The sequence below is a fragment of the Gymnodraco acuticeps genome, unplaced genomic scaffold (genome assembly GCF_902827175.1).
Source record: "Gymnodraco acuticeps unplaced genomic scaffold, fGymAcu1.1, whole genome shotgun sequence".
Lineage (NCBI taxonomy): Eukaryota > Metazoa > Chordata > Actinopteri > Perciformes > Bathydraconidae > Gymnodraco > Gymnodraco acuticeps.
Window position 1 is genome coordinate 5,253,789 of NW_022990701.1, and position 144,179 is coordinate 5,397,967.

General features: G+C 40.0%; 4 protein-coding genes across 5 annotated transcripts; 3 read left to right on the forward strand and 1 right to left on the reverse strand.

The window, feature by feature from the left end:
• Window positions 1-12,398: 12,398 nt before the first annotated feature.
• On the forward strand, window positions 12,399-15,734 carry LOC117556100 (early growth response protein 1-B). The gene is made up of 2 exons (XM_034231258.1): window positions 12,399-12,788; window positions 13,052-15,734. The coding sequence occupies exons 1-2, from the start codon at window positions 12,632-12,634 to the stop codon at window positions 14,317-14,319; spliced, it is 1,425 nt and encodes a 474-aa protein (XP_034087149.1). The 5' UTR covers window positions 12,399-12,631; the 3' UTR covers window positions 14,320-15,734.
• A 16,313-nt stretch (window positions 15,735-32,047) lies between these two features.
• Window positions 32,048-90,243, forward strand: fbxo41 (F-box protein 41). Its single transcript, XM_034231397.1, is given in 15 exon segments — window positions 32,048-32,175; window positions 48,054-48,868; window positions 49,223-49,452; window positions 67,398-67,605; window positions 71,967-72,040; window positions 77,938-78,277; window positions 78,279-78,324; window positions 81,866-82,104; window positions 82,238-82,353; window positions 82,872-83,024; window positions 83,182-83,277; window positions 83,398-83,516; window positions 84,077-84,235; window positions 84,362-84,477; window positions 85,984-90,243. Coding segments are annotated over 14 exon segments (2,508 nt in total). The 5' UTR covers window positions 32,048-32,175; window positions 48,054-48,319; the 3' UTR covers window positions 86,047-90,243.
• A 1,468-nt stretch (window positions 90,244-91,711) lies between these two features.
• On the forward strand, window positions 91,712-94,359 carry LOC117556098. Its single transcript, XM_034231254.1, has 4 exons — window positions 91,712-91,906; window positions 92,747-92,941; window positions 93,032-93,108; window positions 93,226-94,359. The coding sequence occupies exons 1-4, from the start codon at window positions 91,811-91,813 to the stop codon at window positions 93,980-93,982; spliced, it is 1,125 nt and encodes a 374-aa protein (XP_034087145.1). The 5' UTR covers window positions 91,712-91,810; the 3' UTR covers window positions 93,983-94,359.
• Window positions 94,360-109,107: 14,748 nt separating this feature from the next.
• smox (spermine oxidase) lies at window positions 109,108-125,714 on the reverse strand. 2 transcript variants are annotated; one of them, XM_034231559.1, is made up of 8 exons: window positions 125,574-125,655; window positions 118,832-118,938; window positions 118,427-118,661; window positions 117,453-117,679; window positions 115,510-115,683; window positions 112,553-113,297; window positions 111,084-111,244; window positions 109,108-109,618 (listed from the first exon to the last, which is right to left on the reverse strand). In XM_034231559.1, exons 3-8 carry the CDS (start codon window positions 118,632-118,634, stop codon window positions 109,460-109,462), a joined length of 1,674 nt encoding a protein of 557 aa, XP_034087450.1. In that variant the 5' UTR covers window positions 118,635-118,661; window positions 118,832-118,938; window positions 125,574-125,655; the 3' UTR covers window positions 109,108-109,459. The 2 variants fall into 2 exon arrangements, with proteins under 2 accessions (XP_034087450.1, XP_034087451.1); XM_034231560.1 differs by lacking the exon at window positions 118,832-118,938 and having other exon boundaries at window positions 125,574-125,714.
• Between the last annotated feature and the right edge of the window lie 18,465 nt (window positions 125,715-144,179).

Here is a 144,179-nt window from a genome sequence, read left to right on the forward strand (position 1 = left end):
TATTCTGTTTACAGTTCTGTCATCACATTATTTAATAAGATTTGTTAAAACACTGTTGTGAAATATTATGTAGCCTATTTAATTTGAATAAAAAGCAATGTTAATTTTGTTCAAAGTGTGTTTAGTTAATTTAATAATATATGTATTATTGAATCAAGTATTCATCTTTATTGTCTTCATTGTTAGTTTCCACATGCCTAAAACAACCTCAAGCTAAATCTAAAAGTTGATGGCTAAATAAGAACGTTTGAGAAATTGTGCAAGGTATAATAGTCCGAATAGTCGATTAATCGTTTCATTAATCGATAGATTAATCGATTCTCAAATTAGTCGTTTGTTGCAGCCCTACTGCACGGGGCGATGCATTTCTTCGCCATTGTCCCGAAACGTGCGTGGTAAAAGCACTCTCCGGTGTCTCCACGCCGGCTCGATACAGCCGTGTCCGGCCTCCGCCACGCTTTCTTGACTGCAGATGGGCCGCTGAGCGTCGCGGCTAACGTCTCTGCACCGGCTGTTGTGTAGCCAGGAAAAAACGATCTGCTTCCTCAGCCAAGGCACGGGGCTCCGTGACAGGCAAGCGCCGTCTGGACCCGGGGAGGCAAGTGACGCAGGAAAATCTCCGTGAATAATATCCGGGGATCTTCCCCCCCTAGCAGATTTAGCATTTTCTCCATTAGCTGGGAAGGCTTGCTGTCTCCTAGGCCTTGAATGTCAAGTATCTAGCGGGCCCTCTCCTTAGCAGATAAGCTAAATTTCTTAAGGAGAAGGGCCTTAATCGCCTCATATTTGCCATGGTGTGGGGGGTCTGTGATAAATCCCACCAACCTGGACGACGTGGAGCTCCCCAGCGCTGCTACCACATGGTAGTATTTCAGGTCCCCGTCACGGACCTGTCGGCAGGCGAAATGTGCCTCCACATGTGCGAACCATGCCTCCGCGGCGTGCTCCCAGAATTCCGGCAGCTTTATGAAAACATCGCGCTCAGCCATGTTCGTTAATTTTCCGGAAACTTTCTCGGAAAAGTCAGGGTCACCAGTGTAGTGCCGTGAAAAGAGAGTCGGAGGCGGTGTATTAAGAATGGAGTTCCAATCTTTATTATCCATTAATATTAGAGAGGTGCACACATGCACTGCTCTGCCTGATGAGCTAGCAGGAATGGCAGCTAAAGCTACAGGTGTTCCCCACTAAAGGGTCCGTGTGGCAACCATAGACTGTAAATGGACGTAGTGTCCGTGACGTCACCCATAGGATTCTGCAGAGTTGCCGTGAAGCCCTTAGTAGGCGGAGTCGGCCACTAACGGCTCGACTGTGACGTCAGAGTCTAATCCCGCCTGCTCCAAATAAGGGCAAATAGGCGGAGCCGAGGCGGGACCTGCTGCCTCCGAACTGGAAGTAAACAGAGCTAGCTCAGGCTAAGAAGCTAAGCTAACATGAAATACATGCATACCAAGTTACTGCTAACAGTGTCGTTCCCCTATATAAACGTTACGTTCATAATCAAATGAGACAATCTGCAAGAGAATTAGCTATATTTTGTTATTCTTAATGCTTGTCATTCACACGTTGAGAAAAGACGGACTTCACCGCCCGGACCTAACGGAGCCGCAGTGTGCTAGCTCCGGGACGCCGGCTGGAGCTAGCCCCCTGCGGCTCCGTTAGCTCCGGCGGCCACCACTGGGATAATTGGGTCCCCTATTAACATTTGCTCCCGTTTAGCATTATGGGCGTCATAGCCATAGACTATAAAAGTCTTACCCAAGGCTGAATCATAAACTAAAATGTATATGTATGCATAAAGGGTTACGTCCTTAGCTGGCTAATAAGTAACAAGCTAAGCTACTAAGCACACAAACACCTGCTAACGGGGTTAACATGTATAATATTATCATTTTAGACTTCTTGGAAGTTCTGTTAGTACATTCAAGCGCACAGCACGACATTTTAATTGTCTGGTATTTGTAACAATATTCCCTAAAAGGCACAATCACCACGAACACGGCTAAAGCTAAAGGGTCAAGTACAGTACTATGACTAACTAACGTTGTAGCCTCTATGGTTGTAGCCTAGCAGAGTGGACAAGTTGCTGTTAGCTGACAGTGAGGCAGGTACGTGTCCATCAAAGTGACCACGCCCTAATTATGCAACAACGTTAAGACCTAATATAAATAAAAGGGTCGTGTTAGAAAACAATTCACTCACAGATTCATAATCATGAAGGTGGAATCTAACTATATCGATAATAATATTTATTGCATCCATGGGTAGAAACATGTTTTTTTCTGCTGTAAAGTTGGGCATTTTAACATGGGGTCTATGGAAATTGCTCCTTTCTGCAGCCAGTCCCTAGCGGCCCATGTATGAACTGCAGTGTGTGGCACTTCCGTATTGGCGTCCCGGCTGTTCCCCAGAGTTTGCCGCTTGGTGGCAACACAATAAGCAAGGTGAATTATGTCCAATAACGTGTCACCACACTATATAAATAAACATTGATTGCTTGATTGATTGATTGTTTGAGCTTTGTTACGGATCAGCTCTGACACGGCTTCACAGGTTTGTGATCATTCTGTCACTGCTCTTTAGTTCCTGTGTATGAAACGATCAGCTGACTCTGCAAACTGTCTTAGCAAACATAATTGATAAATCCTTACCCGTAATTAACTTAATGTCTGTACCAGCTGTGACTGGAACTGCATTTAATTTCTTCTTAAATTCAATATTAAAAATGACTCGTCAAGATAACAGTCTGTGAACAGTATGCATAAATGCAATTTAATACAGCTGGTTACTCCATTTTACAGAACATACATGTGGTAATTATAGAATAGCACCATGGGTAGGTTTATGTCTGTGCATATTTTATATTTTAGTAAGTATAATCTTGGATCAGTAAATTAGTCTTGTTGCCGATCGATGAAATCCCACCACGACTCCTTTTTCTAATATTTCCCAAATCTTTTTAATGCTTCTAAAAAATGCCTAGGGGTGCAATATTATCCCAAAAATATGAATAAGCTTAAGATCTATGAGTCGTAAGAGCCAGGGTATTTAATTCTACAGCAACACTTGTAGAAAACGGATTATTGCACCATTACTAAGTAGCGAACATTTTGTATTGCCCATAGTTTCAGACATTGCCATGTACTCTCTGTTTTGAATCTAAAGTATTATATCAGATTTGTTTCCCCGCAGCTTGCAGTGACTCGCTGTGACCTTAAGCATAGCAGCCCTGTCCTTTCTTTTGTCAGATGTCACATTCGAAGGCCTCCAGCTGACGTCAATGTGCTTTTTCATGGTTTCCATGGAGCGCTGTTGCTGAGAAGGCCTGGTGCTTAATTAGCTAAAATCAAAAGGCATGGATAGCACATGGATGGTAAATTCGTTTTACTCCTTGACATGAGCTGCCATACATTTACTCACCGGAGCTTGCAGTTGCGATGTTCCTATTAATACTTTGACACCAAATATCAAACAGCGCTGCTGGAAAAACTAATATGGGCCCTCATTCTGTGTGCATGACCACTGGGTTCCAACCTCTGGACTGTTATGAATCCTTTGAATGGGCTAGATGTGTAGTTGTATAGTTGGAGGCTTACAGTGGTGCATTAAGGTTGCATGACTAAAAATAGTGCCTCTATCAGTTAGAGGAACAGCAGATACTGTAGGAAGCCACAGATTGGTAGCTTCAACACATTTATTAGAGGCTACAGTATGTCTCTCAGTTTTTTAATGCATGACTCATTTATTCATGTAGATTTACAGCGACATGAATACATACAGTACCTCAATTCAGCATATTTTTGGTAAAAATTGTGAACCTTCTTTCGTCTTAATCGTTTGAGATTAGATTTTAAGAACTACAATGATGTATCGATGTGCAGTGATTGCTTTCGGGCACAGTCTTGGGTAACACAGGCTCATTATTTGACCCTTTGACCTGTAAACGCAAAGCATGGTATCCAGGGATTTGGACACAGATGAGTCATTTCCTTTGACTTTCGCTGTTTCTCTCAGAGGAAATGGATTCCACATCCCCTCAATGCGACTACAGTCGAAAATGCATTTATATCTTTGAAGAGTGCGGACAATCTGTGTGACTAAAGCACTCACTGCACAATCCATCCCCCTCACCCAAGACCCTTTTTCACAGTTAGATGGGATAATAGCCAAACAGCATCAGAGCTAACTAATGACTGCATAATAAACAGATGAGTCAGGGAGTATTCATTTGCATATCACCCAACCTTATCAGAGCTCCTATAGTGAATATCTTGTGATTGACTAATATCAATGAATCGGCCTGCGAGTGCTCGGAGAGAATTTAGTGTTCAAATGGACGCTGCTCGGTGTTGAAATAGAATATTTTTATGATGGAAATCATTATACATTTGCAGAGCAATTATAAAGTTGTCTAATAGTTGCTGGAAATACCCCCCTTGTAGCACTGACTGCTGTATTGAATGTAATTACTGGGAACTTATGCTAGAGGGAGCTAATTAATAAGGCATTTGTGAGTGGAAAAGAGGCTTTTTGAATATAGCTTAGCTATCATTTTACTTACAATGGAGAGCTACTTAGAATTAAAGCAGTATAAGTGGATAATTATGCTAATGGCTCAATTTGGATTTAAGATATAGTGGCAGGCTGTACTTCTCGATGATCACTGCTCCTGCATTACAGTGCTCTCACACAGGTTTTATGTGCGTATGTGGGCTTATGCTCATATCATCTCACTGGAGATGTCAGATGTTTTGTCCTGAGGCCACAGCATAATGTGTGTGTGTGTGTGTGAACTCCTCTGACACAACTTTTCTGCCTCCCATACAAATAAACAAAGCCTTTGGGAGAACTGGCTATGAACTTCTGCTCCCTGTGACGTATGAGTTTCTCCATTCTCTGTCTTTGTGCATCCCTCAAGCCTCATGGCTATAAACCTTTTAATGTGTCAATTTCCATTACCTTATTGCATGTTCATTTTGTACGTGGAACTCCGGCATTGCCCTCCCAGGACAGAGTAACCGTTGTTGTTCTCCTCAACTTCAAAACAGCAAGCTTTCCCTCCTCTATTGAATTCAGCATCATCATCCAAACGGGGCTAATTGCTGTTTATTCTGCATGTCTTTCTGTAAAACACCCTGCAGGATGCAGCATCTCCAGCTCTCTGCACCCTGCCTTTGCCCCCCAGAAGCTTGCTGTTGAACACCAACCTGCCTCAGCCAACATAGGTCTATGTATGTTATGTAAGGCCCACTATAAATAGGTTCACCCGGGATCTTTTGTCTTTACCTGATTCGCTCTTAGCCCAACAGTTTTTATTTCTGGAGAGAGCTGTGGAAGCTAGTGCAATATAGAGCTGGCCGTTTCCATAGTTACTTTTGTTAGCTGCAAGCTCTTAACATTCTTCATCTGTTTCCTCACATGTCTGCTGTTAGCTATTTGTTTGAATCTGTTTGCATTGCTTGTCCCCTTAATAACTGTATGTGCATCGATTAAGCAGCGATGGAAACATTGTTTTTTAAATATTATCATTCATATTCAAATATACACGTTGTGGAGTCAATTGATTGAACGAGCAACGGATAGAAAACAGTGTGGGAGCAGATGAGTCAGAGACTACAATATGTAGATGTTAACTTCTGTTGGTCAAAAGGACATAATAATAGTCCCATGTTGCATGATAATGATTTTGTGTATTGATATTATTGACTTTCAGTTTAAGGGGGGTTGTTGTTGCATCTGGTGAAGCACTAAACGAGAGATATTTGCATTTTAATCGACTGTTAACGATACCTTAAACTCTAATATATTTGGGATTATTTAGTTTATATAAAATCTTTGAAATTATGAAAATCCACAGTCGTTTATCACAGATTTCTCTTAAACATGTCCGAGCAGTTAGGTAACCGCAGGTACAGTAGCTGGATCCGGGCCAAGAATTTGACAGAGCGCTGCCAGCATGGATCCAGCAGAGAAGAGGGCAAGGTGGGTACCATGCGAGTGAAATGTGTGTGGAGGAGTCTGGGGGCATGGTTAAAGAAACACTGGGGCATTCTGCAATCATGAGAACTGAATATGATTCTCACCCATCCCTGCTGTCGAACCAAAGAGTACAGGCGGCTGGGGACCAAAGTGGGCGAGTGCGAAAGTATTTTTGGATAGCACGGGAAACCTGCCACACCAACAGCAGCAGCAGCAGCAGCACCGGGGCCTGGTACCGGGCTTCCCTAACCCACTCCCACTCTCAGAGGAAGAGCAGGAGAGAGATGCTCCTTCAAAAGAAGAACCACGCTTCCGCTGCTTTTATTTTTCTTATTTGTAATATCTTTCAATTGTCCAGTGTTTGCATGATGATGCAGTATATATAACTATCCAGAGCCCAACATGACAGAAAGAGAGAGAGAGAGCAAAATAGAGAGAGAGAGAATAACGAACTTGGCAGCTGAGGCGAGTATCTTGTATTTATAGAAAGTCGTGTTTCCGGCAGAGGTTTCTGTGGTTTTAGCACTCCCAATCCATTTTGCGGTGTCTTATAGGCCCCTTTTGTATCCAGGTTTAGATTGGAGATGTTCCCTCATCCAGCGCCTTGGGGGGAGATTTGACTATGAGACATGTCAGGATGAGATTTGGGGGAGGCAGATGGATTTCTCCAGCTCTTGTGCAACCCTTGCTTTCTAAGGAATGCTCCAAAGAAATCTGCTTTGCATCCACTAACTTAAAGAGGCATTAGTCAAAAGTACAACACAGCACTTGGGGCTGAATGTAAATGCATGTTTTATGATCCATATGTGTTTCATCATGGCATGGATGCAGGCAAAGCATCAGCCTACGTTTTTAATCTCAGGCTTCTTGAATGTGTCATGTAGATCCAGTATGTTCTGTATAACCTCTCCAGATCATGGTAGCTTTAACGTGCTTTTTTAAATTTCAAACATTAAATGGCAGCCTCTGCATCTCAGTGGATTTCCTGGTATGGATAAGGTTCTTCTATTATTTACTCGCAAACAGTGTGGGTTGCATTGAGACTTAGATGAGCTACTGTACATCTAGTGGAATACAATATATTTGATTTTAAAGTGAGTATAAATGATTGCTTGTTTATGCTCTCGAGTAGGAATGTGGATGTGCTGCAGAATCAGCAAACTCTTCAGGTTCTTATAGTCTTGAGACAAGAGCCAGTCTGGGTTTAAAAGGTCTATTGTACACTAGATCAAGAATTCACATTGCAACAAAAAAATGGCTACTGATTTTCATTTTTAAAAAGTCCTTAACTTCCCTGATTCAGCTTACACCACATTACAATGTGCTTTTCCGAACAATAACAATAATGATAACTAAGTACATCACTGATAACAGTAATTTTGCCGATACTGCGGATTGGCCTCTGATAACCTCTGGCCTCTGGCTGAGTTCTGAGGTCATCAGCTTATGCTCATAAGGGAGATGAAGGTTTCAATTCTAAGATGGTTTCTTAGAACCAAAATAAGATGTAATGTGAGCCATCGATGTGCCTCTAGCTTGTATCAATAGCTTGACTGCTGCACAGTTTTGCAAAATCAACAAAATGCCATTGCTCGTAGAATAAATCCCTGGATCAGTTATTTGTCTGGACCAGAATGTAGAAGTATCTTGTGAAATAAATGCTTTTTTGTAGTTTTGTTTCCGGAAAGCTTAATACAGCGAGAAACAGGGGTATCCGTATTGGTTAGATCAGTTAAGTTTTTATCAACATAGCAGCTGTTTCTCCTAAAAACACTAAAGAAAAGTAATATTAGTCAAAATATAGAACAGACATTGAAGCACTGCAGTGATCTCAGAGGGCAGTCACTCCTCACTGCCTCTTCAACTCTATCAGGCACCCACCTGCAAGCAAAACTCCCACTCACTGTCCAGGAGTGAACCTGAAAATAACACGGCCAGGGGGTTACACATTACATGTTACTTGTTAGACGCTTTTATCCAAAGCGACTAACATACTCAATACTGTGGGCAATCCCCACAGGAGCAATTTGGGGTGAAGTGTCTTGCCCAGGGACACGACGACATGCTGACTGCAGTGGGGTTTGAACCTGTGCTCCCTTGATCCGAACACCAACCCACTAGTCCACTGCGCCACACACCGCCATATGCAGCATAAAGAAAAGTATTTACCTTTTTACGGGCCACAAATAATTCACTTCAGTTATGAAAGTAATATAAAGCATCTCCGACACAATTTATCAAGCTGGAGTAAAGTAATCAACAGTTTGAATGGATCACAGTAGATCTGTAATTGTCAGGTTGATGGTATTTTAGGCATCTAGGGACTTACTTACTGTACATGTGCTGTACAGCAGCATTTAAGCATTGCTACTGGAATGGCCCTCCTATGGATCTAGACCAGGGGTGTCAAACTCAAGGCCCGGGGGCCACATTCGGCCCGCAACTTCATTTTATGTGGCCCCACAAGAGCTTGCAAAGAATATAATATGTTTATTATACGGTTACATGCTACAGAAGCACGTTGCCCATAAACTACATGTCCCACAATGCATCTCAAATATGACTTTTTTCTCAGAATTTGCCTTTTTTTCTTCAAAATATGCATTTTTTCATAGAATTCCTTTTTCTCAGAATTAGATTTTTATTTCAAAATGTCACTTCTATTTCTTTTTTCTCCAGAATTTGGCTTTTCTTTTTAAATCATTTTGGGACATACGCACTGAAGAGACTTGCCCTAGACTTCTGCTTTCAGACGTATTTATAGTTATTACCCTATCCGATGATAATCCAATGCAGAGGCAATGATGTAATATAATACATTATTTTATATATATGATATATTTATATATGTATTTTTATATAGTCTTAAAGTTATATTTAATTTGTTAACCATATGAAGACAGACAAATTGATATAAGGGCTAATTTATAAAGTCATACTACAAGTTGAGCCTATTTCAGCTCGGGACTATATTAAAGCATTCCACTTGTGCCTTGCTGAAATGATCCTTTCATTAAAGCCATGTTTCATCTTCTGTCCTCAGCCAGTACTTTGAACCCCTTTTGAAGTCAATATCCTTGTTAAAACATGGAAGCAACTTTGTATTGCTCTACATTATTTCTAAACCTACCACACCATTCAGAAATAGATTTGTCTCACAGTGCTCAGATGCAGAGGAATAAAACAAAGGCTTTCATTTATCTTTCACAGGTATGGCGCTACCCCTGCGCTATAATGTCAGTAAGTGCTTACATTACATAAATCCATTACTTAGTGCCTGTGCTCTGGCATTTTATGGAGGAGAGAAGCTAGCCACACTGCAGTTATCATAACAGCATCTCGTGATCTGAACTCTGTGTGATCAGATTGGTTTTAATAGACTCTGGATTACTTGGAGGCAGTCCCTCAAAACTAAACATCTCTGGGCCTAGAATTAGAGTGCACATCTGAGGTGAAAACGATTTGTTCAGGAGAATGTCACTGCTGCAATGAAAGAGCTTATATGCTATTATCATACACTACCTTAAAGAGATGACAGGGCAGCGAGATCCTTTGACACATTTTCCACTTCTCCTTCAGTATTGAAGGAGATGACATTAAATCTGAGTCGTCTAAGCAGGCTGTGTATTATGTCTAATAGTCTTTTTGCGTTTGTGCCGCAGTAATCATATTTTATTCACTATAGCCACAAGCTTTTTTATCTTCAGTTAAACTAGTCCCTAACAAATCTCTCTCGGATGCTTTTCAATTGGCTCACTCCTGTGCCTTTCCGTACAGTTCAAAAAGAATGATGTGGTTATTGGGAAAATGCTGTCTGTAGTGGTGTGAAGGTAGCGATTTTCTATGGCTTTGGTCTATTGATCAATACACTCTTTCTTGTGTACAGAAATGTGCACTCCCGTGACCCCTTATCAAAGGTTGCTCCCTCACGAGTCCTGCATTCAAAATGTTACACAAGAAAAAAAGTGTACTACATGTACTCCTTAAACTACTATTAAGCTAAATGGATCCTGTTAGTGTTATATTAATGGAGCACTTTTATTTCTCACAAATGAACATCTACATAGTGCTTTGATTGTGAAGTTGATCAATGTGGAGCTAATTTGAACTTCCTTATGTAGATTCCTGGGTTTTAAAATCTATACAGGCTGAACATGTTTGCATAATAAAAACATTTCCCAAAGCTGTCCAACATGTAGTGAAGAAAATATTACAATATTTCACTCAGATATTTACTGGTCTTTAAGTATAACATACTCAAAGAAAATATTACATTTTTGGATCTGTTTGCGGCTCACATGGTAGAACAATGAAAAGAAAATCTGCTGAGACCAAAATCATCCTTTAAATGTGATGATTGTGTAGTGAATTAGCATTTGCTTCATATAATTATTGCATTAAATTGTGCCAGCAGTAAATCCGAATTTCCCCTAGTCTAATAAGGTTGATTTAATGCACAGATAAGACTGCAGAGCCACAGGAAACATTAGGCTACAGGGTGTGTGGCTACAGGCTGAATGCGGCTGCAGCGTCGCTGTCCACGGTCCTGACCCTCCAGCCGGAGCCAGAGGTCTGTTGCAGACTGCAGCTTCCTCTGAAAGAGTATTGACTTTTTGTAATAGGAAGTGTGACCACGGAGGGCACCCAGCAACAGATGCGAAACAGAAAAAAATGCTTTGGGGGTTGAAATGTCATGTGAACAGTTGGGTTCAACCACTGAACACCTCAGGGGTGTTATTGACTCCCTTCAATGCTTTTAAAGGCCAAGGGTTCGTTTAGATGGGCTTTGCGGTTATTCGCCCTCATAGAGTTAGCGACCACAATTTACAGCGACCACAAGACAGGGAGTACATTTGTGGAAGTAAATGAAAGAGGTGGACTGCTATGAGTTGTTCAATTTAACTGCTAACATGTAGGCCATGTAGTCTGGCCCAGATCTGATGCGGACACAGAGGCAAGTCTCAGAGGGAAATACGTTTACCAGACTAGGTTGTTCTAGTATTTATCTTTAAAACGAAGTACGCCTAATTAATTCACTAGTGCTTACTTCAAAGAGAATCTGGCACACTCAAGAGAATACCTTATTATCTGCTCAGGTGCACGTCCTTTTGCGTTGAATCGTTGAATCATTAGAGGGTTGCTTTTGTCCTTTCCTTTTGTCTCACTTTGTTACATTTGGTACATTTACATTAGCTACTCTTAGCTATTACATGTCATTGAATCGCACGGATTAACATGTCAAGTCTAAGAGCAAGTAGTTCTGTAAAGCATTACCATATTGTTGTGCTGCTTTTGCTGCGGTTTTTTTATAAAGCCCCTAAGTTTCTTTAATGTTGATCTTGAACTAGTTGATTAATTAATACTTAAATTGCATATATATTTATATTTATAGCACTTTGCGATTCCTGCATGTCCATCTCTGTAATTACCCTTTATATCAATATTTCATCTGTTCATTTTTCTGCCACAACTATAGGCCTCAATATCTCTCAAAAAACACAATGCTTATTTTTCATATCTTCTAATGAATTATATTAGGCTTTTATTACCTTTTCGAAGTTTCAGCATGTTTAAACCTTTTGTAGGACAAATGTGTTGCAAATATGGTGTTGTTTTCCAAACTGGTATCCAAAACAAAAATATATGTGACCTGTATTATTAAGCTCTTTGAGCACCAGGAAAAGCGCTTTATAAATGTAATGTATTATTATTATTATTATTATTATTATTATAATATATATAATATCCTTCAAATGTATCCTGGTACATTATAATAAAATGATACAATTGTCTTTTAATTTCCCTCCTTGAACCTTAAACATATTTATTTCAGAAATACCCTTTCTTCTTCTATAACTTTAATAATTTAGAGTGCCTATGATTACGGTACATATTTCACCTTTCTCCTTACATTACCTTCATGTTAAACCCCCTAAACCGGTGTTTGAATGCCTTCTTACCTCCAAAATCTTCAATTGCCCAGCTTCGGAGATCAAGTCCGTTAACTGTTCACTTTTCTACCGTGTATTACCTCTCTTTGCATGAGAGCGAACTAAATTGGCGAATCATAGAGTTAGGCTATCTCGAATGCGTGATACCGCGTGAGGTAAAGGGTGATGCCAAGAGAAACAACACTGTCGCTAGCTTAATGTTTGTTTCATTTAACTGATGCATCGTTTCTGGGCACAGAGATGCCATCAGTACACCGTTTTACCACCGAAACACTGGTCGCCACTTGTTGCAACGTCAGATTCCTTCTCTCCGGTCTGGGAGGAGGGAGGATTAGAGGAGGGGGGACTCCGTCACATCCTCGGTCCAAGTATGGGCATGAAGTTTACACGCAGCGGGGAATCCTCTCACTGGAGCTGATGAATGGGGAGGAGGGCCGAGGGAGCTGCCAAAGTGTATATAAGGAGAGAGAGGGGAAGTCGCTGATGTGAAATCCACAGCAAGCAAATACCAAGCGAGGAGCAGAGACGAAAAGGAATACCTTTTAATTGCTTTTTACACCTTTTGACACAGACCACTTTGGATCATTTGTTAAAAAACATCAAAAGGGGAGTTGAAAGAAAACAGTCATCTGCATAATTTATTTTGCATTTTCTCCTTTTACCTTTTTCCCTGGGAGAGACGGACTTCTAAGAGCAGCATCAGTATGTTGAACAATATGGATTTGAATGCGAAAGACTCTTTTTACCCTCAGTTTGACAATTGCAACAGTTCTTCCATGGGAATGGACAACAGCGTGCGGAAAGATAACCAGGAGGTTTATGTCGATGCAGAGCGGGGGGTACCTGCCCAGTTTGGCCACGGTGAGTCCGCATCTTTGCACAGTCGATTAACATTTGCATGCAAGATCATTTAAATGTGTTGAATATATGAGAACCAGAGGAGATAGAGAACTCTTCCCGTACAGTCGTGTAGGCTATATTAAGGCATCTTATCAAAGCATTCCTGTGCCAAAACAGCATGAATGTTTATGTAACGCTGATTTTTCATCCTCGTTTAATATGCACTGATTCTCAATTATAAATCACTCGCGATGACAAAGTTTTCTCTCTTGTTAATTCAACAGAAGGAACCCCAGCTACCCTCAAAACCGAAGCCTCCAACTCGGAATTTGCTTTTAACCCTTGCGAGTGCCCAAAAGACTCCTACACCCCCTCTTCGCTCGCCTACTCCGGCAGTTTCTATGTTGAGGCATCTCAGGGAGCGCCGTGCAGCACCGAAACACTTCTCAATATGATCACTGAGATCGTGGGTATATCCACACTGCCACTTTTAGACGTGCAACAGAGCATCAACAGTCGGGGAACTTATCCATCGCCTGCGCCGATGGACAGCAGCAATGGGCATTTTGGAGACCCCGGCGTCAAGAGGCAATCTTACACCTGCTCCGGACCTTCTCCTCCCGTTTACTCTCCTGACCAGACGTGCCCGAGTTACGCTGATGATCAGAACCAGAAGAAAGACGAACCCAAGTCAGAGGCCGCTTCCTTCCCTGTCGTGGTTAAGAATGAATTTGAAAGCAGCTGCTACGAGTGGGGGACATTCACCAAAGCTGGCTGTTTGGAGACGAGTTTCCAAACAGAAACCTTCCCAATGTCAAGCGATTTCCCCCCTGAGCAGCAAATGGATGTCAAGGAACTTTTAGACACATTTCCCCCAATATGTCCCAACCCAGAGATGGAGTTTAAAGTGGAGGGAGGTATCAAACAGGAGCCGTGTTTCTCTGACACCTGTTCTCAGAGCTACTCCAGCCCCATGTACAATAATTACCTCCCTCCCCCTCCGATGGGCCTCTCCTCTAACCTCAAACCCTTCCCCGAACCCCCACAGCCATCTAACCAGTGTGATTCCTTATACACATCTCCAGCTTTACCAAGCACCATAGACTCCATCCTTTACTCTTCCTTGTTGCCAGATTCATTCACCCAAAGTTACACCACCCGTCCTACAAAGCCCACCCGGGCCCGGAAGAGCCCCGCCGCCGCTCACGGCCCCGCCAAAGAGAAACCCTTCACCTGCCCCATGGAGAGCTGCGACCGGCGCTTCTCTCGCTCCGACGAGCTCAACCGGCACATCCGCATCCACACGGGCCACAAACCCTTCCAGTGCCGCATCTGTTTGCGCAGTTTCAGCCGTAGCGACCACCTCACCACCCACACCAGGACTCACACCGGGGAGAAGCCGTTTTCCTGCGACACGTGCGGGAAACGGTTCGCCCGGAGCGACGAGAGGAAACGGCACGGACGCGTACACCTGAAACAGAAGGAGAAAATGGAAATAAAGCCACAGGTGACCACCAGCGCGTGGACTTTCACTCTTCCAGAGGGTATTTGAAGACAAAGCTGTGTGTCCAAACATAGCCTACACGACATTAGGATCTTTCCGTCTTGGAAGATAAAGCCAGCTGACTACAAGTTAACGTCCAAGTTGGTTTGACTGGCAATGCCTGGTGAGAGGTTTCGCAAATATTGCAATTTTTTTGAGGAGCAGAAAGGAAAGGAGAGGTCTGCTTCGGCCTTAGTGCCTGCTGCTGATGCTGCTGACTTGAGATGCACAAGTTGAAAAAGTCGATAAACAGATCATAATTGACTTGTTGCTGTTACTGTCAGTAGAGCCAAACCTCTCTACTGCGGCATTGCATGACTGCTGCTCAGCACCTCTTCTCCTGGACAGCTCCGACCTCCATCTCCTCTGAGCCTGTATGGATTGCACTTACAGATTATTAATATCTCCATTTAAGATTCTTATTTTTTGCTTTTAGCATTCTTAGAGCAATGGTTTGGACTATGTTTCTTGAAATGCATGTTTATGTCAGTGTTTCTTTTCCTTTAAGCGGAATATCAACCACTGTCAAGGTACTCCTTCACTCCACAGTGAAGGTTATTGACATGAATGTAGGCTAACATATTTATGGCTTTGACCATAAAGCTGTCCATCTTTGATCAAATGTAGTGTTTGTTTGAATTCTTATCATTTGGCTGTCAGTGTTTTTTGTCATTGGTCTTTGTGTAGTGTTACAATTAATTGGATTATTACAATTGTGAAAGATATATCATAAATGGGAAATAAATATATTTGTATAACTGTACTTCTTTGTATTTTTATAGCTAATTGTATATTTTACATTTATCACATTTGAGTGTCATTTATCAAGGTGAAATGTATTATAATCATTAATAATGTCTTGGTTTTTGAGGGCTATTGTTTAGTAACACAATATTTTAAATGTTACAATTTGATATCACAAACATTTTCGCACTTCATCCCATTGTTGGTATGATAAAAGTTATTTAATTAAACTGCTGGTTTAGTTTTAAAAAGGACCAGTATGTACACTAGTTGTGGTACAGCTTTTCAACAAAAAGGATTTTACAGTATGTACAGAAGTATGTTTAATCAAGCTAGAAATGACTAGCAACATATAAAATACTGCTTTTGAGTAATCAGGTAGCACACATTGCTGCGAGTTTCTGTGGATTTTACCTTGGACTTTACCATGAAAGGGATTTGACTCCTGGTATCTTTTGCTGGAGATACTGTATGCTGAAATGTACACTTTAGCAACAAAAAAAATTAAATTGAAATGATCACCAACAGGGTACGGTACTGCAAAAAAGTAATTTAACTTGCCTTAAGTTATATTAACTGTTCAAGTAAAGATTTTGTACATAGACAGTTTCTACAATACTTTAAATGAATATTGATGTTGTTATTTTTATGAAAAGTTTATGAACAAAATAAACAATTTCTGGAAGCATCACGTTTCTTGTGTGTGGTTTAAAATGATCCAAATGATATCTGTTGCTCACCTTGCCCACTCTGTGTCAGACCCCTGTTGGAGCATTCAGATGAGTGTATCTTTTCCCAAAATATAAATGATAACAGTCCACGTGTGGCACCAGGCTGTAGCCCTTCCATGAGACGTCACGGTTCTAGCCTGTGACTCAAAAGGCTTTTGACTAAAACACATTAAAGCAAAAAACCCTATTACTCAGTGCTGGGATTCTGAATCCCCTCGACTTCAAAGATCACTTTCCTCATGTTCTAAATGTGGAGATGAACACCATGTGTGGTAATCTCAACAGGAAAAGTCTCAAGTTAAACAGGACATTTTCTTCCCATGTCAATGAGACGATCTGATGCTCTCCGTTCATTAATTCCTTTGTTCATTCACTCACCATTTCTGCAATAAAAGGATATTAATTTCCACTCGATTGCTGAATGCGATTACGGTCTATTATCATGTAATTTATTTCTCTCAAAGAATGGCGGTACTAAAGTATGCTCTTGCCAAAGCTGTGCATTCTTGTAAATGCTGTTAACAGTCTTCTTGAAAACCTCTCTGCTATAATAAAAAGTGGCGCAAGCCATTGTTTCTTTTTATGAAAATGGATATGATCCTATAATGAACATATCTAAATTGCGCTGAATTTTCAAGTCAAGTGGTACAATTCCCAACACTTTGAGCATAGCACTAGTAATGTCTAAGATAAGCATATGTGTCTTTTAGAGTTTGGGGAGAAGACGGTTGTGCTGATTCTTTAAATATGATTCAAAGATTCTTTGTGCTCTGTGCTTCTCTATAGGAGGCCAAGATCTTACATCTGTCGTTGCAAGCCTTGCAGTCATGTCTTAGCAGGGACTCCGTGGTGTACGTATGACATGCATGTGCCCGTGACGCGGACGGCTTTCCGGACACTACGGTGCTTGCCCACGGCGGTGCATAAGTGTCTGCGTTGTCTGAAGCTGACAAACATACTGTACCAGTGTGAAAATGCAAGCTGCCACATAGAGCCCTGTGAATAGTATGTACCCATCCTCTGCTGTCCATCACTCCTCATCACTTACAATAGCACAGGGCCTATCTAGCATCAACGCACACTCCTTTAACTGTGTTGTTTTAGTGGCAAACACTGTCCAGTGATGGACTGTTGAGGTTTTGAATTGCATTGATGTACAGTCACAGTGACCATTATCCAGACACTTGAAGACTGAAGAGTTATTGAACTCTGGCCAGTGATGGAATTTCTGCATTTGTGCATTTGGAAGCTCAAATTCACATTTGCATACTGTAAATGGTCCTTGAATTATCTACAGCATGTGCGTACGCTTTCGGCTGCGTTGTCTTTATCGAATACGTTTAGCATGTCATAAACCTTCCTAACTCCCTCTCTGATAGAGACTAAAGACATAAATCAGTTATTTTCCACTGACTGACATTTATGTCTTTTTACTCCTGTAGATAAGTGTAATTACTGAAGGCATTAAGTGATTGTGCTGGGAGGGCACATGACCGCCACTGAGAACCATGATTTCTCAGAACGCGGACCTCTGCTGTGAATAGTGTCACATCAAGTCCATTAAATCCCGCCAGGATGTTACTAATGCAAACATGTTAACATTAGGACTGTTGCACTGGGGGAGGTTTATCCAAGGCTAGTGTCTGCTTGTGACTAATATATTCCATATGTAAGCAGGGAGAAAACCATAAACAGATGTGATTTCACTTCTTCATTGTCTCATCCAATTAATCGCTTAATGCAGGATTGCTTTTGGATAAGTCTATGGGACTATTTATCTGCTGTACCAAATGAGTACTTTGGCTCAGGATGAAATAAAAAAAAATCCCTAAAAATGACAGTGAAGGATTAGATGGTCCCGAATTCTGAGGATAAGTGTCATTGCAGAATTATACATACTTACATGTTCAATACTTGTAAGCTTTCTATTTTTTAAAATCTTTTTTCTGCTTAATCTATTATTTTTTATTTCATAATACACAAATACTGATCTATGTTCTATTGGCTGATAACTGAAGCGCACCCTCAACAGTCTCAAGGCAATCCACATCTATGCTGCCATTAAATATCTGAAGTCTGCCTTCTTAAGAGGGACAAGTGCGGCCCCAGTCGTCGTGAAGAGCCCAACATCCCTTTTATCCATGCTTGAACTCCAAACAATTCTCGCTCTACAACAATAATCCAATAATGAATTTCAGAATGTATGAAAAAGGGTTTATTTGCTTGTATGAAGGATCGGAGGCAGTTTCAGTGGTTCAAGCTTCAGGTATCAGGTCACCTCAAGTACCTATTAATAATCACAGTCCTACTTGAGACGGTCCATATGGCCCCACAGTCTCATTCACTCGTGGATTGATCTATTGTGGGATAATCACCACATAATTTTATGCGCACCTTTAAAATGTGGACCAGGGCACGTCATGGTCCTTGGGGTGGGCTCAGTAATCAAGGTGCATAATCGCATGGCGGTAATGGCAATCAGGTTTAGCAGATTAATTCCTCGGATCATACATCAGGCCGTCGGTCCTGTATCTGATCATGAAGAAGGGTGTAGGTGGTCTGGAGAGTGCGGGTGATTAAAAAGAAGAGAACCATTGCAGCGACAAGGAGCTCGTTATGCAAACATTTTAAAGTGCCTAATTTCTTCCATTGTACTGGCTCCAAAATTCTTCATTTGTTTAACTGATCAGGCAAAGCACAAAACTGAGGAAATAACTTTTCTTGCTCCTTGAACTTCATGTCAACCCAAGTGTCAAGGAGTTCAGTCTACCACGTTTGTCCTGGTTATGGTATCTCTATGGTTACTAACACTTGCAGTATATGCTGTATCTTAAGTGAATGGGAAGCAGTCAGCATACCCCTGAAAGCTGAATGTCTTCACAGAAAATGCCCTTGGAAAATTCCAGGTTTGAGCTCACACAATAATGCAGCAGTGTACCTTATGTATACCGTGGAAGCTTCCAGTAATTGGGACAGTCAATATAAATCATTATGTCAGTCCATACAATCCATTTATTTTTAACCTGTTGTCTGACAGCCTTCTGGGTTGGATGCTTGTTGCTTCAAGTTAGTATAGCAACAGTGCACTCTGGTAGCTTATCATAATAGTATTTTTAACTAAAATCACTGCTTCTAGTGACAAACCTGCAGAGAATCATTCCCTGATACTGTAGCATTTGAGCATCTTTCAGATCATTGTTTTGGTTTTACAACTGCAACTTGTTGCTTCACTCTTAAAGCTCTCACTGCGTAGTCTTTGGGCGCACCAGGAAGCTGTTTAGGCAAAACAAGCTCTAATAGCTGAATGTAGTCTGCTCAGCAACAAACAGCAGGTCGACAAAGCTGGCAACTAGCTGGAGAACCTCTCAAAGCATTTAGCAGATAATAAGTTAGATATTCCCCTAAAGAGCTGGTCGAGACCAAAACCAGAGTTTAAAGAAATTATTGGAATACTTATAATTATAAGGTTACCAGAAAGGCAACTCAAAATGTATCTGAATGTTGCTTTTTTTATTTTCTGGATGTGTAAATAACCAACAATATAATGAGTTTACCATATCAACTTTATATGGTGATATGTGTTCACGTTTGTTTCCGGCATCCCCAAAAATACAGCTCTTGAGAGAAATGATTATTATTTATTTAGGTTTAAACGAAAAATGCAATTACATGTTTACCATCCAGACAACCTGCCCCTGTTCGTACTAAAACACGGACCTGATTAGCTTTTCTCCATTTCCTTCCATAATGATTTCTTTTTTATTCAAGGCTCATACACCAGAAGGTGCCCAGCACACATGTGCTTGTAAAACCTTCGGAGGCAAGAGAAATCAAAGAGAAATCAAGCGAATACAGACACATTAGTTCAGAAATAAACGTAACAAATTAAATATACAATGCTGAGTGTGTGGTATACTTCATTTATCTGGTACATAAAACAGATAGAAGTGAATGTCTGGAAGACATTTCATTAACAGCTTAGCTCACAGATCATGAAAAAAACAGTAGAAAAATGCATTTCACTCTTAACCTCAGCCAAATAACACTGGTGACACTTTCGGTCCTCCTCTGGGTTTGGGAGCATCCAGTTTTCACAGCCGGAGGCGGAATGCCAGATCTTAGCTGAGCACAAATAGACCTCTGAGCTCTGACATATTGCTTTCGATGGAAAGTGTCCTTGATAACACAATGACTTCTCAGTCTTTGCTTGCTTAGTAGTTCTTTTGACCAATTTCCTTCATCATTTCCAGATAGTAGAGACTTCAAATAACTAGAAGGCAACTTTTATGCTGCTCAGGATAGTTTGGATGGCTGCGACAGCGGCTCGCAGTGACAATAGGAGGAAATGTTAACCATTAACCTGATCAGCTGGCGGAAAAGCACTACAGCTTCCTCTAACACTGAATGATCAGTCACATCAGTCATGATATACATCAGAGGGGATGTGCAGGAAAAAATCTATGCTGTCAACACTTTGCTAGAACAGTTAACAATGAAATAGTACAATGATGTTTGTGGAGGGAAATTAGCTTAGCGTGCACATATATCATCAGCTTCCACGGGAGAAACGTAGCTGGAAGCATCCTGGAGTGACAGTTATGCTTCTGAGGGAAGTTTGTGCTTGTGGATAAAAAAGGTATTACTTATCTGGAAACCTGCCGCCGCATTAGCATGCAACCGTCAATCTGAAATAAAAGTGTAAAATCCACTCATCTATACAACATCAGCATACACACACAACTGTTGACCCCTCTTCCCATAAAATAAATTACCGTCTGACCATGTGTCCGGTAGAGCTGTGAGTGATTACTTTAGTGCTTTGACATTTGCAACAGCAGTAATGAGGCATGTCTGTGACAGCTGTGTCACTACCAGCAGCCTATGTCTCTGCTGTTCAGTTCAGCGCTGGGAAGGAGGCATACTGTGGCCAAACACTGGCACTCTCTCTAGATAATGATGGCTCACCGATGGAGAAGCAGAGAGAAGGTGTCGAAGTCGAAGGAAACCGTGAGCACATGTGTGTTTCCACCTAGAGAAAGAAGTGAGGCCGATTGAGAGTGCATGTGAAGTGTATTAGTATATGTGTGTGTGTGTGTGTGTGTGTGTATGCATGTCTGTCATTGCCAAGATGGAATCAGAGACTGGGAGAGGAGGCTGGGACATAAAGACTAGTAGTGTAAAAATGAGTGGGCTGAACATACAGTGCACACTCCCGTCAAGCATGGTGACGATTTGCATGTGCACACCAGCTTCCAACGCCAACCACAGTATGTATTCTGCATCTAAATGAACCATACAAATCAAACGTCGCTCTTTGGAGCTCCATGAAATGTATGCAAAATGTAGCTACTTCAACGTTAGCGACTGGCTCTCTCTGCCGCAACAGTTGTGTTAATGCCCGCTGAATTCTGGTAGTTTGAGGATTGGAGCCATTAGTAAAGAATAACAGAGAGACAGCAGAGAGGCTCATTATCTTCTACTCAGGTTCTCGGGGGACCTGAATCTTACAGATGGATTCAGACATTTTGTAAAGGTTTAAAATCATTTGGGCTTTTCAATTCTGTGTAACCTTTATTCTATTTTACTGTTGATATTTTTTCTCTTTTCTTTTGCCGTCTGTTCATTTCTGTTCTACAATCAGTTATATTTAATCGACTAGATTTTGATGTAGATGTAGGTGTTAGTGCTCGCCAACGTGTGAGGAACAACTTGAGATAGGAAAGAAGTTCTCCTTCTGCCTTAGAAATTAAAAGTAGCATTACTAAAAAGAAATGAAACACTATTACAAGTTAAAGTGTTTAACATTTTTACTGAATTAGTCTAATGTAGGCTGTTACAGACTACGACATGTTTGGGACAGTTTTGCACAAAACAAGGGCCGACCCCCATCACTTACATCATAGACACATTATGAAGAAATCTCTTTATGGTGAGTTTGAACAACATGAATGATTAAGGCAAGCAAAACCTGTTCCAATGTTCATAAAGCCACTTGACTTATTATTGAAGATTGATTTAAAAAATGTTCAACCTAAACCTTTAATGTATTAATCGTGAAAGTACACATGCACTCTTTCTGCCATTGGATTAGAATTGAGGATTCATAAGGAAAATGAAGAAAATGGAATATGTTATAACTTTAGGGTTTTTATTTGTACCATGTATACTAAATCTTTTAATCTGTATTATTGCATCAGATTATAAATGTTAAATCTGCAGAATGACTGTTAACTGCTGCTACAATATTTCCCTCTGGAATGTTTTCTGCTACTTCATACTTAGAGATACCTTTCATAAGAAGACACTGACACTTTTCTCTGATATGTTTATTCGACTGACACATTAACTTTTAATATATTATCACATTTATGGCATTGTTACATATTAAACTGTTCAGTAGTTCATACAATAATTTAGATTTCCTTCATTATTTCTATCTAGATGTGCGTGCTTAAGATTGAAAGCAACTCTACCTCTGATAGAGTATTATTCTTATGTTAAAAGCACATTTTGAGCATTTCTCCTTCGCTTAACGGTTGAAAGATGAGAGGTAGACTGGAAACAGAGGTCTAGAGAGGTTTGAGAAGCAACAGATGTCCGCAGGCTCTTATCAAACCACGGACATTGCATTGAAGCGGCCTTCACTGTAACCACTTGGCTAGGAAGGTGCTTAAAACTGGAATATTTCTACATTGTTGTATGACTACTTTTACTTAAGTGTATGTTCTGAATACTTCCATCAGTGTGAGCTTGTACCTGCTGATTCACCCCCCTCTGGTTAGCAACAAAGCAGGCTATGACACAGTCCCCTCCCCTGCTTATCCCTTACTGTTGCCCCTTAGTAGTGCATAATGACCGGCTGTGCCCCCCCCAGTGGCTTTTAGCTGGTGATGGACTGTCACTTTCACAGGGTGGGGGAGTGCACAAAGAGTGACGTCCCTCCCTCCCTGTCTGTGTGTATAGGATCCATGCTGGGGTCACACTGGGGTGCATACGGTACAGTATGTTTCCAAAGCCTAAAAGCCTGGGCCATTTATCAAGCAGGCTGTCTCTGATCTCAAACCTGTAGAGTGTTGAAATCCTAAAGAGACGCGTTTTGTCCCCCTCCTGGATTCTTGGTGCTTTAAATGGTTTCTTTGACATGCATGAGTCAGAGCAGCGGTATACATTTAAAAATCAAAACATTCTGCTCACTGCAGGTCCCAAAGTCCCCTGCCTTGTGTTGTAAGTAATCACCATGTGAATTAACAATGTGATTTAGGTTGTAGTTTTTTAATTGCTTTTGTAGCTTTTGAATGTATATTATGGCCAGTGATAGCTGAAATGGAGACTGAGAGACTTACAATTGTGATGTATACAGTAGCATACAAGGTTAGAATATACAATACTACAAATTATAAAATGTAAAATACATGTATTTCTCAAGGGGCATGATCTCAAAATCCTCCAATTCAGACATTGAATGCATTCTTCGTCAAAGGTGCAAATAATTTCATTTGGAAAATAATAATCCTACTACAAGTTTCCTACAAAACTAAATTAAATACAGGAATCCATTCTTCATTCAGCTTAAAAAAATTAGCAGAGCGAATGCTGAGCATGGCAACAGAAGAGGGAGAAAGAGCCTGCTCTGTTGTTGTTAGTCATCAGTGATCCTGTCACTCAATGCTGTGGCGGCATAGGGTCTGCTTCCTGTTAACAAGATATGTTTACAGCATCAGCATTGGGCTCCCACCGTCTGTGTATTTGTGCATTTATACTCCTTGTCACTCCTCTGGATTGATGCATCCACGTGTCTGTTAACTAGTAACTGATCAGGAACTGCCATCTTTGGGGAGACGGATAGTGACAGGGTCCCGGTCCTCCTCAGTGCTCAGTGCTCAGTGGCTGAGGCAGGCCTTCTTTTGTTATGGAGCCAAAATGGTCGCTGGTGGCAGGATGCTGTGTCTAACCATTAACTAGAGTCTTGGCACTCCTGCTACAACCTGAGGTGACAAATGTCCCCCAGAACCTAGGCTGGAGAAACATTAACCTCATCTCAGCTGGGGCTCTTCCTCTATCGTCCTGCAGATAAATAAAGAGCTGCCGATCCTTCCATCACCATCAGCCTCTTCCTCCTCCCACTCATCCACTCTCTGTGTTTGTGTCTCTTTTGGCACCACTGACAGTGGCGTCTTGTGAAGGAGGAAAAGATTGATATGATTATAGGTAGATGTGCTGCTTCCTGCCTCTGGACGAGAGAAAAGATAATTTATGGACTCATCACTTTGCCAGTCGTGAAAACAGTATTTTTTCTAACAAAGAATAACCCTCAAATAAATTATCATTATGAACGAATACAGAAGTATGATTGAAGTTGAACAATCACTTAAACAGTCGCAGAGCTGGTACAATCAAGGACTTTAATTTATGTAGCAGATTCTCTTCATTTGAGATCTTCTAGAGCACCTGTGTGGTGCACAGTCATTTTTGATGTGACCGTGCTTCTGTGCATACGGCCCATTAACTCTGCCCTTGGATGTTGTAGGTCTCCCCGTGTTTAACACCGCAGAAATATTGCCTCCCTCCTTCCACAAGAAGTTAAAAGGGTGACAGATTTAGCTGTTGCTTCCATCATTAAATCCTGTACCCCTTCATAAAGTCAGCAGACCTCCATGGTGTCTCGGCCCCGCGCCGTAATGGCCGCTCATGGTCCAAATGGACTGAAGAGCTTTCATGTGTCCTGAACAGTCTACTCCACTCATTACGGTCCATAGTGGTCTCACATCAAACAGCCTCATTATTTTCATCGAGGGAGCAAGCGCACATGTGTGACAAGCTGGAGCTACAAAGTATCTACCAAGTTCAAATACATTTGCACTTTGTGGATATGTAAGCAAGCTAAAAGCATGATTCCCCAGACTGGTGACTTGCAGCTTTAAGGCTTTAAAGATGGTTTCACTCATATTGATATAGACTTTAGCAGTATCTATGTGAAACTACAAAGTCTAAATAGCTTTTTCAGCAGGAAAACTGCAGAAATATATTTGTATTCATGCTGAGCCACCGTAGCATTAAATCCAAAATACTATAATGATGAACAAGATTTACATTTAACATCTATCATAAATGGCTTTCCCCGATCATTAGAGCGCAGCAGAAATGTTTTGATATCAGAGACCATCGTATCAACTCTCTGCTGAATTATGACTATTTATAGATTGAAAGCGTTTTACATCATTTACATAAAAAGCCTCTTTTACTGGACTAATTTAATATTAGCTGACAACAGTTTGACAAGGCGAGATCAAAGGGTAAACTACCACACAATGGCAGGTAACTCTATTAACATGGAAATGAATGCAACAACTCAATAGCCTGTTGTCATACCTACAGTGAACAGCCTAAATAAGTTGCAGTGAAAAATCACAAGGGCTGTACTTGATAAGACATACTCGTGTTACTATGGCAACATCCATGGCTCAAGCAAAGAATGCAGAGATCTGGATAATCGTTGTCATTGTGATACATGGGGCTCTGCCATAAGGCCTGTGTATCACTATATCTGGACATTAATGCATTTGCAGTCAGCAAGATCAGTTTCCATTCACAAATCATTTCAACAAAGGCTATGCATTCACTGAGCTGCCAGCCACACAAAGGCTTATGTCCATCATTACATCTCTAGGTTCACGATAAATATGCTTCATAGTGCTGTTCGGATAGGAGCTGGAAATAACACTAATTACAATGACATGATATGGTAGTTTGCACATATTAACACTAATCTGTATTATATTCTGTAACACATGTTAGATTAGTTGGACATCCTGCAGAAATGACATGAGGCATTTGACTGCAAGACATAAACTGAAAAAAAACCTCCATGCATGCATATATGTATATTTATCCGTATGCATTTTCTACACTGTGCAAACAAGTAGCAGAACACATTTTACACTCTTTATTTGCATGTTTGGTTGTCTATTTTATTTTTAGCCAATAAAACATGTCTATATCTAGTTTTGATATTTAAGGGAAGATAAAGGTTGCACTGCTTGCAACACTTAGAGATACTTTAATGGCTGTTGGACAAAACCACAGCACTCAATTATTTAAAAAATATCATCCGATAAAAGAGATGTTAGTTCCTCATTAGCTGGCATTGTAGTTACATTTCTGCAGACTACTGGTAACATTGGTATTTAGAACCAACTGTGAGTAATGGCAGAGACTTTTTCTTTAAGTGATTTACAAATGTTTTTTATTTATTGATTTGGCTTCTCACACCAGTGTCTGCACACACTCATTTTCTTAGCTGGACTGCTTGATGATAAACTGGACACTTACAGCTGAGTTGCATTGTTGTGCAGTGAACGTGATAATGATTTCCAAGCTGTTAGCCTGCAATTTCATCACATTTTAGACCTTCAATGAGTATAATTGCCACTTGAGGTGACATATTGATATTGGCTAAGCTCCCACATGGTTGTATGTTGTTCTATTGTGTTACTGAGTGTTAACAGTAGCCCATTTGACTTAGTGATGTAGCAAAAAAAGGCCTCGTCCTTTGAGGACGCCAGGCTGTCATTTTGCATCGTGTGAGTGTATGGATTTTGCATATTCTCCTATGGTTAAACTATTTATTTTACAGCAGTATGATCAGATAACCATATTAAACTCTGCAGCTAATCCTTATGGAGCTTTATAAATGTCAGGCTTATAGGCTTATAAAAAGGTATCAATCGCATAGACTGTTTAAACCTTTTGACATTTCGAATGTTTTATTACATAGTACGAGTTATATTTGTTTTAATAACTGTTATAATGTTCATCGGTTAATCCCTGCACATTACTGGTGCCCCCTGCTGTTCAAAGCTTTAACTGCTATCTCTCTTTTTTTGGTTAACATATTTGCTGTTGCTACATCATACAGCTTCTGCCTATTGATGTGTATAGGGGTTGGTTGTTAAGTCTAACATGACCTATTGAATTACATTGATCTTAAGGTCAGATGCACAGGCTCATCTTATTGAAAATATAAAAATAACTACCATAGGGACGGGGTAAGTATCGTCCCAAATGTTTAAATGTAAAGTCTTTCAAGGTTAATTCAACACGTGATCACCAGAGTTTGTCCCCTCAATGTATCTCACATTTGACATCTCTTAAAAACAGAATTGTTAAATAACTTTAGCTGTAATGCTGAGCATCATGCACATTGATGCTAATAATAGACTTTTATTGTGTCCTTACATTCTTGTTCTCTTTTTCACCCTTAGAAAAAAACTCATGCAGCCAAAATAAAATTCAATCTGGGCAAAAAACCTTTTCGTTGTACACAAATGTCAGACATGTGTTGTGGTTGCTAAGCAAACAGTGACTAATAATATCTACATGGAAGAGGTTTGCATTAGTGCAGCAAGCCAAAGCACAGCATGTCTCAGTCTCTACCAATGTAAAAACAATGAAGGTTCACCACACTGTAATTACCACACAATGAGTTTGTCAGTCACTTCTCATAAATATGAATAAGGAGGGATGGATAAAGGTGTTCGGTCTAAATTTGCCACGGTTTTTGACGTGAGAACGGGAAAACGGCCTAGCAGCACATTCATCCTATCAAAATCTCCAGAGGGAGAGAGTTTTTAAGCTTTTGTGTGTCAGTCTTTCCCTGTCATGACTGGATGAGAGCGGCATGTAGAGGGCGGAGAGGGCTACAGATTGATGTAACAGGTTTTGGTTTTTACTCTTTTTTTTTTATGAAAAGGGTTTAATTTTTTCAGAAACAGCCTGAAGGTGTCAGCTGTTAATTTAGCAGGAATATGTCAAGGATAAAGCAGACCGTATATAAAATAGAAAGAAATGCTTGTGATTGTTTTATCGTCTGGTTGATTTAAATATTAATGGCCTATATGAAAAGCACCACTTATACTGCGTCACTAGCATCTATGGAGAGTCCTCTTCATGCCCCCAAAGTGGGCTTGATCATAACCAGCGTTATACATTTACATTTCAAATTAACAATATAAAAGGTAATTTTGTCGTCAGTAACCATAATCATCAGCTAATCTTTATTTAGTCATGGAATCACTCCACATCTCTTTAGATTGCGTGGGTCTGACTCTGTGTTGTTTAACGGACCCGTTGCTATACAGTGATTGAGTTAAGCCAGACATAAAGAAGAATAAATCCTCCCTGGCGTCTCAGAAATGATTAAAAAGCACATCTGATTGCTGTAATCGGAAATTGTTTTAATAACAGCAGGTGTGGTAAAAAACAAACACTGTTTAACACACCTTGCATGCCAAATCATTCTTGATGAAATTATGTTACAATTATTATTATGTGCAGTAATGAGCTTGCATGAAAATAAGGGTTAATAAGGTATTAACAACTACTCCCCTTATAACCTGACATAAGTTCAGAAGAAATATGTCAATGCGTTGCACAGAAATACATATATTTAGCTTTTAATATTTATTTGTGTCAAATGCTACTAAGGATTTTTTTAAATGCCAGGTTTTAATTGTGCAGCAACCACAAAATAACATCAGGTCCGTGTATGTGTGTGTTTTCTGTGCATACATTGACATTTAAAAAGCATAATTTTAGAGCAGAAACCTCTTTATAACATCAGCGTGCTGCCAACGTCATGACAATAATACCATTTACCATATTTAGAAAAGCTTTAAAGCCAATACTCACTGGCCGTAAAGAACACTCTGCATCTTTGATCTCCTGCAAGTTTTACTTCAGAGAATTAGAGAGGAAAATGTTCACATTTGGCATGAATCATTTGTCAGGTGAGTGTGATGAATTATGGGCCTTTTGACACCTTAATGTTCTGTGAACTGAAGACAAAAGCGTTTAGACTTTTTAAATTGCAATTACAAAATTAAGACAGGGTTCATACATTTTAGACATTGTGGAATAAGAAGAAAGAGTTATTGAACACATTCAGCTAATTTCACATCCTAATGAAGAACATCACAATGTAACAGGTTGTTCTGTTCATTTTTACAGATGACAACCTTTACTTCATTGTTATTGTGTCACTTAATGTTGAAAACCCGGATTCTGTGATGTGTTATTGAGGTAATGATGCAAATAGTTTCTTTACTGGTTCTAATTTCTGACATGACTGATGATAGCTTTGAATGTGTTCCACATTATGATTTGTGTGCCTCTTAAAGCAAAATGTATGTCAGTTTGCATAGGGAATCTATACATAAAGTGTTTCCTAACTAAGATTGTTTGAAGCCAGCACTGACACCATAACAAATCTGATGTATCTAATTAAAGGGAAATGTGTGTTGCACAGTAAAATGTACGACATGTACTCCACCGCATACAATTTCAATTAGTCACATGCTGTATACAAAGAACATTATGGAGACAATGTGGGAAGTGTTAACTCATATATTTCATTTGACACATCATGATAAGTACAATGACATTGTGTTCAATCTGTCCAGTCTGTACATGGTGTACTTCTCTCCTTTGACCAGTAAGTGGTGCTTGAGCTCCTAAATGGGATCCTGCTCGCTCTCTCTCTCTCTCTCTCTCTCTCTCTCTCTCTCTCTCTCTCTCTCTCTCTCTCTCTCTCTCTCTCTCTCTCTCTCTCTCTCTCTCTCTCTCTCTCTCTCTCTACCACACACACACACACACACACACACACACACACCACACACACACACACACACACACACCACACACACACACACACACACACGCACACACACACACACACACACACACACACACACACACACACACACACACACACACACACACACACGCTGTTCATGCACTCTGCAGCTTCATCTTGTTAAAGCTGTAAACATTACTGATAATAAATACGTTTTACTGTCTTTCACCTTGTTATAAAGCCATTTAGAAATGAATGCATCCTTAAAAACTTGAAGTTAAGGCCAAACTCCATAAGATATGTTCTTCCACATATTGTATGAAGTCACCAGAGTGGACAAATGAACATCTCATGTGAGCTGAAATGATTAAATAACAGGACCAATCATACCAAAGAGACATGCTGAGCCTGTTACATCATATAAATGCATTATTGGTTGGTTCACACCTATTGAAATCATTGAAATGGTTTTCATACGGGCACACAACAGACCATATATTAGGTTTTGATCGGTATAAGGTTGGTTGCTTTACAAGCTTAATCCTAAATAGCATTAATTAATTGACACCTGGGTCATCATACAGTAGTAGCAGCAGCAATGATTTAGATTCAAAGTGAAATCCTTTAGAGTGGATGACACAAAGCAAATAAAAGCTGCTGGGAAAAAAGAAAGCATTTAAAATGAACCAGAAACTATTTTAATTACAGAAAACATCCCTCGGGCTGTGGCGCATGAGGCCAAAGCAAAATGAAGCAGTGGGAGCAGATTTGTTGTTTCTATTGATTTCTCTTTTCTGTCACCACATAACAACTTAATATATGATTAGGAAGAGTTATGACCCTGACACGAACACCATGGTTACACATTGTGTGCAGCGTGTTCGCATGTCAAGGACTAACAAAGAAATAAACGGCATGCAGCTGATACCATATCAGAGGGGGGCTTTGAGGTTTCTCTGACTACAACACGTGTATAGTTGAAGAGTGACTGTATTGATTGATCATTTCCAGCCCATTTTAGGCACATCAATTCATCCAATTTAACACCAGGGCCATGACCAGGATTTTAGAAATACTAAAGTCAAGTGTCCAAAGTCTCCAATGCTAACCATTATATCCTGTTAATATTAGACGGACGACACAACATTTTATTTTCCATATTTGTTTTACATAATTAAACTGTTTAGAATCATATCACCTCATTGTATCTCAATTAATGATGATCTAGTTAAGCTTTTCCATCTAAGTGTTTACACTTTATTTACAAAGAAAGAAAACAACCTGATTCAGATTTGTAAACCTTGTTGTGTTTAATTGATTGAATCCAGGATGCAAATACTTCTTCAGATCTTTAAAATCACCAGATTTCATTACACAATACTGAGGGCATGACCTCTGTGACAATAACATGTAGCTAATGATTATTCTCATTGTCGACTCACCTGATCATTAGTCTAATAAATGGTATTTTCCTGTAGCCTAGCAACCAACACACCAACACCCAAAGATATTCACTTAAGAATAATATAAAACATGTCTGCATTTCACTGTTTAGGGGGTCGAGGTTAAAAGTGTACTCCTGTTGTCGACCCACAAATCAAGCCAAAAAGTGTAATACTGCCCAACCCCAGTTCATTTGTGTTTATTTAATGAAACATAATTTTATTTCACTTAGGATTAATATAACATGGGATTTAAACTAAATACACTGTAAAGCATTGCTGGTCACATTACTATAACCCTTTAAGGGAACGCCAATTAGATTTAGTTTTTTAGAGTTGCTGAGTCCCAAAGAAATCTGTTGCAGATTAAAAACCGCTGAGCACGCAATAATGTACTATTTATCACGAGACTGTTCAATCAAAATACCTTGTATTTATACAGGGGCTCATGTTAAAGCAAGACCTTGTAACTTTTGAAAAACAATATGACCAAATGAATCTTCCCACAAATTAAAAGTTATTTCATCAGCCATAAAACATCAAGCATACCCATGATCACTTCACTACACTGGGGTTTTGGTGTTTCATCCTTACTATACTTTGTCTGATATGAACAGAAGCCTATGGCTAATGTCTAGTAATTGATCAATTAGTCAATACATGTCTGTTTCATTTTGCAAAATACAAGACTGACATTTTACCACCTTTCATTTTGTCGCGGACCACCATGACCCACTGTGGGGGTCCATGGATTGCATACCTTCTCTCGCTGAGAAACACATATTGTTTAGATGATTGACAGGATGCTAAACAGGAAAGGCTATGACACGTGAAGGAGGTTTCACAACCGAACCTTACTGATTGAACCACAAAGCAGCAGCTGGCAGAAGCAAATTGTTTTAACAGCATGCATGGATGCACTGATGCAATACATATACTGTCTGTCTGTCTGTCTGTCTGTCTGTCTGTCTGTCTGTCTGTCTGTCTGTCTGTCTGTCTGTCTGTCTGTCTGTCTGTCTGTCTGTCTGTCTGTCTGTCTGTCTGTCTGTCTGTCATCCATCTCTCACACCCTTACAGGTACAGTATCCTCCTTCAACAGTGAATGGGAGGGATGCATGTTTTATGATTCATGTTAATGCATCTGTTTAAGCAGCTCTCTCTCTTTCTCCTCCATCCTCTCTCCTCCCTCCCTCTCCTCCCTGCTCGTCCTCTGCAGGCCTGCTGCTCTCTGCTGCAGAGAGAGGAGCTGCGTGACGTCAGTGAAGGCTGGAGCGGTTCCTTGGTTGAAGCGGAAAAAAAATGGGGAGAAGATTGCGAGGTGAGTGAGACGCACATTTCTTGGCTTTCTTAAAAACCTCCTCTTCCCATCGCAATTGTTTCGGTGCGCGCGTGTCTTTGTGTGTGTATGTTTTCAATTATCGCTTCATTGATGACGCTGCTCCTGTGCAACACATTTATGCAGCGAGTCCAGCGACGAGCCAGTGCTGCTGTGAAAACAGGAGGAAACCGGGTACATGCCAGCCTGTCGCCCTTTGGCACAGCTGCTGCCATCAGCTTCGGTGTGCGTTAACCTAACTCAAGGCCTGTGAGTGCATTTAAGTCATTACGGTGGAGCTCATTGCTACATTATGACATTTTGTGATGCCGCGCGTCCACACCCACTTCCACATGATGTGCTGCTCGGGATTGATACATGTGCAGTGCAGATATGAGGATCAGTGTGTTTTAGCGCTAAATGTGTCAATGTTTACTGTCACGGTCGATAGACAGGCTGAACAGACAGGTGACTTTGACCGGCCTGCATGGCCTGCATGTGTGGGGATTGTACCTGCAATGGCTGTATGTAGACATTCAAATTAGCTCTACTACAAGTTATATATGCTGCAAACAAAGCTGTTACCTGTTTGTTATAGTGTAGTCCATGAATGCACCATTATTCCCATTAATTTAGCATACTACATGTGAGGCTATCTTCCTGCAGTCCTATTAGTATACTGTAGTGATAATGTTAGGTTTCTAAGATTCCTCTGGGCACCCTTTAAGAGGAAGGAGTCTAATAAAGTCATGACTTTAATATTCACACTCCAATAATAATATTCCCATGGGAGCCTTAAACTCTCCTGAGCAGAACTCTGCTGAGGTGACAAACATTCAGGGCTGCTGGAGTTTTGGGAAACTGTCATGTGACTACAGTGCATGAGAAATCTGACTCGGAGTCAGTGGGCCGTGGCCTATACGCTGCTCTGTTTGCAGAAATCCAATGTGACCAAAGTTGGAGCAGTCATGCTGAAAAGAGGAGGAACACCTATTAGAAGGAGAAAATAAATATGTGTTGGTGGGATTTTGTTTGCTCAGTGGGATTAGATTTCACTACCATAAATTAAACTGTTCTGTACTGCAGTGTACAACTACAGTATGTGCAGTCACACTGATTTATGAAAGCAAACCTGCAGTTTTCAGCCTTCATGTAACTGTCACTGCAGACAGATGGTTTCCCAGTGATCACATGTGAGGCAGGTTGCAGAATATTTTACTGTATATTGTGTAGTCAAATATGTGTTTTTATCCAGTATGTATGAGTGTGTAGCTCTTAGATCTGTGACAGTGAATCCTGTATTCATTACCCATGATCCCACAGCAGGTAGAAATCCTCTGTTGTTAGAAAACTTATGAATGTCTCTGTGCCTTTCTGGGACAGTGAGGAACGTTTTGTTTACTGATTCACAGCATATATATTTCTGCCTCATTTTTGATAATGATCTTTTTATCTATCTATCCATCTATCTATGACTGATGTTAGAAAGTTACCACACATTTAAAGAATAGTTGTATACAAATTCCATTAAAATTCCAAAATGCACAATTTGCAATTTCCTAACTCTTTCCACGCCTATTTGCATCTGCTGAAAACGTAATGTAATGTAAATGTCTCAAATTGTCCCAAATGTTTATTTTCATTTAATAAAAGGCTCAGTTATTTCTTAAAATAGCTGGCCTGTGTCACAGAGGAATCAACTAAATCATACTTTGGCTACACAGTCAATACTTTTCACTGGTGTCATGGGCAAATCAAATAATCTTCCACTGTTACAGAGGGCACAAAGTGATCTCTCTTGTCTTGTTTTGTCTGACCAACAGTCCAACAACCAAAGATGTTGATACTTAACAGCACAAAATCATCAAACCTCACATTACACAACTAGAGACTGTTTGTCTTTCTGTTGATGGAGTTATCCTTACAGCTTCAAAGAAGAATATCACATGCTTCATCTTTGAAAACAATATCACTCCGTTCTAGACAAATCATGACTTGTTTTCAGATGGGTGCCTTATTTTATACTTGTTATTTCATTTGTATCTGATGTCATGCCACAAGTGTCCATTCTCTTGTGATCAGACAGTTTTTCCCTTTAGCTAATCATTAATTTACGAGTCACTACGTCTCTTCTAGTATAACAAGACAGTGTTTGTGCCCATGCACAGCTGGCTCAGGCACCTCTAAGCCGCTCTGTTATTGTTGCAGCTGCCTGTAAAATGGTGCTCGTCCAACCATTAAACTTTTCTTACACCTTGTTACGGTCAAGAATAAATATGGAAAAATACTGACACTGATATGTTCATTGCACTCATCCACTATTTACTAACTCTTATTGTTTGAAAGGTTTTTAAAAACCAAAACTACTGTTCATATCATATCTTCATATGACTGACATGATATTTCATTCTATTAAAAAGCTATCTTATTTGAAGTTTCCCATCCTTATCATACGGGGTGCCATATGTCCAGTTAAAATAAAACATAATCAATCTGCTATGATTCTCTTACTCCTCGACAAGCAACTTGAATATCATGCCGACCCAGGCTTGGGATTAATGAGTATAAGAGGACCTACGAGACAGTTGAAATGCAGCCACAAATCACAGAGGCCATTTTCTGCATCATTTCCCACACACGTCCTCAACAGAGGCAGCGTCCCCAGTCTTGTTTAGGCTAGCACAGGGGGCTTAGCGTACCCTCTGCGTACATAAGAGGCTTGTTTCTGTTTTTTAAGAGGATATGAGATACTCAGAATCTTCTCTAGCTCTGACACAATGAGATATTCTAACACTTCTTGCTGGTGGTGACAAATGTGGTATGATGATATACTATCATATATGAGAGGGGTACCTGCAATAGCCAGGTGTGGCTTAAATAAATGTTATGTTAACACTAGATATGCTTTTTTAATTGCTCTAATTACCTGTTGCTCCATTTTTTAAATCAATTTCTTCATTAACAAGTCAGTGTTTGTCTAATCTCCCTTCCTTGTCTGTGGAAATGATCAAGCTGAATATAAACAGAGCTATATGCATGCATGGACCCATAGTGTCTGTGTTACATACAGGGATCACAGAAGGAACCAGTGCTGTCAGTGTGTTCAAAGACACCCTACTGGCATGCATGTGTGAAGTATGTTTACTGGAGGATAATTCTTCCTGTGAACAGCCGTGTGGATCAATAGTAGACAGCGGTGATCCGGGTCGTGATCCTGTCCATCATCAGCTCATATTTGTGAAAGTCAATCCATCTCACTCTCTATCGCACCCCCGTCCTGACCTGAGATCCAATCACGTCGCTCACTGGGTGTCACTGCAGTGAGAGATCTGCTGCTTTAGCTTTGTTTTGTGTTGAGTCTCACGGGTGGCAACTGAATGTCAATGCTGCTTCAATGTTACTTTATGTCTTGCGTATTAATGAAGTAATGATTAAATGACAGAGAGCTGCTTTATATTAATTGTTTCTGGAGACCACATTGGAAAAGGTGTGGGGCGTATTATACTTTAGGATTACACTTTGTAACCACAGGATCCGTTACGTTGTTACTTTAAACTCCTAATAACTGATTATATTTGGCAGCTTTGACTTGACATATCAGTACACTTTCAGTTGATTTGGTGAACTTCTTATAAAGATACATTTCTGGATGCTTTGTTAGAACTTTTTTTTAAAGATTAGATGGTATTATTACAGTTGCGATACATTGCGATAAACAGATGACATTGCTTCCCCTCCAACTAGAAGCAGGATAACGTTTTTGAACTGCTATAAGGCAGCTTGTCAATTCTGAACAAGGTTCTAGTTCAAAGCTTTGTAAATGATCCCAAAGCCTAATTTGATTATTTGATGGTTAAATTGTAGATAGTTGGTCATTTTAATTGGTTATTTTATGAACATTTACTTTGATTCTATAAAGATGTTAAAACAAATTGTTAATTAGTCTTTCTTCAATGTTTTGTTTTCTTAAATATCAAAAAGCAGATGTTAATATATGGAGAGTGTCATGGTAACAGTCACATCAGATTACGTGTTTTTGTCCGGTCTTCTTCAAACGGGTGGCTCTCTGTATAAATCTAACGTGATGCTGAGTCCTTTTCAACATGCGTGGTTAGGTTTGCCCTCTGCTGTCAGGTGAGGAGCCCCTGGTTGGGATTGTCCTGTCATGGGAGTCCCTTTGCTTTCCTCAGGGCTAACACTCTTTGACATGCTCATGGAGGAGCCTGGAAGGTATTGGGAGCCTTACTAAACCTTTTACTCAGCGCCTAAATTACTCCACACATTGTAATGTAGCCTCTCTTGGGAACATGTCTAAGCTTTGAAGGATTTTGTTAGTGCTTGCCCTCAAACTTGATCCTATTTGACTAAGATTTTGTTAGTCGATTCGTAGTTTTTTTATGCCTTTTTTTCATTCAAATTGACTTATTTTCTTATTGTAATTTAGTACACATTGTAGAATTAAAGCTATCATTCTGTTCGCTTGGCAGAGGGCTTGGAATAATTTCTTTTTTATTTACTTGGATATTGAGAACCACAACCAAAAAGTTGGATTGGGAGGAGCACATCGTAAACATGACGGATACCAGCAGTGAAAACAGCTCCATTGTTGAGGCGTAGGCTGACGCTCGTGTCACACCTCTCATACAGTCTTTGCACCTCCAGAGTTATATACAGTAGCTAGCTGCCAACTGCTACTTCCAGCTCAGCACTGCAGCAGAGAAGTGGCATGACTGCTATGATACACCTTTAGTTACTCAGCCCCTGGCACCCCCATCAAAACAAATCTGTATCAGAGAGCACATGCATGCAGGAATAAATCCCACCTGACTGTGAGCTCCAGAGCCTCCTTGCCTCCGAAGCTGAGTGACATTTGATTTGACCTGGCCTCTTTAATATTTATAAATGAATGTAAACAACATTGATCAGTTGGTGTTCATCCTCCTGAGGTGAACCTTCCACAGTCACGTCATTAGTGCATTAGTGCATTAGTGCAGCCAGCTGATGTTTTATGCACACGGTGCAGAGTGTAGGAATTCAGTTGCAGTAGGCTTGTTTGAGACGCGTTGCGGCTCGCCTCGAAAGTAGACGAGAATAGCCGATCGCAGCCGGGGGAGGTCTCAAAAAGCTCGCCTGAAGTCGGACAGCTCGGAGTCGGCTTCGTCCTCTTCTTCTTCTTCTCTCGGTTTTTTGGCGGATTGCAAACAACTTTAAGGTGCATACCGCCACCTCCGGAGTCGGCTTGACTCGGTTTGCATTTATAAAGAATGCACACATGTGTTTAATCGTTAATGTCAGATATGTACTAAGTATATACATTTGTTCCTGCTCAAGATTAGATTCAACTTTATTGTTATTGCACATATTACAGGTACTGAGACAACGAAATGCAGTTTAGCTTCTAACCAGGTGCAACAAGCAGTAAAGTGAAAAGTAATATACACAATAGACAGAATAAAATATAGAATGAATTGAATGATGAATAAACAGTGAGGGGTATGAATACACTCAAAGATCAGTGTTTCTCAAACTTTTTCATACCAAGGACCACTTAACCAATAAAAAAACACTCGCGGACCACCTAACTCCACAAATATCCAAAAACACATCGTTTTTTACAAATCGCCTGAAAATGGTACAAACAAGTGGCCACATCTGTGATGAAGGTGTTTATCTGGGCTATATCATGCAATCAAAAGTGAAACTTAAGCTCGCTCCATTGCGGAGATATTCCCACGAGAGTGCGGAAAACTTAAATTTATTTATTTATTTCAAATGTGAAATTTTACCAATATACTCACGGACCACTAGGGGGCGCTCACGGACCACCAGTGGTCAATTGGAGAGTTTCATCACCAGCACGTGGAAAAAACCACCAATGAGCGCTCAGCTCGAGATATCAGCGAGACGTTTCCCATCAAGCATTTCGCTTCCGCAGCCCGTGGAGAAGAACTGCGCCGCCTCGCCGCGCCTCACTCTCAAGGTTGCGGGCGTCTTTGTCCCGCGAGATTTCAACGTCTCATGTAGGCGAGCCTCCAGAGCAAGTCGGACAAAATGACTAACCATCATGCAACGCACTAGCAAGACGTTGATCGAAATTGCGCAGGTCTCGCTTGTCTCAAACAAGCCTAATGACTGCAGAACAGGCTGCAGTATCTTCACACACATTATGTAAGAAGTTGGAATTCAATCATGTATTTTTGTATCAAGAGGTGCGTTCACACCAAGTACTTTTCCCACAAAGGTTTCTGAGAACTCTTTAGTTCTCATTAACTAAGTACAGATCGCGTTCACACCGGAAATTAGTCCCTGGGGGAGGATTAGGCAAATTAAGCCGCTGACGTCACTTCTTCTTCTTCTGCTTTGGGTTTACTGGCAGGCCGCAAACAACTTCACGGCGTATGCTGCCGCCCAAAATCCCCGGCCGGAAGTCCCCGGAGTTAAGGACTGGCTTCAGTAGAAGCTGCTGGGACTCCCAGCAGCTTCTACTGAAGCCTTCCGAGTAAACGGCCAGAACGCCAACACCTCCTCATCTCCACCGCTCCAATGTTTTATTTTGTGTTGTCATAAGTTAGTCTCTCTGCGTTTCTGCGCTGGGCTAATGATAATAATGCAATGCGAGGATAATAAAATGGCGGCTTCACAAAACTTTTTGGGAGTTTGACGGGGCGTGGTTTGCATTCCGCCCAGCCAATCAGACACAGGAACCTTTTTCTCCCACGAAAGTCCCTGCTCTCTAGCAGGGACTGAAAAAGGGGTACAAAAGGTTCTCAAAAACTAATTTAGTTCCTGGGACTTTTTCGTGTGAACGCAACTAAATCGTAGTTCTCAGGAACCTTTGTGGGAAAAGTACTTGGTGTGAACGCTCCTCAGCTTATTTAGCATCTATGCCTCTGGTAATGTCAGCTATTGTGGCGTTGTTTGGTTTTTAGATCGATCTATTAGCAATAATTGAATATACTATTTAAGACTGTTTTCATCAATAACCTTAAACTTAAAATCATTGGGGTTTTTTTAACCATAAAATGAGCCCTTCATATCTACTTAGGGAGTGGTCCTCTTCCACAGAGTACACCATGTTGCACCGCCATGTTTCTACAGTAGCCCAGAACAGACAAACTAAACACTGGCATGAGAGGTACTTTTGTATTTCACGTTAGCTGAAGGCAACTGTACTTTTCAAACACGCATAAAAAAGCTGTGGCCTGAATTTCAAACATCACGTTCAGGGAATTGACCATTTATAGAAAATGTTTTTGTTTAGATTTGGCGGGAAAGGATGAGCTCGCAAAGAATCAGAGCAGCTGCAAGTATTCTGCTGGGAGAACTAATTCCTCCTTAATAAACACATAAACGGACCTTCAATCATAACTAAGTAAACTTTACAAAATATAACACTTTAAAGAGGAATTTTGAACAGCCAATTCAAGGGGGACGTCAGTGCTGTGCTTGAACTAACAGGCTTATCCTTTTAAGTAAGAGTCATGTCTTTAGTTCTCCTACATATTACAACATAAGTGGCATTGCTGGGTTGGTTGATGTTATGCTTAAATAATCTGGAATATACCTCACATCTCTTGTTTTGTATTACCTTTGGTCTGTGAGCTAGGAAATATCTTCTTTAATAACAATGATTTTAAAAACAATACCACACAACCAAAAGAAAAAACAGTTAAATAAAATCTCTAGGTTATTTGACCTACATATTTATATTCTCTGTTGTTTGTAGTGCTGACAGCTGTGCATATTTTACATCCAAGTATTTTTGCTTACAATAAAAGACAACCATTCCTAGATCTTAACAATCAAGAATGCATCACAAAATGCAACATTACAAATATTAATATTAAATACAGTGTTCAAAAACATAAAGCACAAGGGCATGGTCTGCCTGAAGATAACCTACTTTTAACTTTTGGACCACGGGTGTTTGCAGAAGAAATGCTTTGTTCTACTCGTGCAGTATGAGCAAAGCATTTCTTCTGCGAAACTTAAAAAGCGAGTGACCTTGGGAAGTTTCAGTCAGACAGCGATGTCCCGCTGCGATGGATTGAGCTTGCAGTGATTGTTGGGGTAAAATATTAAAATATCTATAAGCATGGATCTGCAAAGCTTGAGTGTTGAAACTTGTGTTAGCACCGCATTCATTTAAATGATAACATCTTAAAAACAGCAGTGTACACAAACGTTTAGCTAAAGACAACATAGGCTACATAGTGGGTACAGTTTTTAAATGCTTTATTTGTAGTGAGATTTTAAATTGTGTAGAAGTAAGATTTGCTAAATCCGCTCGAGATTTAATACCTGCTCCAACGTTAATGTTTCCAGCTGTGTCACAACAATCTCACTCTGAAGGCTGATGCAAGACCTAAACAAAAAAATCATATGAAGTACTTTTGTATCTCAAGTATATGGAGGCCATATATACATATTTATGTCTCAAAACTATGATTGAGTGCTTATTTGTTTTTGATTAGGGCTGAACGATGGATGTAATCAAATGGTTTATGGACTGCATTTATAAAGAGATTTTTATAATACAGCGCTTTACAATGTGTCACCCACCCACACATTGTTGGCATTAGAAATCCCCTTCAGGCTGCTATCCATCAGCAGCAATCAGTGACCAGTGTCTTTCTCATCTCCAGTTAAAATATATACATCAAAATATGGAAAACAGAATGAAATATCGCATATACGAAATACAAAATGATAAAAATGTCATGTTAAATACATTTTCATTCTCATAAAACATTTGGAGAGATGATATTTGGAAGAGTTTTAAACTAATATACGTTTGTAGAGGACATGTTATGCTCATTTTCAGGTTCATAGTTCTATTTTTTGCCTCTACTGTGACATGTTTACATGCTTTAATGTTTAATCCTTTTTTCCCCTTTCTTTCCTAAACTTCTGTTCACCCTCTGTCTGAAACCAGAGCCCAGTCTGCTCTGATTGGTTAGCTGGCCGGCTCTGTTGTGATTCGTCAACCACTTAGAGATGTCCCGCCCCTTAGACCATCACCTACAATTTGTTGGATCGCTAGCCAATAGGAGCGTGCGTGTTACACAGGGATATCATTATGTGTCTGAAGTAAACAAAGGAGACCAATTGAGGCGTAATGATTGAGAAATTCCCTCTGGAGGGAACACAGGGATTTTAGTCTTTGCAGACCATTTACACAAACAATTATAACACTACAGGAAAAGCAAAAGCACAAAAGGGGCTCTTTAAAACAAAAAATCTTAAAGTGGCTATGTGCTCTTAACAATGGATGAATTCATTACACGTTTTAAATATTGCAGAATCTACAGTAGAAAACCTTCCCTATCACCGTGACACACCTTTGCTCCTCTCTTAGTCTTCGTCATCATATCTCTCAGTCTGTTTTAGAATATCCATCTGTGACTCCCTCTGTACCTCACGTTTAGAAACCTTTATCTGTGCAGTAGGAAAGGATTGTGGGAGTAACCCACTGTAGTGTAGCACAGCTTAACAGTTATTGCCTTGATGCAAACAGTAAAATATAAAAATAAATTAGCCTTTAAAGTCATGAGTATGTTGTAATGAATCATTGCCAATTGAAACCCATGTTATGTTTTATTTAGGTCTGTATATGCATTGACCCTAATGGCTTGTTTGACCATCTCAAAGCTTTCATGGGATTGACAGATGATGAAAATGAGATTGTTACTGTTTCCCAACAAATAGTCTTTAACAAGTAGCTCAGTTAAAGAATGGACATAAGGAGATAGTCTGCTCAAGATTCAAACAGCAAAAAAACAAGCAACTATAGGGATGAATTTACTGGCCTGTCATGTCAGTCAAGAATGTAGCAGTAACAGTATCTGGATCCTTACTAATGACTGTGTATGCCCATCAGACCGGGACATACAGTACATAAATCAGAGACAACTAAAAACAGTAAGAAGAAGTACCTATACGCATATGTGTTGAGAAGAAAGATACACATACAGTTTTGTTCATAATAAGCATCTCTTTTAACCCTTAGATGCATAAGTGGGTCTTTTTTGACCCGGTGAGGTGGTTTTCTTGAAGTATCTTTGTACAGTAATTACATTTTTTTTATCATTTCATATTCCAGCTATTCCTCAAAAAACATGTTTTGGATATCATGCCATTCAAATTTTTAATTTACATTTTAAGAAATTGTAGTTTTTGTATTACTACCCCAAGCTTCCATAAGAGGGTAAACAATTACCCGCATGCATTTTCTATGAGAAAACGTTTTGTTTTTTTTAAATGTAAAAAAAATGTCTAAAATTATAAATAGTGAAAAATTAAATATAAAATATTTCTAGTTTGAACCAAAATATAATACTAAATATTATACAAGTGTTAACCAAAATGACAAAAATGGCATAAAAACATATTTTATTTTAATACGGGTCCTTTTTGACCCACTTACAGTATGGAAGAGTATAGGGTCCAGTCACTCGTGCATCTAAGGGTTAAAATAAATCAGTTATAATACTGTGCCTCTTTCTGATAATTACTATGCAACTCTCTGTGATATTTTGCCATAGCACCAGGTGTCAGCTCTCACCATTACAGAGCTGTGTTGTGCATGTTTGTACCCAAAATAGTGCCAAGACACAGAACGTGGCCCTGGGATGGTGGCAGATGTGCTTCTGATCAGTGCATGGATGACAAAGAAGCACTGAGAGTTTCCTGTAACCCTATATATTTCCTTAAAGGACCTCTTGTATCTGGTCGCACAGCTAGTCACTCTGCAGTTTGAAGTTTTCAAATATGTATCTGTTTTTTGGTCCCAGCTTATCAAACCAGGTGTCTAATGTTTGTATTTAATCATTTATAAAATGGCTTTTTATAGAAAATCCCATAACTAAATAATATATATACTTATCATGACTTCCACACAAATTTAAAATAGGATATAATTATGAAGTGATGGTATTTTTTTACAGATGTGAATGTAAGTTGCATCATGACGGGTTGGTTTAGGCCTGAATCTGCAAGCGTAATTCTAGTGTTATTATTGTTGATTCTGTGATTGTCTCGTATGTTCACGAATTTCCCAACACTTTTCATTGTTTTTTTTAAGCTTTTAAATTATTTACAACAATGTTGATCAACAAATTCATTCTTTGATTCATTTTTCAAGCACAAATTAAATGAAATCAGTGCTACATGTTCTCTAAGTCCAGCTTCTCGTAAGGCACAATTCGCTGCTTCTCTTTGTCATATTTAAATACAGTACAAGTTTGTATTCCTTTGGGGTTTCGATTTCTGATCAGACAAAACAATACATTTGATGACGTCACTTTGGACTAAACCCAGTTTATCTCCCCGTGTTCTGCTCATACATCAAATAATTGTTTTTTCTTGCAACAGGAGAGCATGCAGTTTAGGGAAGATACTTTACTTTCAAGTCACACACACACTTCCACTATGCGTTTTCCCAATACAACATTAAAGCCAGTGCTCTGGGATGTCTCAGCTGAGACCATTGGCAGGATGTGACATGTGGCTACCAAACAGCCTCACTTCCTTCCATTTCCTGCCCGGTTAAATACCTCTCCTCGTAATTTTAAACAGATGGGAATGCCTGCTGTCTGCAGTGTAGTGACTGGGCCTGTGAAATCCTCCTTTAATAAGTGGGCACAGTATGCCAGTACACTCCCTTTCCCAGCCTTACCAGACTTCTAATAACAGTCTCAGTGGCTTTTTGGGATTTCCAGCGTATAAGCCCTCTGTGAAGAACGGTCTACGCATCTGTGATTTGTGATAACATCGCCAATGTCTCTGCCTATTGCTTCTCTCATTATGAGCCACTGTAGAAAGTTGTGAGAGAGAGTCTGTTCTGGTTCAAGTGTCAGTCTTGGATTGGTGTACAACATCTGAGCTGTAAGAGTCCAAATGTTTAGAGACAGACTGCACACACTGTGACATTGGATTCACTTAATATGCAGATCATGTGGGAGGAAACAGCATCGGACACCAATTCAATGCTTTCATATTCTTATTTTGTTTTTTTTACAGACAAAAAAGGCAAATTACAGTAATATTGTATTTTGTTATAATTAGGAAAACGTTATGGTCCGGTCCTTTGATTCATGAGCAACACTAAACCTGGTAGGATTAGTGGGATTATTTCAGCAAAGTAGTGTTTTAAAGAGGTTAATAAAATGGTCAATGCAACATGGCATGATATGGCTATTTTACATTTAAACATATGTTTAAGCATCCATTTTAAGATGGGGATTTTCCAAATAGTAAAAAGAAACATGTATGTTTCAAGCACATTTGAATAAAAAGCTGCTGTCTAATATCACATTTACAGTAAATCAAGTTGTTTTGGCATTAAGTCTGTTATATTTCCTTTATATTTAAGATAAGGCTTTGCTGGTATACTACAGTATGATGTAATCTTGTCACTGTTTTAAGTAATGCAACTTACTCCGAAATACTGAACTGAATTTATATCCTGTTAGTTACATAGATGATCCAATGTGATGACGGCATTTTTGTGTGTCATTTTCATAGTGAAGAGCGCATCAGCCTCTTACCAGTTTCCAGTAAAGATAAGATATTGCAAATATAATTTAGCTTGAACAGAGAATTGCAGTTTGATTCGATGACCTAATGCAAGGGAACTACTGGAGGCTGGCATGCTGACTCTTTCTTTCACCAGGGGCCTGGTAATTAGATAAAGAGTGATGCAATGCTTTTGCAGCAGCGTGACTCTGCTCAGCATCTACGTAGGAAATGATAAATGAAAATGATTGAAAATATGTCTTCAGCCATACTCTGGTCATAAATGCAAGATGTTGTTGTTCAGATATGAGGTAAAGGAACAGCAATTAATATCATGATTTTATTGTAGGCCACTTATTGACTCATCTTTTCTTCACTTTCTACTGGGGTTTTATTATAAAAAAAAGTAAGGTGCTTTTTAAGGCTGACAAGAAACCGCAGATGCAAAAGTTGAAGAGGACACACCTCAGGAAACATATAGTGTAGTTTTTCTCTATTATGAGTAACCAGACCCGCTGGTAAAGAACTTAGTGGATTGTGAGCTGACCTGAGATTTCAGACTAGAAGATGCTATTGGCGCTAACAAGCACTCTCACTAATGGAGCCATTTCCTTTACCCTACTCTCCCCCCCTAGTCTTCCTCTGAGTCTTTCAGGGTACAAGTGCATGAGTTTGCTTCGCAAGCCATGGTAAAAAAAAAACAGGTTTCATGTTCCTCGACCACTAAACTTAAAAATATTCCTACTTAGAGTTCAGACACAGTAGGACACTGGAGTGATACAAATGGAGACATGGACTGGCACAGTTAAGAGCTCTTTATTCATTTGAAAGCAATCAATCAAATATTCCTTTAACAATATATATACACTTAAATATACGTGAAATCTGACTTTATCCTTCATAGGACATTGTTGGCCGATCTTTGCCCCCTTGATTGTGTGTGTGATTGAGAAATTACCTGAATTTTGGAGCAGTTTTTTCCATTGCTCACGATTATTTCTGATGCAGAGTATAATCTGACTTGTATTCACATTTTAAAAAGAAGCATCAGAATACTGATTTCATGCTATCAACTTCATGAACAAATTGTTCTCTTTTATTGGCAGATGGCAGTTGCAATAAAATGTGTTAATTTGTGATATTTCTTTCCTCGTTTGAAACTGACAAATGGTTTATTAAATGTCTGCATAGTTGTTGGAATCCGTAAAAGTTAAAGTAGCAGGATTAAGTTGGCCTTGTTGCAACATAATCCTTGATATAATTGTTTAAAAAAAGCTCTTCAGTATTTTGTTTTGCAGTTGCACTTAGATAAGATAAAATGATGGGATGAGGTAATTTGTTGGGTAGGATTATTCTTTGTCATCAAGAGTCTGTTATTTATTTAACTAGATTTCGTCCAAACCACAGCACTGAGAGTGCTCTTGTAAAGGTCTTTAATGACATCCACTTGAACACAGACAGTGGCAGAACTTCAGTGTTAGTATTATTAGATCTCAGTGCTGCGTTTGACACTGTTGACCACAACATATTACTAGACCGACTGGAAAACCGGGTGGGACTTTCATCAACAGTTCTACATTGGTTTGAATCCTACTTAAAGGACAGAAACAACTTTGTTTCTATAGGTAAATACACATCTGAGTTGACAAAAATGACATGAGTCTGTTCTGGTTCAAGCGTCAGTCTTGGATTGGTGTACAACAGGGGTGCCCACACTTTTTCAGCTTGGGAGCTACTTTTAAAATGACCACGCCCAAATGATCTACTTACAGGGCCAAACCACAGTACTGAGACTGCTCACAACATATTACTAGACCGACTGGAAAACCGGGTGGGACTTTCATCAACAGTTCTAAATTGGTTTGAATCCTACTTAAAGGACAGAAACAACTTTGTTTCTATAGGTAAATAAATACACATCTGAGTTGACAAATATGACATGTGGGGTACCTCAAGGCTCCATCTTGGGGCCACTTCTCTTTAATGTCTACATGCTACCACTGGCTCAGATAATGAAAAACAACAAAATAAGTTACCATAGTTATGCGGATGACACACAAATGTACATAACCATTTCACCAGGAGACTATTCTCCAGTTAAAACACTGAGTAAGTGTCAGAACTTTCTCCAATTAAACAAAGACAAAACTGAGGTAATGGTTTTTGGAGCCAAGGCAGAACGTATAAAAGTTTGCGCTGAGCTTCAGTCTGCAATGTTCAAAACAACAGATAAAGCCAGAAATCTAGGTGTAGTAATGGACTCTGACCTGAGTTTCAACAGTCACATTAAAACAGTTACTAAATCAGCCTACTATCACCTAAAGAATATATCTAGGATTAAAAGACTAATGTCACAGCAGGATTTGGAAAAACTTGTCCATGCTTTTATCTTCAGTTGACTCGACTACTGTAATGGTGTCTTTACAGGTCTCACTAAAAAATCTATTAGAAAGCTGTAGCTAATTCAGAACGCCGCTGCTCGAGTCCTCACTAACACTAAGAAAGTGGATCACATCACTCCTGTTCTGAAGTCTCTACACTGGCTTCCTGTGTGTCAAAGAATATATTTCAAAATACTGCTGCTGGTTTATAAAGCACTGAATGGTTTAGGCCCAAAATACATTTCTGATCTTCTGCTAAATTATGAAATATCCAGATCTCTCAGGTCTTCTGGGACTGGTCAGCTTTCTGTCCCCAGAGTCAGAACTAAACATGGTAAAGCAGCGTTCAGTTATTATGCTCCAAATATCTGGAACAAACTCCCAGAAACCTGCAGGTCTGCTGCAACTCTGACTACTTTTAAATCCAGGCTGAAGACTTTTCTTTTTGTCGCTGCTTTTAATTGAAACTGAGCGGTTGTGTTTCGTTTTTGGTTAATGCACATTTGGGGCTAGTAACCCAAGGGAATCAGTGTCTGGGGACTCTGTCCTGGCTGGTTTTCTCTGTGTATGCTGCTCGGGACGTATGTGCCATACAAGCGTACACAGCTCATGTTCGGAGAAACCTTAAAGAAAGGCATCAGTAAAATGGAACTTCTGTGTGAACTGTGTGAACTGCACTGTATCTTTGTATTCATGTACTTTTTATTCATGTACTTTTTATTAATGTATTTTTTCTTTTAATGTTTCTTTTATTATCTTTTCTTTTTAATGACTGTTTTTAAATGCCTTTGTCTGAATGTCTTTCATTTTTGTAAAGCACCTTGAATTGCCTTGTGTTGAAAGGTGCTATATAAATTGCCTTGCCTTGCCTTGCCTAGATTAAGTCCTATGTGTCAATGTGACCCTTAATCTAATTTGATGTTTGACCAAGATGTACAGCATACATTTGTTAAACTCACCTTTACTCTCTTGCTCTGAGTCTAGGACCTCCGGCAGGCGGACCCTGACGGATGAATTGAGGACACCAGTTGAATGTTGCCACTATGTGTGGTCATGTGACTGAGCCACGCTCCTTCATAGCACATGGGATCTCTCTTCCTGCTACCCACTTGCCATTGTCCCCCTGTTGCCCTGTTTTCAGCATGAGAGGATCTGTCAAACGCTTGACCTCTGTGCCCTCATACTGGCGCAGCGGCTGTGCGGTGTGAGCCCCCCCCCCCCCCCCCCCCCTCCGGCAGTATCTGCACGGCATGGCCTCTCTGGACCTGCCATACCGCTGTCCTCGCTGCGGGGAGCACAAGCGCTTCCGAAGCCTATCGTCCTTACGTGCCCACCTGGAATACAACCACACATACGAGACCCTCTACGTCCTCTCCAAGTCCAACAGTGTTTGTGACGCTGCTGCTCTGCTGCCTCTAGTGGCCCAGGGAGCTCTCCTCGCTCCTGTGAACAGCAACGACCCCTTTGAGCCGCTGCGGCCCTCAGCTCTAAAGGAGCGCCGCTTCCCTTGTCGGGAGCTTCCTTGTGCGGACGACTTGAGTTTGACCCCAGCTAACTCCAACACTGCAGCCCGGTATATACCCAATGTGGAGTTTCCCCATGGGGAGATTTTTATGAAGAAAGCCATGACATCTGCAGACCCTGGTCCCCATGGAAACCACAACACAGCTGTAGCGGTGGCAGCTAACGTAGCAGCTAGTGCGGTGGAGGCAGCGTATGAGGAGGGCTTAGCCAGGCTAAAAGCCCGGGCGTTTGAGCGGCTGGAGCTGGATGAAAGGCTGGAGAAGCTTTCTGAAGAGGTCAGTATGATCATCAAGGTTTTTAGAATGAACTTGGTTAGCCAAGTGTGGCTGATATAGTTACAGACAATCTGTGAACTAGAGATTACAATCTAAACAGACAAAGAAAACTTAAAATAAAAGTATAAGTTTATACCACCCCGTGTTGTGTTGAATTACAACATTTCTGACTTTAGCACCCCCTAGTGGTTCTACCAAACAAAATGACGTGAAGATGTTCTCTGACAAAAATGTTTTTAAAAGAATGTGGTAACTACTTAGCTATTGATCTAATTTGTATAACTAGTTATGCTTCATACAATGTTGGTACTTTAACGGGACAATCGGCTGCTCAAGTTCCTCTTTCTGATGCAGGTGGAGCAGAAAATAGCGGTCCGCGTTGGTCGTCTTCAGTCAGAGCTGGAGAGGAAAAGCTCTGAGCTGGAGCGGGCCAAACTGGAGAGCGACCATCTGAGCCAGGAGAAGCAGGACCTGGAGGACAAGGCCTCCGAACTCTCCCGGCAGGTGGACGTCTCTGTGGAAATGCTGGCTAACCTCAAACAGGACCTGGTGAACAAGGAGCAGGAACTCAATCACAAACAGCAGTAAGTGATTTTTCTGTTCTTCAGACTCAGTTTAGTCTTACAGCTGTAGCTGGCTTGTTGGTGGTTTTCTTAAAACGGCTAATATTTGTTCATGAATTCACATTTTAAAGAATTAGTCCACTGCTTGGAATGAGTGAAATGTGAACATTTGCTGGTTTTCATTACCTGTGATGCAACAACTTTGTTTTTTCGCTGTTGGTTAGGAGGTAAAGATGTCACCTAAATTGTCGATTGGAATATCAATCCCTATTTCAGCCCTAATTTTCATTGTGATTTCAGTTTGTTGGTGGATCAATCTCTCTTGCTTTTACAAAGGTTATAGTTTACATGGCTTATGGTGGGGTCATTATCATTAACTATCATTATCATTAACATTTATTCAAGGGGCATCCCTTTCACAACAATGTTCTAAATTCAGATTTACAATGTTCTAAATTAACACACAGAGCATCAGTGTACACCACAAATGATAACAACAACAGTGAGGAAAAAGTATAATAAAACAAATAACTAGCATACATGTCGGTTAAGGAATGATATACAACAGTACGATTATGAAAAAAGTAACAAAACCATATAATAACTGCTCTGCGAAGAAGAAAATATCAACAGCAATCAAAAATAACATGTAGAAATAGATCGATAGATCGAAGAACATTTAAAAATATGTTGTTCCAGCAGCAGTGTCAAGCATTACAAAAGTTACAAATTATTAAAAGATATATTATACAAATTTAAATCAACATTAGCGAAAAGTATATATAGTAAACAATTAAAACTAGCAGCAAGTATTTACAAATTCAGTCTAGGCTACAGGAATATATAGAACTATACTATAGGCACATATAATGGTATTGGATTGAATATACATTATAAATGTGCAAAACAGCTGTTCTGGGTGATGGAAGAGGAGACACAATATCAAATACAACAAAAAAATACAACAAACATTTTTTCTAGCATATTATTAAATATATGTACCGACACATTCTCATCTAATTCAAACACCTTCTGTAATCTGTTCCATTTATGTGGTGTGAAAAACAAATAGCCAAGTTACCGAGCTCAGTGTTATATTGAAGAGTTTAAGGAGTATAAATTGTAGCAGCAGAAATAAACCAACATGAAAAAACTTGAATACCAACTTCCCCACCCTTGACCTCATTACAGATGGCTCCTAACTATTCCTCGCTCTTCTTTTTATAAAACATATTGTCATGCATACAAACCCTCGCTCACATTCCCCTCCTCTCCTTCACCTCTTCCTATCTGTTGATGGTGTAATGCTCAGTAGCATCCACCCACCAGATGTGGTCAGCATCTGTCCCGCTGCTGTCTCCGTGCACCAGTGCCCCGCAGAGCTGGTTATCTGCTCATGCTGAATGCCCCCCCCCCCCCCCCCCCTCCTCAATAAAGCTGCCATGCTGCTTCATGAACTAGTTAAAAGTATGGCTGCTTTAAATAGAAGGAGCTCTTGGATATAAATCACAGTGTGGTGATGCGAGTTATCGCTGGCTCTGAATCTGATGAATATTTGGAGCTCTCCAGCAGAATGCCACTTGAAGCGAGTGAGACCGGAGTTTCAGAGCTTTTATTGAAATGAATACTGGAGTAATTTACTGTGTGGTCCCAACATTGGTGCTGTATTCAGTTTGACAGGCTAGAAGCAAACATTCATTATGTTTATGTTGAAATGAAAGGCAATACATTAAAATATTGCATCCTATTATATTTTACAAATTGGTTTGCCTTCTTCCTCTCTCACTAATGAGGTTTTTATAGATGCTTTGAATTCCCATTAAAATATTCTACCAATTTCAAAAGTCAAACAGTTTCTTATTCATTATTAATGATAATGTTTACAAAAGGGAATTTCGAGGCACAATAACAATGTAATGGGAAAAGAAGGCTTTAAATCATGTCGTTTTTGACTACTTGTGTAGATTGAGGTGTAGTACTTAAATATCCTCAAACACAATAGCTTTGCTTGTTCGCGTCTATTTCCTTTGTTAAAGTGATCAACAAGTGTCATCCAAGGCTCATATGAGAGTCATCTGGTATCTGTGCTGTGTCTTTATCTGAAAGGACAGCCAGCCTCGTCTTTCTATCTTCCTCTGGGGTTTTATCTCTTCTACACGCTTTCTTTATCAGGCCTGAATGTCAACAGTAGGTGTGGGACAGAAAAGCGTCTAATCTCATCAAAAACACACAACTGCACATGGCACTGCAGCGTATGTATGTGTGTGATTCTTTAAGGCATCAAAGGTAATGTACAAAGGTCTTTGATATGTACATTACCTTTGGATATTAATAGTGAGGCATTATAATATGTGTCATGTATGGCTGTAATTACCAATCATTTTCATCATCCGTTAATCTATTGATTCATTTCAATTACAAGTTCATCTTTAAAATATCAGAGGATATAAAGTCAATCATTTTCCAGTTCCCAAATTAAAATGTTAATTTATTTGTCACAAGTCCACTGATTTGGCTTTCCTGGAAGTTGTAGCCACATATTGATAAAACTGTTGTCATGCATGACTTGATTGTTAGCATGTGACCTTAGCATGGAGCTTCAGCCATGTGAAAAATGCTGGTACAGTATACAGAGGAAGATGTATCCCATGTCTCTGTTCAAAAATGTCTTGGCGGTCGATGTGATGGGTTCATAGAAAGTTGAAGCTGTCAGTTTCCAGTGTTCATTCGATCTGTCTTCCAGAATCTTTGCGGCTTTACCGTTGTAGTGATTCTCACGTTAAAGGCCGTCCAGCGGCTCTAAAGCATCCACATTTTATTTCCCAGTCGCAAAAATCTTTTATCAGGAAATAATGTGTTGTTTGTTGATAAGCTTATAGGTTAATCAACTAATTGTTTTAGCACGAGCGTCGTCCATTAAGTTTCACTGCTCTTGAGATAGCGTGCGTTTAGTGATGCTGCAGTAGTTGACAATAAATATGAACACATGTAGTCGTTCCTCTTGGATCCTGCAGGTTAGAGCTAACTCAAAGTGTCTCTTTGTTGTCTGTCAATGTTACAAAATCCTTCTATTTTTCCCATCCCTGCAGAGACAGCTGAACTTGTAACAGAAGTTGCACTGGCTGATCTTGTGATGGTAAGATACAAAACAGTGTTTCATCCGGTCAAAAGAGCAGAAGACAAGTGTGCTTTTCTTTAATTAAGTCCCGCCCCTCGGTTGTAAAGGGTAGCTATGGTCGTGCATCCCAAACGTGGCACCGTCAGACTGGGAAGGGCATACCCTGCCCCGGCTCAGTGACTGCCTCCTAGTCATGCCTGCAGCCCAGTCTCTCTCTCACACACACACACACACACACACACACACACACACACACACACACACACACACACACACACACACACACACCACACACACACACACACACACACACACACACACACACACACACACACACACACACACACACACACACACACAACACACACACACACACACACAGTACACACACACATTACAAACTCAGAGGAGAGGCTGGCAGTCAAACAGTAAGCTCTTTCAGACTCTTAAACACAGAGTAGGTCTGAGATGGAAAAAGAGCATCAGAGCCGGTGAATGTTCAGCAGGGTTGATGACTGAGCAGAAGTTAACAGACACAGAGCAGCTGATTGGATAAACATGGTTGCCTAACAACATACATACACTCAGCTGATTCTTTGAACAACCTTTGATAATGTCGAGTGACTTCGCACAAAGTCGCAGAAACTTCTTCAAGGAGAAATGTACGCCTCATGTTGCACATCAGTGTTGTCAAATGCTAAACATGCCAGTCACCTCTCTATGTGTTGCTATGCAACCAGAGAAAGCTCCCACAAGCTGAACATACAACACAACCCTGATAATTTATTCTGCACTTGCTGTAAATAAGTATGAAGAGCATACAAGACGCCTCAGATGCCGATTTTCTTCATTATAATGTCAGGCTGCAGTTTAGTTTGAACACAACACAAACAACAACACACAAAAACGCACACCATGCTCGCTCTGTAACAGTCACTGGAAACACTTAATGAGCACGCTGAATGACGGTTATCTCCATCATTCAGCGTGCTGCACACTCACAAAGTATGAAAACAGCCTCATATTGTGTCTGTCTCAGAAACATGTCGAATACTGTCTTAATCTTTCCAGCAATTTACATTTGCTTGATGACACAGCAGGGTTTGTTGTTGACTTTCAATGAAAGTATTTTAATCTCTAGCATGCCTATTGTGTGGTATCATTGTTCCAGTATCATTTTAAAGAATATCTCTGATTAACTTTGGTCTTTATCTTCAGTTTGTGATCTGTTTCATACATGGAAGTGATGGCGGGTTCCCGCTGAAAAACAAATAATAATACTGTTTGCTCCAGTAGCAGTCAGATAATCACTACTTCAGGGTTCCTACGGTCATTAAAAACCTGGAAAAGTCATGGAAATTCAAAATGCTAATTCTAGGCCCTGGAAAACAATATTTTTCCCTAAGTTTTGGAAAAGTCATGGAAATGTAACCAAAGTTGCATCAAATATAATTTATATTTTATCTAATTGCCGAAATAGTAATACTATAATGATAATAAATACTGTATCGTATAGTAATTAAACGTAAAATGGCATTTAACTGACGAGGTATTTCGCTGGTGAGAGAGTTTTACAATCACGCCCTCTAGTCTACAGTGGCTAGTCTGTAGGAGCTAGTTAGCCTACTATTTGATTTGTTTTAGATAGGCACAACATGTTTTATATGCAGACCTTATTTTCCAGCTTACCATGTTAAAATAAAAATGTTTCATTGGTACCGCTGAGAAAGAGTAATTTTTTTGGTCATGGAAAATGAGGTAAAGGTCATGGAGAAGTCATTGAAAATCATTGGTGAAAAAAGTGTATGAACCCTGCTACTTTTATTTTAATACCTAATTGTTTGTCTTCTTGTGGGAAAAGCTTGTATGAGTTGTCCATGGATTTTATAGTCATATTAAGACCGGTGCAATCTGAGAAGACCAATACTCCAGCCCTAAAACCAGTTAGACTTCAAACAATTAGGTTATTAGTCAATTGACTAATTGAAATGTTCTGCATCAATTTGAGTTATTGATTTATCATTTGAGAATTGTCATTAATGCATATATAACAAACATGATTTGCTGCTGTTCTTTTTCTTATTCATTAGTTTTGGTCTGTCAATCAGACAAGAATAGCTATTTGAAGACAGCATTAAGTGCACAAAACAGCAATAATGTTGTGTGTTAGTGTTTCATTTGATTTAAAAGGTATTTAACATAGGCAGGGCACATTAATTAGCATTGCTGTAAATGTGCCACAGTTTGACAAGAAGCTGTTTTTCAGAGTCCCTTCACAGATGTTACAAAGTCACCCTGAAAAGAATAGAAAGAGGATTAAAATTACAAAGTCATTGAGATCATTTAAAAGCGTGCAGAGCAATAATAGAAAGCAAAGAGGCTGGAACACACGGAACCAATTAAGTGAGAAAATAATTGGAAAAGTAAAGACAATATAAATAATTGTTGGATGCAGCACTACAACAAATACTTCCTTTGTGAAGCTTAACATGGCCCTTTGTGTGTGGAAGGTGATAATTAGGCTGTATGTTTTACCATTGTTGCTTCAGATTGGGTTTTATTGTACTCTCCTCATGTGCTGTACACACAGAGCAGGGACTAAGTGATGCAGCATTGCAGATGTTTGAATTAAATTGTGCAGCTGTTCATCGGCTTTGTATTGAGGAAGAGGAAGAGAGCAGTACAATTGCTGCCAGGTTTTCATATTTAATACACACACACACACACACACACACATACACACACGCACACACACACACACACACACACACACACACACACACACACACACACACACACACACACACACACACACACACACACACACACACACACACACACACACACACACACACCACACACACACACACACACACACACACACACACACACACAGTTGCTGCAGTAGACCACAACTCTAAGGCTTGATTTATTCCTACAACCAGCTATGATGGAGTAAGAGTGCCCTGTGCAGCATATAAAAGCCGGGGGCTATACAGGCTCCTCCACAGAGCATGCAGGAGTCTGGCTATTTGCTGTCGCTGTGCCTCCTTTGGATAAGTAAGCTCGGGCAGCAATCTCGAATGCAAAGCGAAGCTGTCAGGGTGGAGAGAGAGTGAACTCGCCTCATTAACGGCAGTTTCTAAAAGAGAGGGGAGTGTGCAGTATTAGCGTGGCGGGACTTCCAAGACCCTCTAATGAATAGAAATCAGGGTAAGAATGTGATCTGCAATACATCTCAGAATGTAATTAGTTTGAATACTCCTGTGAAGATGGACGTTCTCAAGGTCCTGGGTTTTAATCAAATGTTAAAGCACAGTGAATATTTATAATATTCCTAAACATTGGTGATCCAATGTCATAAAAAAGCATCGACACCAAACACTTCCACGCTATTTCTTGATGTGTAATATGTTGAAATGTCAAAATATTCTTTGACACACTGCATTCTGACGTACTTACAGAGCTCATTTGCTTGGACTGGATATCCTCAGTTAGCTATTCAGCTATAATGTGTAATATAAAGCAGCTTATAGAGGATGATACTCTGAGTACGGACTGCATCCAGATTTCCAGCAGCGATATGAAGTGTCGTATAATAAGAAAGGGTTCTGCATGATATTAGATAGCCCCGAATGTAGCGCATGCATGTTAGCCCTCAGATAGAGCAGGATTTATGAGCGAGGACTGTTTATTTCTAACATAAGATGGAAGAAACTGACGTGCGTGTCCTTGAGGCTGGATGAATAGCTTTGAGCACGAAGGAAAAGAGGAACAGGAAGGATAGTTTAACCAGTCCTTCAGTGGACTCGTCTGTCTTCTTTCCCATTGTGTTAAGACTGTCAGTGCATGTTACACTGTTAGCTGATGACTATAGGAGTGTGATGAACTGGGGTTCAGTATATGTGTGGTTCTGTAGACAGCTGATATTGAGACAGTGCTGTCATGATTTACTTTTCTCTTTTTTCAAACTGTTGAGCTGTCAGAGAGCTGAATAAGTGATGCTGGTGTCTATTCACAAGGGCCGACACATTTAGCCACATCTACAAGTCAATATGCAACTGACTGATTTGTTTGGTAATAAAAACAATTATCAGAAATGTTTTTTTATAATCAATTCAAAGTATTGCTTGCAAAAAGGGCAGACAATTACATTTCTCAATTATGTAAAACAGTATATTTCATTTTGGACTGAAAAAGTGGTCATTAAAAAATAACCGTAGTAATTTTAAAACTGGGATGGACATTGTATAGCAATAACTGACATTTTCTGAAAGAAATTATCAAACTATTATTAGGAAATAATTGACAGATTAATCTAAAATGAAATAATTGTTAGTTAAACTTGAGGCTCCATTAGAAGATAAATCTGATTATTGACATTCCAAAAACGTTCTGGTTTTAGCCAGTTTTTTGTGAAGATTATATCTCAGAGTTTGGGCAAAAAAGAAATATGAAAACATCACATTGGGCTCTTTGACATTTTCACGACTGACATCCCTAAACTGTAGCCCTACTTGTTTCCATATTTATTCTTCCCTATTTTGTTCCAGCTGCACCGTCATCATTTGCAAACAAGAGTTAGAGGAAAGAATTATTCTCAATTTTTTTTGACAGCTGTATTTCAAGTTGCCTTTTCCTGCCATTTCTGTCAATGCTCCACACCATCACCTCGCCGTTGTATCTCTGGGTGATTCGGCCATCTTTGACTTGTAAGGGGTTTACATTTTGATAGGACTGGTTGGAGCCACGTTTAAATATTTACTCTCCCATGATTGATCAGAGCCAAGATGTGGATAAGTGCTTTCTTGGGAAACCAGTCAGGCTTCTTTTTGTCTCTGAGAGGCTTTGAATGCATTTCAGCCTCTCTTTCTCTTTCATCATCCCTTTTCTCTCACCCTTTCATCCTTGTCTCCTTCACATCTCCGTCTCATGTAGCCAACTCTGCACACATCTCCTCATGCGGCCTTTATCTTTTGTTTGCGTGCAATGCATACAAAATGTGTGACATTATGACATGATGACACAATGTATGATGTAGCCCCCTGAATCTGTCTCACCAAAAGGTGTCAAAACACGAGCAGCTGTCCTTTGTTGGAACTGAGAAAAGCTCTTGTCATGCAACAGCCTCCTCTTCCTCACGCAGGCCTTTCAGTCAATCATCTCTGCGTTTAAATATTAATGAGGAATAATATTTGAATTAGTGGCTGGAGATGATGACAACTGTGAAAGGCTGCTGACCAGTGATTGTAATTAACATTTAAAGGGAATCCTTACTTTATTAATCACGCCTGTTATAGCTGGATGTATTTGCTATACTAGACTATTTGTAATGGCTGTTAAGTGTAAGGCAAATGAAACATGGTCAGTTAAGGATTCATTATTTCTCTCTGCATATGCAGTAGCATGGGACATATATTGAGGTCTACAAAGCCCATTTTCATTTGTTTGATAAAGAACTGTTGCCTACATTTCTGTAAGCAACGTCTAAATGATTGGACCTTTTTCTATTTCGAAGAACTTAAAGCAGCACTAAGGCATCAGATTTTAAATGGCTTTCATGCAAGCAAGCCCTTTATTCTAGTATCATGGGGAGAAACAGCAGGGAACAGGACCAGTGTTTGTTGTTTTGGCTTTCAAATCAAATCAAGTTTTATTTATATAGCACATTTATAACGATTTTTGGTCGAGCCAAAGTGCTGTACATATAATAAAATTAGCCTACAGTAGAGGTACTTTACAGCAAATACAACAGCACAGATTGTTCAGAATATCAGTATGAGAAAAACGACACCCTCTATCCTTAGACCAGGGTGCCCAACCTTTTTTGAACGGAGAGCTACTTTTAAAGTTGCCAGTCTGCCGAGATCTACCAGTCCAAATGGAGAGGCGTAGCCATTACTGACAGCCTACTGCCAGGTAAATACACACTTCTACTTGTATAAAACTGAACTTTGTACGGTTAATACTTCATAAAATACTGCAGATCCTTTATCTTACCTCTTTCTAATCTACACACATACAAGTATTTAACTGAAGTTACACAACAGTGCTGTTGATACAGAGTTGGAGTTTATTCACGCGTCATATACTACAGTGGGTAATGTTTTCAAGAAACATTGAACAGTGCTGCCACATATAACACAGGGAAAAATAAAATACTCTGAACCCTTTCTTTGCCATTATATAACAATAGTTTTGCTACAAAAGTATAAATTAGGCATACTAATAAGACAACTCAGATCTGAAGCTACACAGGAATCTGCTGCCAAAGTGCAATAAAAAATACAAAATTAATAGAATCAAACCCTTTTGTTGTTGCATTTTAGTAGATTATAAAAAGAAATGCCTTTAAAATAGGATGCAAGTAACACTAGTTTCTTAACCTGAATTGATGATAGACTATAATCAATTTAAGTTTGCATTCTTATACCATTTTGTACAATAATTATAATGAATAAGTTCAAACAAACTAAAACTTACAGCTGATTATTAACGGTATCCAACTTTTTTTGTACTGTCCCCAAAAAGTGCGTTAGCAGCCTCCAGGAATGCTTCTTTCACAACTTCGCCATCTTTGAAAGACTTCATGTATTTCGCAAGAACGTGACTGACAAGATGATAAGATGCTCTGGTAGCAGCCTTGCTCTTGTTGTTGGGCCTGGTGAAAATGGACTGCTGTGCATTTAGCTGTCCTTTCAGGCCCCTCCCCTTTTGGAAGGGAATTCCGTCTCGCAGCGTTTGTGCACTGTTTTGAAATGCCGCTCCTAAATTACCCTTTTTCGATAAAGCCTCGCATTGCAGATGAGACAGATGGACTTTGAATTGGAATAGATACAAAAGTAATCATCCTCACACTCGAAGTGAAAATTATATATTTTGGACTTTTTTGCTTCTGCCATAATTGCGGTCTTGTGTGTGTGAGGACTGTCACTCCTGTTGACACGGACAACGTCAGCGAAATAGTGCCCACTGCTCACCAGCCACGCCCCCACACATGGGGTCACGCCGGCCAATCACAAAGCTTTGGTGCGTTCAAGTGCATTATTCTGGCACGGGAAGATTATGTTATAGGACATTAACGATAAAACAGAATATTGTTTGTTCTATTTTTAGACACATCTCGCGATCGACTGGGAATCTCCCCGCGATCGACCGGTCGATCGCGATCGACTGGTTGGGCACCCCTGCCTTAGATTTAAATTGTAAATAAGCAATCTGTATGTAAAAAACCACCTGTATGTAAATTGTAAATAAGCCATCTGTATGTCAAATATGTCTTAAATGACATGATGAATTGGAAATGGGGGACCCTGATGTAAACAAGACGAAAGTCTTTCTCTGGTCTGCATCCCCTTAACAATTGTATGTTTTGAGCTGTACTGTACCCAATATACAAGCTGTTAATAAACTTTTCAATCAATCAATCAATCAATCAGACCCTCACATCGTACAAGGAAAAACTTCCAGAGATAACCCACAGTTTAAGGGGAACATGGGAGAAACCTCAGGGAGAGCAACAGAGGAGGGATCCCTCTCCCAGGACGGACAGACGTGCAATAGATGCCGTGTGTAAATCGAAGAGATAATACATTTTACAGCATATAGACCGAATGTTAGGAAATGCATGTGTCTGTAATAAGAAGATGAATCCACGAGGATGTCAGCTACAATCCTGCGGAAGCCATCAGGGAAGCAGCATGACGAGACCCAAGGCAGGACCGCAGAGACAGGTTCAGCCACGACCCGAAGTCCACGACTTAATCCAGAACTCAGGATAGAGGATCCAAGACACAGGACTACAGCAAGAGGATCAGCCTCGACTCCGGATCCCGGCGTAGATATAGATACAAAACAAGAAAAAAGATTTGGCTGGGTTAATCGGAACAAGAGAATACACAGACACAGACAGAGAGGGAAAAGGTCATTGGATAAAAGTTATTCTTGATAACCCTCTAGAAAGATCTCATGAACTTCCCCACTCAAACTATCAAGACCCGAGCAGTTCTATTAGATATAGGATAAGAAACAGAGAGAGGGAGCACAACAAGGCTTTGAAGGGGAATGTGTGGTAAATCTAAAATGTGGAACTATGACCTTATTTTTTAAGGTCATTTTTTTTTTTTTAAACGGAGGTATTGATCCTATCTCAACTGCTGTGTGTTTGTGTAAGGATTTAGTGAGGCTCATTGTTTGCATCAGAGTTAAGCTGTTGTATATAATGTTAAATCAATCGTAGTGTGTAACGATACAAAGATAAGAGATAGTAGCGGATCCCCCAGAGTCCACAGGCTGGTGCTGGTGGAGCAGGAAATGGATGAAACTCATGCACGTCCTGGAGGTGGTGGTTATGGGGAAGTGGTGCGTTGTGAAATAATATATGTAGTAGGTCTTTTATTTAGATTCAGTCATCAATATATTGCTGTATTTACACACCAGACACATCTCCCAGCTATAATGATATCCATTGTTGTTAATGTAGCCTTTAGAGCAGGGGTGTCAAACTAAATTTCATCGCGGGCCACATTCGCATAAAGGTTGCACTCAAAGGGCCGGTTGTAACTATATAAATATATAATATATGTAAGGAAAACTTCTGTAGCAATGGAGAGTCAGGACTCAGAGAGACACAAGGAGAGTTGGAGCTTTGATGTCAAACACTGATAGTTTATTACGAGTATCGGCCGGAGGATTCACATCACAAGTCACAGCAGCCAGAGGTTCTGGCTGCCCGGGAGAGTTGCCACGTCAATTCTGCTGCCTCTCTCCTGCTATACCTTTTTAAATGGTTTACAGAGAGTAATCAACATATTGGGGGAGATAACCTAAACATCTGCGAACACTGAATCACTTATCTGACCCTCATGGCCTCGAAGATGACACCTTGGAGTCCACAGACACAGAGAAAGACATTTTCCAGCGTTCTCACAACCGTAAACCATTTGTGACCGAGAGTTGCCCGGTCATAAACTGAGAATATCAACATATAGCTGAGGCTTCCCATTCCTTAAGAGAGATAACAGACGTCAGGGTTGGCCATAAACGTCAAAGGGCAAAAAAGGTTAAATATCTTAGGAGTAAAGGAGAATTATTCTCTAACAATATATATATAAAATAATGTATTATGTATGCCCGCCCGGGCCTTGAATTTGAGACCCCTGCTTTAGAGAATCTAATCACATGAAAGATTTGTTTCACACATAATAATGTTTATTTGAACCCCTTGATCTTTATACAATGTGGTAAGACCATTGGTTCAATTTTGAACATACTAGATATACAGAGAATAGGAGATACACTGACAAATCCTGTGAGTCTAGAATTAACATTGGACTGACAGTGTGGTACATTTGAGATTTCATTCTTACTTCTGAGCTGTTTTCATATAAAATAAATAAAGGTCATGTCGTAACTATAAAAGGCACAAAGGTAGGATTTGTGTAAAAAAACAACAACAAGGAATAGACTATAGGAGAGGAGATGCAAGTGAAGATAGTAGTGCTGGGGGGAAACGATTATTTTGAAAACGATTAATCGGGCGATTATTTGATCGATTAGTCGACTAATCTAACGATTATTTTTCTGTTGTTCAATTCATAAAAAACGTAATGTAAAAAGAACGTAATGTACTTTTTTTTTTTTTCACGATACTGTGTCTCAGGGGATCTTAATATTTAAGAACCTATTAATGTGTTATACCAGATTAACGGAAATAATCTCAGCTAATTGACGATACAAACCATGTTTACCAAAACAAAACACAAGTCTCATAAGAAGCATCTAAATGACCCCTGAGCGAAAAATGCTAACGGACATTGGCACAGAACTCAAGATAAAAGTACCCTTATTACTTATCGTAGCTGCACATACAATATATCCGATTAAAGCTGAGACTCCACATATTATGTAGGTATATAGTATCATCACTGAGTGATCCGGACTTGCGACAGGGGAAGCAAATACAGTCATCACAACACGTACCTTCACAGAGCTTCTAGGGAGATCGTCTCACCACCGTAGCTGTCAATCTGATCAAAAGACGTGTTCAATGGCATTAAAAGGAGAAAAAACGCGGCTGAATCGGTGAATCCATAGGTTTTTAACGTCTATGTATAAAAAAATGATTGAATTTATAATCCATAATTCCATTTGTATGTAAAAATCGGAGAGCAAATGCTAGCTGCTAATGGTAGCCACCACAGCTAGCTGCTGCTTCTGCTAGGCTATGCAGCAGTCTCAGTGAGATATAAATATATTTGCGTTTTGGACTAACTTTAAAATATTCCCATGCTTTTGAAGACCTCGGGCGAGATGTTTTCGTTTGGGGGCTTCATGCGCAATCCTGTGAGGAGGAGGTGGTAGCCGTTTCAGTCACCATTGTGTTTGAAGTGCGATTGCGAACTGCTTGTTGCTTTGGGTGACCCACGTGTGTGTAGCGACGCGTCGACGCGGAAATATGTCGTCGACGATATTTTGAAGTCGTCGACGCGTCGCTACAGCACTAGAAGATAGAGAGGAGACAAAACTCTGTGTCGCCAAGTTGAGAACATGAGGGACACAATAGTGGATTCCCTTCACCCACACATGTCGGTTATTAGGACGAGAAACCATCGGCGAGTCATTTTCTCTGATTCACGCCACAGACTCAACAACCTGCGTGTTCATCAGCGAGAAAAGATGGCGGTCTTCTTTATCCCGCTCCCCCAGCGTCCGGGTAAACAGGATGGCATGTTTCTCACCTTGAGGCTTTCTTTCTGAGGTGTTGGTGTGAGTCACGCTGTGAAATCGAGGTGTGTGTGTGTGTGTGTGTGTGTGTGGGGGGGGGGGAGGGGGGTGTGTGTGTGTGTGTGTGTGTGTGTGTGTGTGTGTGTGTGTGTGTGTGTGTGTGTGTGTGTGTGTGTGTGTGTGTGTGCATGTTGAAATTAGGATTGACAACAGGAAGCAGCCACATCCCATTTCTCTTCCCTCTGTCAAACCTCCTGCGCTCTCTGCTTCCACAGGACTGCAGATTTCTGTCTGTAGCTTCAGCCTCTGCAGTGTTTTTTCTTTGCAGCCTTTGTATTTCATCTTTATCCGTTTCTATCAGCTTCAAACCTTCTTCTCTCCTCTTTATTTATGGTCCTACCCCTTTCTCCTTGCATGTCTCTGGGCATCCAGTGAGGAGATAGGTTTTTCCTCTTCTCCCCCTTTTCCCAGCATTCAACATCTTCCTTGGTCTTTCGATCAAATTCCTGATTCCCTTGCTTCTTCTCCTTAAGGATTTCCACGCTGAGTGAGGTTTCTGTTGCATCCGTGCATTTCTTACTCACAGAGAAAGGCTTTCCTGTGTTGCCTTCAAAACGTTCCTCCTCGTGGAATTGGTGCATTTGTCTCTAGTAGCGAAACAAAAATCTAATACCGTTGAATAATTAATGAGGACTAACTACAAATGTATTGCAATTTGGATTCCAAAAAACAATGTGAGATACATTCAAACCTTCCTGCTCTTTTAATAGCATATGAGATAGCCATATGTCATTATACTGGAGGCTGAAGCAAATACAATGCTCAGTCATTGCTCTCTGTTTATTACCTTGAATTACCTTGAGCAGCAACTTTCGCTTCAGGCTGCTTAATTATACACCACATTAGGTACAGCTCCAATCATTGAATTAAAATAAATGATACTTGGGCTCATTAATTGTGTGCCGTAATCAGATGCATCATATACAGTCGAATGAATCAATCTGCTGCGGCCGTTAGCTAATGCATGTTATTTGGATAGGAGCGCTTCTTCAACCAGCATCTGTCTTCCTCCTATATTCAGTGTTTTTTTTTTTTGCATAACGGTATCAGGAGCCTCATCACTTCAGCAGTTCATGGATGTTAATATTCTTCATCTCTTTTGAAAAAAATTAAAAGATGATTTTGCACAAAGCATAAGATTATCAGTACAACCAGGTTCAACCATCCTTCATAATTGTCCTTCTTTTAGACTAGGCAAGATTATTTGCAAAATAAATTCAAAGTGCGTTACATCGCAATAGAAATGATCAGAGAATTAAGCAAAGATCATTATAAACTTATTTCAAACGCAATAAAAGGGAGACAAAGTAAAGATGCACAGTAAGGGTAGAGTGGATAATGATAAGAATTCATTTTCATACAAGTATTAAGTATTTTTAATTGTTTTGGTTTAATCTCCCCTCTCTAATTAGCATTTTTTCCAGACAGCTGTTTTCAGTGATTCAGCTCTATACACTACCTACACAGCACAAAACTGCAGACAGACTAAGTTAGTGACCAGCTGAGAAACATAGTGGAGCAAAAAGCAGTTAATATTGGATTGAATTCACCCCCATTTTTGAAAAATGCTTAAAAAAAAGAATGTTGCTTTAAGGTTTCAGTCACAGTGAATGAAAACTTTTTTGCAAAGATTTAAAGGTAGGCCAAAGTGGAAGTAAAACATTTAGCTTTAGCCGTCAACACTGATAAAGCCCATATGTGCCCTTCCTCCCATCTCTATCTCCACTTTGTCCCCAAGAGATCCCTGTTAATACAAGCTTTCCCTATGTGCGAGCTAGATGAGGATATTCTCTTCCTGTTCCAGAAAAGAGAGGAGAGTTTATCATTTCAAGATGATGAGGTGGTTGGAAGAGCTTAAAGCCAAGACACTTCATGTTTTCTCTGTAAGTTCTCACAGTGGAGACAGTGTACAGTAAAAGGCCTCTTTTAATCACTTACAACCAATCGCATAGAGCCCACGAGCCCAAAGTAGATAAGAATCATTTTATCTCACATTATGAATAACCAAGAGCCACGCCAAAGAGAAGTAATGGCCACTTAATTGACTGATTCACTGATTGCTCACTCACAGGTTTGATAGCAGGTGTGCTTTTATTTCTACCCTGCGCTCAAACACCTAAGAATACTTTTGGAATCATAGTTTTATAATCATTGCCTGAGGATAAGAGTTAAAAAAGTGAACTGCGCCAAACGGCAAACTATTTTTATCCCAGAACGTCCTCATTTAAAAAATAATCACAGTCACGTTACTTTTTTTGGAAGGATTCAGGATGAATCATAATGGTCAGTGGATGTTTGACATCAGTTGGACATATCCATCCTGATAAGCAGCTTGGCTTATTTTATGAGAACAAGCCTATTTTAAATTGGAGGGACACAGATTTGATGTCTGCAGTGACGGCCTGATCCTTTAATGGTTGCTGTGGCTTCGTCAAGGTCAGATGTCTGAATGGTCTTGTTAAGCTCTCCTGACTGCATTGCTTAGACAGTAAAAGCTCAGGTTGTTTAAAGGACACAAACAGAGGTACAAGAAAAGCTTCTGGGAATACAGTAAGTCCCTCATAGTTCCAGATTAACAGGCATGAAAAGAACATTTTCTGTAAAAGGGGACATGGGGTCAGGTTGACATGGGGTCAGGTTGTGAGGAAAGTAGAGCTGGAAAAATTATGATTTGTAGATATACAGAAATAAATCTATAACAGTTAGGAATATCGATTAGTTTGTGTGTGGAGCCAAATAAATAAGTGCTTGTTCCAGCATCTCCAATATCCGTATGGTGATTATATGTCACCTTTGTTTTCATAGCTTGTTCCTGCTTTCTCCAAGTGGCATTAGCAAGGGAAAACGTATCTGCATGTTTATCATATTGTCACTAAGGTAAACAATTACATTTTCCAATTCGTATATTCTTTTGGTTTGTTGCTTATAGCTGATTTGGACAAACACAAACTTGAAGCTGGTTCCAATTAATGCTGACCCTGCTTATATTATTCATAATCAGTTATTGATCTACTGTATTATGATGTATGAATCATGTCTGGACATTCAGGATTGTTCATCACTTGACCCTCCACACACATGTTCAGCATATATCAGTCATACATAGATTTGTTATGATAACGCTGAACAAAATCACTGCAGGGAATACTGGAAGTATACACTGGCTGCAGACAGCTCCTAACACTGTCTGAATTCCTAGTTTGCTTGCCTCTGTATCTCAGTAACACACTGTCCCCTAAAATGACAGGAACTTGGCCCTGCTGTGCCTGCGGCCGTCTAAATATCCAGCTGCTCTCTCACCCGCTATTTTTCTCTTTCTCACCCACTCTGTGTGTTTGTATTGATAATACTTCTCTGTCACAAAGCCTGTGTGCAAAGTCTCCATGCAAAACAGGCAAAACCATTTGAGCCGAACATGTAAGCTTTTTCCATCAGCGAGTTCCAACAGATCAGCAATTTCCCCCTGATGAGACACATTTACAAATAAGCATTCAAAGAGCGTACCCCCAAATGTAAAGAATGTCCCCTTAAAGGTCCCCTATTATACTGTTTTTCGTCAATATATTATAGGTCTCAGATATATACAAAACATGTCTCTGAAGTGTTTGGCTCGAAATACCAAACAGATCATCGTAGCATCCCATAAACCCCTCTGTTTCAGCCCTGTTTCAAAAGGGCTGATTTTCTGTATGTTACTTTAGATGAAAAATAAGGAGCCACTCCCCCCGCCCCTCTGGGAGAGATTTGGTTAAAAAGAACACAATGGTGCTCTAGGAGGAGATACAGGTGATAAGGTGGGGGGGGATGGTACCTTGGTTGGTGATTGGCTAATGGTTACTCAAGCCAACACATCATTATGACATCATAAAGTGGCCAAAATCTGATCAACTAATTTTAGACAGGTTTTTATATAAATGGATCAGGACAAAAAGTGAGCGAATCTTTTTTCCTGAAACTTTCAGAATCTCTTTACACAGAGGGGACACATGTTCATGTATAAAAGACATGAACAAGTGGATTTTGCACGATAGGTCCCCTTTAATGTTTCCTCTCTGCCTCTCAGGGAAGTTGCCCAGATCGACCAGTTCCTTCAGGAGACGGCGGCACGAGAAGCCAATGCCAAGGTGCGGCTGCAACAGTTCATCGAGGAGCTGCTGGACCGGGCGGACCGTGCCGAGAAACAGCTGCAGATCATCAGCAGCTGCGGGACCACACCCAACGGCAGCCTGGGGCGCTGCAGCCTGCAGAACTCAAAGGGCAACGGACGCCAGGTACCTCCTGACGTGTGTCTTCTGTAGTATCAAAAGGTTTTACAGAAGGCCTTGTGAGATATTTTGTTTCCTGTGTGTTAACGCTTGCTTTTATTTAGGGTATTTAAGACATGTTGTTTTCAGACAACAAAAAAGAAAACTATATTTGTACATAACATACAAAGAGTTTTAAAATGCTGAAGGACTTGGTCACATTAATTATATCGCTTGATAATAAACAAAGTGAATGTGATACAAAATGTAGTGGGATGTTTCAGATCTATTTTACGACACATTTAAATTATTTTGATAGATTGACATTTGTTTCTCCATAACGCAATATAATCAACTCAGAATTATTTCATACAGTATATATATTTCTTTTTGTGTTTGTTTTACCAGCATAGACACTTCAGAGCTCTCCCACAGTTCTTGCGGGGGCAGCTTCTTTCTTTGAATAGTGCTTAACCATTGATTATATTGAGTTATGTCCCTGTAATGCAGCACAGGTCGAACCCATAATAGACGTTTGATAAACTGTCTGAACAGCTGCCTGACCCTGAATTATGTGCACACCTTTATTCTGTATGCGTTGGTTAACTCTTTTATTTTTAAGATTTTGGGACATGGAACAGGAATGTGCTCCCATTCAGTCACAGGAGCTTGAGTGAGATTGGCACATTGATGTTGTTTGATGAGATCTGACTTGACGTTTCTGTTGCAAAGGTGTAAATGGAGCTGGGGTCTCTGCTCTGTGCAGGCCCCACACTTTGGAGTCCATCTTATGAACACAAGAACGTGTTAACACACTATTGTGAGGGTTGTATCAGAATGAAATTAGAAGCTTAATACCTTCCTGTTTTGCATTCAGCATCACCATTGATAGAGAAGCACTTCAGCAGACGACCTGCTGACCAGGGTACTTACATAAAAAAGCAAGAGATCAACCCCCTGCCTCCAGGCTCTCCACATCTCCATTTGCAGCCTCCCCCCCCCCCTTCTTTTGCACTATAACACTTTAATAAAAATGTAAAAGCAGACACTTTCTGTTCCTAAAGATGTCACTTATTCAAAATGATTATCCAACATCCCTTGAAAAAAGGTTGACCCGTTTCATTTCACAAATCTGTGTGCTGCCATGGAAACCAGTTCTTGCTCTTGCTCGTGTTCGAGGCTACAACGTGAATTTGAATCAGATGTAATGTGCTACAGATCTGCCTGAGAGGAACTGGCTGGTTTCCTTTTGGCTTAATATTTGAGATGCTCAGTAAATGTCTTCTCAGATCACTATGAGTGCAGAGATATTGTCGACATAACTTTATCTCCTCACACAGTGTAGGGAATAGTGTTGGTGAGACCTCTTTATAATGATGTCATCAACCCATTTTAAGATATCGGAAATCAGAAATAGCATTAATAATAAAATCTACTTTTTTCTCAGTCATTTGACCTGGGATTGACCCAAAACGCTGCTGCCTAGATTTAGACTTCCTCCTCTCTGGAGTTGAACATCAGCCAGTTTCTCGTAGGACTGTGAATAATCAACATGACAAGTACAAGTGTGGAGTCACAGACTGGTTGGCACCTTGCTGCCCTGCTGAGGGAGGCCTGGAGATGTAACCCCCCCGACCCGACACCCTCGCCACCTCACTCTCCATCTCTCTGTCATAACATCATCAAGATCTCCTAGGAGACAGGTTTTTAAAGGCACAGAGGTATTTTAGGACTGACAGTGGATGAAGAGATGGATGTCTTGTTTCCTGCTCACTCTCTAGTTCAGCTAAAGTGCATTCTTGTGCATTTATCCCATAGATTGTATATGAGAAGTAAACCAAGCAAACGTCATGTCAACCATCGTTTTTTTGGACTGCTGTTCAGAAGCCTAGGGTCCGTTGTATTGGCCGACAACATTTTTATTTTATTTTTGGGATGAGATACAGAAGGGATGAGAAGGGACACGAAAGGGTGCAGCAAATACATCCAACGCTGAACAAGAATATTTTAGGCAACCAAAATGTTACAATTAACTTTCATGAACTGAAAACACACTGTAGCAGCGAGATGTCATTTTACAGAGTAGCCCCTTCATAACCATACGTTGCTTTATAGTTTATTTTACCCCAAATTAGACTGTTTTCACAAAATGGACATCATGCTGGTTTGATCAAGACGTAAAACTAGATTGAAACCATACACTTATTTGAAAAATGTTTACTGAGGTAGTTAACAAAGAGAGAAGCATGGTCATTGAGTTGCAGCAGGGGGCTGGCCATTCGATCACAATGGCTTTATGTTACAGACCTAAAGAATCTCGCTAGATTTATTTTCAAAAGGTGCAAGGTGAAAATAGTGTTCATGAAGTTGTGGACTTTTAACAAAGAAGATAACAAGATCCAAGAAATAGAAAAAGATGTGAGTTTGAGAAAAGCTTGGGTCACCAGATTACAGTTTTACTGTCTTTTGAATGTATTTGTTTCCATCTATATCTGGGAGATTTGTTCACATTCTGCCTTTACTGCAGGCTTCTTGGCCATGAGATAGTGTTTGCCTGTTTCCTCGATGGACCATTTTCAGTGGCACTAGGCCAGGTTCAGGCTGTGCGAGTAGAAGCAGAGGAACAGAGACAGGGAGAGAGAGGGAGGGAGTGACAGGGTTTGTGCACATTTTCCCTCTGTGACACGTCCCCAGTCTGGTACACAGAGTTCCACCTGGCATTACTTCACACACACAAGTAAACACACTACACACTTCAATGCACAGGCAGCTTTAAATGGTGTATGAATTAGTCACTAGGAGGATTTTGCTCTCAGGCAAACAGAGAGAGCAAGAGTCAGGCTTTACACCCACAATCAAATACACCATTTCCACCTGCTTTCAGAGATACAACCAAATATTTGAGGTTGTAGGATGCTGAAGGTTTTTGTGTTGCTACTGTGAGGGTTTAACGGTCAGTGAATCTGTAATTTGAACATTTTGGTAAAAAGCAACAACCCTGGAGTACTACTTCTACCACAACAACTACTACTACTGCTACCACTACTACTACTACTACTACTACTACTACTACTACTACTACTGCTACCACTACTACTACTACTACTACTACTGCTACTACTACTACTACTACTACTACTACTACTACTGCTACCGCTACTACTACTGCTACTACTACTACTACTACTACTACTACTACTACTACTACTACTACTACTACTACTACTACTACTACTACTACTACTACTACTACTACTACTACTACTACTACTACTGCTGCTACTGCTACTAGAGTCAGACTGCCAGGAAGTTTCTTGAGGATATTCATAATCCCGAGTTGAGGACTCCAAATGATTCGTGTGACCGCCTGTTGCCTCAAAATTTGGAAAAGGGCTTTCACAAAAATCCCTTCCTGTACTGCCACCTTCAGGAGAAAAAAATGCAGTTTTGGACAAAAGATATAGATGTGGAATGACAGGATTTCTATGACATTTCTAAAAGTTATTCACGGTACACAATTATGATTTATTTTGTTGTGAGTTTAGCATCAACAGTGGATTTCTATGACATTTGCTGTGAGGACTCCTTGTCCCCCTGAGCTTTCTAAAAGGGCCAAACTTGTATCATAAAAGATGAGAGATATAAAAGAGATATGATATTTCCTCATTACACTAATGCCCCCTCAGAGAATGATCCCTTTCTTTTTTATGTTCATTTTATGAGCTTTTGTTTTTTGCCACCCTCAGGAGAGAAATGATCACAACAATCTCGATACACTTCTTCTTCCCTAACTTTTCCTCTGTGACTGATCATCAATAATCCCTGTTGGGAAATAGTTTGTCTATTAATGTCTTTGATTTGTGTCTGATGCTGTCACTCTTCAGTTGTAAAGTACTGAAGTGAGATCAAAGTGCAATGTTGTAATGTCTGTAATGTGAAGTACTTGCGCTGTTTATTTCAGCTGTGATTATTTGTTAAATATCTAAGCTGTCAAATTTACAGAAGTGCCCCATGATTACAGCATAATAGGATCCTCTTTGAAATAAATGAAAACAGTAAATAAAATCTGTGAGAATGTATTAAGCAGCATTTATTATTTTAGCAAAGCTAACTCAGTGGGAGTTCATATGAAACGCTGTTTATCTCTTGCTTTAGTTTTAAGTGTATTGTTTTAATTATATTTTAGAAATGCGTTAGACTTTATATGGCATGAACTATGCCAATTAAAATTCTCTGAAATTCTCATGTAGGTTGAGTAAAAACAAAACGCTTTCTTAGGAATACCTATGAGGAATACATTTGAGCCAAGAGCATGCCTTAGAAAGCTTAGCGAAGCTGTTTTATTTGACTAAAATCACTCTTTTTTGTGCATGTTTTTGTATCTCCAGAGACACTCAAGCAACTCTGGAAGCACAAGAGGCATGTACCAAGTGTCGGAGCGACGTTCGTCTCCGAGCACGGGGTAAGTGAGCATATTCTACAGAAACACATGATTTTACATCTCTGAAATGTAACAAATTCACACCGCTGCTATTAGGAGGTTTGATGGTACGATAATGTAGACCCTTACAAGGAAACATTTCATTTTTTCAGGAAGACTTCCTGTTTGTCTATCATTCTGTTTGGATTGCTAGAAGTAGACACTGGGAAAAAGCAGGTTTTCTTGTCCAGCTGGAGATTTTGTGGCTCTCGGCTGACAATTAGGTTTGGTGCGCCTCCTCTTTCTTACCTCGGAGAGCTGCTGCAGTGAAACACAGTCTGTCAGTTGGGTGGAAATATATCAGAACCCCTGGAGCTGCAGAGCTTTTAAAGAACATCCACTGTGCTCGCTGCCTCTGGCCTTCGGTGAACAACTTCGCCCTGTGTGTAGAAATGTTTGCAAGCATGGCATTTGCAGTCACAGTACCTCAGAAAAAATATTAAAACTATTAAAGTGCCGTTGTTACTACTTGTTTGACTTGTGGGATCTTAAAATACATTTAAAATACAGAGATTATACTATTTTACATAATAAAAGATTAGGTTTCTGTAACATAGAAACACCATTGAGTGTGCTCCGAAAGCAGGTTCACAGTGTGGCTCCTCTTTAAAGTGAAATGATAAAATAAGTTTTACATTAATACATTTAGTATTTTAGGAGTTGATTTACACAAAATAAGTTTCCATAATGTTAGGTTATAGTTGGTCCCGCCTCCTCCAAAGTTTGTATCATTGTTGTATCTTGAACATCTTGTTCATAGGCTGATGGGTGGACTGAACAAGCAAATAGAAGATGTAACTCTGAGGCCCTTGTTGCTTTTTAATGAGAGGTTTAACCTGTTAAGCCCTGAGCCTGTTTTTCAGGTCTCAGGCTCGAAAATGACATTCCCAGAACCATATCTTCCCTTCTAAAAGGGTTAAATTAATAATCTTTTTTCTCAAAGCAAGGTTACATCTGTGAGTTGGAGGTAGAAGTGTCAGAATCAATATAAATGTTTTTATTTTAAAGTAAATTCAGATTGAAAGAAAATATAAATTATAGTGTCAGTCCAAAAAAGAAAAAATACTTATAGTGAACACCACCCTTGAATGATGGGATGGTAGACTAAAAGCTTTAGGAATCCAAACTACAACATATAATAAGTACCCTCTATCAAGATTGATGCAAAACAAGTGAAATTTGACCTTTTTAGAGGGATTTAGCAAACAAAAACCACTTCTGGGTTCATTTGGGTGTATTTTCCATATCTCTGGCCCCCCTTGGTCGATTTTGCTGATTGACATCTCCTTTTAACCGCTAGAGCCAATGGAATCAAGGGGAACTCCCACATACACACACACATTACCAAATAAGGAGTGAGAGTGACGCGTAGCCAAAACCGGAAGCTGCGATAACTCTACCATTAGCAGCTAATTTTTATTCTCAGATTTTTACATACAAATTGAATTATGGATTATAAATAATTTTTTGAAAGTGACAGACACATTGCATTAACCTATGGATTAACCCTCAGCAGCGTTTTTATCGTTTTAATGCCATTGAACACGACTTTTTATCAGAATAACAGCTAAGGTGAGACGATGTCCCGTTTTTGCTCCGTAATGCTACGTGTTGTGATGTCTGTGTTTGCTTCCCCTGTCGCAAGTTCTGATTGCTCAGTGATGATACTATACCTATATAATCTGTGGAGTCTCAGCTTTAATCGGATATCTTGTATGTGCAGCTACGATAAGTAATAAGGGTATCTTTATCTTGAGTTCTGTGCCAAGTGCGTTTTTCGCTCAGGGGTCATTTAGATGCTTCTTATGAGACTTGTGTTTTTTTTGGTAAAAATGGTTCATATCGTCAGTTAGCTGAGATTCTTCCCGTTAATCTGGTATAACACATTAATAGGTTTTTAAATATTAAGATGCCCTGAGACACAGTTTCATGAAAAAACACCTCGCAGCCCCCTCCACTGGGGGCTCTCGGGCTTAACAATTGTTTAAAATAAATGGTTAGTTCTACAATACTTTATTGATTCATTGCATGCAGTTTGTTTTATATTAAAATTAGACTGTCTCTTCTCCCTGCACGTTGTTTCACACTAAGTTGTCCACATTAAGATACTAATATGGAGTCTACTGTACGAAATTGAACACTGTGATACATCCTTGATTTAGCATTTGGAGTTTTCTAATTGAGGACATTAGAGGTGCAGGTTGGGTGTATGTACTCGAGGTGTGACTGAAGTATTTCTGAGTCCCTGCTGGAGATCTCAGACACATGGCGGTGTCGCAAAGCTCTGACTAACACAACTATCATCCCCAGTTGGTTTGTGAATGTGTTTCCTCTCATGACGTCACGCAGAACCAGGCCTTCCCCATTGAATCATTGATGGCACGACACACACACACACACACACACACACTCGTAACCTTCTGTATTCTCGTTATTAATAGCTCCTCATCTTCGATAAAGGTCTTGATCTCAAGTGTGCAACATTTTTCATGATTTATTTACGTTGACCTCACCAGATATTTATTCATTTATTGCATCCGTCAATTTCAACGTTTAACTTTATTTGCATTTAAAATAGATTAAAGAAAATAAAATGAATGTATTATGGCTTAAAGGTGGGGTATGTAATTTATTTCAGAAACACTTTTTGTTATATTCCATGGAATGCTCTTAACATCCCGATAGCAATGAATACATTAAATGCTTTGACAATAAATACATACAAAAATGTAATCTGTGGAAGCCGTAGTACTGTAAAAAGCACAACCAATCATTTTAGCCGCGGCTAAAGTAACTGGATGGCCTACCTGCCTGTCAGCCTTCCATCTGTGCACAAACTTATCTCGTGCCCTCATTGGTCATGTGCGCGTTCGTGTGTGTTGGAGGAGGGGCTCTGTAAGGAAGTGGCAGATTTTTTCCGGTTGGGTATTTTCAAATTCTAGCACACTCGAGCTGGTTTCTCCAAAATTACTTACTTAATGTATGATAGTAATAAAGTTATGAAATGCACAGATCTCATCTTAATATAAACGTTCATCCTTAATTTTATGAGTCAGTTATGTTCAGACCATTCAACTCAGCATTGAAGCTGTGTCTAAACAACCTCTAATGATGCATCTCTGTCAGAATCAGGACATGATGTTAAAATGTTCACGTGCAAAGTCAACACGTGATTTGATTTGCACATTAGGGATCAACACAAGTAAGATGACAGCCTAAAATCCTTATTAGCTTTTGCTAATCATGAGCTTCTCATTATTGGGATTTCATATCATTACTTCTTGCTATTGATTAAATGTTGTAAAATATTCAAGCTGTTTATTAGGTTACTGCTTTAAAACCAGCTCATCAAACTGTAATGCATCTCAGTTTGTCATTGACCCAGTTTAGATTGTTGAAACCATAAACACGTCGCTTTGTTACAGTTTTACTTCATTTTAAATTCATATTTGTGGCATAAAATGCATCCCATCTTCTGTGAATCCTTTTCCCCTGAAAGTACTGCTATGTGTTACCTGCAGTATCATTTGTGATTCTCTTTCATTTTGACTGCTAAAATGATGAATGCACAAGCTCCCACTCTTCTTATTATGCAGAGAGAAGGAGGAAGAAGATGCCCTACTTTTTCAGACTTCTAATTTCTTGTATTGGCTCGGGTGTTATTTAAAGTAATATAGCATGTGCAGGGCCGCCCCTCCCTACAGGCCAATCACGCAGGCTGCATGGGGCCCCGCCTTGCGCAGGGGGCCCCGCCCAGAGGGCCTCAGCTGCTGTGCGCAGTTCTCCGCTCAGTTCTCCGCGCACCCCCCGCGAGAGTGAGAGTGAGAGGTGACAAGGGGAGCACGTCAGTAACCCGACACCGTTGCAATGAATCGACATCTGACCAATCACGGCTTTGATACGGCCACTAGTGCAGGTGAAGAGATGTCGGTGAAAAGACAGTTTCAGTCCGGCGCAAGCAAGAGGGGGACAAAAACAAAACATGAAGAAACCAGAGCATCACTCGAAGGTGGGATATTGTATGAGTCAAATGTACAACTTGGGAAAGTTGCATAAGTCAAATTGCCAATTGCCATATTAAAACATCAGCTGCAATTCACGACATGAAGAAGGCAGTCTCTGCATAGCATATAGGCTAATGGAGATGCAGTTATTTCCAGCATTCTTTATTTACCATTCATTCAAGTATGTGATGCCTCTTATCTGCTAATGTACAGGAGGAAGAGTGATAAACTGTTTGTCTAGTTGGCTTACATAACAGTTAAAATGTACAGCCTAAAAAACATGGAGCATTTTTCCCCCTTTTATTCATTTTTATGTCAATTTGCACATTTCATGGTGATGCTCAGCCTCTCCCCTTAACTCCTAACAGTCATCATCATGTCAACCACAACACAGAGAAATACTGATAGCAATGTGTGTGTATGATACATTGCTGACAGAGGGAACTAGAATACAGATTTAAGAAGTATCAGTTTTTGAGCATGTCATAAGCATGTTTTGTCTTGACTATATTACAACTATATTATAATACAATAATATAGTATTTATATTATTGAATTGATTATGATTATCATTATTAGTAGAAGTAGTTTATTTGCATTCATTATATTTTAATCTTTTTGAGGCTAGTATTTGGCAGGAAATGCAGACGTATTCACCTGTAAACGCATACTGAACGACATACATGCACATTTACCATTTACCTCACTGTATAAAAAAGTAACTGTTGATATTAATAATAAACAGGAATTATATTTGCAAAGTAGCCTACTTTGTTTCCAAAAAAACATTTTTCACTCCTGTCGGTTGGGGGGGGGCTCATCTCACAATGTCGCTTGGGGACCCAAGTTGGCCAGGGGTGGCCCTGAGCATGTGTACAAAAGCTTCACCCATTCTACTTTATATCTTCTGAAATGCAGCTGTTTCTAGAGTGTCAAACGATCAATATCTGTGGTTTATTATGGTTTCAGAAGTGCATCCACTACTGTCAGATGAAATACCATAATATTGTTTTCCTCAGTGTACTGAAGGGAAGTATCTACAGAAACGTACTATCAAATGAACAGCTCACACAATGGATTAGAGCGGGTGTGATGACGATGAGAGTGCTTGTTTGTTTTCTGAATAACAAATATTATTAATAGACCCCGTCAAACACAAACTTTTTTCCTAATTGGGTTATTAAAAGCAGGGATTGTGTTGCATCACAAACAGATGTTATTAAAGTTCAACTTTTGTAAAATACTCTTGTTTGATTGGAAGATCAATATATCTTTCTTTAATATAAAGCCACAGCTTAGCTTCGCATTAGTTAGCCTTTGCTGCTTGGCACTGCCTTTTTAATCAATTGCATTTTGGACCATTTGTTGATATATTGCACCAGACTGCAACTGCACTGTAATCACCTCCTCATTCATCTTTTGTATTCTTTTTAGATTGTGTGTATCTTCTTTTTGCAAATATTTTTCTTAAGTTCCTCTTTATAATGCATTGTGTTTAACATGTTTAACTTCAGTCGTGGTAACATTTAAAAGTCTTTATAGTCTTAAAGGGAACGTCTTTAAGTCTTTGTAATAAGCTAAGCTAAACTACATGTTATAGCTCCTTATTTAAAAGATGACAGTTTGATCATTCTTCTAATCCAACCCTCTGCATTAAGGCGTATAAACGAGTTTCCTTGAATGTCAAACTGTGCCTTTAAACATTGTTTGAAAGTCATTTTAATAACATATTACATTTATATTATGTTCTGTTTTTGAGTCTCGCTATTTTGATTTCCAGAACACAGCTTTGCGTATTATTGGATAATGCTTTGGACCATCATATGTCTGTGTCCTATTATTATTTATAGCACCCTTCCTTTAATTTTCCCACAGAGCATCGGGGCGGATCAAGTCTGTGTCCGGGGGCTCTGGGGGTTACGACAGTGACAGCGTGGAGATGCATCCCATGGAGGACTGCCCCGAGGCGCAGTACTATATGCAGTGCCGGCTGGGTGAGGCGGGCTACGATCGCTCCCCGGGATGTGGGGGGGGCGGGTCGAGGAACTGGGGTCTTCGTAAACAGGCGATCCAGAACTGGCAGCGGCGACCTTACAGGAACAGCACCGAGGGAGATGAGGGGGACGTGTCGGATGTGGGCTCTCGGACCACTGAGTCTGAAATGGAGATGTGGGAACAAGACAGGAGAGCTGTGGCTGAAGTGCAGCAGTCGGCCCCCCCCCTATTCTCACCACAGCCGGACAGCGTATCGCTCCAACACAGGTAACACACACCTTATTCTTAGAAGTATACACACTGACACTCTCTTTCTAAACTTACATCCGGACACATGGGAGCCAGGATTTCACAGAATAAAGGCTCTGTAAAGGATTCCCATGAGAGCAGGGACTGATTTGGATCTAGGTCACGTTGAGTCGCAGTCAGGCTGCTGGAGCTGTGTCACTGACCAACGTTCCTTCTACAAAGTTTGGATCAGACATGCGCTTATATGCTAAACATGGAGGAAAGAGGCCCTGCATCTGCTCCAGTGTGTAGACACAACAATGTAAACATTTCATGAAAAATGACTAAGACTCTGAGCTTTCACAAACACTGCAACAAATGTTTTTTGCAGTCTTTTTTTTCCAATTCACGAGTCTTAGGATGTGGCAGTCGTTGATATCCTTTTTTCCTAGTTTATTTTTAGCTGAATGTCACCTGAGTTGATTGAAGGGTTATTCAGATCACCTGTAGCTCCTAATTAAGAACTGATAACAGCTTGGTGCATTCCCTATTTCGGCCAATCAGAGTGTGAGGTGGGGAATTCAACTGGAATGGCATTTTGATCCTTCCTTTACCAAATGCAAACCACCTATTTTCCAATCAAAATGTGTTTATTTATTATTAAAGAGGCATGTTTTCATCATTAAAAATACTAATGTATTATAATTAAAGAGACATTTGTTAGTCATCAAATAGTTATTTATTCTAATTAAATAGAAATGTTTCAAACTCTAATCAAATCAAATGTATTTATATGGCCCAATGACTGAAATTACACATCCGTCCTAAGAACCTAGCATTATTCATTATTATTGAGTAGATATTTTTAACTGTGAAGACAGACTGAGTGAGAATTTGTTCTCCAAGTAAACTGAGTATTTCTTTTTGTGGTTGACTACACAGGATAGGGAATGTAGTGTGCTTTACATTCCTCATATTAACTTAATTTTGACTTGCTACAAGGACAATTAGTAACATCATCATCTATTGAGAAGGCCAGGCACTCTAATGTAGCATCTTGAGACCAAATTGCAGGTGCATCCATAGGAAAACTGAGAAAGTATTTAACATGTCGTTTGCTTGTGCCACAAACCTGAAACCCATAGAACAGCTGTACAAGAGAGCTATCAAGGTTTTTGACAGAAAGCCAAATTCATACCACCACTGTACCATCCTTGAAAAACACAATTTCTTGAGTTTTGACCATTTTAAGTCTTTTAAAAGTATGTGTTTTTTTTTATAAATGTTTACATGGACTGGCCCCCCCCCTCCCTTAGGGGAATCCATCCACAAAAACACACTGAACGCTGCACTAGGTCAGAAACCAGAGGAGACTGTGGAGTCCACTGTAAACTGACCACTTTTGGACAAAATGTCCTCTCCATTAAAGGCAGCTCATTCTGGAATAGCCTCCCAACTGAGATACGGGATTGTCCCACTGTCAATAGCTTCAAAGGTCAACTCAAAGAATGGTTGAGAAACAAACAGACGTGCACTCACCGCTAAATGCACTTTAACACAGGGGTATCTACTCTTGCACTTTATGCATCTCTTGTATAATCTCTTGCACTTAATATGTCGTTGCTGCTATGTGGTAAATACTTGTGTGTGCTGCTCTTGCTCTTTTGTATATCATGTATTTCGTTTTTGCTATGTTTACAAATGTCATGTTCTTATATGTTGTATGTCAGGGACTATGGATGGAAATTAGCTCAAAGCTCAAATCCAGCATATTTACACTTGAAGCATTATTTGTCTAAAGTGTTCATTAAAGGTGGGGTAGGTAATTTTGGAGAAACCAGCTCGAGTGCGCTAGAATTTGAAAATACACAACCGGAACAAATCTGCCACTTCCTTACAGAGCCCCTCCTCCAACACACACAAACGCGCACATGACCAATGAGGGCACGAGATAAGTTTGTGCACAGATGGAAGGCTGACAGGCAGGTAGGCCATCCAGTTATTTCAGTACTACGGCTTCCACAGATGACATTTTTTGATGTATTTTTTGTCAAAGCATTTAATATAATCATTGCTATCGGGATGTTAAGAGCATTCCATGGAATATAACAAAAAGTATTTCTGAAGTGAATTACCTACCCCACCTTTAATGTGCATTGTCCCTGTTCAAATAAACGATTAAATGAAAAAAAATGAAATGTCCAGCTTTGATTGGAATCAATTACAAGCTGCTACTAAATAAAACCAAAGGAAATGTATTTAATTAAAAGAAACTCAGTATAGGGGGTATTAATCCTGCTAATTGGCATGTAACCTAATAGGATCCATCTTGACTTAAGTTCTTACAATTTGATTTAACCAGCTGAAATCCTTTTTTCATGAGGTGTTAACACTATTTGGTTTAACACAAGTATGAGCGCTGTTTGCTCGTGCACATTTCTTCTGATCCAGCACAGATTGTGCTTCTCTCTGTTAACTTCCGCCGCTGCCAAGCTCCTTGAACTCACTGCTGCTGCCCTCCATTTTTACTCACCTGCTGTCAGGTTTACTCTAAATACTAGGTGAACAGAGGCAGTCTGGGAAAATGGGCCAGAGCCCTATTACAAACTGGGATGCACTGCTATGACTGACTGCCCCATTAACTCAAAGGTTTTCTCACGAAACACTCAACATGTTTCTGGCATTCCTTCTCTCTGACGTAGATCTCCTTATCGGGAGAGTCCCTGCCAGGTTGTATCAGATGGTGTGTATCGACAAGCACACAGTTTCTTCTCAGCATGTAACACACAGCTCGGCTTTTTTAGTGCATTTGGCAGTCTTGAGCGTAGGTGGTGTGTGTGTGAGAGAGAAAGAAAGACAGAGTGAGAGTGTAAAGAATGGTTCATAGCCTTGATGGTTTCTTCCAAGGCCAAAGATGAAATGAGTCATCTAGGAGCAATCTTGCTGGGAGGAATAAGACAAGCTCGGATTGGACACGCTGTATCAGCCAATAGATAGTAATAGAGAGAATGAAAAGATGGAAAGGAAAAGAGGAATTATGTAATCTCATTTAGCGGTTTGTTGAAGGTTGGCGCCACCGTGTGACAGAATATCTTTTGAACATTTTGTATGTGACATTCATTTGTTATAAAGGAAATTGGTCGACTGTAATAGGATTAAGATAATTCGATCCTTTTTCTAAATGTGCATTTTTGCATATTTAGCACTTTGAGCACCAGGAAAAGCGCTATATAAATAACATGTATTATTATTATTATTTACATAATTAGATAATCCTGATTATAACCAAGTTTATTTGAGTTGCAATTGGTTTGTTTCGCAATCAACGATAACAAAGTGCTATACAAAAAAATATCAAAAAGTAAAGAAAAACATTATACAGCAACAACCATATGAGGAACATTCCAATAAATGATAACCTTAAAAAAAAAAGAAGGTATTTCCCTTCCTTCAAAGACATCTTATAGAATCGAACAAAAAACTAAAACATTTAATAAATCTTGACAAACTTTTGAATCCAAGTCTAATGATGGTAAAGGATTTGTATACTGTATATTTCTGTCTTTTTTTCTCCCCACAGGTCGGTCCGATGGGGTCTACAACAAGCCTTGCCGCCATGAAAAGAGCCCGTCCAAATCCAACGAGGTGATCAGTCCAGAGATCCTGAAGATGCGTGCAGCTCTCTTCTGCATCTTCACCTACCTGGACACTAAGACCCTGCTGAGAGCTGCGGAGGTCTGCAGGGACTGGAAGTTTGTGGCTCGGCACCCGGCCGTGTGGACCAGAGTGCTGCTGGAGAACGCCCGCATCTCTTCCAAGGTGCATAGTGATTATATAGATACTGCGTCCAGTCTATCAGTAGCTTTATCAAAGCAGCACCATGATTATAGCTTTACTGTTTTAGCTGTGCCTTGTAAAGATTTATTGACTGATCTTCATGTTTCTGCTTCAGTTTCTGAGCACAATGTCTCAGTGGTGCACTCAGACGCACTCCCTCATCCTGCAAAACCTCAAACCAAGACAGCGAGGCAAGAAGGAAACCAAGGAGGAATACCTCAAAAGCACACGGTGAGACACAGAAATACACAGGAAGTGACATCTGCTCACACTTTACAATAGAATACCAAGTCACTGTGGGGGACTTATTACTACATTCAGTATTATTTTAGCTTTGAGAAGCACATTCATGGATAACTATTGAAGTAAGTGACATACGCAATGACTCCTCCAACAATGATGGATGAGAGGAAGACACCAAGAGGAACATGAGTGATAAAATGCTGATGTTCTTGGGCTGATTGATAAGGATAAGCATGTAAAAAAAGTTTGCATTTCCTGAAAGAAGGCAGGAAGACATTTGATATGAGTGGCTAACTGTTTTGTGTGAATGTATTACAGTTTAAATCTGCATCCATAACGCATATAAGCTGCTTCCTTCCTGCTTATATTGCATCACACACTGGAGGAATATATTATCTTATGCTATAAATGGTAAAAGTGCTGTTCTGAAGGCCAGGAGAATTACTCTTGCTGCTCTGTCTCTGTCTGTCTTTTTCTGTTGACCTTCCCCCACGTTTCCATCTAAGTGGCTGTCTGGAGGAAGGTCTGGAGGCGTTGTTAAAGGCCACAGGAAGTAACCTTCTGATACTGAAGATTTCACACTGCCCCAACCTGCTGACCGACCGCTCCCTCTGGCTGGCCAGCTGCTACTGCCGGGCCCTGCAGGCGGTGACCTACAGGTAACCAGGACGACCAGGTCCCCCCCGCACACATATCACAGTGGTGCCTGTGTTACTTTAACAAGTCCATGAGTTTTGACTAAGGTTTGTGCTGTACAGATAAAGTGTCATATATATGCAAAACAAACACAAACTTTGGTCACATATTTTGCTCCAGAAGTGCTACAGATCCAGTTGGCCAGGAAGTGATCTGGGCTCTCGGAGCAGGTTGCAGAGACATCATCTCCCTACAGGTGGCGCCACTACACCCATGGTAATTAACAGAGCAAAAATCTACCTCTTATGATCAATACAGATACGTTCTATTATTTAATGACATAAGTATTTTTAAATGACTGAACATGGACATATATATGTATTTTGTCCCTTGTAGCCAGCAACCCGCCCGTTTCAGTAACCGCTGCCTGCAGACGATTGGCAGATGTTGGCCGCACCTCCGAGCTCTCGGTGTGGGCGGGGCTGGATGTGGCATTCAGGGGCTGGCCTCGCTAGGTAAATATGATTTGACTTGTTCTCAACTGTGTTCTTATAATCATGAATCACATTGTCATTGTAATTGAAAGCATGTGCCAATCGAACATAATTGTCATGGAATAAAGTCAAGAATATCCAAACAAAAGTCTTAATCGGGTGGAGCACCACAATTGTAGGGAAAAAATACACAACACTTTTTTTCTGAAGTGGTTGTTCCTCTGCTGTAGGTGAACCAAACAGTTAATTTTGAAGCGTCAGTCATGGATATAAAATAACACAGAAAAATGTTAAGGGATGCCATTACTCACTTAGTGTTAGTTATTATTATTTATGTTAAATTTACAAAGGTAATTCTGTTCTTACCTATGAACAAATCCAGAATTATTTTATTTATGAATATTAGAATCTCCATTAAAACTGCATAAGAACAGTTTTGGATAATGCTCAATATGTATTTCAAGCAGATTTGGTTAAACAAGCCCCGATGCACTACTGTAACCTCGGCTGTTTTCTGTTACCTCCCCTGTTTTCCGCATCACTACATTTCCCCCCACCTCTCCCCCCCACACCTCCACCAGCGAGGAACTGCATGCGCCTGCAGGTGCTGGAGTTGGATCATGTGAGTGAGATCAACCAGGAGGTGGCAGCAGAGGTCTGCAGAGAGGGCCTGAAGGGTCTGGAGATGCTGGTGCTCTCCTCCACCCCCGTTACTCCCAAAGCCCTGCTCCACTTCAACAGTGAGTTTGAATTCTGCTGTATTCCTTTACTGTGTAAAATCCAGATGTAAACAACATTAAACAGATAACTGTGATATTGACACCCTGCTAATGAATGCTCTTTAAATCCTCCTTCTACTCCTGCAGGTGTTTGCCGTAACCTGAAGTCCATCGTGGTTCAGATTGGAATTGAAGACTACTTTGAAGACCCCAACAGCCCTGAAGCTAGGAAACTGTTTGATGAGATGGTTAACAAGCTGCAGGTAACAGCCATACCCCCCACTACTAACTAGAATATTATTTTGAAATATATATTTTGAAATGTATCATTCTGCAATATGAGTACATTTACTTAAGAGACAATTCTAATTCACCACTTTTAATTGTACATTTGTACTTTTGTTGTATTTTTGGGGAAAAAGTCCTTAAGTGTCCGTGAAGAAAAATGTTTCCAAGTTGTGAGTTTTGTCCTAAATTCCAAATTGTGCTCAACGTTCAGTTTTCCAATGAGTTGTAAGTCCATAAATATATGATATTTTGTGTGCACATTTCGCCTCAAAGCACAAATAAACTGTAACTACACCGTTGAGCGCAATGTTGACTAACAGGCAGGTTAGCTCTGTTCTACACCTTCTTCTTTTAAGCCAACATGTCCTTGGATTTTTGCAACACTATGCACTACAGCTGGACGAGTTCCTGTTCAGAGGATTAAATACATCTATTTTTACCATGACTACACACAGTTTAAAACATGACTCAATCTTTGAATTCCCAGTGCTGGCTGGTTTTGGATGTGCTGGTGCTAACTCACTGAGAAAAGGCTTATGTGAGAGGCTCGGGTCATTCTCATAGCCGACCACACACAAACAGAGATATCAACGCTGTGAAATCCCAGGTTTTATTTATGTTTTGTTTTTATGAGTCAGTTTACAGTGTGTTCCTCTTGGTTATAACACTCAATACAGTGGGGTTGCTCACAGCCGTTAGGTAACCACTCAAAAAGCTGCAAACAGGCATTGATTTATATTTATCCCTCCCTTTTTCAGTTTGCTCTGAAAAGGAAGCTTAAGTTCTCCTCAAATGTTTAATGGTCAATTTTTGAAGAGAGTCATGTACCTCCTTAAAGGGGACCTATCATGCAAAATGCACTTTTGTACGTCTTTTATGCATGAATATGTGTCCCCGGTGTGTCAGGGAACTCACCAAGTGTCAGAAAACACAACCCTCTCTCTTTTCCTCCATACCCAAATCTCTAAAAACGGGGCTGCTACGGAGCTGATTATTATTTGAATTTTTCTGACGTCAGAAAAGGGGTGCTCCGCCTACATGGGCAACTCTCCACCCATCAGGGGAATGAGAGACCGCTCGAAAGCGCTGGAGACGCTGTAGTACATATGCCAGGCCTGTAAGTGGCGCTGTAGTCTGCCCCAAAAGCAGAATCAGCCCTTGCAAAAACAGGGCTGGAAAAGAGCAAATAGAGCTAAATGAGGCATGGCTAAAATGCATGATCTATTTGGTATTTTGAAAAAAAAACTTCACAGACATGTTTTATATAGGTATGGCCCTACAATATATGTTTCAAATATAGCATGATAGGTCCACTTTAAACTAGCTTTCTGTCACACACAAGGTATTGTACACACCTGCTAATGGAGGGAAATACAAAAGTATGATGACAACAGGGGGAAAGCATTCTTTAACGTCAGATACTAAAAATATCACATTGAGATAATGACATGCTGGTGTCCTCCTGTCCCTCCTTCTCTTAGGCTCTGAAGAAGAGACCCGGTTTCTCCAAAATCCTCCACGTGAAAGCAGACAGTCTCTGCTAACATATTTTGTGCAGATTATTCTTCGAGTCTTGGCGAGGCGCCATCTTGGCTCAAGTCAATCAACACGACCCAGCTGTTTTGAGCCCGCTCCATGGGGTTGAATACGTCTGCAGCACAAACAGAAACAACAGAAGAGGATCACCATGATGCACCAGGAAAGAGGCTCAATGTGCATCCTCCACAAGGACAAAGTTCAAACTGAAATAACTCATTCACTACTACAGTAAGGGGAAATCAATGTCTCCTTCGTGTTTTGCTAAGACTAAAAACGAGTCAAGAGGCTTATTTTGAGTTAACAATGACAATGATATCACATAAAGGGCCTGCTTTACAGCTCACTGACTCCACAGATCCAACAAACTGTCAGAGTCCTCTTTCTCAGTCGTCTCCTGCTTTCACCATAAAATGGATAATGTCTCTGCACAGAGCCAGGGCCCTTTATTGAAACTCCTGGAGCCAGGTGACAGCGCTGTTTTCAGCTGCCTGCATCTACACCATGCTTGACATGTACTCAAGACTACCTTCAACAGCAACAGCTGGTGGGCAGGAGCACATTAAGACTTTCTGCAGAGGTATATATATACATCGAGTGAGTGAATGGCAGGAGTTGTAGAAAAATAGATTTCCTCAAAAGATGTTGACTTGAGACAGGAGCTTCATGTTTGTGTGTCTCTCGAGGATTGGATACATGGTTCCCATTCTGCCTGCCCTACAATGCTGTGTGTTAAAACAGGACAACTTTCAACACTTACTGCTTCAACCCCGGACAGAAACATGCTGCACCAGCTCCAGGCACAGCGTAGAGAGCAAGGACACACACACACACACACCTTGACAGTGTTTTTAGCCATTTGCATGGCAGCGATGCATTTACTCTCTTCTAATCATCCTCTTTGCTTCCTCATGTGAACAGCGTCATGTCACAAACCTGGACTCAGTGTTACTTTGATGGTTGTAGTAACTCTGAACAGGACGAAGTATCTGATGCTGTTCTTTACTAAGACTGGAAGAATGATCCACGATGCATTTCAGAAACTGGCGCCATTTGTTACAATTTTCTGTCCTCATTCCAGTGAGCGTTTTCTCCAATGTGCCATTAATGATGGAAGAGGGACCATGTACAGTAGATGTGTAATCTCTTCAAATCAGTTTGATTTGAGTTTAAGCAGCAGTAACTCAACATAAGGGTTTCACAGGTGTTACGGTGTTTATATGTCATGTGATTTTCATACTTCACCATACTAAACAGTGCCATTCCTATTAACAGTGCTCCACATGGCGCTGATCAATCGTCACTTATATTCAGCTGAGATCCTCTGGCTCCCTCTGCTGGTTTTTCCACGTGGTTACACAGATAACAGCCAGCTGGTGTGATATGACACCTTGTACTCTTAGCAGCGAGGAACATTTATCACCTTTACTACTTTGCAGAACTCCAAACCAACAGATTAGTCTTCACCTTCAAATTAGCAGTTTGATTTTGGTGCAAACAATTGAGTTTATCCAACGTTGCAGAAATTGTCAAGAAGTATGAGTAGCAATACTTAATGAGGTGACACTTAGTGTGCGCTCCTATGTGCTGCAGATAACCTAAAGGGGGGTTTCAACTATTTTTCACATCATTAGTTTACTATTCACAAAGAGTACCAACCAGCCTGGTAAAACAGCTGTCCAATGTCTTCTGGATCAGGAGCTTCGTGTGTGCTTATCTCAGCTTTGGAAAACATTTATAACACAGAAATCTGAATTACAGGGCATGTAGGAAAGAAACGTCTACACGGCATCGAGGGTCCATAGAAAAAAATATGTATAGGATTTGTTGGAGCTTGACCCTTACTGGGGACCAAAAGTCAGGATTTCTCTTCCCTGCTGCATTGATTCTTTTGTATGAATCAATCTCTTGCAAGACCCAAAACATTATATAAGTGCAATACTCAATCACTGGAGCTAACAATCACTTTGCTTTCTAAGAAATTGTCTGCACAGTTTTGTAGCCGGCTGAAAAATGATTCACACATCAGAGGGAACATCACGTCTCTTCCTTTGCGACATACTTACCGCCTGTTGCTTAACAAGTTGTTCATTTTACCCTTGCATACCTTTGTTGCTACAAAACACATTGATATTGGTGGGCAGAGAATGCAGCAGAGCAGGAGTTTGTCACGAGAACTCTTTAAAGGTCACCTATTATACTCTTTTTCAACGATATATCATAGGTCTCAGTTATATACATGTATCTGAAGTGTTTGACTCAAAATACCAAACAGATCATGACTTGTAGCATGCCATAAACCGGTTCAGCTCTGTTTCCAAAGAACTGATTTTGTTTTCAAGCTTAAAATGCTAATGAATGCCTCCCTAGCCCGTCTGAGAATGATTGGTTAAGAAAACCACAATGGAGAATCAGGTGATAAGGTGGTAAGGTGTTACCGCGGTTAGTTATTAGCTAATGGTTAGTACACAACCCGAAAAAACATTGTGACATAAAGTGGCCAAAATCTGATCAGCTCATTTTCAGACAGGTTTTTATATAAATGGATCAGGACAACAAGAGAGAGAAACTTTTAGAATCTCTTTACACAGGGGACACGTGTTTATGTATAAAAGTGGATTTTTGCATAATAGGTGACCTTTAAATGAGAAACTGATGAGGAGAGCTGATGTTTTTGCGGTCACTGCTTCACTATTATGAGAAACGGTCTGCTTATCGGAGTGAAGCTGTTCCAGGTGTGAGAACAGTCATGGGTTTCATTTCTTCATGTTTTTCCAGTCCTGCATATTATTATCCTACACTGCTACTGACTCATCTGAGGGAAATGGGTCTGTGACACAATATAGAAAACACAAAGCACTTGTTGATTTTAAGTTTTAGACAATCCTGCCTTCGCTGTCAGCTACTCTGTACATACTATTTGTAAAAAAAGAAGAAAACGAGGAGGAAAGAAAGGACCAACATTTGATGTTATATAATATTAAGGTCATACTTATGAGTGGAAAGAGTTTACAGGTCTTCATTCTGTAAGCATTTTCTCTCCAAAGTGAATGAACGATAACCATAGAGAATTATATTATGTATAACAGTAGTGTTGAAATTGCAGTTGTGTATTAGATACTTTATATTAAATGTGCATCAGAGTCATATAGAGATGGAAATTATTTAAGAAGAGGATAAAGATGATAATTCAGCTATTTATTTCTTTAAAAAAGAGCGATGTGTATAATGTTGGCATGTTTGTGTTCAAGCATCAATCATTAAGTTGCCTTCTTAACTGTTCTGCTACTGTGAAGAAAATATTTAGATGTTTAAAAAGCTTTGATTGCCTGCAGGTTTCTTTTTATTTGATCCAGTCTGTTGTTGCACTAGTGAGAGAAAAAAAATAGATATTTCAGATGTTTATTATAAGATTGTTGTTTTAATGTTTCTCAGTATTTGACAAAATATGATGCACTTTTTATCCTGGATACTTTATCGGCCCGCCGGTCATCGGCTCAGTCGGAAACGACGCTGGTTTCATGGAAGTAAGATTTTGGAAATACATATGAACGCGACTGAACAAAAGGACAGTTAGCCTCTTTTCTCTAACACCATCTCTCCTCTCATCGGTTGGGAAGTTAAAGATGGAAACCGAATCCACTCCATTCATGTGCTTTTTTAGGTTCATTGCCAATATGACCTTATTCTCCTGGCATACATCTCCATCCTCTGTCTCTCCAAATATAAAGCAAAATAATGTATTATCTATTTTGATTCAGAAACTGAAGCATCACTTATACACCGTGGTGCTTCTTCATTCTCATTTTATTTCATAATTGAATTCAAGTTTGATTCCTCTGTTAAAGTTCCATGTGTCATACTGTTGAAAAACAGTGTCTGAGTGTTCATGTACCTCTGTACATATTTTATGTATGAATGATTGTACTCTGCCCGTTCATCTGAATAGTATTTTACACATTACCTCAACACTTATCTGGGCAGTTAAGTGTGCAGTTTGTAATTTATTTATTTTATTTTTCACTGCCATCGACATGTATGACCCTTGAACTTCATCCGTGTTGGTACGACGACAAACATACAATCTGTCGCTAAAAATTACTTTCCCAAAAGATGATCAGCCTTCTGCGATGACTGCAATAGATGGAAATGTCTTACTCATTTTCACTCATTTGTTGTCATTAATAAAATTGCTTTAAATTGTATTTGTTGTGCATTTAAGCTACTTTATAACATCATTTATTGTACCATTAAGCACCAGTTCACAGTTATTTCTATGGATTATACACGTGAAGTTTTGTCCTGAAGGAAAAGTTTTTTGTGGAATTTATTAAGCATAATTTTCCCTGCAGCGCATTGTAAGAATATCTTGGGACAATGCTGGGGTACAAAAGGGCGAAAAACATTGCATGTGGTCAAATTTAGCATTTATCCACAGAGGTAGAATGAAGTAAAGCTGTAAATGCTTTTAGCAGCATCATTGAAATGTAATTTGGTCACTGTATCTCAGAGAAAAACGTCTCAAAAACTGAGAAAATAAGACCAAAACTAACAATATGATAAATACCAGCAGTTGTAAGTGAGAATTTGTTGTTGTATGTGTACATTTAATTAAGCCTTTCTCTGTCCTGCAGCTAAGACCATTGACTGTATCATTAGATAGATGCAGCAACAAAGCGCGCCGGAACATTTCACAGATCAAACTTCTCTGAGCCTGGTTCTGATCTTTGTTTAGGTGCTTGTCCGTCATTTTTAACTGTCTTGGCAGGAAAAGCACAGGTGAAACACATTGCGATAACAATGGCTCGCTCTTTACCATCAAGCCTTCCCTACCAAGCCGTGTTTTCAACATAAACGCTGCTTTGTTTTCACCTTTTGTTTCTGTGTGTCATCATAGCAAAATATATTCCTGAAGTAATTTCGCAAGTTGATATTCCTGTCTGTGGACATATTTTGTCACAATGATATTGCAAGAAGCATTCACAAAAATGTACAGGTGTGTAGTTGAATACATTTATTTGTATGTATGCGTAGTAGGCCTACAGGCTATTCACATTTGACGGCATAATTAAGTAAGTGTTAGTAAGTTTCTACCTATATAAAGATAGACTATTTCAATCAAATGTTACAATATATCTCAGGTTCTTGTTTGTTTATATCTGCAGTGTTGAGTGTTTTTAGTCACACCTGAGAGGAATCCACAAACACTGAGATGCATCGCTGTGCAGTGATGTGACAGTAGCAGGTAAGGTGACGCACTGTTAACCTGTTTTCTGAGGGACACACAAGAGCTGAGTGTTTGTTAGGCAACGTTCAGGCATGAACAGGCAGTATCAGGCAGTACATGGTTTCACGTGTCATGGAAAATAACAAGGAATTAATGTTGAATTTTAAAAAGCCACAAGCTTCACAAAGCTTTACTCATTATTCAACAGCAGCAGTAGGCTACGTGACAAGGCAACTATTTCGTATTTGGGTGAACCAAATTAATGTGATTACATTTTTTACAAGTGTAGTGGAAACAGAGATGGCAAAAGTTCACACATCCTTTACTCAAGTACAGAGCCCTCTCTAGGGCTCTGCTCAAGTAGAAGTACAGATACTCGTGTTTAAGGCTGCATCTACACGGAGACGAAAACGAAAACTAACCGAATAGGCTACATCCACAGTCACTTCCGCATTCTACTCATAGCGGCCGATTCATTTCCTGTTTGAAAATGACGACCTTCTACACCCGCTGCCTACAAGAGCTTCCGAAATTAAAAATGTCAGATGTTCATCGGATTTGCCGGACGACTAAAGCCCCAGCCAGCAAACTCGATAAAGGCTTCAAATTATATGCTGCGTCATATATACACAACTATGAAGGTAAGAAGGTAACCGGTACTAACCAGCTAGCTTATGCTCCGGGTTACGCTAACATTAGCTGTCAAAAGCTAGGTAACGCCAGAGCCCTATAGTATAACTACTATTATTATTATTATTATACTACTATAGGGCTCTGGGTAACGCTATGTACTGTTTCTGGTGTTAATTCTTTAAAACATTAGCCATTTTGCTAACAAATACTATCGTTTAATAGCCTTATAGCCTAGCCAAGGTTATCTTGTTGTTAGCCACACTGCATAATGGTATCAGCTTTTGTAAAGCAATGTTGCCATAGATGTGTTGACGTGAGTATAGATCTAACGCTGTTGCTCTGTTTTTCTTCATTCAGTGTCCAATAAAGACAGGCTGACAGGGCAGGTCAGCGTGAGAGCCTTGTGCTACAGGTCAATGCGGAAGAGCGAGACAGCACACAGTTTGAGTGTAGGCAGGCAGCATTGACACTGTTCCCCCCTATTTATTGAGTTTCAGTTCAGTTAAACATTAGTTTACCTTAAGGGAATCTCAACAGTGTCCTACTTCTCCCTGCTTTATCACAGCTGATTGGTCAGATATTATTACATTGATTATGGATGTGTAAGTTTGGGGGTTCAAATATATAGTCAAAACTGCTTTAATACAATTTTCAAGGCATCTTAGTTTCCAAAGAAAGTTCATTGTGGTATTGTAGGGTAAGAGGGTAACACTAAGCATTCAGGAATACATGCTTCTTCTAGGATAATGGGTCAGTAAAAATAACCAATAATTCTACTCATAATAACCTCCTGGCTCATAGTAACAAGTGAGGTTACTAATCACTAGTATTTCTTCTCTCTTTTTTAGATAACGCTTCGTGATTCATCACCAGTGGTGCTCACGTACAACCAGTGCTCCTGTGTTGCAGGAACTGTTTTGTGCAATCACACAGTAGCATTGCTGTTCCAAACAGCACACTACACTGAACTGAACATGCCAGTTGTGCCACCTGTGCATAGCTGTACTGAATCGGAACAGCAATGGCACAAGCCGCGAACAATGGTAATTTCAATGAGGTTCAAATACTTGTAATCTTTCACAGAGTTTTTGTTTTAAAGTGACTCAACGAACAGTAATTGTCTTTTCCTTAAGGGTGTGAAGCCAGGGCCCATCAACTCCATGGTCTTCACCAAGCCTGTACTAAATAGGATGGTGCAGACTGGAGTAAGGTAATTTTAGCTGGAAAATTGTGTTTCCTGTGTTTTTAAAATTCATAATTCTGGTGCTGTATTCCTAACCTTTATTGTCACATTAATGTGCTATATTGTCTTTGCCATTCTTTGTAGGAGTGGATTCTACAGAGGCATGGTGGGGCCATTACCAGATCCCTGCCTGTTCAGAGTTACGGAGGCATACTCAGCATTCAGCATTGAAGACAGGCCGCTTGTGACCACAATGAACATGAGACCTGACAAGCCCCTTGTGGAAAGTGCCTTCGGGATTGTGCAGGAGGGCAGTGTTCTGTCCTATCAGATGCCTGCTTTGACGTCTCGGTACACCACACTTCACACTGACACACCACCAACACCCCACTTGCCCATAGAGGGGTATGTGATCTTGCCATGTGATTTACCGCTGGTGTGCTCAGAAGAGGAGCAACTACATATGAACAGCTTATCTGTTGATTTGGAAATGTCTCACAAAATTGAGGAGGCTACCCGTGAGCAAAGCTCTAGCTCAGAGTGGCATCTGCTCCGCAAACCCAGGGTTACTGCCTCTAGGTTAAGAGAGATTTGTCACGTCAGAGGTGAGAGCTCTGCTAACTCTCTTGCAGAGCGAATACTCAAAGGTACAAGGCAGACTGCAGAAATGAGGAGAGGTGCCGAGATGGAGCCCACAGTAGCAGCTGAATACAGTAGACTGGCAAACGTGAACTACTCCCCTTGTGGCCTTGTCATTCACCCCTCTACGCCCTGGCTTGGTGCCTCCCCTGATGGAGTTGTTTTTGACCCAACAGAATATCCCCAATTTGGCCTTGTTGAATTCAAATGTCCCAAATTATGTCGACTGCAAATATGTGCAGATGGAATGTGGCTCCCCTAAGCTCAAGAAAAGCCATGCCTATTACTGGCAAGTACAGGGTCAACTTCTTGTATCTGGGATGCAGTGGACTACCTGGTGCAAAGAATATACACAGATCCAGAAGTGCAAAGAGCAATCAGAGAAAAAGTAGACTTTTTTTTTTTTACACATACATGCCGAAGTACCTGTCATTAAAAAAGTAGTGGGCACTGTAGCCATTGTTAACTCTGTAAGCAGTTAGCTGCTAGACCCTGGCTCAGCCTTCATTGTTTTTAGGAGGCAATCCCTCAATCATGTGTTCTGAATGACAACAAAATGTGATTTCAATATTTTGTTTTTGATATATATTGTTTGTCACATTTCATATATGTAAATAAATATACAATTGTATTTAAAAAGACAATAAAGTGAAGTGATTTGTGTAATGAATAGTAAATCAGTGCATTTGTAAGAAATCATCAACGCATTGTAATTTGCTATTTACCATTTATTCAAACAAAACACTAGCGTGTGTCAGGCAACACGGGATTACGGTGTGCTCACCCAGCTTAATCACAGCTACCTGCACAGGTGTCATCATCTTGTCTTATTTCACCCATTTCTTGACCAGTGCTTTGTTCTGATAGTTTGACAGCATACATGCTACTGCAAACAGTTGGTTGATGTTGTAGGCATGGGACAGGAGGATGACACCATCAAAAAGTTTGTTCTCTTTTATCCTCCTAATGACACGCTCCACATGAACCCTCAGTCTGGCAATGGCCTGTGTCTCCCTCACCTGATAGGCTGGCATTTGCTTCTGCTTTGACAGAAAAGGTGGGCAGTACACTTTGCATTTGCAGCAATCGCTGATCAGGAAGCCCTTATCTACCATCACTGCCATGTTTTCAGTCAACAACGCAGCTATTCCAGATTGTTTGAAAATCTCCTTGTCGCTGACAGAACCACCATACAGACTGGAAACAAATGTCACTGCGCCATGTGGGGCTATGCCAACCAGGGCTTTCATGGTGCAGTGAGATTTGTATGTAGAATACATTTCACTTTGGAGGAGGAGTGAGGATGGTGTTTTGACGGGACACCTTGCTTGTTTTTGTTGTTTGCTCTCCTCTGGCTGGGTGCTGGCAGGTGGAGGGCAGTGATGTTGGCAGGTGGAGGGGCAGTGATGTTAGCTGGCTGCTGGCTGAGTGGGTGGTGTCCGCCCTCCCTGTCTCTCCTCACTAGCCATGTCCTCTCTTTCTTCACCCTCACTTTCCTTTCTCTCAGTCTCCTCATCCCTTCTTCCCTCAATCTTTGAGACTAATGTAAGTAGAAGACATGGCACTGTAAATGTTCGAACATTTAAAATATTATACCACTTAAAAATAAGAAATATTACTTTTGTTACTAAGAGTTCATACTTATTATACCTGTGTCACCTTTCACACTATAGCTGTGATCATGAGCTATGGGCTTTGTAGATACAGGTCCCGGGGTGAATCGTGGTGCAGGGGCCCTTCTCTTTTTGACCACAGGGCGATGCACAAAGATGGTGGGTATAGCCTCTGCTCTCAGCCTAGTCTTGCCCTTTTTTGTCTTGACAAACTGGTCTGCATCAAAATGTGCCTGCGGAGTGACTTGAGGTTACTTCACACACAGAACAACTGTGTCTGAATCTTGTCTGCCCACATACATATTCCATAGTGGTTGAATACACAGTATTAGGAAACACTTTATACTTACTGGACATGTTATACTCATTACATACTGTATATAAAATATGACCAAGAATGTGAGACAACTTTATAGAAATTCATATCACATCTGTTACTGATGCCATTTGTCATACTTTATTAAATTCACAAATAATAAAGTTCCATAACTTCAGTTGGGAACAAAGACCACACCTTATCTCCCCAAGGCAATTTCCCATCCAATAGGTGTGCTATATAGGTGTGTATAACCCTTTCTCCTGTCTGTTTATCCCTCTTTCAGCACAAGAACTAGAGGGGGATTCAATGGAGCCTGAAGAGCCTGTTTTTTTGTATTAAACAAAACATTAAGCTTTCCCAATGGTGTGGTTTTCGTTTTGTGAAAAAGTGCAAATGCAGTGTTTGTATATAATTACCTCACATATGTTTTTGCTGTTGGTCGTGAAATTGCTCCTGCTGACTTGAGCCAGCCATTTTTTCCTCCGCTCTGTGTCAGTGGGGAAGCCGTACATTCGTACTCCTTTCTCGGAGCGATTTGAGCATCCCCAGGCAGCACAACAAACCATGGTGGCGACTGGGAGGCAGCACAGCAAACCAGGACAACACGGAGGAAAAGGCACAGACAAACTGCATGATATGCTATTCAATGTTTATTGAATTCCATGTATTTGCAATGGATGTTCCTAAAACAACACATTTAACATCATCATCATCATGCTGCTGCTGCTAGTCCTTTGATAGTCACCTGTCGGTCTCCTGTCCTTTCTGAAAGCCATAAAGATGACATTAGTCATTTAGATAACTTGTGTCCTCAATTACCATGGGATTACTGAAACTACAATGAATTTAAGAAAATGGTAGACATTAATCTAATCTGAATTTTAAAGCATTACTTTAGATCCCCTCCCTCTAAATATATCAATAAACATTAGAAAGTGATGCTCCTGACTACCATACAAGTTTAAGAAGATAATATTGGTTTTAAAGAATTCAAAGCTATAAATAAACAGCAACAGGCTCTTTAACCAAGGCACTGTTAGCCTACCATGTAAACTAGTTGTTCACACTAATCCTAATATTATCACTTAATATTAGCAAATTCTATTTTATTTTTTAAAACATATTGATGTAAATACATACACATATCGATTTGTTGTATAAATATTGCAAATCAAAACCTTTATTCACTAATAATTACCAAAAATCGTAGTTCTATCTCCTGTTATCAGTGCATTCACATTGCCCGCCATGAACTTCCGGGGAACGATCCTCATCCACGTGACGATAACCGTTTTTGGACTTCCGTTGTCGTAACTCTTCTATTATATCAAACGTGTACCAAGTACGTCATTTCCGGAATGCCCGCCGCCATCTTTGTGACCGACTGACAGTTTGTTTACCCCATGGATGTATAATAAGTACCCGTATGTGCGCTCATAGGACATGCGCAGTTGAGTTGCCCCTTAAGCCCCGCCCCCCGAGCTCCCACTCTCAGATGCGCGTTCATAATGCAGAGGAAAATAACTCAGAATAACGTTATTAGCAGGGCTGCACATAACTGGTGCGCAAGTGCTCAAAAAAAGAGCACCGGGTCATTTGAAAAAAGGCGCATTTGCGTACCAACATTGAGAGAGAGAAGAGATAGAAGATAAAAGAGAGGAGAGAGGAGAGAGAAGAGAAGAGAGGAGAGAGAGAAAGATATTTGCGAGTTGCATATGAACTCAGGGCCGGCCCGTAGCTCTGGCGTTATAGATGTTCGCCTAGGGCGCCAGATCTGGGGAGGCGCTGCGCTGGCAGCTCTGGAAGGGAAAAAAACATTTTTGACCCTTGGTGCTCATCCTAATTTTCGGCCTTGATGTAACAATATTCATAATTAAGTAAATGTAACACCCTTTTCACCCAGGTTACACGTTTCATTTGCCCTGTACGATGGGCGCTGTAAGTGATGAAAATGGGGGATGTTGGCTTATCTGGCGCCCGCAGCTCTGCTCATAGCCAAAATGCGAGTGAGCGAGGGAGGGTGCACCGGTTCCAGGCCAGCGCTGTTGTTATAGAGCAGGCATCCTCAAAGTCCGGACTCCGGTCCGGATCCGGACCGAACCACAACTGTCTCTGGACTCTGTGCAAATTATACTTTTCATATGTATTATCTGTATTATCTGTGTTATCTGCGAGACATCGTCACAACGCAACGAGTCAAAATGATCCGCTATGTCCATAGACTGCAAACAGCGCTCTGCATGTCCTGTTCCACTGTCTGTGTGTGTCTGTCAACGCATTGGTCCAATCACATTCAGCATCCCGTCAGCGTTTTCCCCCCCCAAACAATCTGCGAATCAGAGGCACAGTAGGGCGGGTCTTCGCGGAATGCGAGTGGGAAAAATGCGTGTCTCATCTCTTTCAACCAGAGCGAGAGTTTAAAAAAAAAAAATTCAGAGCGAGAGTTAACAGCTCATCTAGTTCCATCTGTACTGTAGCTAGTAGCCTAGTTTCACCTACCGGGGTGGCAACTGACACCCTAAAAATAGGCCTTGCCACCCCAGTTGGCAGCTTTGTTTTGAAAGAAAAGTTGTGGCTCATCGGACATTTATGAGAGAAAGTCTCTAATGTCCGAGTGCAAGTGAATGCAGCACAAGATGCACGTCAGGTAACCCCTCCCCCGATCCTGGCGCGAGCGTGGACATATGATTGGCGGCGATTTTATTTGGGAAGGCGCAAAACGAGAAGCATTCGGACCCAAGCACTGAAGGAATGAGGTATTTGCAGTCTACACTGACAGAGAAGAGACTGTCAGTGTGGCTGTACTCAGCATTGAATCAAAACGCACTAAAGCTGTTGATCTTAATACGTTTGTGAGGCGTTTTGCTGAACAAAATGGTAATCGCCGCATTCAGCTGTAATAGACATGTCAACTTGATGCTCTGCTCATGGATGAGCATACAAAACTATTAAGATGATGACCTTACGTGTGTAAATATATTTTTTTCTTTGAGGGGGTCTGCCCCCAAAAAACAGTTTTTAGTCCTGAGAAAGTCAAATAAGACAGTGTGTAAAACTACACTGCCCAGCCAAAAAAAAGTAACCACTTTGATTTAACTAGGCCAGTAGGTAAGGACATTCCACTGGATAATAACTGAGTATAAAATAATGCATGACTGAAGTGATGGAGACCATGTTGAAGGCAAACAAAAAGAGGAAATAACAGGTAAAATCAAGCAAATCCCCCTCTCAGATTCCACAGCAACCAGAAGAACATAAATACTGGCTGGTGATTTGATTAATCAGCTTTGTGATGGAATAAAAAATGCACAGTGCATTTCCTTAGCTGTGGGTGAGTCCACTGACACCACTGACAATGCTCAGTTGCTGGTGTTTGAGAGTTTTTATGATGAGGCAAAGGGGGAGTTTGTTGAAGATGTGTTGGGCCTGACGAACCTCAGTGGACACACAAGGGGGCAATACATTTATAAAGCAATAATGGGAATGCTGAATGAAAGAGGGTGCAGCTGCCTTTATTCATAACTGTGCAGCTCTTACACTGCGACTCTGAGGGGTCAAGCACAGACACAATAACAATGAAAACTGACTGCATAGCCTACAGATTATTTTTGTTTTTGCAACCTCGTGTTAAGAATCTTGTTGCAATTGTTTAAAAGTTTGAATGAGCGTAATAAACGGACCTTTGTCTTATTGAAACATTTATTTTGAACCTTTAAGATTTGTATTTGAGTACCCCTGTTATAGAGGCTTCCTAATGACGTCACGGGATTTCGTGTCAGACATCTTGGAGTACCACTCTACTGCTCTACTGGCGGGAGCGTTCAAAAATGGCGAAAATGAAAGGCTACTACGAATCACTAAACCCGGAGGATAAGACCGTTTACACAGAAAAATGTACGTCGATTGGTTCGGTGGACCCTTATTTGATTCCCGTTAAGGATTACAGCACCGATATAAATTCATGGCCTTCACTTTCCTACTGTGATATCGTAAACTACCTGGTTTTTTCGCCTATTCCATTGTACACCATGGAGGAAATGAAGGCGTACAAAGGACTCGAGGCACATAACCAGTTCACATCCGGGTGGATCCGCGACGTTTGCGTTGCATATCAAGGAGATGTGGCTGTAATAGCTGGAAAAGTGAGTAAATATTTCGTGAGGTCCTCTTCAGCTGGCTTTTTAAATATCCCTAAAGTCCCCCAAAATAAAATGGGTGAGGGTGAGGCTGCTTTTATCCACTACGCTACCAAGAAATATCAGAGGCCAACTCAGTGGACATTTTTAAACACCAGCTTTTATATTTGTTGTACCTATATCTATATGTTTACTTTATTTTATAGGGTTTTATATTGTTGCATCAATTAACTTAGTCTTAAGTCTTATTATGAATTGTTATTATCATACCTTTTACCTCGCCGTGTCTCTTAACCTTTTAAAATGTTATATGTATATATATGTTGTTGCTATGTACCTGTAAAGGTCTTAACATCTGATCTGAGGGGAATTTCTAGTGGTTTATTTTTAACTTGCACTTTGAGCTACACGTGCTTTATGAAAAGGGCTTTATAAATAAAGCTTGATTATATATTGCAATATATTTAAATTCCAAAAGTTGTGAACCTATTCTTGGTTGTCAGCTTCTGTTATGTGCTACCTAGCATATGACAAGGTGGTTCTAAATAGTCAACAATCCAATAATATTTATGTATTTTATTTTTCAGGTATTGCATTCTCAGAGTATTGGGCTGCCGCCAACATGTCCGTGGGTACTGATGAAGAAGGATGGTGCAGTCATCACAGCTAACTGCAACTGCAAGGCTGGTTTGGGATCAACATGTACCCATGTTGCATCTCTCCTTTTCTACATAGAAACATCTATACGGATACGTGATGCCAAGACAGTTACCCAGGAAAAGGTGTCCCCTCTCAAAAGAAACAGAAGTATCAATCTGAATGACAGTGTATATATTTATTTGATTGAACTTGTTTCTTTTACATCAAATCTATATAAAGAATATGTAAGTACACGGCACCTCTGTTGTTTCCCCGACTCAGACTGCAAGGAATCTGGGTGTGACCCTAGATAACAACCTGTCCTTCACTGCAAACATCGCTGCTGCAGATACACGCTTTACAACATCAGGAGGATACGTCCCCTCCTGACCCAGAAAGCAACGCAAGTTCTGGTCCAGGCTCTCGTCATCTCACGCCTAGACTACTGCAACTCCCTCCTGGCTAGTCTACCTGCATGTGCCATCTGACCTCTGCAGCTCATCCAGAATGCAGCGGCTCGTCTGGTCTTCAACCTTCCTAAATTCTCCCACACCACGCCGCTCCTCCGCTCCCTCCACTGGCTTCCGGTAACTTCTAGAATCCACTTCAAGACAATGGTACTTGCGTACCATGCTGCGAATGGATCTGGCCCTTCCTACATCCAGGACATGTTTAAACCGTACACCCCAGCGCGTGCACTCTGCTCTGCATCAGCCAAACGGCTCGCTGCACCATCGCTGCGAAGGGGACCCAAGTTCCCATCAGCAAAAACCCGTGGGTTTGCTATCCTGGCTCCAAAATGGTGGAATGAGCTCCCCATTGAAATCAGGACAGCAGATAGCTTACACATCTTCCGGCGGAGACTGAAAACTCATCTCTTTCGACTCCACTTCGAGCGATAGAACTATTAACAAAGCACTTATATACCAATAAAGGACTGGCTTATCTAAAGCCAGTTGAGTAGCACTTGAAATGTTTTGCTCTATGAAACCTGATGTACTTATATGATTCTGTTTTCTTCAAGTTTGTATTTTCATCATTATTTAAACTGACACTCAAAGAGCAAAACCTCAGCTCAAATATCTAAAACTCTAAACACATGTTCAGCTCTGCACCCAATTTGCAATTCAACTTTCCACTTTTTGAAAAGTAAAAGTATAACAACAGTATATTTGTGTTTCTGCACATATTTTGGAGACTTGAACAATCTTTATTTGCAGAATTCTCTAAATCAAAACGCCATAAAACTGTGTGCTTGAGCACGATGGTGGTTTGGTTTTACAAAATGTCTTGTACTATGAATTAAGTGTGTGCCATTTGGTGCAACAGTTTGGTTTTGGTAAGTGTTTCTGTAGTTCTGGGTGCAGTGCTTAAGTCTGCAGTATATATGAGGTGTTTTGCACTTTGTGTGTATGGTTTTGTGAATTGTGTTTGAGAAAATAAGCCCTGCTTTCAAAAAATGTGTTTTAGCATTGAAAAAAACTGTAATATGAACACAATGTTAATCTATCTGTTATATGAGGTGATCTCTGCAGCTTACAGTTAAAGAAGTATGTACTTGTTTTTCACTGGGTAAATTGGAAACCTGTAATAAATATAATACTTTGCCCTTTCAATTGTTTTTTTCAAAATGTATTTACCCAAGCTTAATCAGTCTGAGTTGCAGTGCCAGTCTCTGGTTTAATCAGTCCTTCTTCTTCCCCAGTGGCTCCCAGGACTGGTGTGGGCTCTTCTAAAGATGTTATATCAGATACCATGCTGTAGAGATCAAGTAGTGCGATGGATGACCTTTTTCTGGCGCGTTTATAACTGGCATGTGTAGCAGGGGAAGGTGCTGTAATTTTCTCGTGGCCCAATTTGACAGACGGTGCCCAGTCAGGATGAATTTTGTCAAAAAGTGCCACTTGTAGGTCAGTTATATCCTGGGTGAACTGTTAATTAATACAAATTTGACCTCTTTTGACAGGACAAGTCAGACTTTAGAAATATTTAAAATGCTGGTGTCAAGACATTGGAACATGACAAATAATTGAGGAAACCAAAAGCCTCTGAAAAGGTGCCAGGGACTGTACAGCCTTTACTGTTTACATATAATCAAATGGCCAGTATAGGGGAGGAATTTCTTTAAATTACAGTTAAACGAAGCACTGCAGGGGATTGACAGACTGGTGTGAAGATGACCTGAACCAAGGGATGACTTTACTTTGTAGATTACATTACATTACATTGCATTTAGCTGACGCTTTTATCCAAAGCGACTTACAATAAGTACATTCGACCAGGAAGACACAACCTTGAAGAAAACAGAATCATATAAGTACATCAGGTTTCATAGAGCCAAACATTTCAAGTGCTACTCAACTGGCTTTAGGTAAGCCAGTCCTTTATTAGTATAAAAGTGCTTCGTTAATAGTTCTAACGCTCGAAGTGGAGTCGAAAGAGATGAGTTTTCAGTTTGCGCCGGAAGATGTGCAAGCTATCTGCCGTCCTGATGTCAATGGGGAGCTCATTCCACCATCCTGGAGCCAGGACAGCAAACCCACGTGTTTTCGCCGATGGGAACTTGGGTCCCCCTCGCAGCGAGGGTGCAGCGAGCCGTTTGGCTGATGCAGAGCGTAGTGCACGCGCTGGGGTGTGCGGTTTAACCATGTCCTGGATGTACGAAGGGCCAGATCCATTCGCAGCATGGTAAGCAAGTACCAGTGTCTTGAAGTGGATTCTAGCAGTTACCGGAAGCCAGTGAAGGGAGCGGAGGAGCGGAGTGGTGTGGGAAAATTTAGGAAGGTTGAAGACCAGACGAGCCGCTGCATTCTGGATGAGCTGCAGAGGTCGGATGGCACATGCAGGTAGACCAGCCAGGAGGGAGTTGCAGTAGTCTAGGCGTGAGATGACGAGAGCCTGGACCAGAACCTGAGTCGCTTTCTGTGTCAGCTAGGGACGTATCTTCCTGATATTGTAAAGCGTGTATCTGCAGCAACGGGTTGTAGCAGCGATGTTTGCAGTGAAGGACAGGTTGTTATCTAGGGTCACACCCAGATTCCTTGCAGTCTGAGTCGGGGAAACAACTGAGGTGCCGATGTTGATTGTTAGGTCAAGAGTGGCACAATCTTTTCCCGGAATGAAGAGCAGCTCAGTCTTGTCAAGGTTGAGCTTGAGGTGATGAGCAGACATCCACTGAGAGATGTCAGCTAGACAAGCAGAGATGCGTGCGACGACCTGGGTCTCTGAGCGGGGAAAGGACAGAATTAATTGGGTGTCGTCAGCGTAGCAATGGTAAGAAAAACCATGCGGGCTAATGACTGATCCGAGCGAGTTTGTGTACAGGGAGAAGAGGAGGGGACCAAGAACAGAGCCCTGAGGGACCCCCGTAGTTAATTGACAAGGGTCGGACTCAGACCCTCTCCAAGTCACCCTGTAGGTACGGTCTTTCAGGTATGAGGTGAGGAGGGAAAGTGCAGAGCCTGAAACTCCAAGTTTTTGGAGAGTGCGAAGGAGGATCTGATGATTCACCGTGTTGAATGCAGCAGACAGGTCCAACAGGATGATGACAGAGGAGAGGGATGCAGTTTTGGCAGTGTGCAGTTCCTCCGTGACAGCAATGAGAGCAGTTTCTGTGGAGTGACCTGCCTTGAAACCAGACTGGTGCGGATCCAGAAGGTTGATAGATACTCCACAATCTGATATGTCGATCGATGACAGACTCCAGGATTCCTATTTCCTTGTTAAGATCCATGTCTTAGTACGTGGGTTATATGTTCATTTTGAATGTTTGTATGTAAAACCCGACACTTACCTGACGTGAAATGATCCCCACAAACGCGAGTATAGTTGTGGTTGTATGGTTTGAGATCCTCCCTTCCGATCCTATTGAGCAATTTTTCCTGGCGACGCTTTGAAAGTTCATGTGTTGCTTCACCCTGGTGTGTTATAATAACCGCCGGCAGCCTGTAAAATGACTTCGGCCCCCTGTTTCGATCACCTCTGTTGCCGCAGCCAACAATGGCACAGAGTTAACCATTGTAAGTCCGGTTAAAAACAAACATTGAACAGGTATGACATATTACGGTGTCTGTTTTGGTACTCCAGTATGGCCGTTGCGCTGATGTCACGGGTAACGTGACGTCATATGCAAAACCTCTATTAGAATCTGGTGCTTGCTGCTCTAACGGATATAAGAAGAAGATGTTTCTATGATGATGTGGAGGGAGAGTCCTCTCCAGTCAGACTGATAACTACAGCTCTGTGAGGTAAAGGACTCTGAGTGTTTAGATAGTTCACTTTAGTCTAACGGCCCGTCCACACTTCAGCTTCGACAGCTTCAAAAACGGTTTCCAACGCTTCTGCCCATTCACTTTTAATGGGGTGACGTCACTTTTCGCCGAACTGCATTGTGGGAAGCAGAGCGGAGCTTTCCTGGCGTTTCAGGCTGCAAAGTTGAGCAATGTTCAACTTTTGAAGCTTCTGAAGCTTTCGGTGGAAGCGTCAGCCAATCAAATCATATGCCAGTACAAGCTCTAGCCAATCAAACCGCTGCTTGTGTGTCAGGGGCGGGAGATTCATGTGATTGGTTGTTGGTCGAGCTTCAGACAGGCCCAGCTCCAAGTTTTTTTTTAACCTGTAGTGTGGACGGGCCGTAAGTTATCTCAGTGGGTCTCAAACGTTTTGATCACAATTTATGTAAACACATATTTCCAAGGCACTCCTTTATAATTATTGGGATAAACAGGTGTGAAATCATTCCAATGTATACTATAGGACAGTAAACCAAAAATATCCTTTAAAACTGGAAAGATTAAAAAAAATGCATAAATAAATAAATGTTAAAGGTGGGGTAGGTAAGTTTCAGAAACAGGCTCGAGTGCACTAAAATTTGAAGGTACACAGCCGAAAAGAATCCGCCCCTTCCTTCAGACTTCCTTCCAGAGCACCTCCTCCAACACACATGAACGCGCAGACTGGTGAAAGTGGCCGCCTGTTGCTGGTGAGTCATTGAAGTACTGCTGCAATGCACGCCCAATGACGGCACGAGATACATTTGTGCGTGCACGAGATGGAAGGCTGACCGACAGGGCGGCAATCCAATCCGTTTAGCCGGGCCGGCTCAACGGATTGGTTGTACTTTTTACAGTATTACGGCTTCCACAGATGAAATTTTGTTATGGATTTTTTGTCAAAGCACTTCAGATATTCATTGCTATCGGGATGTTAAGAGCATTCCATGGAATATAACAAAAAGTGTATCTCGAGTCGGTTTTTCAAACTTACCTACCCCACCTTTAAGGTAAAATAAGATATGAACAACAAAAATAAAATAAGTTACATTCATTTGTTATTGGCTATGGTAGGTTATTGGTTATGTTCACATACTTATTTGATTACATCCACTTGTCTAAGATGACAACAGAGACTTTCGACCCAAACCCAGCTGTTGACTTGTGGATGCAAGCATCTAATCGCAGACTCAACCAGAGAGAAAGAAGTAGGCCTACATCATCAGCTACCATGTCTGACAGAGAGGAAGACAGTGAGGAGAACAGTCAGGAGGGTAGTGATGACAGCTTGTAGGATTACTGGTTGTGCTAATGTTGTCTTGTGTTCACCTCTGCATGTGTGTTCTGTGTTCACCTCTGCATTTGTGTTCAGCGCGTGTGTCTGGCAAATAAAGTCAAGACCTCCTCAAAAGTTACGGTTTATTTCATTTTAAGGATGAGCACCAAGCAACATCTCCAGGTGCTCCTTTGAGAACCAGGGCAAAAAAGTTATGTGCACCCCTGGTTATTAGCACATTTTTACAACTTGAGGAACGAATGTTTTTAATAAGGGCTATACAAATGTTCATACCGGGTAGTCTATTTGGTTAAAAAAAATTATCCAACGATTTACAGACCACTCTTTCCCAATGTAAGTCAATGGGAAAAAGTGTTTCCGGGCCCCAGCAACCTAAAGGAAGTGTAGTACCGCCGTTTGGCCACAACGAATATTCTCATCAGACTCCGGCGCACTTCCTGGGGGCTTGGTTGAAATCACGCAAAAAAAAAAGCACCCAATGACTCTACATAATAATGATCATGCCACCAAACACAGATTAAAACTAAAGTAACGAGCCTGTTTTAGAAATGTAAGAAGTAGAAAGTAAAGGTATTTCTGTTAAAAATGTAAGAAGTAAAAGTAAAAAGCCGTTAGAAAAATAAGTAGTGGAGTAAAGTACCGATAACAGAAACATGTACTTAAGTACAGTAACAAAGTATTTGTACTCCACTACTTGCACCTCTGAGTGGAAAAAGTAATTCCAAGTCATTATTGTCATTTTCTTTAAATAATAATAACTTTAAATGATTTACAAATTGTTTGGTAATATATGATAGTTAATAAATAATGCATGATCATTAAATAATTATTTTTCAATGTATTTTAAAGTAATAATGTGTGTAAGTGTGTGTGTGTGTGTGTGTGTGTGTGTGTGTGTGTGTGTGTGTGTGTGTGTGTGTGTGTGTGTGTGTGTGTGGTGTGTGTGTGTGTGTGTGTGCGTGCGTGCGTGCGCTGGGGGGATTAGACAAAAAGAGAGTAATAAATGACAATATTATAATTTAAAATGAGTAACAATATAATAGTCATATATCCTAGGAAGGGGGGGCATATAAATAGTAGCATGACCTTAAATAAGTAGAAATGGGGTGGTGGGTGAAATCGGATTGAGGATTATTAATTACATTTATCAATGAATGGGTTCCAGATTGCATCAATATCATTGGTTTGTTTTTTTATGTCAGCAGATAATTTTTCTATTGAAATGTATTTTATTTAAAAAGAAAAGAAAAGTAATAACATTTTCTTGAACTGTCAATGAAACTCAAATGTAAACAAGTAATTGATCATTTTACATTTTTAATTAATACACTCATTATAAAAGCTTTATAAAATATTATTTTGAAACTGTATGTAATTTGTCTTTGTTCTGTTTGAGTGCACCTATCACATGGTGAACTCAGAGATGTAGAACTTTCTAAAATCACAAAAAATCCTAAAAGCACAGTTAAGTCTTGTTTTTAAATAGGTCTGATTTTCCGTGCACTGAACGGTTGTTTCACCAAAACCAGAGACGACAGATGATTTCACCCTCTCTGGTGACTGCTGTAGTTTAATGGTTGATTCCTCTGAAGCCTCACGTGTGCTGGACCCCAGACTCCTGCCAGAAATGTGTCCCTGTGTCTCCCTCTCTGCCTCCCAACAGTCTGAATGGAGGAGAGTAAACTGCCCGCAAACAAGGTTTCACTTCTAAAGCCTTTTTCACAAAATCACAATGCACAACAAACGGCCAACTGTTGTTTCATGTAGACATTAAGGTCCTCTTAATCTGATCATATTTTATTATATTAAAATTGAATATAATAGATTACAAAACAGATTTAAATGTTTTGTCATTACATGAAGTTCAGGTATACTGAGATAACAGAGGGCAGTTTAACATTTAACCAGAAGTGCAAAGATCAGTTGACTGCAGAGTCATTTATAGGATAAAATATTGAATAATTAGAGTGTATAAACACACAGTAGGATTATAACATAAGAAATAAACAGAATAGCAGCATCTAGTGTGGTGTATATCGTGGAGAAGATGATATACAATGCCACTATCATGAACATGCTACCCACGAAATGGCAGACAACTTTGGCAAAGATATTTTTAGCAAAAGTTGCTAATCTGCCATGAAATGTAACGTGAGCTCTGATTGGCTACAGTGTAAGGGGAAATTGTTGTCTGGTTGCTTGTGTCCGTGCTCTTGAGGCGTTAGAAAACGAAGTTCTTGTTACATCTTACAGAGGATCACAAACAGTGGCCATACAATACTCCAGAGAGCACCTAAATCATGAGAGTCTGTAAGTAGGAAAGTCAACATTGATAGTAATGTACCTTTAACTATTTCTTAAAACAATGTCTGTCTGTGATGAATCTCAAAGATGTAGGTCATCGTATATCTAATATTGAAAGTCTTGACCTACTATTAGATAACGTTGTTTTCTTTTATGAATATGTGCTACATTAAGGTATAAATGCATCCATTTTCTTTTATGTGTGTTATTTGATTCATGCAATGCCTCTTGTATATTGTCCTGTTTAAAATACTGTTTTAAATGAATGCTTTCTTATCATTTTCAGAAGTCTATAAAACAGATTAGTGATTCTCAAAGCTCATTAAGATGAACAAAGAGGGAGTTCAATGTTCAAACCCCTTTAGTTACTTCCATGACTAGAAGTATTGTGCCATGCTACTTGCTAATAAGTATGGAAAAATGCAGGATTTTGAAACTAATTTCCCTGTTTTCTGTTGCTAATTATAAAACGTTTCCATCTTTTCAGCCTCCGATCGTGTTTCTCACAGAAGAGGATTTACAGTGTTGTCTAACAGGAGTGAGCACACAGGGTTGAGGTCTGTTCTAACACCATCTGTCACAATCTGTCTCATCTTTATGGAGCCTTTTCTTTTATTTCACGTGCACTCACTTCCTGCATGGCTCTCGTCAATTTGAACGGGTGACAGTATGGAAAGAGCTCCTGTCTGTGCTTGTGCTTTCCTTGAAAATATAATATTCATGAGTATCTGATGAGTAGAAGGTGTTCAATGTTTTAATGAAGCAAGAAAACTCACCTGGTTTGTTTGATGATATAACTTTTATTTTGTTAAAACTTTCTCAATTTTTATTTAGCATTTTCCATTATTTTTGAACGTTACATACAGAAGGCACTTACAAAAACAAGTTAAATTACAGATGCTGTTATTATAAACATTACATTAATGATTAAAAAAACATGACAGAATGCAAAAGACAATAAATGACAGCACCATTGGCAACGTTCGAACAGTACATCTCAAAGTAAAAAGGTTGCAATGATTTGAAATCTACAGTACAATAGAAACGTATTAATGTATTAATGCCCGAGCTATGCTTTTAGGTATAACTTAATCATCAAGATAAAAAGTGTAAAAACTCAACTGTTTTGTCATTATTTTTTCACTAGTCAGAGGTTTGTTTTAATTTACATTATTAGGCTTTGTGGTTTCAGCTCTGTGCAATTCCTGGTACATCTCTATTAGACGAGTGGCCTCCCTCTGTCCTGACAGCAAAGCACCATGGGTAGTGGAATAGTATTTTCTGTGGGTGGCCTCTCCAGCAAACAGGACCTGTAGAGGCTGAGGAAGGAGGGGGAGGAGGGGAGGAAATAAAAAAGATTTGAGAAGAAGAAAAACCAGATTCAAAACAAGAGCCGTCAATGTCATCCTGACATATTTCCCTGGCCTCTCACGATTTTCTATTTCCATCACTGATTCCCTTGTTAGTGCTCCGCGTGTAGGAGTCTGCTGCAACTTTCCTGAGGCGTTAAGGTTTAGTTTGACAGGGTTGAGGGATGTCAGCGAAGGGGTCATGCTGTTCCTTCAACAGTGTCAAGTGAGCACACAAACACCCCCTCCCCTTCCCTCCCAGCCCCTTCACCCAGACTGCATCAGGTTTCGTGGTCTAGACTGCTGGCCAGGAAACAGGCTTCACCCCCCACTCCCCCCCCCACCAAACACCAGCTGTATTTGCTCTGCATGTGCTGCAATGGGACATGTTAGTGATGACACCGTGTGCTGCATTAGCCAGACGCCCTCAGAGTGAGTACAGTATAAATGAATTTACAAAATGTCATGACTCTTCTTTTCATAGGCCCATTACATTCCTTAGCACGCACTTATATGTAGCTATAAATCCATAGGGGGGTTTCATTTAAAAAAGGTTAAGATTTCTTATGCACTTTTCTGAATGAGACATTCTTGACTTATGAGGTCATTAGGGGGACAGAGCTCTTATGTGCCAAAACATGTTATGTAAGAATATGTAAAGCATCTAGATAAAAATCTGTAAAGGCCCTTTTGTAAAGCAAGGTCTTTAACAGACAGATCATCTAAACCTGCTTTATGTTGCAACATAAATGAAAAGTTTGGTAGTGTTATAAAAGCTATAAACACATTTGGGACAGTGTCATGGTCTTGGTTTTAGTCCCGTTCCCTTTACTGAGGTGTTTTCAGGATTTTGTCTCTTCTGTTTGTTGTTTTTCCTCCTGCGTTCCTGTGCTGCCTTTCACTCATTCACCCATCCACACACCTGCTCTGAATCAGCCCTGTTTCTTCTTCCCTACTCCCAAAGTCTTTTCAACCAATGAGCTCTCAGCCAGCTCTTCTTAATCGCCTGATTCCCCTCACCTGAGCTCCTCCGCCCTTCTCCCGATTTCCCCTTCAGTCTTGTTTGATCAGTCTTATGTTGTTTTTATGCACAGTTTGCCTAGGCTACACAAACTGTGTAGTTTCCCCTAAAATAAGTAACTAATTGCAAAGTACTTCCCAGCAAAACTCTTTAGCAAATATTGGTATTCTACACGTATAATACCAGGTAACCCCAGGAATAAAGCCAAAGATGTGTCCTTTTTATCTTAATCTCAACAACCTCTAACAGTTACTAGGAGATAATTATTTTCCGGGATATTGAATTGCCTAGTAAGCTTAAATAGTTAGTTTATTTGTTTGTACAAACTCTTGATAAAACTGATCTTGATCTCAATTAGACTAAGGTTAAATACTTTAGATGTGTTTTTATTATTCGGTGTAGTGGTCGTCTTACTGGAGCCTTGGTGCTGTTCGCATAAGGCAGTGGCATGGCCAGCCGCTCACAGTCCTCTCCGCTGGATCCCACCCTGGTGAAGGAGTAGGACCCTCGGATGAAGGGGTTACTGCCCCACGAGGAGCGCAGGACACGCCAGGGCTTAGGAATGTTGGGGTTTCCTGTGGAGGGACGGACAGAAATAAATGACGTCAGCACGGAAAGTCATCACAGAAACTTTAAGATAATCTGGTGTCGAGGAAATCCGGCTCAACAAAGAATTAAAACGGTCAAAACTATGGCAGCTGTGAGTTAAGGCCTGTACTGGGACGTCCAATCTGTCATCTGTAATCAGTGGTGAGCAGAAAGGCCCCAGCTAGTCTATATGTAATTAAGCAACAGCTGACTGGGTTAAACCACATGACCTAAATGAGGTGTGTGTGTGTGTGTGTGTGTGTGTGTGTGTGTGTGTGTGTGTGTGTGTGTGTGTGTGTGTGTGTGTGTGTGTGTGTGTGTGTGTGTGTGTGGTAATCTATAGGAAGTCCACCGACCTCATCCTGATGTGGCTGTCATTGTTCCTGCACTAACTGTGACCTATTTCTGAGGAAATTACTTTACTGAAGATTATCTGAGTCATTCTTAAAGTATCTGTACACACCTCAATGAGTCATCTTAATGTCATACGATTAAAACCTTTAACATTCAATCACTTGAGCATGACATGACAATCCCTCTGTTGAAAAATAAATTTAGCATTTTAGAAAACGAGTAGTAGCAACAAATGATATGCCTCACCCATGACATTGTGTGTGTTTGTGTTTCAGAGACAAAGATGGCCAGATTCAGTGTCAATAAATTAAACGCCTCTTGATTTGAGCCGTCTTTCGGCTCATTGTTGATTTGACACACTGGACATGCGATTCATCCAGCTGTATCATCTGTCCACCCTTTTCCCCCTAAAAGGCTACTTGCATCACAGCTGTAGCTTATGTCATTTCCTTTATATGAAACACAATCACCCAACCATGTAACTCTGTGTATGAGTCACCGAGCTCACACAACAGCCTTGTGTTAGTTTTAGATTATTGATTGTTGGTTAAACTAGAATAGAGTTGGAAGACGGAAGTTTATCATGTCTTGTCTGTCATGAAAATGTACAAAAGTCAGAATTATAAAACTTTTAAATTGAATCATTTGAGATCGTCTTTGGTTAGATAATGACTGAATAAAAGAGTCATGGGAGTAAAATACCTAAAAGTGGGAATAAATGAGAAACAAAGAATCAACCTAAAAAGCACCGGGGTCTCTTAAAAAACTAGATATTTTCTGAACTTAAACTAAATAAAAGTATTTGTGTTGAGTTTTTATGTTTACAAATGGCAACCATAGTAAGAGAGCAAATACCTTTCACCCAAAACTTAATTGAGAATGCAGTTTAGAGGTGTGGGAATGTAATTTGGTAGGTGTGCGTGTTTGCATGAGGTCCTGACCTGTAAAGCGCCTCAGCAGCTCAGTGCAGGTCTCAGCAACTGTTTCATCATCGCAGCGCTCCATCTGCAGCGCCTCTTGGCCGCAGATCCAGCCGCTCAGCATGTAGCCGTAGCGCTCGGGCGGGTAGAGGACGTCGAAGCTGCAGATCTTCTTGTACCACAGCTCCTCGGGGTACACCAGCTGTTCTAGCTGAGCCTCATCCTCCCACACAAACTGGATGCTGTTGCACTCTGGGCTCCAGAAGGGCTCTTCGTACTCCAAGAAAATTTTATCGGTGGTGCTGATGCCCAGCTTCTCGATGGCGAGCACTTTCTCCTCAGGCAGGGAGGGGGAGAACATGGCTTCATGGTTCTGCTTCAGGACTCCCAGAGAAGATGTCACGATCACGTGGTCGGCTGGGATCCACTCCTCATCCTGGCACTCCACGTAAATGGGGTGACCGAAAATCAGAGGGTCCTCGCGAGGTTGGCAGCCGTGGTAGTATTCATTGTGGTTGTTGCCCTGGTGGGTGTGGCTGCTCTGGGCGATCGCCTGCTGATGCTTGGCAGAGTAGTTCCAGTGGATGCAGCGGACAGGTTTGCTGAGAGAGAGGGTGCGAGAGGGGATGTCCTGGGCCAGGAGCTCCACCACCTTCATGAAACCTTCAGGAATGACATAGTGTGCACCAGGGATCTCTGTCCACTCGCCAAACTCACTCAGAGACACCTCATCCATACTGGGGGAGCTGCTTTCACAACTCTCCACCTGAAGCAAGAGGAACATACACACAGAGGACAAACAGTTATATGTATACAGCCAATAGTAATTTATTATTAACCACATTACCTGCTGTCCAATAAACCAGTATCAGCTGGTACATCCAAAGACCAGGCATTTTAGGCAAGGCAAGGCAAGGCAAGTCAAGTTTATTTATATAGCACCTTTCAACACAAGGCAATTCAAAGTGCTTTACAAAAAACGAAAGACATTAAGAAAATGGCATTTAAAATCAGTCATTAAAAAGAAAAGATAATTAAATAAACATTAAAAGAAAAAATACATGGATAAAAGTTACAGTGCTGTTTAAGATGTGAATAGTTCAATTAAAAGCAGCAACAAAAATAAAAGTCTTCAGCCTGGATGTAAAAGTAGTCAGAGTTGCAGCGGACCTGCAGGTTTCTGGGAGTTTGTTCCAGATATTTGGAGCATAATAACTAAATGCTGCTTTTCCATGTTTAGTTCTGACTCTGGGGACAGAAAGCTGACCAGTCCCTGAAGACCTGAGAGATCTGGATGGTTCATAATTTAGCAGGAGGTCAGAAATGTATTTTGGGCCTAAACCATTCAAAGCTTTATAAACCAGCAGCAGTATTTTGAAATCTATTCTTTGACACACAGGAAGCCAGTGTAAAGACTTCAGAACAGGAGTGATGTGATCCACTTTCTTAGTGTTAGTGAGGACTCGAGCAGCAGCGTTCTGAATCAGCTGCAGCTTCCTAATAGATTTTTTAGTGAGACCTGTGAAGACACCATTGCAGTAGTCGAGTCGACTGAAGATAAAAGCATGGACAAGTTTTTCCAAATCCTGCTGTGACAAGAAAAAATGCTTTTTACATAAAATGCTAGTGATACAACGTTTTAATTTGGGGTAGGAAGATTTTCTTACTGTTTGACAGATCCAGGCTTGCTGTTTCTCCCTGTTTCCGGTCACTGTGCTACGCTAAGCTAAGCTAATAGGCAGCTGACTGCAGCTTTATATTAGGCATCCTTTATATTATAGGCTATTGGTTGTTTATCAAGAAAAACTGCCAAACATTAGCTGGTAGCCTTGTATTGAATGTGAATGTGTTACCTTTCTCTGTTTCAGGGTTGCCAACTTTGGGTACCTGGCTGGAGTGAGATTTTGATATCATGGGTTTAATTACACATATGCGCACTAAATGACTGCTATCATTAGTAGCGGGACCTTAGTATATAGGATATATATCTACAATATATACAAATACACAATATTGGATACAGACTATAAAGGGCACAACGTTTCATTCACTAATGAAAGTCAAACACATGTTTATTTCCACTGTTGTGTGCATAGGCCTGTCGCGATAAGCAATTAATTGACTTATCGTACGATAAATACAAATTTAAAATTAAATTGCCATTTACATCAGGATGTGACTAGCAGTTTGAAAGGATGTACTTGAATTATTATTATATATTATCATTATGTCAGTGGTCTAAAATGGTCATACAACGGTGCCGACAATATTATCGTTTATCGCAATAATTTCCGGGAAAATGTATCCAACAAAATTAATTATCGTGAGAGGCCTATACATGAAACACACGCACACAAACAAATCTACAGACTTACTTCAAACTGCCAAATATATTAATTAACACACTCTCACTCTCATATACCTTTGGCTCTATTTTGGCCTAGTAGAACAATAAGCAGCAGACATTTACTTTGTTATCATTTCTACTGGATCTTAAATCTGCGCATGCGCAATACGGGTCGGGGATTGACCAACCGTCTCCCACTGCTCTGCTGTCTGTTAACGTTGTTAAGAGTGGTGGGGGCGGGGAGGGAGCGGATCGACAGCTTGAGCAGCTGTCAACTCAACATTGTAAATAACTAACCAAAAACGATCGCCGGTTCATCTTGTTTTTGGCGTGAGAATAGTTTGGGCAGCGTGAGAGCGTGAGATTGAGAGTGAAAGCGTGTGTCACACGCCAGATGCGTGAGAGTTGGCAACCCTGCTCTGTTTAAACACAAATATGTGTTTATCTATGATTATCTTAGGCTGTTGGTTGAACAAAACACTGACAGTCACTGAAAATACAGTATGTGGTAGACTTGCTGTCTCATTCTAGGGGATTTTAGGTTTGTACATCAAATACGTTTTCACAATGACTTTCCACATGTGAAATGATTCAGGAATATGAACTCACAAAAACAGACACACACACACACCTTGAGGTACTGTTGAAGCATGGACAGTTTGAGCTTCTTGGTGCATTCAGGATCATCTGGATCCAGCATGATCTTCTTGCGCACCACGTCCCGTGTAAAGACGCCGACGCTGTTCTGGCTCTCAGCACAAACTGGCTTCCCGTTTTGGAAGAACTCCTGAGTCAGCTCGTACACCTAAATCAGGGTGAGACAGACGGGAATACAGAGAAAGAAAAAAGAGGATGAGTGTCAAGAAAGCAGAGGATGCAGCATGATGGAGAACAGGCAGCACAAATCTTATTATGTATATCTGTCTGATAAAAGCTGCCAGTTGCTACAAAAGTGAAGAAATAGAAGAGAAACATAAAGAAGACAGTAGAAAAGGAAGACTTGTTGTAATGTATTAGTTTTAACCTTATAATATTAAAGTTGGATTTTACTTTTATCTGTGACAACATGCTAATCAATTGCTGTAAGTATTTAATTTATTGTTAGTAAAGTGAAGCATTCACTGAAGAAAGAACTAATGTTTGCGTGTTGCCATTAGAGCCATTTATAATCAAACATTGAGATATAACTCATGATAGATGACTGTATTTTTGTTAATATAGCACCGACTATACGATTACGTTGGATACAATGATTTCAGAAAATGAATCTGATGAAAATGTCACACACAAGAAGCAATCTTAATTTAACAATTTGGGCTTCAGGGATATTCTGCCGGGTATAAATCATAATTATATATAATGTTCTATAAGCTATTATTTAGATAAATCAAACAGATTAGCAGACAACAGTTGTGACTATGGAGGTCAAATGATTGAAGCCTCTGCCCTTAAAAAGAAGATAAGAGAATACAAAGAGCATGTTGACCATGACCCAGGTCTCCTTCACTCTACAGCAGTCAGTCGCGGCTAAATGACATCGTGGAGAGGGATAAAGAGGATGTGACCCTGAAATTAGACTGTGTTTCTTCTCTCGTCATCATAGCAGCTACTGAAAAACAAAATGTTTGCTTTACAGGCTCTACAAGTCCAGTCAAGTCAACTTTAATCATATGCTTAAAAGTAGCATACCTGTTTTAAGGAGCTCTATATGCAACAACATACAGAAAAGGCATGATGAGAGTGTTTACAAGTTAAAAGAGAACAAGAGAAAGGGTAGACAAGATGACTTTACAGGGCTGCTAAATGAAGACAAGAAGGAAAACATCTCCAGTCTTTAGGATAATAAGGCTCTAGAGGTGTAAGTGGACATTAGTTAAGACAATTTACCACAAGCAAATGTGGATAATTTTGGCCCTGAGATCAGACAGAAAACCCAAATAGTTAACAGAAAGCAAATCCTTTCTGTGGTTTCCTCACATTCTCTCTGTAACTGCTTGTTCAGCGTGACCTAATTAAACTATAATCATCATTCTTTACGCGGCCTGCCACTGAGCAGAGAAGTGGACCGATGAAAATGACCACTCCTCATTAAATCCGGCACGCTTTAGTGGACATTTTACTGCTTTATCTCAACATGGCAGGAGATATGTTTAATAATAGTGTAATGTATGTAAGGAGTGGTTTTATTTCCACATAAGTAGCTTAAAGCTTTTTGAAGTCTGACTGGATGTTATCTATTCTACATTTCCAGCATGTTCCCATTCTGTAATAGACTTGGGTGATGTTCTCCACATTTATATGGCTGGTCTGATCTAAATATGTCTTTGCGTAAAATGTTTGTACACATTTGACAATATTTTTCAACTTTTGGAAACCACGTTTTGCAGGTTTTAATAATATGAATCTGCATAGGTTTAGAGTGAGGTTTACCAATGCTATATCACTAAAATTACATAAAACACTTTGCTGTGAGGCAGGCTGAACAGTGAGTACCTCTCAGCTCTTGTACACGCATGCTTTCATTTGTGCATATAAGTGTAAATTCACTGTCTGTGTGCATATGCGTCCCCTCACCTCGTTGTACAGGTCACTGAACTCCTCCACCAGGTCCTTGGGGATCCTCCGCCCAGCGTTGGTCTGGTAGTGAGCCACCCCATTCTTGGTGTACAGGCTGATGCGTCCCTCGCTCCTCTCCCCGTCCGTGGTGTGCTCCAGCAGCCCGTTGTCCTCCGCCAGGTGGTACACTGGGTTCCCATTGGCTCCATGGATCCAAGTGGCTCCAAGCTCCAAAGTTGCTTTTCCTAACAAAAGAATGAAGAAAAAGGCCCACAGATCAATGTGAGTTTGGAAACAATTGATCTCTTTGAACTCAACTGTGCTTTGTTAAGGCACAATCATATTTGAGTGTAAGATAATTGGACTGGTCAACTCAATTAACACGCTGCAGTTGTTTAAGCCCACTGGAATACCATTAGTTTAATATTTCTATTTCACGCACTGTTTCCTTTTTTACACTCATTTATATAATAAAAAATAGGGCAATGCAAAGCCGAAGCACATAAACAGCCATTTACATAACAGACGCAATTCTCAGTGCCTGCCACAGCATGTGTAACATTGCTACAAGCAGATGCTGTCCCTGACTTATTTGTTCGTGCCTGTTGAAATAATTTGTCATACTTTTTTTTTAGCTGAAGACCTGCAGTTCATCCGACTGTGTTGGGAAAATCTGACTAAGTGGCTGAAGCAGACAACTAACTGGACATGCATTGGATAAGCACATTCATCTGGGTTATTTAAAAATAATTTGAATGCTGGCTGATAAGGAAAGAAGTATTTAGCTTAATAAAAGTGTTGCATAAGGCACAGTGATTGATATTTTAATACAAAATAATTAACCTGTGATCTCGAGATAACAGCATTTAAAAGATAAGAATGATTGCAAGCACAGCCGTTCTCTGCAGGTATAAAGAAGGTACACATTATTTTGGGGTTATTTATAAATAATTTGAGCATAAAATTTGAGGTAAACAGCGATGTCTTCTTACCGAGCTGAACACTCTGAACTCTCCCGCCGATGTGGTCTGACGCCTCTAGGACAGTGACATCAGTGAAGCCGTTTTTCAGTAGGATCTTAGTCGCAGCAAGGCCGGCCAACCCAGCACCAATGACTACTATTCGAGGCTGCCGATGAGTTCGTAAACCGCTACTAAGAGGATCATCAGTGCTGTCTGAGGAAATTTCACAACTTTGCATGCCGTCCAAGATCCTCTTCGATGGCGTCTGTGGGCAAATTCAAGAAAAGGAACCAGGTAAAAAAAAGGCAACAACATAACTCTGGGTCAAAGTGTGACAGACGCTCATACAGCAGAATTATATCCAGTGAAAATAAAGATATATGTTTTGAATTTGTATGTTCTATAAATGACACATCTCAAAAAAGATATATTTACTTTTTATTCACACTCCTTGTTGGGTTGTTAATTTTGGGTTGCTGTATTTTGCCTCCTACGCGCTTTGTTGATATGGTGAATATTTTAAAAGTGTATCTTGTGTGTACCTGCATTGTACAGGGATGGAAGTCAACATTTTAGAAACAAATATCTCAAAAAATGGCATGACTCATAACAAAAAAGATATGCTGGCCTGACCAAAAATGAGCAAAGAAAAAGGCCAATGAACCGCTTGGAGATAATTTAGCTTCTTTGGATCTCTGTTCCTTAGTGTTGCTAGTTACGTGCTCACTACACAGATATATTTTAGAGCTGATATGTGGTGTTTATCAATTTTCCCAATACTTCTACCTGCATTTACAGCTTCATTTATGACTGTGTTTCATTTAATTAAAAGTATTTTCCATGTGTACAACACCGTTTATTGCACACAAGGCCAAATTACAAGTCTATGATAGAGAATACTTTGCACAAAAACAATTATTGATTATTCCACATCTTTAAATATATAATGAAAGAGCTCAGGGACTGTGACATACAGAGTGAAGAATACACAAGCAACCTTGTTGTCGCAGTACATAAGGCCCCTGCTGTGAATGTATGGACAGCTGTGGGTGAGATCACAGTGGGTGTCTATTCAGAAGATGTTCCCGTTCAGCCAATAGAGAACGTTTTTAACAGTATGTGGCCGTCATTCCTGAAAGACGTTCGCTGTTGAAACTGTTATCGGAGAGCTTTTAATATGAAATGTGTCTGTTTTTCCTGTCCTGACATGCATGAGTAACACTAGTAAGTCCTCTTAGTAGAGACGTGATATCCTGGTGTTACACAATACATGCAAACACTAACTCCACACTTTGTTACCGCAGCATCACAGGACACAGGGTATTGCATATAGTACGATGTGTGTGAAAAACAACACTGATGTTTCCCACAGTTTGAGATTAAACGTCCGAAAGACTAGTTTATTAAACTAATATTTGTGATACACACGAGCCCTATAATATATTATTAAGGTGACAAAAGTAACAACAATTTTCATTAACTATTAGTCTGCCAGTGATTTTCCTGATAAAGAGATTACTTGTTGGCTTTATAAATAGTCAGAAAATAGGGAAAAACTGTTTCTATAAATGCAAGGTGATGTCTTTAAATGTCTTGTTTTGTTAGTCCAAAAACCAAAGATGATCAGTTTAATACAACATGAAAGAGGGAAGCTTTAAAAATGAATTTATTATCAACCTATTTGCTGATGCAGCTATTCATAATATGAGGTTATTACACTTACACAGCAAATCCAGATAACTGTGACCGAAGAAAGTTTCCATCTACACTTGCTTTTACCCTTGATTCCACTTTTGTGGAACTGTGTTGTTAGCAAGAAGATTCACGAGAGCTGACAACGAGTCAAAGGGCACACCTTCAGCTCCCGCTGCAGAACAGATGCGTGGGTGTAACATTTGTTGAAGCAAGAAACTGAGTGTGATGTCAATCCAAAGAGGTCATATACAGGGATTTCTGTAAATCTCTACTTCCGGTATCTAAATCTTGGCTGTACGCGGACCTCGAACACAGATGTGGTTTAAACCTTTTCATCTGGACGGGTCAGCACAAGGGTGATCTGATCCGACTGTATGACCACATGAGCCTGATTGCTTTGTGGAATTATTTGACTTTCACATATTGGTTGATTTGCTTCGACAGGCCTATTAATAATTTCAATACAACATCTTGTGAATTCATCTTCTGTAAGAAAAAGGTGTATATCAGACTTTGGAAAGGCTATGTAATAATAAAGCAAATTATCTATATTGCGTAATCCAAGTATTTGTAAGTGCCAAATAAAGCCATGTTTCAGCTCCATCAACATGAATGGACTCATTCTTGGGCTTTAAAGAAAAGTAAAGGGAAACGTTGGTCACATATTTTTATTTTGTAACAATCAAATATTCAAAGCAGTATCACCTAAAATGATACTGACGGTAAAGATATATATTTTGTATTTAACAACAACATAGCCTCATTTAGCCGTTGATCATTTCTCAACTGTATTGTATAATATTATATTATGTCTGTTGTTGGTGTCAAATGAGTTTCCCCTTGTAGGATTTATAAAGCTTTCTCAATCGTTTCGATATAATCCCAACCAACAAAAGGCTTTTCTGTTTTTTTCTGTGGCGCTTGTTTATCAAATCTGTGGTCTTAAGTGGAGGCTAACTTGTTTGTTTCCTGCGCTGTAACCATGGCTGTAACGTGTAGAGCTAGTTAAAGAATAGACGGTACAAATTGTTTCTTTTTTATGGATGTTTTCAAACCGCTGTAATAGGTAAGGTTCCCAGGAGGACTCTGCTTTGTGGCAAACAACAAAGATTGACAGCATATCTGACAAAATGAGAATGCAGGGTAGATTATATTGTTTTGTAATGTATTATATTTTGTTGCATGTTTTGTGGCTTTGGGCCAAATGTTGCTCTTTGTCCATGACTTATCGAGTGATCATAATGCTTTGCGGTTAATTGCATGTTTGTTTGTGTACATGTATGTTAATATCATAACATATAAAAGGCTATATTATTTACATTCGCACCATCTATTAGCGTATGAAACATCTTCTTAGTATTACCTTTTAAACCATTTAAATCCTTTCTGATGAAGGGTAATGTATGTTTACTTCCAATGAGCAAATGTCTTGTGAGTAATGTGAGAAAAACGTTATGTAAATCACAATATGGTACTAAATGCAAAAATATAGGTTGTGAAAATATTTACTGCCATGAGACCCCAGGGAGCAGCTGTTTGTTTTACAAAGTTGATTCCATTTCTGAAACACGTTTTTCCTCATAATATATTTTAGCGGCTATAGAGACTATTTAAATCTGTAAGCTTGAATTTCCTGCACTTGCATTTTTTAGCGTATATTTGCATACATGTCTTAGCCTTTTCTTTGTTTGTTATGAATATGAACTCGAAGTAAATATACACTTCAACAAACCTGCAGTCCCTGTTTCTGACAAGGCCAAAAAATCATTTTGTAACAAACTCAAGGAACAAGGGTCAACTTTAAATCCTTTACAAAGTGTTTGTTTCAAGTTCTTTGTTCTAAAATGCTCACTACTGTGTTGACCTCTTCAGAATACAGTATAGTATATTATTTACATATATTCTCTCGTGCCAGAAATCCATACTCTGGCAGCAGAAACAGGATGACCAACCAGATTTAATCTTTTGCTTTTCACTACAATAAGGTTAGAAAAGATTGGTGGACTTCACTGCAATTCAATTCACTTTTACAATAAACATCTTTCCATCCTTTCAAGGGAAATCTATATTATATCTTCAAAGATTCAAGTGTTAACTCACAAATAATGTTTTATTTTTAGGCTTAGAGCTATAAAAATAAGCTAATTTCAGTGCAAAAATTTACTTGATTCTCCAAATACGTACGCCACAGTGACTTCAAAGGAACAACACATCTAATTCGTAGACAGTGTTCAAACTCTTAACACACACGCCACGCCCTGTAACAGATTTTGCATCCCTCCCTTGTTGCTTGTAATTATTCAACGGCTGGTTGATACACTCGCCACATGTCGCCTCTCCATGCTTTCCAGGGGTGCCCAACCAGTCGATCGTGATCGACCGGTCGATCGCGGGGAGATTCCCAGTCGATCGCGAGATGTGTCTAAAATAGAACAACAATATTCTGTTTTATCGTTAATGTCCTATAACATAATCTTCCTGTGCCAGAATAATGCACTTGAACGCATCAAAGCTTTGTGATTGGCCGGCGTGACCCCATGTGTTGGGGCGTGGCTAGTGGGCAGTGCACTAATTAGCTAACGTTGTCCGTGTCAACAGTCCGCACACAAACAAGACCGCAATTATGGCAGAAGCAAAACATATATATAATTTTAACTCCGAGTGGGAGGATGATTATTTTTGTATTTATTCCAATTCAAAGTCCATCTGTCTCATCTGCAATGCGAGCGTGGCTTTATCGAAGAAGGGTAATTTAGGAGCGGCATTTCAAAACAGTGCACAAACGCTACGAGACGGAATTCCCTCCTAATTCTGCCCTACGCTCCAAAAGGGGAGGGGCCTGAAAGGACAGCTAAATGCACAGCAGTCCATTTTCACCAGGCCCAACAACAAGAGCAAGGCTGCTACCATAGCATCTTATCGTGTCAGTCACGTTCTTGCGAAACACATGAAGTCTTTAAAAGACGGCAAAGTTGTGAAATAAGCATTCCTGGAGGCTGCCGACGCGCTTTTGTGGGACAGTAAAAATAACAGGAGCATTTCAACAGGTTTTTGATATAATAAAAACTCAAGTTAGATACCGTTATTAATCAGCTGTAAGTTTTAGTTTGTTTGAACTTATTCATTATAATTATTGTACAAAATGGTAAAAGAATGCAAACTTAAATTGATTATAGTCTATTATCAATTCAGGTTAAGAAACTAGTGTTGCTTGCATCCTATTTTTAAAGGCATTTATTTTTATAATCTACTAAAATGCAACAAAAAAAGGGTTTGATTCTATTAATTTTGTCTTTTTTATTGCACTTTGGCAGCAGATTCCTGTGTAGCTTCAGATCTGAGTTGTCTTATTAGTAAGCCTAATTTATACTTTTGTAGCAAAACTATTGTTATATAATGGCAAAGAATGGGTTCAGAGTCTTTTCTTGTTTTCCTGTGTCATATGTGGCAGCACTGTTCAATGTTTCTTGAAAACATTACCCACTGTAGTATGTGACGTGTGAATAAACTCCAACTCTGTATCAACAACACTGTTGTGTAACTTCAGTTAAATACCTGTATGTGTGTAGATTAGAAAGAGGTAAGATAAAGAATCTGCATTATTTTTATGAAGTATTAATCGTATGAAGGTCAGTTTTATACAAGTAGAAGTGTGTATTTACCTGGTAGGAGGCTGTCAGTAATGGCTACGCCTTTCTATTTGGACTGGTAGATCTCGGCAGACTGGCAACTTTAAAAGTAGCTCTCGATTAAAAAAAGGTTGGGCACCCCTGCTTTACACCAACCCTACAGATTAATGTGTGGACTGGCCTTGGGTAGATAGGCAGCTTATGGTGGGGGTGGGGTGGATAGGGGTTTACTACTGACCTAGAAATGGCAATCTACAATACAGTGCATCTGCCAGAGGCCTTTTGAAGAACAGGGCTGGCGTTCAGTGGGAATATCTTAAATGAATGTATCCGACTCCCTGTCTCTCGTCTTTACTGCTCTCATCTCTCCTTTTACTCCTAACATTGCGCTTTCCAGCTGTGTCTACACTCACATCTGCATCTTCTGTAACACACACACACACACACACACACACACACACACACACACACACACACACACACACACACACACACACACACACACACACACACACACACACACACACACACACACACACACACACACACACACACACACACACACACACACACACACACACACACACACACACACACACACACACACACGTTCTACTACTGTACACCACACTGGATGTTCCCCTGGTGCAGTTAATGAGTGCCCTGAGACTTTCGTAGTATACCTAAAGACACACAGCTCAATGCTCTCAAGTACACAATGATGACAGGAAAGTATTATCAGAAAGAGAGGGAGACCAATAAAATATATGTTATTTGTTAAGTAGGGCCTATTGCTTTCATAAAAAAAATCTAAAAAAACACAGGCAACACTGTGCAACAAACACTTGTTATAAAAAGTTGATATATTATAACTAACGGCAAAATTGAGAGATTATAAAGCACTTACTACTGTTACTGCATTATTACTTGTTTTAATCTGGTTGGACAGTTTGACCACAAACTGAAACCAAAATCCCTTTTTTATAGATATTCACAGACTTGTTCTGTTAAAAAAACATTTCCTTAGTGTCTTAATAATAACAAGCAAAGGCTTATTAGAAAGTGAGTAAGCGTTTTTTTCGTAACATGATCTTTCTTGATCTTTTATAAGTAGATTATAAGTGCCTGTTAAACATGAGTTAAATGAATTATTCACCATTCATACAGCCATTAGCTACAATTCATTAACCCTTTATTAACGGTGGCTTGTGGAAACTGATATCTATGTGCAAATAAAAGAAAAATATCACAATGAAAACTTTAAATAGGTAAGAAGAAAATCTTTCTGAAGACAGAGAGAGGATCAAAGTGTTTCTTGTCATCCTATATGCTGCCTGCCTTCATGGAAACTCCTCTGAAAGCCTTACTGCCACGTATAAAATGAGATGCCAAAGTGGCAGCAGACAAAGCGGACAACTTCACTGACTTACTCTGATTATTGCCTGCTAACGACACCATGTGATGGAGACAAAGCAAGACATACACATTGTAGACCTGAACCTGAACCTGAATTAACCAAAAAAGCGAAAAACACAATCCACCTTATTCCAGGCAGCGTCCCGTTTACAATACATCAGTGTAAATAACGTTTCCTGTGCTCGCTGTGCTTTACATGTTGTTGTTGTTTTGTGCAGCGTTTTACTGTTTTGTCAACAACTAGGTGACATTTAGCGTAATGTACGTTTTCTCAAAGCTCTGACAACTACAGAAAATAAGCTGTTCTCACTGTTTCTCCTGCGATGTGAAGGTACGTATACATATAGCGGAATCATTTTAGTCAACATTTAAATCGCCCCCCGCCCCGCAGTTGAATAAAAATGCTCCTAAATGTTTGTAGTGGAGCAGCTGGTTACCTGACTCTCTTGGTCTTCAGATTTAAAACCTCTGAGCGCTCCTCTTTCCTTTGTGTCCGTTTTCCCTGAGACCGGCTGCGCTTTGTATTTATGCTGGAAACCAGAAGCAGCCAGTTTCCCTGTGGCCGCCGCCTTCTCATTAATAAATATGAGAGGCGATGACGACAATGACCAGCCCTCCGCTGAGTAACCCTGCTGCCCGTAATACACACACACACACACACACACACACACACACACACACACACACACACACACACACACACGCACGCACGCACGCACACACACTCACACACGCACGCACACGCACACACACACACAAACATCCTGTGTGATAAAGAAGTATTTTATTCTGATGAAAAAAAGAAGAACTAGCCTACATATCCTATCCCTTAATAATAATGATAACAATAATAATAATAATGATAACAATAATAATAATAATAATAATAATAATAATAATAAGACTATGCATTTGACAATGAATGTTCACATATATTACTTTTAGTGTTACACATACAAGTCACCCCTGTGGGAACAATTTGAAAAACTGTCTTTACAAAAAGTGTTATTGTTTTTATTTTAACATTGATATGTATTGGCATTTAGTCTACAATAAAGTTCAGTTCAAATGTGATAATCCCAATGCTAATAAAAGCATTTTTTTTTTTAACGTATATTTACAATTTGTATAGGCCGAGTGTATTTAAGGTGTGACATCATTGCATGTGAAAATATCCTGTAATATTAAATGTGAAACAGCATTTCCAAAAGTTCACATGTGGTTTATCAGGTCCGACAATATTTCACATGCACTAAACAAAGAGTAATTTAACTCCACTTAAATGTGTTCTCAACTGTTGCGGAGATGTTCCCTGAAGGCGTCTAGGTGCTGGGTGAGAGAGGACTCTTCTGACGACGCCCAGGTGTGGTTTAGGCCCCGTCCAATCCTCCTCCTGCCAATCGGAAGCAGATCCGGTTTCACTATGAGTGGTCGCATTTTCGAGAGCTCCCGCTTTGGCGGTTATTCCTCACGATTTTTTACATATTTCATCCTCCTGACAATATGGATTATGGACTCCTACCTCAACTCATCAATGAGACAACATCACTTAGAGAAGGAGAGTAATGAAAGCGGGGATAAAATGAACCACAATGACTTTTACCTTCTCAATGGCTGGGAAAGGAAACACCTCGCTTTTGGAAGTGCAAGCATTCATGCATTATTAACTGCAAACCCGACGCGAAAGTACTTACCCCCGTCAGGCAAACTAGACCGAAGAAGTATGATCGTCTTGGTCTTATTGTTAGCGGGAGACATCCATCTGAATCCGGGCCCGGTGCAGACAAGAAGCCAGTCCTGCAGGCTCCTCAAAACTGAGGAAAACAAAAATAAACCCCGTGAACTTTGGAAATTACTCAATAACCAGCTTGGCTGCAGTAAAAAACTCAAAACGAGATTTTCTAACTTAAACATAAAGACAGATAACAGGCTCATCACAGACAAACTGGATGTGGCCAAGTACTTGAACATTTTTTTCACAAACATAGCCACAACACTTGTAAATAAATTACCCTCCCACTCAGGGCTTTTTGGAGTAGATCACATCATGACCTACTACAAAAACCTAGGGGTACGCAAAGATGATTTCAGTCTAGCAAGGGTAACAACAGCAGAGGTACTCATTAAACTGAGCGCCCTCCAACCTAACAAGGCCACTGGCCACGACAATATCCCCTCCAAATTCCTCAGAGACACAGCAACCGCCATCTCACCAGTCATAGCTCACATAATTAACCTCTCCATAAAACAGGGAAAAGTACCCAAAGACTTCAAAATTGCAAGAGTAACCCCCCTGCACAAAAAGGGCAGCAAATTGGACCCAGGCAACTACCGCCCTGTTTCTATACCTCCATCTCGAAAGTCATGGAAAAAATAGTATATGAACAGGTCGAAAAGTACCTCGCGGAAAAGAAACTAATCTATGAATTTCAATCTGGCTTTAGAACATCCCACTCCACTGACACATGCCTTCTTTATTTGAGCGACCACATCAAACAAGAGGTGGACGAGGGCAAGTACTGCGGCATGGTGATGCTGGACCTACAAAAGGCTTTCGACACTGTCAATCACCCCATTCTGATTGACAAGCTAAAAGCAATTGGTTTTGATAAACTATCGGTGAGCTGGATGCAATCCTACCTGGAGGGGAGAGAACAGGTGGTGGAGGTAAACGGTACTCTGTCCCCCCCCCTCCCAGTGAGCTGTGGTGTTCCACAAGGAAGCATATTAGGTCCGTTACTGTTCCTAATTTATGTAAATGACATGTCATCAGCATGTGACTGCAACTTGTTCCTGTTCGCGGACGACTCAGCCCTGCTGGTCTCTGGCAGGAACAGGTTGCAGGTTGAAAAAAACCCTCAGCTCCGAGCTCGGCAGAATCTGCACCTGGCTCGCCGATAATAAATTATCATTACACCTGGGTAAAACAGAGTCCATTCTCTTCGGTTCTAAACATAATCTCAGCAAATCCGACGACTTCTCAGTTGCAGTGGGCGACATTATTGTCACAAGTAAGAAGGAAATTACATACCTAGGATCTATTCTTGAGGCAAACCTCTCCTGTGACAAAATGGCATCCAATGTAATAAAAAAAGTCAATCAATCAAAGAACTAGATTCCTATACCGGATCTCCTCTCTGGTAAACAAAAACACCCTGAAAACTCTGGCAGGAGCACTCATTCAAGGGTACTATGACTATGCTTGCACGTCATGGTACCATAGCACCTCCAAGGCGCTAAAAATAAAACTTCAAACATCGCAAAATAAACTGGTCAGACTACTGCTTGACCTTTCATCTAGAACCCACCTCACCTCTGCCCACTTTGACAACCTAGGATGGCTTAGAGTAGACGACAGAGTACAGCTACTTGCAATGGGCCTGGTCTACAAGATCCACTACACCTCTATGGTACCCATGTACATGTCAAAATTCTTCCCAAAGGTCAAGGAATACCATGATCATAACACCAGAGGGAGCTCCACAAATCATGTGAAACCCAGATTTGGCACAAAAAAGGGGGAATACACGTTTCGCAATTATGCCACATCAAGGTGGAACGCTCTTCCCACAACTGTAAAGGAAAGTAAAACTATACTTACCTTCAAAACCTCTCTTAAAGAGCACCTTCGGGGGAGAGCATTGCAAAACTGGCCCGGTAATGGTACAAATCTCAACCTGTCGTTCAATGGACAGCTTCCCCCCCCCCATCTATGTATATACTCGCATTTTAGACTCTGTTACTAACTGTATATCTGTAGACTTGGTATGTCTTAAATGTCCGGTTAGGATGTATTAGAACGAAATCTAAAATGAAAATTGTAAACAAGCAATCTGTATGTAAAAAAACCACCTGTATGTAAATTGTAAATAAGCCATCTGTATGTCAAATATGTCTATATGTCTTAAATGACATGATGAATTGGAAATGGGGGACCCTGATGTAAACAAGACGAAAGTCTTTCTCTGGTCTGCATCCCCTTAACAATTGTATGTTTTGAGCTGTACTGTACTGTACCCAATATACAAGCTGTTAATAAACTTTTCAATCAATCAATCAATCAATCCACACGGAGACGAAAGGGGTTGTATCCGCTACAGTTCTCTATCGCAGGGGTTCCCAAAGTGTGGGGGTCGCGAGATGATTAACATTTTTGTAACAATTAAAAAAAAAACTATTAACTTACTATTAAAAATAACGTGTGCATAGACATTTTTCAGGGGCGGAATGGCCATCTGTAGAATTTCCCCCCAACGAGGCTTCCCCCGTTGACAATCCACTAGCGCCCCCCCTAATTTGAACAATCTAAAATATAAATCATATTCTGGACGATACGCTCTGGGGCAAACGGCTCCGTGTGTACGCCCAGCCCCCAGGAAGAGCGCCGGACCCTGAGGAAAATATTAGTTGTGGCCAAACGGCGGCACGACACTTCCGTATCAGTCGCTGATGGGCCCGGAAATACTTTTTCCCATTGACTAACATTGGGAAAGAGACGTCTGCAAATCGTTGGATAATTTTTTTTAAACTAAATAAACTACCCAGTATGAGCATTTGTATAGCCCTTATTAAAAACATTCAGTCGTCAAGTTGTAAAATGTGCTAATAACGTTATTCTGAGAGTTATTTCCCTCGGCATTATGAACGCGGATCTAACCCACGGGACCGCACCGCCCGGCACGTTCATGTGATGTGTTCAGTACTACATGAGTTTTACCTTTACCCATGGATGCACAATAAGAACGGATTATATGATGATATGAATACTTTCGTGACGTTTCGCTCTCTCAAAAGTTGGGCCATTTTGTCTTCATGCGCCAATGAGCAACTCTCATAGGAATGAACGAGGCCCCGCCTCCCACGCTGTATCTAGTTCTTATTATACATCCATGGTGTACGCCATATGATAATTTCCTGATAATGATGACGCCATAGCCCCGCCTCTCCCCACCTCTGCTGCTCACCCCCGCGTCACTCTTAAATGTTGTGGAGTGGAAGTAAAACATTATTCAGTAACTATACTTTACAGAACTTTACAACACAGATGATCAGAATGCTCTGAAGGAAACATGCTGCTATTTTATAATGCCTACTGAAGGTTGAGTGAGTTATGCAAATCCCTGGTTTACCCTGTAAGTCTCTCCACTTTTATTATTTAATCTTTCTTGCTTTTATGCATTAAATGTGATCTAACATTGACTCTGTGGAATAGGAGATTTTGTTTCTTAAAGGGATCTTGCTGGCAAAAAGAAAAAAGGATAATTATAATAAAACTATATACTGTATATTACTCTATGGTCCTGGTGGGGACCAATCCATTTTGATTGATTATAAAAAATAAGAGCATGACTGTGTTTGACACTGACACAATTAAAACACAATTTATTTAGGAAGTAAATTAATGGTCTTTGATATTTGCGTAATTAATTTAATTACACAAAATAAAAAACAAGAAAATATATAACCTGTTTAACAAGTTCTATATTTTCTTGTTTCTTTCTTTATTATAATCATGCTCTTTTTTTTCACGACACTGTGTCTCAGGGGATCTTAATATTTAAAAACGTATTAATGTGTTATACCAGATTAACGGGAATAATCTCAGCTAACTGACGATACAAACCATTTTTACCAAAACAAAACACAAGTCTCATAAGAAGCATCTAAATGACCCCTTAGCGAAAATGCTAACGGACATTGGCACATAACTCAAGATAAAAGTACCCTTATTACTTATCGTAGCTGCACATACAATATATCCGATTAAAGCTGAGGTTCCACAGATTATTTAGGTATATAGAATCATCACTGAGTGATCAGAACTCGCGACAGGGGAAGCAAACACAGACATCACAGCACGTACCCAGTACTCAAGTTGTAAAAAAAAATCAGGGGGGATGGTGGATTTTATCATGGGGACATAATTTGTGCTGATAACCCGCCGAGGGTGGGAGACCTACCAGCATAAAGATAATTATTATACTCCTAAAACGACATGCATGTTATGGATGTTCAGATACTCCTTTCATTGCTCTTGACCAAGTCACCTCAGAATTAGAGTAGAATAACATTTAGGGTCAAATGCAGAGGACAATTAGGGCAAAATCTTTTTTTCACTTTAATTTAAAGGGGGGGAAGGGAATACAAAAATGTGGTTATAATGAAGTATATGGTACAAATCTTGTAGGTTAACAGTCCCTCATTTATTATTCAGATGGATCAACTGATTATACTAATAATAAAGTCAAAATAGTTTTTAGAATATTGAATTATAGTGTATTTTTTCAAAAAAGCAGTTACTGGTATAAGATCAAAACTGGTATCTAAAGGGTTACATTTGTAATTAATTAAATCATTATGTAAATTCTTCATGAATTTTTTTAGGAACAGGGCATTAAGTGCAAATTGAAATTGTTTACGAAATATGAAAATATATTAAAAGATTATACAGATAATACAAAATAGGACCAATGTTGTCAATGGCTGCCTACTCCACTCTCCCCCATCTCATAAAAGTTTCCAAAGATTTTCATAATCATGTTTTTTGGTTTTGAAGCCAAGTCTTGACATACCTCTAGGGAGCTTCTAGTTGTGGTTAAAATGTTCATCTGACTAAACCCACGTTCACACTCAGCTGTGGAGATGACCAGAGTGTTCACTGCTTGAAGGAGGGGTTTCAGCTCTTCTGGTGCTGGTGGTATCATTTCATCAACAGTTTTGAGTCTTACCAGCTAGCTAACACGAGAGAAAAACGTAGCTAAACTCCAAACTAAGTTGTTATTGCTGCTTATGTCCATAGATTCCACCTTTGGTGACTAAAGTAGTGAGTAATGACTAAGATTACTGACTCTTGACTTACCTGAAATTTAATTTTTAGTATTTTTAAATATAAAGTCCCACAGATCGCGGTGTCCTCCTGGTTGCTTGGCCATTGTGATGACCGTTACCTGCGCTTCTGGCATCGATCAAACAGGCGCATCACGGCGCTCTGGCGCCCTCTAGGGCACTCGCATAGTATAGCGTCAATGACTTGGTAAAAATGTCATTGCGTGTGTGCGTGCTCCCTCGCTCACAGTATTTTACTCAAAATGCGCACAATTAATGTTGAAATAGCAGTAATACCAGTGCCACGTTCATTGATACAATTACATAAGGGATGGAAAGGGGGGATGGCAGTTTTAGAAGGGGGATGATTTTGAGCGTTTTTATTTCAGGGGGGATGCCATCCCTCCTCATCCCCCCTCAACTCGAGTACGTGACGTACCTTTACGGAGCTTCTATGGAGATCATCTCACCGTAGCTGTCAATCTGATCAAAATACGTGTTCAATGGCATTAAAACGAGAAAAAACGCGGCTGAATCGGTTAATCCATAGATTTTTAACGTCTCTGTATAAAACAATTATTTCATTTATAATCCATAATTCCATTTTTATGTAAAAAACGCAGCGCAAAAGTTAGCTGCTAATGGTAGCCACCAGAGTGGCTGCTGCTTCCGGTCTTGGATATGTGGCAGTCTAACACACACACATTACCAAATAAGGACTATGTGTGAGTTCCCCTCGATTCCATTGGCTCTGACGGTTAGAAAGATATGTCACATGTCAAAATCCAGCAAGGGGGGCCAGAGATATGGAAAATCCACCCAAATGGCCCCAGAAGAGGTTTTTTTTTGCTAAATCTGTCTAAAAAGGTCAAATATCACTTATTTTGCATCAATCTTGATACAGGGTACTTATTATATGTTGTACGTTGGATTCCTAAAGCTTTTAGTCTACTAATCATCCAAGGTTAGTTTTCACTATAAGTACAACATATTTTTTGGACAGACACTATCATTTACAGTTTTTTACCATGTTCAATCTGAATTTTCTTTAAAATAAAAAACATCTATATTTATTCTGACTTTTCTATATCCAACTCACAGGTTTATCATTACTTTGAGAAAAAAGATTATTAATTTAATCCTTTTAGAAGGGAAGATACGGTCATTTGTTCTCATTTTCGAGCCTGAAACCTGAAAAACAGGCTCGGGGTTAAACCCAGCTATATCCTGCAACCACACCAAAACAAATATCTTAGATACAGGAAGATGATTCATTGGTGTTGTGCACCTCTCCGATGTCATTAGCACTTGTGTGTGAGCGGGCCAACAATCACCAAGGTTCATCTTTCAAGTCGCCTCCCTTCCTGTTCTGGGCTTTGTCTGTATAAGAAGAAGGACGTTTGTCAGACAGTCATTTGAATAATCAGCAGAACATGACAAAAGCTTTCATGGAAACTACACATTTTTACAAAAGAAAACACAAATACATGTGTCATAGATCTGATGCACTAGTTTCCTACCTGTTTGTTTGAAGATATCATATTGCTATTATTGCCTGTTACAAAGCTCTGGGTATTATCAAGTTAAACCACTGAGGACACTGAGGGTTTCAATATTAAGCAGTGCATTAAAGCAAACAATGCGACAATTTATGGAAGGGCTCACTTTGATGAATATTAATACATTTATCACCAGAATATGCAGCTTCCCTCGGCCTCACAGAGCTTTATAGTTTATACATTTTCTGTTTAATTTAGTGTCTTTGGTTGTTGTTTTGTTTCATAAGCTTCTATAGCATCAGGCAGCTGCTTTCAGTGAAATACCCACACTACCTCCTCGGCACAAGATGAAAGGGTTAAAAAATCAAATAAATCACAGTTAATTAAATATTTAAACATCGGAAATCTAAGAATTCTGGAGAGTTCTCTGGACAGCATTTACAGGCTGATAGATTGTCAAACAAAATAAAACTGAACAGTTGAATGTAAGATAATCAGAACATTGTAGAGACTTTCTGCCAGTCAAACATTTCTTAACAATCCCATAATAGTTGCATTTTTTTGTTTCCTTTGATAGTTTGCTAGTATTTTGACCCACCTTGTTTATAATGTCTGGTTTTCCTCCCTGCCTTTTTATGTTTTCCCAGTTTTAATACATTGATACATGACCTTTTGCATCCTTGGGCTGCAGGCTTCTGTAGGATAGATACAAAATTCTCTTTGATCAGTGGGTCATTGATTTTGTGCAAGCCACCCACTTTGAAATAGATAAAACATCCACAGTTGCAACTTTTCCACTACTTTGTTTTACTGAGGGTTTAATTAATGCTCATTAGTTACCTTCTTGAGGAGTTGTACTCATCTATACACATTCAACAACCAAACTTGTATTTGTTTTCCAACTATTTTTCGTCCACCTATCAGCATTAAGAAATATAAAACTGTGTCTCTCCAAGTGATGCCACATTTACATTTTCATTGCTTCATGAACTAATTGAAGTTGGGTGCTCATTGTTCCACTAATACGTATTATCAGCACAGATGTTGCTCTTATTGTCAGGTTGTTGGGATAATACTTTTTACATTCAGTTCCCTGGAATCACTGCGGTAAGCACAGTCTCCTCGTTTAGCTGTTGTTTGGAATACACGTTAAATTATCAGGTTTATTGAATGCTGCTATGGAGTTCCAACACTGCAGCAGACATTTTTTCTTTAGCATGGCCTTATCGTTTTGATAGCGTATTTCCTGATGCAATCAGAACCTGAATTGAAATGTCATTGTATTGAAAGCCTCTTATGCAAGAGCTCATAAGAGTTTGTTAACCTGTGCACTCTGTGAAGTAACACTCTAGAAGCACTTAAACCCTTATATCTATAAAGTTCATCATGTAATACCTAAACGACGATCATGCCAATACATTTCCTTTATGTTTATTTTACTGACAGCTGTTTTGAATTGAATACCCATGAGTGGGCTTGAACCATGCGCTGACACATGCAAAATATGGAATCAGAACGTTTGGGAGATTTTAAACAGAGCAATTGTCATATTTGTTAAGGCTCCAAAAATCGACCTAACAAAGGGATGGAGATTGTCATGGCGTTAATACCCTTTCCAAGAGTAAACATTGTATATTAATAGGATTATTGTTTTAACATGGGTCTGTACTGGGAGCTTAAAGCATAAATGGTAAGGTAGAATGAAACCCTTTGGATCCCTACTACACTGATTAAACAGTCCGCCGGTCTTTTATCGGCGGGATTATACAAATCTGTACTTTCCTTTCTTTTGTACACTTGATCACATTTTTCTTTGCTATCGTAATTACTTTACAATGTGTCCCGGCCAAGATGAAGGGATTAGCATGTGAATGTAAATGTGTTTGCTGCATAATTAAAGCAGAGGAATGCTGGCGTGGGATTGGTGGAGCAGTCGGACCCTGAGAAAGGCCTCTCTGTTTGTTGGTCCAGCAGGGCACAGAGACCTCACATTGTGAGTCTGGCCAGCGTTGGGTTACTGTATTGTCCATCGTTTTCCCACCTCCCTTTCCCTCTCTTGCACAGCCACGCACCAGAGAGGGGGAAGAAAGTGGCTTTTCATCGATGGGTCAGTTGGAGCATGCACATCAGGAACTCAGACTACAGGGGAGTCAGTCAGCTGGCTTCATGATCCTCAGCGATTCCCCAGCAACAAGCAACCTGGATGAAAGCTACCGAGTGACTCATTACCTCCACCAACCAATCAGAGTGCACTCATTAACGACAGGTTTATTGTTAAAGTGTACACTGGTCAGACTTCAAGCCAAGGTCCTCTGAGTGGGAGAGAACACCCACTGCAGAGCTTCAGGGAATCAGTGCAGAGTTCACTGCAGGACGTTATGCTCCTAAACAAGTATAACTTGCTATAAATGTTGTCATGACCAATTAAAAACCACATTTGGCGGACTTTATTCAGCACTTTATTTCTGTTTGTCAAAGGGTTAACAACACGGCTGTAGCAGGTAGGCCTATTTTGAGTCAAAGTTCAGTGTTTTTAATGAAGGTAGCCCCCCCCCCCACAAAGGTTTCCATTATAACACTAAATTCCCATCCAAGATCATGTCCTCTGTGCCCTAAATGGCAGACACAGCACTGTTTAACAGGGATGAAAAGGGAAAAAACACTCTTTATTTCCGTTATGAGCAATTCAGAAGAAACGCCCATTCATTCATTCATTCTGACTGACTTTATGAAGAAGATCGCAGGAAATGACGACAGAACAGCTAAAAAAGACATCTCACACCGTGAGATTTTGGTTATTTTGGGGAGGTCGAGATAAATCAAATTGTTTGGTGGATGCCGTTTGAACCAGAGTAGCAGCATGGAGGTCGGATCGTCACCAAAATAAATAAATTAGTGGTCCGAAAAAGGTTCATGACAAAACAAATACACATAGCCTTCCTCAGGCAGTGTGTTTGTACCGGGGACAGGAGACACCCCCTTGATGAGAAACTGTAAGAAATGATCGGGGAATCCCTCCGGAGTGGAGTCATGACGACTGGATCTGAATTATGTTTTCGTATTTGGTGGTTTGTGTCCCAGCTGTCGATCAGCTGTGCGCAGCGTCTCCACTGCAGCAACTCTATATCCACCAGTTAAAGGAAATACAACTAATGTGTTGTGTTATATTAGCTGTACAATTTACCACATATGGTGATCTTAGTTTCCATACCTCCTGTGTTTTACGAGCGACTTATCAAGTCTTAGCAAACGGCATAAAACATGATTAAACATGGTAGTAGGCCTATATAAAGCCATGCTCGTACAACCTATAGAAATGCAAAACCGCATCATTTATGAGAAAACATTTCATAACATTAACACAACAAATTCTAGGTGGTTTTCAATAACATATCCGTATTTATTTATTTCTCCAAGTTATGTTTTTGTGTGCACTGAGGAGTCGCAAACAGGCGTTTGTTTAATCATTTTAAGATTGGCTTTAATCGATGTTTGAAAATGAATTCGTCATATATGATAAATGAGAGGTAACATTTTATTTATGGTATTATTTCCGCATATTTCTCTCCATTCTTCCTTCTGCCAACGCGGTGTCGCAGTTTCTCGTCTCTCCCGTTTTTGTGCTTAGTGCGTACGCATGGGTTAGAGTTTGCGTGGAGGACCGCACATTTTCCCGTCAAGTTAGTATTTTATAAATCGCAAACATTGCGTAGAAACTGGCGTATGCCATCTTTTGAGCGTATATATCCCTTTATAAATGAGGCCCAGGCAGGGGCGGATCTACCGGGGTGGCATGGGGTGGCAACTGCCACCCTAAACAATATCCTTGCCACCCCAGCTGCCACCCCAGTTGGCATCTTTGTTTTGAAAGAAAAGTTGTGGCTCATCGGACATTTATGAGAGAAAGTCTCTAATGTCCGAGTGCAAGTGAATGCAGCACAAGATACACGTCATGTAACCCCTCCCCCGGTCCTGGCGCGAGAGTGGAAATATGATTGGTGGCGAATTCACTTGAACGGGACGGTGCAAAACGAGAAGCCTTTCGGACCCAAGCACTGAAGGAATGAGGTAGTTGCGGTCTACAATGACAGAGAAGAGAATGTCAAGTTTGGCTGTGCTCAGCATTGAATCAAAATGTACGGAAGAGGATTAGGGCCACATAAAAAAAAAAAAATGTGTTCTGAGAAAAAAGTCAGAATTCTGAGATTAAAGTCAGAATTCTGAGAAAAAAAATCAGAATTCTGAGATTAAAGTCAGAATTCTGAGAAAAAAGTCAGAATTCTGACTTTAATCTCAGAATTCTGACTTTAATCTCAGAATTCTGACTTTTTCCTCAGAACAAAAACACATTTTTTTTTTGGGAGAAAAAAAATCAGAATTCTGATTTTAATCTCAGAATTCTGACTTTAATCTCAGAATTCTGATTTTTTTTTCCCAGAACAAAAAAAAACATTTTTTTTTCAAATCCTCACAAACATTTTTTATGTGGCCCTAATCCTCTTCCGTAGGTGTAAAATCATACAAATCTAATAAAAAAAATATTTAAAAAACAGTTTTTCTCATCAGAACTTTATTTAAGGTATTTGAATGTAACATTTTAAGACAATGGATTTTGAAAAGAGAGGAAAGTGTTTTCCTGTAAAATCTTTAAGGACAATTCCTGTATATTAATTGCTTTTGCACTTTATTTCAGTTTTTTTACTTTAATGTTATGGTTTTTGTTTGGCAGCCTGCTGCTGCCAGTCATTTGACCGTTTTTTTACGGGTTTTTTGCCCGTAGAAGTTTTAGTGCTGTACTTTTATTAAAGGTTATTGACTGTAAAAAGAGCAGATACACCTGTAAAATAACAGTGTTTCACTGCTGAACTTTAAGTTCTGTCACTTTATTGAAGGTGTTTGACCGTAATAATTTAGGATAAAACTGTAAAATAACAGTATTTCACTGCTGAACTTTAAGTTATGTCACTTTATTGAAGGTGTTTGACTGTAATAATTTAGGATAAAACTGTAAAATAACAGTTTTTACATGCTTAACTCTAAATTATGTCCGTAATAAACAAGGGAAGATACCTGTAAAATAACAGTGTTTCTCTGTAAAGGAAATTCATTATATTTACTGTGAATTTACGGTTTTTTCCCATTATTGTAATTAGGGTATTTAACTGTAATTTGACGGTAAGTTTTTGGAAGCACCAGCTGCCAGATTTTTACAGTTTTTTTTTTTACAGTGTATGTCATGATCAATGTGTTCCATATCTTCAGAAATATATTGGTAATTTTCCTGTCACTGTCTTTGCGCTGCTTTCTTAGCCTCTTCATCTGCCTTCCGGTTCCCTGTGGAAATTGAGTCCGTCCCTGTAGTGTGTGCTGCACACTTACAGACCGCCACTCTCTTAGGGAGTTGTACTGCATCCAAAAGTGATAGGATCAAATCTTTATGTGTAATAGGTTTGTTTGTGGATGTTACCATCCCCCTATTTTTCCATTGTTGTGCAAACAACATAAGCATAGTTGCTGTCTGTATAAATGTTAACTGTCTTCCCTTTTCCCAGTTTGCATGCCTCTGTTAGTGCGATTAGTTCTGCTGCCTGTGCTAATAAGTGAGACGGCAATGCTGCGCCCTTGAGCAGTTTCGTCTGTGTCACTACAGCGTAGCCTGTTGCATTAGTTCCATCAAGATTCCTCTTACATGAACCGTCAACCTACATCGTTATGTCTGCATCTGGGAAGGGAATGTCCGTCAGGTCTGTCCTCCTTGGTAACACTCTGTTCTCAGTTTTCTGCGATACAGTCATGTGATTCCCCATCTATCTCTACTGGCAGCTGGATTTAAAGTAGTACATCTCTCGATGGTAAGATTTGGTTGTGATAACAACGTAGCCATGCATGCTAAATGTCTAGCTGGTGACATATAGGTTTGTTTATTTTGTAACAATAGTACGGACTAGGGCTGTGCATCTTCACTGGTCTCACGATTCGATTCGATTACGACTATCCTGTCAACGATTCGATTCAATTCGATATCCCGATGCATCCCGATGCATCACGATTCATACCAATGCGTTGCATCCTGAATTTTCTATATTACTGCACATGGCTTATTTTTCATCAATGCATACATGCAGTAAATACATATGAACTCTCTTTTTATTATTTAGAAAGTGCTTCAGAAATCAATAATGTGAAGGAAACTTCTGTGTTGCAATGTTGAGGTGGAATGAAGGAGACTGGATCGTCGTTAGCCAAAGCACTGAGAGTTTATTTACAAGTACATTTAATACAGCCGGGGAGATTTCTTAGTTTCACACATCCCTGTGGTCTACCAAGTCATCTCTGACACAAAGAAAGACACAGCCCGCCTCAACATTAGAAGAGGCGGAGCTATCAGAAACCCGCGTTTTACCTAATCAATAGCAGATGTGAGACAATAATCTGTTTGTCTCGCAAACTGCATGCAGGCAGGGACCCTTCCCCCACAGGAAAGGGGGAGAAGCTTTTGACCTGTGACCTCAATTTACAGAGAGGAGCTTTGACTTTAATACAAAGAATGTTTGCAATATCACAGATTCTAAGAAAGGATAAGAAACTCTATAATCAAGATCAGATTAAAATATTCTCTTACAGTTTCACTCTTTTTATCAATCTATTGATAACCAATTAACATTAGTGTAAGAATATTTCAGTCAATACATAAATCAATAAGCGTCTTCAGAGTTGGGTGCGCTCAGATACATCAATTACATCAAAAGTAAAACAAGATTGAAAACACTTCAATCACCATGATTGAACACAGTCAATCATAATAAAAATCATCTCTTCAGTGTTTGGCATCTTTTGTCAAAAAGCACAATAATAAACACACATGAAATACAAAATATAATAGCAAAATATATGTTTCAAAAATAAGATCTTTTATCATTTATCACTCAGTTAATCTCATTCATCAAACACAAATTCTAAATCAGCTTACATCTCAAAGATTTATTTCAAGGCAATTACTTATTAAAAACACAATTAGAATTTAGGATTATAAGAAATCCAATTGAGGTATTCAATCAGAATCATGAGAGATCCAGCTAAGGTTCCTAGTTAAGGTATAAATTCACAGTGATGAATCGATCAATCTGTAATCTGTAAAGTTACAGTGTCCTCAATCTTTAACATTACTTTACGTTTACTTCATTACGCTTTATTCAAGAGTAAGGCATGATAACATCATTACATTACTTCAACTATCAATCATTATGTCATTTCAAAATCTGAAGGGAAAACTAAACAATTCTCAAAATGTTTAACAATCTGAAAAGGAAGAATCAGACATTTTATTGAATAACAACCTGAAAAGGAAAAAATCAAAACATCAGTTCTTTATTCAGAGCATCAACTGTAATCAATTTCAATCGCTGAATTGGGAGCCTTGTAATCTGGTTTCCTCGTTGTACATTTTACCTGGTAATGATTAAGGATAGTAACATTGTCTGTTATAATATTAGAAATATCTTATTGTTCAATACCTTATAAATCTGAAAATATCAATTAATTTATTTGTTTAGTGTGAAAGTGTAATCTGATCTGACAAAATATATTTATCACCACTATTTAACACATATCTGTTCATTGGGAATACAAAAACAATCATTAATTGTACATCTGTAATCATCTGGTCATTCAATTCAAATGTTATCTTTGTACCAGAGCTAGAAGAACATGTCCTCCTGACTCGTTCTTCTCCTCTCTTTATGACACAGAATGTCTGGTGTGTAAAGGCATCCTGATACTGTAGATTAGCACTGAGGTGCTGATTGGCTCAAAACTCTTCTTCATCAGAGCGCCATAACTCACCTCCCCAATTGCTCTGCTTTTGTGGCTCAATTCAGTGAGCACTTTATGATCTCCCAGTGAAACAGAGGCTCATCTGCCTGTATTCCTTCTGCTATCTGCTTGAGAGCAGTGCACCTGCCTATTCCAAGTGGCACATCCAGATGCCTCTGAAACCATCGCTCGTCCTCTAGAGTTGTCTGCCTGAGCCCACCGAGCAGAAAGATGAAGAAGCATCCCATCTCATCAGAAAGTTGAAGATTAGAATCCTCTCATCTCGAACGACCTCGTGCCTCCTTGCCCGTGGATGGGTTGCTCTCTGCAGCCGCAGAGTGTGATTCTCTCTCTGACCCTTGGCCTTCAGAGCTGTTTAACACTTGATAGGGATGTTTTCCTGAGTGCAGACAACTGAAAGTAATGGATTAGCACATTATCATTCAATTACAAAAATAAGATAGGCCCCTCAGAATGATTTGGGAGCCTTCCTGACACATGCACATTATAAATGTAAGGTTTGTGTTAGTCATTTAACATGCAAGAATCATATACTCATCAGTCCAAAGTAGATAAATGTTATTTTAAGTTAAATGTGAGCTAGTCCCTGTGGATATAACCCTTTCTCAATTATTCTAAATGTTATATTAATTCACCATTTACCGTTTGATAAAAGATTAGTTTATCAGAAGTACATTTCCTCTTCCATAAAACATAGGTTTGAGAAATGAATGTTCCAATATGAAATCAATTACTCAATATAATTTGACTCTTCCCTCCCTTTTCTTACATATTGTCACATATGAAATAATAACTTAGGAGTCTATTTAAGCATGGTATTGTCTATATAAGCTATTAATCGAGAAAACTCAGAGTCAGTATGCAACTCGCAAATATCTCTCCTCCTTCCTATCCCTCTCTTCCACATCTCCCTCTCATCTCCCTCTTTACTCACTTCCCCATCTCTTTCTCTCTTACTTCTGTTAGATATGAAGTAAAACATACAAGTCCATGTAAGCATCTGAGTTACCACTGAAGGCATAGCATAAATGATAGTGGGCGTCTGAGGGTGTCATTACTGAGAAATGTCAAAGAAATTCAAAACCTTACATTTGAAAACAGATTTGCAGTCCTCCACTTAAGGTGACGTTATCATTGGAAACAATAAAAACGAACTATTTTGATGTAGAATCTATAAATTGAATCTTTAGAGCAGAACAGAATGGTTGTATTGTAGCCTGAGTTCCGTGCAGCCTCTAGTTTCACCAGGTGGAAACATGGTCCATATAATGTGAATACATGCAGAAGTAGACAGTAAGAGGCCCCTGACATTAGGCCTATTTTTTTTAAATAGTAGGGGCTCTTAACAGCTTGCCAACTTATAGGCATCCTCTGCATAGCAGTATGAATAGCCTTAAAAAAACAACCCACTCTGCGGTAACAAGAGTCATATTTCTGAACCAAATGCCCTAAGCTAAGCCGTTAGTCCCATCTGACTGACCCAAGGGTTGGTGCTGGTGTGACCGGGAGGCTTCCAGGTGTTCAAAGCAGATGTCAAGCTTTCAGTTCATGGCTTGGTGGGGGGAGTGGCCCACGTGAGACAGTATTGTTCAGTTTGAGGAGCGTCATTGTCTCTGGGAGCAGGGAATGGTGTCCATTCTCGGACCAGACCATTAATGTCCTTTCATGTAGAGCAGCCATAGCATCTCTGTGACTGCACTCAGCCGGACTGTAGCAGGGCAGAACTGGGTGACTCTTAGTGAAGCTGTCCAAAGCCATTAGACAAAATGGAACCACATGCTAGCTAAAGGGACACAGGGTCATCAATGTCTCTCTTTACCATTTGCCTAATCATAAACAAATTAGTGGGGAAAATGTGGAACACTAATCCATCATGTGGAATGTTGAGGTAATTTAAACAAGTACTTATGGGTCGAAATCAAATTAACATTAACTTTGGAACTAAAGTCAGTTAAAATTGGACATGCACGGATCAGGATCTAATCAATACACCATTTTCCCAGTTCTGTGATGAAAATGATAACAAGCAGGGATGCAAACGTGTCCCCTGTCGGTGAAATTCGCCGTTTTGAATCCAAAATAGGTCGTCTTTATGATTCATGTAGATCTGCAATAAAAATATTATTGGGGTATGGGCAGGGTTGCTAACTTTGGGTACCTGGCTGGAGTGAGATTTTGATATCATGGGTTTAATTACACACATGCGCACGAAATGCCTGCTATCGTGTCGGGACCTTAGCATATATTTAGGATATATATATATAATATATATACAAATACACAATATTGGACACAGACTATAAAAGGGCACACAGTTTCATTCACTAATGAAAGTCAAACACATGTTTGTTTCCACTGTTTTATTGTGTGCCTGTCGCGATAAGCAATTAATTGACCTATCGGCTCTCAAGTATTTGTGTTGGGTAATCTATGGTAGGGCTAACCCATACAGTGGTGGGGCTCAAATCAGTATTTGAAATGTAATTACATACACGCTATATCGCCCCCTTGACAGTGAAACGCCACGCGTGAGGTTTAGATTATTTCCCTGCCTCAATCCAAATTGAACTGTATGAAATAAAAAGGCACATTTTTCTTGTAGTAAATAAAAAGGGCGACCTGGAGCCAATCCTGCTATTTCCCCACAAGTGAAAAAGTTGACATGCTGAAAACCCAACCCCCGCAGGCAGGGCCAGCCCTAGACATTTTGCTGCCCTAGGCGAGATTATGATTTGGTGCCCCCCCTCTCCAAGCAATACACAATAGAATATATAAAGAATAAATGAAAAATCTCTACAAAAGACCAATACACTACAAAAACAGAAACTTATTGACATAGGTAATATACATAAAGGTTTCAAATGTATTCATTGTATGAACATGTTT

Excerpts from the sequence above, each read along its gene's own strand:
- LOC117556100 (XM_034231258.1), top strand. The coding sequence starts at position 12,632 with ATGTTGAACAATATGGATTTGAATGCGAAAGACTCTTTTTACCCTCAG. Across the intron at positions 12,789-13,051 it reads ACCTGCCCAGTTTGGCCACG|AAGGAACCCCAGCTACCCTC; the intron begins GTGAGTCCGCAT and ends TTAATTCAACAG.
- LOC117556098 (XM_034231254.1), top strand. The coding sequence starts at position 91,811 with ATGTTCATCGGATTTGCCGGACGACTAAAGCCCCAGCCAGCAAACTCG. Across the intron at positions 91,907-92,746 it reads ATATATACACAACTATGAAG|ATAACGCTTCGTGATTCATC; the intron begins GTAAGAAGGTAA and ends TCTCTTTTTTAG. Across the intron at positions 92,942-93,031 it reads GGCACAAGCCGCGAACAATG|GGTGTGAAGCCAGGGCCCAT; the intron begins GTAATTTCAATG and ends CTTTTCCTTAAG.
- smox (XM_034231560.1), bottom strand. The coding sequence starts at position 118,634 with ATGCAAAGTTGTGAAATTTCCTCAGACAGCACTGATGATCCTCTTAGT. Across the intron at positions 111,245-112,552 it reads GCTGCTGAGGCGCTTTACAG|GAAACCCCAACATTCCTAAG; the intron begins GTCAGGACCTCA and ends GTCCCTCCACAG. Across the intron at positions 109,619-111,083 it reads CGAACAGCACCAAGGCTCCA|CCTCTACAGGTCCTGTTTGC; the intron begins GTAAGACGACCA and ends CTCCTTCCTCAG.